Source organism: Aythya marila (assembly GCF_965140915.1).
Source record: "Aythya marila genome assembly, chromosome: 2".
In the NCBI taxonomy this organism is placed as follows: domain Eukaryota; kingdom Metazoa; phylum Chordata; class Aves; order Anseriformes; family Anatidae; genus Aythya; species Aythya marila.
The window spans coordinates 91756290-91900468 of record NC_139043.1 but is presented as its reverse complement, the minus strand read 5'-3'; positions in this window follow the sequence as shown (position 1 = coordinate 91900468).

Sequence of the window (144179 nt, the reverse complement as noted above, 5' to 3'; positions counted from 1 at the left end):
TCTTGAGCAGAGGGGTTGGACTGGATGATCTCAAGTGCTCCCTTCCAACCTCAATGATTCTGTGATTCTGTGAAAGAAAATTATGTATGTTTACCACTGCAAGCCAAGTAAGTTCTTCAGTACTCCCTTTTCTTTTAAGGGCATGGGACATGAGACTGTTTTTGCTCTTAAAATTAGGCATGTGATTAAACTATCTGATACATCAACATATCTCATTTTAGTACAGAGAGTTAACCTGCTTCATTTTGCTGATTCATGAAAAATCCTGAAATGTAATAGACCCTTTAAAAATAAATCAAGTTAGCTACATATTAAACACGACTGATAATTAGACATGGAAAAATTTATTCTTGCATTTATCAATGATCTATGACTGCTTCTGTATAGACACTTACTGATATAACCACCTACTTGTAAACATGCGCATATTGGATTGCATTGCATTGTGTAGCTGCCATCAACAGAAAACAAAAACTATTAATTTGGAGAGAACTTAAACCAACTGCTTAAACTGGATGCTGAGAGTAGCCTGAGATAAATCCAAAATTAGCATAGTGTATTCAGGTATGCCTTCCAAATAGTTACAGAATGGACTGGATTGTGAGCTGTACAAGAAGACGTATTTCATTCAAGAAGCCCCCTGTGTAAATACACATATTTTGGCTAGCTCATAGGAGCCCCAGCATCCTGCCTCCTTCCTGGAACTGTCCAAATGCAAAAAAACTTACTTTCTGTAGAGCCTAATGGAAAATGTTTCCTGGTTCATAGGGATTATAGTTGGAGTTCAATAACTGACCCATCCAGCAGCACAACAGTGGAAGGACACAGCACTCTAAATTATCTTTGGGTTTTCATTTGTGCTATAATTACTGAAGCTCTTGTTTGCTCCTTATTTTATTAGTGGAAACCAGTACTTTTGTTGCAGTATTAGAAAAAAAAAAAAAACACAACAACAAACAAACCAAAAAAACAAAACAACAAACACCAACAAACACCAACCAACCAACCAACCAAAAAACCCTTTCCCTAAATGGACAGGCTCTCAGGCAGTAAGCCTAATGTCTTCATCGGTGCCAGTGGTATAAATACCAGAAAGAGTGACAGCTAATCCACAAGCACTCAAAAGAAAAAATGAAAAGGCCAGTTACTTGTGCTTGTCAGTGCTAGTCTCATGCACACCTATTAGCTTGCAAGTCCTTCAGATGATCAGACACTAATGAAATGAGTAGGGGGGGGAGAAGAACAACAGAGGAAAAGGACAGAAAACAGATGGAACAGCAGCAAAACATTATTTCCCACCTATGTAAATGGGAACAGCACATTTTAAATGGATCTTTACAGTGTGACTTAAATCATTTGAGGACTAAAGATCTCTCTGCACTATATCAGCATCTCAGAATCACTCTTAGTTTTTTAGTGTTTTGTGTTTTTTATGTTGTTGGCTTTTTTGTACTCCCCTATCTCCTTTCCCACCTCCCCCTTTGTACTCCCCAGCATTGTCAGTATTTCAGCTTTGGCAATATCAGAGCAAACAGAGGAGGGATTGAAACAAGAGAATCACATTGAAGAGATTGTTCTGGCAGCACTGTGCACTGTTGCTTTACTAATCCAGCATATGCAAGGTATTACTGACTTGTATTCTATTAAAAAACATTAGCAGAGCAAAAAAGTATCCAGTGCTAACTCCAAGCACTGCTGAGCTCCAAGTGAACTTCTCTCTTACAGTCCTCACCTTTCATTCTCACTCTGCAAAATGAGATAAAGATGGAGAGGCCACAGTTTTTGTTTGCCTGATAACAACTTTTAAAAAGTAATATGTATATGGAGCCAGTGTAGTCAGTAATTTGATCAGCCAAGCCCGACTGACATATGTGTTCTCCCAAACTGTGATTTAAGTTACAGGGCATCTATGCATCAAAGGAGAGCTTTGCTATCTTCTCTAACAGCTGTGGGATGAAAGTACTGATTGACAATGCAATTTTGCACATATATATAAACAAGGCACTTAATTCCTTTAGGCTCCTTGAAAAATCCCATCTGAGTGTATTCCTGTGGAAGAATCTTTCCAAGATTGCATGTGAGGGATCCACTGATTTTTCCATGGAGATTTCTGAATTCACTCAGGGAAGAAAATACATCCCTGAGGCTTTACAGACACAAAGCTCAGCAGAGATTTAGAAGTACCATTTTCATAAACTTTGTCATTATGTCAACATCCATGAACAAAGACCAGCATACTGGCATTTGCAAAACAAAAAGAAATGTCCTTGGTGAATCTGCCAGTGAAAACATCATTGCATTAGCATTTTGTTCAAGCAAGTTGTTATTCTGTGAATCTAAAGACTAATGTAAGACTTCCAGAACTGATCTTCAAATTTTTATACTTTTCTTAACTAATACCATATATCATACCATCTATCATGTCTGTCACTAAAAAAAAAAAAAAAAAAAAAAAAAAAAGTAAGCTCCTCAGTAGTAAATGTAGACGTAATGTCTTGACTGTTTGACTGTCAGATAATGAGAGAAAAGAAATGTCAATTTTTACTGTATTCAGCTTTATCCTTCAAATTGCTCTGGCTCAAAGAATAATGGACACACACATTTTCTTTTGTAAAAGGTCTGTTAAAGTTCCTTTATTAAACAATTTTTGAATTTCTAGGAATTATTGCTCTGGAGAGATATTATAATCTTTTCAGTTATTCCTGAAAAGCGTATTCTACACTCTTAAAGAAGATGGCATTCTTCTAGGTATTTATGCAGGATACACACAGGATTCATGTGAGATTAAATTTGCTTGCAAAACAAGCAAAAGTCATGATAGCATCAAAACTACTAGTCTTTTCTGTGCAGAAAAAAAAACTTGCAAATAAAAGGAAAAAGGAAATAGGACGTTAGTTATGCAACTAAATTTCAGCACCATGCTTATTCTTGTCTTGGGCTTTTATGGATGTCTCAAGACAAAATGAACATAGATTTAAGATGCAACCATCAACTGCTTGAACCGTCTCTTTCCTCACTTCTCATGGATGTTAATCCCCCTGTAGGAAAACCGTCTGTTTCTTAGAGGCTCTAGCTGACAGCCTGGTATATTAATGCCATGGCAGTTGGAGCAGATATGTTGTACTATGATTTGCAGTGGCTGAGGAGCTGATACATGCTCCCTTCTGTTATTTCTGTTACAGGGGCCTTGTTGTCTGGAGGATGAACGACACAGACACTATAACACAGCTGGAGCAAGATTCAGCAGGACTTGACTCACTTGTGACCTTATTAGATTTGTCATTTTTAGCATTAAAACCTACCTCTGGGCCACTCATATGTGTGTTTGTGATAGTAACTCAAAAAAAAGGGGGGGGGGGGGGGAAGATGGAGATGGCCATCCCCTCCCCCCCCCAAAAAAAAAAAAAAAGAGAGAAGAGAGGAGAGGAGAGGAGAGGAGAGGAGAGGAGAGGAGAGGAGAGGAGAGGAGAGGAGAGGAGAGGAGAGGAGAGGAGAGGAGAGGAGAGGAGAGGAGAGGAGAGGAGAGGAGAGGAGAGGAGAGGAGAGGAGAGGAGAGGAGAGGAGAGGAGAGGAGAGGAGAAGAAGAAGGGAAGAAGGGAAGAAGGGAAGAAGGGAAGAAAGGAAGAAGGGAAGAAGGGAAGAAGGGAAGAAGGGAAGAAGGGAAGAAGGGAAAAAGGAAAGGAAAGGAAAGGAAAGGAAAGGAAAGGAAAGGAAAGGAAAGGAAAGGAAAGGAAAGGAAAGGAAAGGAAAGGAAAGGAAAGGAAAGGAAAGGAAAGGAAAGGAAAGGAAAGGAAAGGAAAGGAAAGGAAAGGAAAGGAAAGGAAAGGAAAGGAAAGGAAAGGAAAGGAAAGGAAAGGAAAGGAAAGGAAAAAGAGAAGCCTCCAAACTTGAGGAAGCCACAATCTGTTGGCAAAGACTCAAGCAAGCACTGACAGTTGGGTGGTACTTTGTTCTCTACTGACTTCTTGAGGAGCTGTGTTTGCTTGAACATGCCATAGTTTGCTGCTGGCACAGATCAGCATCAAATTACTACTCCTCAGAAAACAAAAAGAAGTGCAAGATGAACTGAGCTGACAAGATATATCAATTTCCCACTGACTGAATCTTCTTCCAGACTCTGACAAACACGTTGACACACTGACAGCACCAAAACCAACTAGTTTTAAGCTCCTAGCATCCTCTCTCTTTTCTTTTCTTTCCTTTTTTTTTTTTTTTTTTTTTTTTTTCCTAGTAATCCAATGTTTTCTTTTATTTTTAAAGGAGTATTTGGATCTAATTTCTTTCTTTTTTTTATATGACAACACAAAATATTCACATTCAGTGAAAAAAAATCCTATAAACACAAGATAGGCTGTGTGCATATAAATGTGCAATTATTATTGTTAAAATGAAAGGCCATCCCACTGAGGAAAATAAAGATATTGCTCAAAACATCACAGTGATTTGTCCAAGATAAAATTTTCAATGTAAGTTATGAGCATCGTGTGATGGCTAACTGCTGTACAGGGAAAGGCAAAGGGGGAAAAAAAAAGGAAATTTGTTTCTTTAATATGATTTGATTAGTCTCAATGGCCCATGTGAAGACATCACATTAGAAAGAAATTTGCTTTTTTTGCAACAAGAAATAAATGCTATGCTGCAAAAAATAGTCAGCATCGTTAAGCTATACTGCAGAGAAACCTACAGTTGTATGGCCATCTGTTTTAATTGAAAGGTACTGTGGGGTATTGCACTACTGAGAATTCATGGAACAACTGAGTATATTGAAAAAAAAAAAAAAAAAAGAGTCAAAAGATGATAAAGAAAAGCTTGTAAGTTTTAAAAAATGTTTACTCTCTTTGGGATGCCACGTCCTATTGGTTAAATAGCACTGAGACATTTTTTCATTACATCCTAAGATTATTTTTTTTTGGCTGATTTTTCTGCAAATCAGCAGGAGGAAAGGAACTTGTCACTCAATAGGGTTTTTTTTTATGCTTCTCTCCAAAGTGGTTCAATGCCCATGTAGCTGAGCCACTCAAAAAACTTGAAAAACAAAACATAAATCTACTTGTCTGATTTAGTGGCTCAGAGAATATTTTGAAGTTTGACTGAAAAAGGAAAGCAAAGCCTTCAGAGCTCATTTTCTATTTTCTTTTAAATAATTCAGTCTTTCAGGCACTACATTCCACTTGCTTGCACTAAGCCATTCATTTGCTTTTCTTATTTTTATTGCTTGTGAATGTAATGATCATGAACTAAGCTGGTATGACAGCCCCAGTGAATGAAACTCAGTGCTTGGGTTTAGGATCAGAGTTCAGCACAACATCCTCTTTTTATCCAGCAGGGGCACTGACAGCAACAGATTGCTCTATTACTGTGACCAGTCCAAATCCAACAAGAACTGGATCTATTTCAATTAGGCCTTTTGCCTTTGGTGTCTTTTACCAATCAATGTGTCATTTTTATAGGCAAAAAATGTTACTAATTACATTTTTACAGCCATTTACTAACACAGATGTAAACATACCAGACACCAGACCGTCCAGTAACACCAAGTCAAAACATAATCAAGATTCCCATCTCTGAGCAAAACAGAGAATTCAGGTCCCAAAACACATAGGATTCTCAGAGGTCAGAGAAAGAAGGCTAGCAAGGATACTAATTAGTGTTAGGTGGAATCAACTTTCTGTGGTCTGGATATCTCTATGTGAGGAACTGGAAGAACTGTGTCAGATCCCACAAGCTCACTTTTCACAAGAGCTTGGTAACTTGCATTTTGTATTCCTGGAGTCCAGAGCAAGTTCATCCTTCTAACCATGAGACTACATGAAAGACACTTTTATTTAAGCAGTCAAAGGGCCTCATTCTGCTTACACTACAGCCACTGTAGGACCGCTGAAACCTACAGGCATGGGCCAGTACAAAATTGGTTTGAGGGGAGACCAAGGGTCAGCTGTTAACATTTCAGGTCAAAAGTTTTACTTTTCTTTGGGTATGTTTTCAAGGGCTGAAGACATGACACTGATCAGGGATACTGAAGAAAACAAAATCTTATCCTGATCTAGTGATGAGGATATGTATCTACCCTAATAGGGAACATGGACAATGTATGCCCAGCACAGAAACAGCAGCAAAAAGGTCAACATCCTAAGCTACAAGATCAGCCACCCTCACCACAACAAATTTTTACAAGCCCATGATTCCTGGAGAAAAGGAGGCTCAGGGGTGACCTTATCACTCTCTACAGATACCTTAAAGGAGGCTGTAGCGAGGTGGGGGTTGGTCTGTTCTCCCACGTGCCTGGTGACAGGACGAGGGGGAATGGGCTTAAGTTGAGCCAGGGGAGTTTTAGGTTGGATCTTAGGAAGAACTTCTTTACTGAAAGGGTTGGTAGACATTGGAACAGGCTGCCCAGGGAAGTGGTAGAGTCACCATCCCTGGAAGTCTTTAAAAGACGTTTAGATGTAGAGCTTAGGGATATGGTTTAGTGGGGACTGTTAGTGTTAGGTCAGAGGTTGGACTCGATGATCTTGAGGTCTCTTCCAACCTAGAAATTCTGTGATTCTGTGATTCTGTGATCTAAACTTAATAAAAAAGGCATGCTCTCCCCATCATTTTGCCAACATTACCAGTAGTTTGATATCTGGGAAGGTATCTACAAATTGCTACTTTTCAATTTTCTTTAGAAAAAAAATATATAACTTCCTTTTCTAATTTGATTTAAAATCAAAAGATTTTGTGTAGCAGTGCCAAGCTCAAATGATGTATTAAATTGCAAGTCTTTTGATGTAGTATAATCTCTGAGAGAGTATTTTAAAATGTAGAAGATGAGAAATAGCTATTCATTTCTAAGAACTAGAAGCCCATGGTGCCAACCTGGGGTAGGGTTTCCATTATAACTTGATACATAAATGAAGTTTCAAAGTCTTCATTATTCTGCTCAGAGGAAGCATCATATTTACATTCAGATAATCCTGAATGGAAACCTTTCTTGCATAGAAAAACAATCTGGATCATCACAGTTAGCAGTATACTTGCACTTTATATTCTCCAGTGAGCATAAATAATCCTCACAATATATTCAAATAGGTACCCAAGAAAGCAACACAGTGGAGGGCAGAAGAGAAAAGCAATGTAATTGTTAAAGATGCATGACAGTTCTATCCTCATCTGGGTGACACCAGTTATACTCTTTCTTTGCATTTAAACCAGGGATTGAAAAAGCATATGGTTTCCAAACAAAGAGGTTTAGATTAAATTAAGAGATAGATTAGATAGATTAAATGGATTAAAATAAGAGAGAGAAACAGTTGGCAGGAAATCTACCCATAGTCTTCAAGAGTACCAAGGTGGTTTGGGAAGTTCTGGCACAAGGGACAAATAAAACTAGTAGCAAACTTGCTACGTCTCCTGATTGCTATTAATTACCACATTACAGAAGATTCATCTTGTGCTGATGTGCAGACAGGGACCTCTCTGCAATGAGCACACAATGAGAGAATTGTGCCACAATGGCTACAACTTTCACCTCTACTCAAGGTGGGGGGATTTAGGACCTTAAAGATGCACATAGATGCATGTACAGTTCTGTGCCATGGAAATCAACCAATGTTTCCTTCCCTTTGCATGCAGCACGAAAATTTAATTTCAAACAAATCTGCATTAATGGAAGCTCTTTAATTAATTCAAGATGGGGAAGCTTTCACATCTCAGATGAGCAAGGCATGAGAGAGAACTGCAGATACAGGAATCTCATTTCAAACCTGGTGACTCAGTGAGTTGCAATAAAATGAGAATTAAGATTTACTTCCTTCAGCATACTTTCATCTTTGCACTTTTGTTGTTGTTGTTGCTGTTTTGTTTGTTTGTCTCTTTTTGTCTCATTCCCATCTCCAAGGTAATCTGGGCACATAGTTACCAGCACTGATATGAATTTCATGTTGGAAACTGCCAAATGAAATGATAACCTGGGGGATACTTGGTGCACATTTTAAAAAAAGAAATAAAAGACCTATTATAAGTACATGAATAACCCTTCTTTCTAAGGTATGCTTGAACCCTTATATCCCTCAATGTTGCCTAACAAATACATGGCATCTTAAAAGAAAGTGCCTGGTATGATATATGGAAACCAAGACATATCCTATAAAAGATCAATTCTCTCTCCAAACTTATGAGATGATGTGTGCTCAGGTGTCTTGAGAAGCCTTATAAAATCAGCTCCCATACTTCCTATAGATCTGACAGCACGGCAGGCATTTAAGTCTTTTTGCTTGTTTGTTTATGCATGATGAAGTTGTAGAAACGAAATTGTCGGTATTGTGTTTCTTTTCTACCCTGTGTTATTCCACAGAATTCATTTTGAATGACAAGATCTCTTAAGAACAAGTATTTATAGTTGAGAGAGAGCTCTCAGCTGTAGACATTCAACTGCCCAAGCTTGTCCATATTCTAGGTCCTGTATGTTCTGGAGGGAATATTCTTCAGGGAATAAAAACACCATCCATCTGGATCGACAAAGTATTCAGTAATACTGTGTGCACTGTCTCAGGGCAACTTTAAAAAGGCAGCATAGGCTGACTTGTTCTTCACAACACATGAGGAATATTCACAGTAATTTAGTGGCAAGTGCAGCTCAAACACTTCTCACAAAGAGGGAATCATAGCTGTAGGCTAAGATATACATATCAACTGTCTAACAGTTGAATGTAATTTTAGACTCCAGTTTGCCTGTCTCTGGTCTACCTGCTACAACATGACACACAATTCAGTAAGCAGATTCATGCAAAAAGTAACCACATCTAACAAAAGAACTGGACAACAAATACAACTTTAAATTTCTGCTCTCAATTTTATGTGGGCAAAAGTTGTTAATAGTGAGGTCTAATGAAATACAAGGCTTAAGATTTAATTTTTCAGAGCCATGTGGTAATTTTATTAATGACATGGTGAGCTTAATCTTAGCAAAATAAATAAATAAATAAATAGATAAATCTATGTGTATATATAGAGAGAAATGATGATTCCTTGGGTACAATGTCCCATTTTCAACACATCTCTGTTGAGAGCAGCCCCACACTCCAACTCTTTCTTAGCAACATATATGTTGGAATACCATGTGACAGTGTTTCCCTACAGCTCGCATAAATGGCAGAGAAGTTTAAAGAAGCTACAGAAAGGCACTGTGCAAAGCACTGCATGTCTAGAAGTTCATAAAGGACAAACTTCTGATTTCTACTGTTGAGGAACAAGTTGAATTTACATCAACAATGGTTGAGAGAAGGGGGAGAGGGGAGGAAAGAGAGAAATAAATAAATAAATAAATAAATAAATAAATAATTATTGGCCTGACAAGAATGAAAACAAACCCACAGCCAAAGGCTTGGGGACTATTTTGAAGCCTGATTTAAAATGTATAATTTTCCAACTATCCAGTCAATCAGAATATTCTTCTGTAGATACTGTGCTAATAGATATTCTGATTGATCTTTTTAATGTAAACAGTGTGCTAATAGAGTAAGACCAGACTGCTACTTCAAGTCTGGAGCACTTTGCATTAGTTATCTGAACATGGGTGGAGGATTTATTGAATAATAAACTGCCTATTGGCAATAGGCTTGCAAAAGCTCAATACTTCCTTATTAGTTCCTCAAGATTTTGCAGCACAATAATTAGGCTTTGAGTGGAAAAGTGACATTTTTCTGCATTCTACGAAGTCTCAACTAATGATTCTGTGAAGTTATGGCTGTTCTCAACCAAGGTATATTCATATCTGTTAAGGTCTATTGGATTTGCAAGTCTTAATCAATCAAAAATGTCCTCTATACTTATATGAATTTTTGACTAAGTAAAGCATACAGGTTTAAGACTTTATTCAGTGCAGTACAGTGAATATTATGCATTTCATCTAAACAAACAAAAACTTCTAATAAAAATATAAGATGCCTCAAATGGCCTCTTAAAATTATGGTATTTCTCTCTGTCTGTATGCCAGGGACGAAACCAGCACTTTGCATGGCTCCTGAATAAGCTAAATAGGTCAGAAAAAAAATATATATATATATTAGCCAACAGAGTGAATGTGGAGCATAAATCTTCTTTTTAGTTACCTCATAATTTTTAGTGAGTGGTACTCTCAAAAGACCCAAAAGGTCAAAATGGTACTTTAGATGGGAGGTGTAAATAAATTTAGCACACAAAAGAAAGTAATTCCAGTATTACAAGCAAGAAAACATAAAACCCAACATAGCTGCAAAGTTCTCTTGCACAGCATAGCTATAGATTTCTTCAGCTTCTGCAAGGATTTATTTTGGAAATGCTGGTAGATGCTGAGCATAAGGACAAGGCATAGCTGATTTAAGCAAGAGCAGATTACCTCTACCTCTAAACATACAGAGAGTATCAGAGAGATACAGAGAGTATCCACAAGCCTTTTCTGACTTGAATAGTCTTCTTTCTGGCATAACACAAACCTAAATAATTTGGAATACTCAGATTCGGCCAGTAATTAATTGTTGGTACAAAGATGGAAAAATGCCTCCAGTTCTATATCAGCCAGAGGTTGGTGATCTGAAGACAATTCCTACAGGACTGTTGCTGATAGCTCACATCATCATGCAACGGGATACCACAGAATCTGTGGTTACCTCCACCTGAGGTGCACTACAACACTGTTGTGAGAAAAACACTCCATTTAGTGCCTGGCTGTGGAACAAGTAGCCACAACTTGAGTCATCAAACCACAATTTTAATAAAACAGGAATGTTTTAATCATTCATCACCAAACTAATACACCAAACTAATATAACCCTATCCTTCTGCCCTGAAGGAGCATCCACTGATAAAATAAAATAAATAATTTACAAACTATTAAAGGTTAAGAGAGAGCCCATCTCTTTTCCTAATTACTGAACTGTGTTGCATACTACCTTCACACATGCACACACACACAGGCACATGGTTTGGAATTAGATGATCTTCTTTCCTGAATCTTCCTCTCTCTCTTAGGCTTTCACTGTTATTGTAAGGACACCTTATACTATCTAAATAGCAGTAGGCAGCATAAGCAAATTAAGAGACCTTGAATCTCTTTCTGACTTTGACCTACAGATCTCACTTCTTTAAGCTTTATTTTCTCTAAAGTTAAAATGACATTCTTAGCAGCATTCTTAGTAAACTGGTATGACAGCTACAGTTGAATCATGCTACTGAAAGAGCAAAACACAAGGAATGAGCTGTAGAAACATGAACAATACAGATAAATTCTTATCCATAAGCATGATATATAGAATCAGAACAAACTACTGCAAGATGAGAGTAAGTGGGCACAACAGGTGAGTATCTAATACAACTGGGGTTGTAGGACAATCAGCGAAAAAACAGAAGAAAGCATTGTTGCACCTGACTTTATTTATAGAGATGAAACTGCAGTTGTGACAAGGTATAAAAACAATTCTCATACTAAGAAAAATAAGTTAGTCTTATAAAACACATGCCATTCTGTATAAATTTAAATCAATCTTAAGGCAATAAACTCTATGAAACTATTCTTTCCAGCTTTATTATTTCCCCATTTTATCAAAACCAGTTCAAATAAACTATCCACTATGTATCTCGGATCTTTACGTAAAAGATCTGAATTATCATCTAGAACAAATGCTTCTGCTTGCTTTTAACAAAAAAGCTGCTTTCTAACTGTTCCCTTTCCAACTTCAGAGGCTAAAGTAGGTAACATAATAGTAACCTTTGTAATACCTATAGTATTAATGTTGACAAATTTATCCATTAAATAGCATATTTACATGGACTTGCTCTGAAGTTTCTGGGAAAGCACATGAGTAGCCACCAGAAAGGGTCCAGCCCAGCAGATACTCCACACAACTATAAATTCTAGCTTGTTCACTTCATTGGAAAAAAAAAATAAAAAATCACTGAAAATTGTAGATCCTGCATTAGTTATTAGCAATGGTAAATCCTTTTGAACAAAGTGACTGTCAAATTATATTTTTCTCTTTTGTTACATTCGGCACCAGCACAGTACAGTACTTTAACAACATGCATTGACCACTATCAGGGAAGCAAAAAACAAAGAGTAAATCATTTTACATTTTAAGGAACCTAACTATGACCAAAGCTGGATGTACATGGGAGGCAGGGAAGTTTTCCATGAGATCTTTTAAGTTGGATTAAAAAATCATTCTGAATGACCTCAATAAACAATTGCCTTTAAAGTGGAGCAGCAAATACATAACTGGACTCGCATCTTCTCTTGTTCCTTTGTGTAGCATAAAAGTAAATAAATAAATAAATAAAAAGATATAGAAAAAAACTTTATTTTTGAGGAAGAAGGACCTCTACTTTACTACTTTTTTTTTTTTTTTTTTTCCCCCCATTTAAAATTCAAAGTTTGTTTACCTTAGTAAACCACAATAGCAAGACAACTCATGAAAAAAGGACAGTATGAAAACCAGGAAATAAAATTTGGACAAGTAAAGTACTTTTATTTTTTATAGACAGCCAAATTCTTTGTTTCCTTAAAAATAATAATAATAATCTGCAACTCTAATGTTCGACATTTTGGAAAAAAAGATTTTATGTTAACACTTTTGTCTCTCAGCTTAAAGTGTGAGAACTTGCAATATACATCTCTAAGACTTTCTGTAAGTATTCCCAAAATAAGAATCAGAACAGGTGTTTCTGACATTTCTTATTCTTAAATAGCAGTGAAAAATTCAGCATCTCTAAGCATCTTTCCAATCTTTCTTATTCATTGCAAGAGAAAAGGAGATGAAAAAGTTCAAATGGTTAAAAATCACCTGACAGTCACCTTGTATTGCCTGAACATTTACAGTAAACAATTTTAGCTGTTACTCTGGAAATGGATTTCCAAAATTATATACAGAAGAACTTGGATTTCATCTGACCTCTGGTCTTTAGAGTAACAAAGCTACAGCAGTATTAGGCTCTAAATTGCAATTGTTACTATCTGGATATTCTATAAAATAAATATAACAGGCTTTTCTGTAAGGGGTAATATTTTAAGTAATAATATAAATAAGAGCATAAATGACCCCATTTGTCCTAATCATAACTCATTTCTAATGTTAAATGAACTCATACCTAAAAACAGCAGAAGGTACTGCTTGAAGTTATTAAGATGTCCATCAGTTCCTTAGAAGCATCTGAAGCCTTTTCTGCTACTACTTATCCTAGAAAGAACTATCTGCAACCACTGTCATACACATACAAGTTACCACATAAACTGATCATGTATCACAATGGTACATCATTCTTTTGCCTAGCATAACAGAATTGGTTGTTCTCAGTTTATACCTAAGCAAGAAACATAACACCTTAGCTAACTCCAGAAAGTCCCGATGCTCTTGCCTGTGATGACCAAAATAAGATCTTCCACGTACCACTCTCTAACATTAATGCAGTGTTTCCCTTATGAAGTCAGGACAGGGAAAAAATGCATTTACAGCTTTACTTGTTTCGATGTTAGAAAATTGTATTACATTTTTCATAAACAGTTGTGATGTTTTCCAGTTAAGTCTTTTGAAGACTCTTTGAAGTCTATGTCATAATTTAAAGGAGTTGTTGATTTTTAAAATACCTTCTGTATGAGTGGCAATTCCTTAAAACTATCATTGTGTACAATGCAAAGACAGTTCCCAACCCCCAGAAAGTTGGTGTAAGCTTTGGCATGGACCTGGATAAGGCCAGGACTGTATACAACTTCTGTTTCATAGACCATCCATGTAAATCTTGATGATTGAACTCTGAATACAGATTTGTACTCACGCTGAAATAACCTAATAATTGTGAATATTGAAGCTACTGAGTCATTGTTGATTTCAACTGAGAAACAAGTCAACCAGACAAAACAAATCAGATACTCAGCCTTTGCTTACTCAAAATGATACCACCACCCACTGCCACCACCGCAAAACGTCATAAATACTCAGCAGATTTGGCCTATGCCCATTTCTGTGGCAGAATCCAACCTATAGATTAAGCCATCCTCTAAATGGTAATGCATGTATTACCATCCCATGCAAATTAGATGGAAGAAGAACATGAGCAACAATTCACATCTATATGTTTTGGCCTTTGAGCATCTACTGCCAGGAAGGAGTTACAGGCATTCGTGAAGTCACTGTGGCATTGATGACAGCTTCAGAGTGAGTCACCAGAGACCATTGGCCAGGGCCTGGGAAAAAAATCATTTCAAATTCCTTGTTCAAAAAAAGGGATTTATTATAAAAGCCTGGATAATATATTTTTATGATTCTAATTCGGGAGAATGATTGAGAATGTGAAAAGTTGGTAGACATTTCTTCATTTTTACTTTCTTTTACTACCTTTTTCTCCTCTGAAAAAAGTAAGAGATGCATTAAAAGGGAAAGAGAAGAAAAGTGTAGAAAAGCCATCTTTGTTATTTCTAATTAAAAAAAAAAAAAAAGAAAAGAAAAAAAAGAGGAATCTGAAGGATGTGCAGTTTTAAAACAAGTACATGAGAATGCACTGCAAATCCAAATTACCAGTTTATTAACTGCTCACAAACAGGAGTGAAAAATCCATCATCTAGTCACATACTGATAATATACAGGGACTGCAATTAAACTTGACACTAGACTATAACCCCACATGTCAAAAAAATGACCGGCAATGTAATACAATGTTTGAAATGCTAGGCTGTGAGCACTATCCTTGTCTGCAGGTCTTCCATTCTAAGCTATAATAGTTTCATCTATAAACTTAAGCCTTCCAGGCTACATATTCATAACCTTTAAAAATCTCTTTGCCCTAAAAACAGTTTTCTCTAAAGTCTCTGCTTCACCAAAAAGGAAGATGTATGTATACATCAGGTCTAAGATGCCTAGAATCAGTAAAATCATAGCTTTTCATCCTTATAACTTACTACAGATGAAATAGATTACATATAGGCTGCTGACGTGTGAATGTATCCATATGCATTTTAAACTGCATTTCTTGCTTGCTCTACAGCATTTTTCTTTAGAGATTTATGTCAACGTCTTTGGTAAAATTCCCCCTACTTCTTGCTGTTTTGTGGCATGCTATGAAAATATTACCTACTGCCCATCTGTAAGGTGGCTGAATTTGAGCAAACTTGTAAGCATGGACTGAGACATGTAAAGCAATGAGTGTGCCAGAGATTTGCAAAATGGTATATAAATTAGTGATATTATTCTGCAGTTTCATTTACTAAGCCACATGATTGTATTTCAGTCAGCAGGAGGGCTTAAATGTTGCTTTATGACAACTATGCGTAATTTGCTATTTATTAGTTCTTTATACTGCTGATCTTACACATTTACTTTGCTCTTCAGATCTGATTGAGAACATCTACAAGTCAAATCTTCTGTTGCCTTCTGGCATATATAAAAATACATTTTTTCCCCAATGTCATCTATCTTCAGTTTCCTATCCGAAGTGCTGAAGCTCAGTTATGTGGCTGAAAAGTCTTAGAGGTAAAAGATAAAACATGAACTGTAATTTGGGAGGTGAACGAATCAAATGTAAATATCTCAAACACAGGTTCCCAAGCTTTAACTCCAAGTCTGAAAAGCTTCTTTTTTCAGGTGCAGTTGGCAGAAAAAAGACCATTTGGTGACTACAAGGGACAAATCACAGATAGGTTTGTAAAGGAACTGACCTTGTGATAGCAGGAGTCCTTTGTGGTAAAATAAAACTAAAAAATAAGCCTAATGGAACCTTACTAAATAGGCTGCTGCAGGAGGTTTAACCCAATAGAGACTCCTCTTCCACAGCTTCCTAGAACTACAATCCCTATACTGCCTGATCAATACTTGCCTGAAAATATCAACTTTCTGCCATTCATACAAAAGTGCTCAAGGCCAAAATATTAATTATTAAGAACACCTAGTGCTGTTTGAAATCTTTGGGCTTTTATAGCATTGTATACACATTACAGGTGATAACTTGATCTAGATCCTGTATCAGAGAACAGAATGGTGTTAGAGATCAAAATACTCCCAGGTAATAATTTTGCCCCATTCAAGACATTTTTGTTTGTTTGTTTTTGTTTGTTTGTTTCTTTCCTTTTTCCTTTGATTTCAGTGGTTGTGACTTCACCTGTAAGAGCGTAATGATTGCAACTGTTAGGATACAATGGAATCTAACTTAAATAATTATTTGTGTAACTATTACTGCTGGACTTCAGTCAATCTTCTGAATATTAAAAAAAAAAAAAAAGTAAAAAAAAAAAAGTTCCTGTCTCTGTGTATAACATCAAGGTTTCAGATTGTAATTTCATTTCCTTTTTTTTTTTTTTTTTTATTTTACTTTTTAATCTTTTCAGTGTCAAATTGTTTTGCTTGTCCTTTGAAATGAAATCATGCTACAATTGCATGTATCCACCCAAAGAACGGGAAAAAAGAAATTAACGTTCTTTGGTATCAAGAAGCCTAGTGAAACTCACAACCCCTTGGTAAGATATAGTTTCCATGGAAGAATGTAAGTTGGAGACCTTCCTAGATGCAACGGTCATTTCATATTTATGCACAAAATTACCCATATCAGTCCTTGTGACAGTATTTCAACATTTATTTTAGGAAAATTAACAACAAAGAACCATCTCCCTGATGCATTAACAGATGCACTATATACAAATTAGGGAAGGATAAACAAATTTACGTGAATATTCAGTATTATCCCCTACTGTAGGAACATGATAAATTTTACAACATGGAAAAGGAATGGATCAGCAATTCCACTAAATATTAGGTAACAGAAGGATCCTGTCTAGAGATAAAATAAAACAGAATGTGGTTCACAGATTGAGCAACTTTAATAGAGTAACTGTTATATTATACATCATATTAGTTCAGTAGTAAACAGACCTTTTTACAAAGCACCTACTAGAATTGCTTTCATTTTATTTTTCCCCTGGGTTCCCCTGTAAGGACAACATTACTAAAAGGATAAACCCAAACTGTATAAAACACATTTTCCTCATCGGATTTGGACCACGACAAATACAAATGTCCTGAATTAAAGCTTTCTGTTGTATTGCAATTTGCCAAACTCCCTGTTTATTTTCCTGACGGACATGTATCTTCTACACATACATGAGATGTGAGTCTCATCTCATCTGCATCAACCCTCGCTAAAGTGTAGCTGAAGTTGTGAGCAAGCTCCACAACTGCAGAACTACTGGAGGATGGGACCAGCTGCTCTTTTGTCTCAGCAGCCCCGGGGAGGGATGACCTTCAGCTGAGAGCCCTGCACTGCTCTTCAGCAAGCTCACGTTGCAGCAGTCAGCACTGAGCAGCAATGTAATCCCACTAGGGAGATGGGTGGCTGACAGCCCAAAACCACAGGGATACCAGGACAGGTTTTGGGATATATTCCCCCACTTTCACTGTCTCACCTCCTGGTCTTCGGCACAGTGGGCTGGTATGGCCTCCTCTGAAATGAACATGCAAACGGGCCACAAACCTACACTTCTGGCTATGGTACTCCTGAGATAAGTGTGCATATTTACATAAATGATGTATTTTTAAATTTCTGTCTTTCCTGTGCAAATGTAAAGGCTTGAAATTAGTACCTCTTTCCTGAGCAGAAACTATCAGCTCTGTGTTTTTTACAAATTCACACATACACACTACTTAAAATGTGCAAGCTGATTTTGCAGGGTAAGAGTGTATGGAATGGAACAGAGGAAAAATCAGCATTTCTGAAAATTATTTCACAGGTTTCTTTGGCTATTCTTCATGCCATTACATTTACTCTCCACAGACCTATAGTCATCTTTCTTTGTCATTCTAGGCTGCTCACAGATGTCACAAACAATTTATTTAGCATTCTACAATGATTTCAACAGTGCATATACACATCTGACAATTTCAATATGAATACCAAGGAAATGTTATATTGCATTTTGTAGACCAATATAGAATGAAAACAAATACTTTGTTTTCATCAAATTAAAAAAGGTATTCAAGCTAAAGTATTACTGTTGTATTCACAAAGTATCAGAAAACTGCCCAATGAAAACAGCAGGTTGCAAAAGTAATCAAAACAGATGCAATGAATTACAGCACTTGGGAGAGAATAAAAAAGGTTTCTTAAGAACATTTAAACATATAGTTATTAGTACCATTTATTTTTTTTGGTAATTTGATCATTTAAAATCATTGAATAGTGCTAGATTACAGTTCTGAAGAACAAACACACCACCCTCAGCAAGGTTTTTCCATTTGTTTCCAGCTTCTGTTCTTTTCAGAGTCAATTTTTCAATATTTCATATCTCCAAATCCAGTCATTATTCAGGGGCACCATTAATATAGCCAGTGATAAAACCGATTAGAAAAAGTGGGCAGGGTGGGTAAATACATTAGGAATGAATGAGAGAAGCCATGGGGAACCAAGCTGCTTTTGTTATACATGCCATGGGAGCTAGGACCATACACCAGGGAGGATCTTATATAGCCAGCTCACATTAACGCAGCATTAGTGGCTAATGGACGTGGAACAGGATTAAATCCATATGGTAATGGCACTGAAAAGGGAAAGGAGGGAGTAATAAAAAAACAAAAATCATAAAAAGGAACAATCATCTCCTCTCAAACAACTTTAAACCTCAATCCATTTTCTGCTGAAGCAGACTGACTTGCCACTGGTTTTGATGGGAGAAGCACTGGCCTAATTATTGGCATCTGGCATATTTACAGCATATTGCATAACCCTCCATAATGCAGTCCCAGAAAAAATGCCTGCCCTCCCCAACCTCCCCCCAAAACAAACAAACAAACAAACAAAAAACATCATAACAAACCAAAAAACACCTCAAGGAAGGACTTCTGTTAGTGCCTGGCATACAAAATCCAGGGCAGTTCTTGTGTTGTCAAAAAAGGCAATTGGCATGGCCCTTGGTCCAACAGTCAATCTTTCCTTCCCATTCCTCTTTTCAACAACAAATGCTTGGAATTCTCTCACATCTAGGGAGGCTGCTGCCATGTGAAAAGACACATTAACAGAGTCTGTTGCATGGTGTTTTCTTGGGCACTTAAGTGCTATTTTGCTCATTCAGGCCTGATGACCCAAGACTTATCGATATACCTGGATGAACATAACTACTTCTAAGCTTAAAAGTTTAGCAAACATGGAATTATTGGCAGGACTGATGTAGTCCAAGCTTTTCCTCTGCTCCTCCTTGGTCAAAAAACCAATTTTTTAATTTTCTCACAAATCATTATCTGCCAAAATGGAGTTTCAGTGCATGGAATTTGCAGGATAATTTCTAAAGGAAAAAAAAAATCAAAATAGAAAGAGAAGTGCATTTTCAGTGTGTTCCAAGGGAACACAAGAGCTATTGTTTACAACAGCACTCAAGAGTGGAAAGGCCGGATATTTAATTTCCAGAGCGCAGCAAAAGACTTGAGTGCCACCTATAAGCACTTAGGATCCTGAATCAACCAAAATCCTACTGTTCTACCTTAGGAAAGCTTGGAGGCACAGCATTTCTGTCTCTATGGTTTCATAACATCACCCTGAAATCCCACATATAATTTGTATGAGTCCTAAAGTTAGTGGCTTCATGCCATTAACAGGAATAAGGGCATGCCTTTCACTGTAGCATTGCATTAAATGCAACAGTGAAACAGAGAGAGCACAGAAAAAGGAGGTCACGCCATTCCACTTTTGCCAGGATGAAGTGGAGCACTACTACTTCATGCCATGAAGAACTCTCCTTTTAGCCAAGGAGTTTTGCTGAGCACTCTGTTTCTCCCATTTAACTAATCCCTTGTCTTGACAGATAGACAGCAGAGTTTTCCTTTTTATTGCGGCTGCCAAAAAGCTGACAGGAAATTTCCCTTAAAGGCTTGAGATGGCACCAGAGAAAGGGGTTCTCAGTCCTGTGCAGTCTCAGTACCTTATGAAAGGTAAATAGGTAGCATGCAGCCCCTTGGTTTTTCTGTCCCCTGGGGACTAGGAGCCTGCCTGTCCTACTAAGCCCCACAGATGGCTGCAAAAAAAAACTTGTTGCTCACATAAGAGAACAGAATCAAGCCCAACCCAAGATGAAAAATATGCATCTGATTTATTACAGAACTTTAAAATATTCAGAGGTGGGATTTTAACTCATACCTGCTGAAACTGCACACAGTGATGCAGCAACATGGAACTTCTTGTATCAAGGGAATGGAAAGTTTGCTGGACTGGGATGTACCTTTGGCTTATGGGTTTGTAAAAACTGACATGATAAAATGTAAACGGTACTTATGAAGTAAGCATAAAGAATCCAAAACTTCTAGCAACGACTAAAGAAAATGATAAAACCAGTATGATGGGACACAATGTCAGAACTATCAGGGACTTGTAACACCATCTGCTAGTAGTACTGACTGATGGCTAACCCATACAAAGCTGTTATCTTCACGTGCTTTGGAGAGGCGGGAAAGCTCTTATTTTGGAAAGGTTTCTGCAGAAAGAGCGGCAGGTTATTCACAGTGTTTAAGGAATGTGCTATGTTTTCCTGAAGTGGAGCTGTATCACCTGCCTGAGTACAGGAGCACATGGCTACCTCCACCAACATGGTTGGACTCTGAGATATACCAAGCATGATCATCTAGGGCTTCTATAAATATGCTCACCGCTGTGTTCTCCTGTCCTTCCCAGTACCTTTTACTGTTGAATCGTTCTCCTTCTGCCCTCTAATGAGTGACCAGTTTGGCAGAAACTGAAAATGAATCTGTGCTTTGCTTTAGTGATAAAAAGGTAAGTGATAAAAGACACTTCCATCTGATTCTCACCCACTGAGACAGCATTAAACTTTCTTCAGCTGAAAATCACATTTCCTTTAGTGACATCATACCCAACATACTCTGAGACCTCCAGTCAAAATGCAACAGACTCACACAACCAGAACACAAGTATTTCAGCTCTTTAATTTTCATGACACACTTTAACGTGACTTTTTTTCTTGACACATTTCCATGGCATGCTAAAGGAGCAAAAGCTTGGTCCATCAAGCTAAAACCATCACCACGTGGACTAGATTTATGAGTAGCCCACTCAACTACTCTACAGGAAAACTGAACTGCAGGAAAGGAAACTCTCCCACAGTACCTGTATTTGGAAAGGTTCCTTGGGTGGTTGCTAGCTGCTCCCCTTCCATCCCCCCCCCCATTTGGGGAACGGTGGCAGCAGTTGTGGCACTGATTTGTATGAGAAGATCTGGTGCAGATACACTTTTGCTTTAAATGAGCCTTCCAAGTGTCAGAAAAAGCTGCACTGAGCCCCACAAATTCCTCACTCACTGAAAATGGAATTTTGACCCTGAACAGAGTTCTGTGCTTTTGTGATGAGACTGCATTGACTATTCAAACTAGCTACTTAAAATGCACTGTAGTATCTCTACACAACACTAAAATCTATAGCACAGATGTGTACTCAGGCCTTCACAAAGATCAAACACTTTGTAACAGGTAAAGCTCCTCAACAGAAACCTTTTTTTTCCTTTTTTTTTTAAACCTGTGAAGAAATAATTATTTAAAATCATTTAAAAACACACAAGATTAGAGACCTAATATTATTGTTTTATATTCAAAGAAAACAAGGGGCACTTGTCATCCTTACTGTTGAAGGTAGCCAAGAAAACCTGAAAAAAAATAACATAAAAAACCACGGTGGGGACTCGCATGATTTTCTCAAGAATAAGCAACACTTTTTTAAAAAATTATGACACATGGAAAAATATACACAGCAGGAGAGATTTTCCGCTACCCCTCAGTTTTTATGCTACTGTAATGTTAGAAGCTAGTAAGATACTCCTGAGCTATGTTGGCATGATTGAACTCAGCATCAGGTGAGTTCAATAAATAAATTAAATAAGCATAAATAAATGATAAAGTGAGAAAATGTGCGCTATTTAAAATAAGAGAATGTACTTATTTTCATATTGAAAAGCAAATTAAATTACTAACAAAGCCTTATGTTTCAACAGTACGCAATAAATACTTTAGCAGGTCAGTGCTCTCAATTGAGCAAATTAACTATTTTTTAAAGTGCGCCTTCTAAACAGGCCAAAAAATGTATAAATTTGATTAAATATATATAAAAAATGGTGGTACAGAGTTGGTTGAATGGATAATTTTAATACCCACTCATTTTAATAAGCCCTATTTTAAACAGATCTCGTCTGCTGCAAGGGGAAGACAACATCAGCAACAGACTTGGGTGGAGCAGGACTTCCCGGTAAGATTACAGATTAAAAGCATGAGCACTCAGTGTCGAACATTTGTCTTGTCTAATAATGACTTTAATATGCACTACTTAATATGTGAAATTATGTGTTATAACACATTAGTGCTTTTTCCATAATCTAAACTTAAAACACAGCCTGGCCATGGAAAAGGATGTCAGTGGTTGCCTCCATACTTTATCAGTTGCAGTTCTGATGTTTATAATTTCTATACACTATTTCTTGAAATGGTCTACTCCAATTACAGCTACTAATGATGTCTTTCTCTACAGGATCTGCACGTCTATGAAAGATAGCCTGATAAGGAGCTGGGACTGAGATAGGGCTGCAAACAGATTGTTTCCTGCTTCACCAATATGCTCCCATATGTTGGTCCTTTCTCTCAGGAACTGCACTGGATCTTAGACATCCCCCAGGAGTACTTCATGCACTAATCTGTGTAAAACTAGGTGATTCCTTTATGTTTAGTCCCTCTGAAACTATGTATGTCTAATAAAGCACTTAACTCTAGTTGTTCAGCCTGGGAACCAACACACATTAGCAAAGCTTTTGTTTTCCATGCCTCTGAGGTATCTGCTGTGTAAGCAGACAAGTAACAGTGCTGGGGTGATGATAGAGAAGAAATAATGAATCCTGGATGCACTATTTTTGCTAAGACGTGTATTTATAGTGATCTAAAGGCTGAGCTAAATCACAAATTATCTGATACACGCAGGACTTCAAGACATGGGGCTGCAGTACCATCCCCTGCAATTAATGGCAGGACAGAGTTAATTAATGGTAGAGTTGTTTCTCAGAACGAATGCTGCTGTTGCTCTGAGAAAGGAAACATCATCTCCTTTTTCCATGCTTCTGCATTTCCTTGCTGTCTTGTCCCAGTCACACTCAAATGTGTTAGGCATGCAGTAGGAAATATGGAGTTGAAACTTTTAATATGAAATGGGCAAGAATTGGAGCCTTTAATTTAAAATGGGCAGGAAGGCAATTCAAAGTCAGGTTTAAAAAAGAAAGCGCATTGATTCCTTCAGAGTGGAAGCACTCTTGCGACTATAAGAGAGATTGCTCTGGTTTGAACAAACCTTACTGCTAAGGAGCCAAATGATGCCACTGGTTTTAAAGCAGACTCCCTACCGAGACCAATGGAGAGTTCTGCTTAAAAAACAGTGGTACGACATGGCAAAGATATTTAATAGAAGGAGTTTTCCCATCTAAATGCCCTGGTGGGGTGTTTCTGGAAGGTACCAGCAGTTGAAAATAAATGAGGCAGTGTGCAGGAGCAGTACAGAAAGCTGCTGACTGGCTTGGGAAGCGAGGTGTTTCCAAGCGGTTGTGCAGCAGCTTTCAAGCTGTGCACGTGTGCTGCCAGCGTAACCCACCTCGCTTCAGGACAGAAGATCACTTGTAAGTGGTGTACGGTGGTAGCTGCTGAATACGAATACAGCAGCTGCAGTGTAAATAAGAAGGAGCAGCACAGCGTTGGGCTGCTTGCTCTTCTGATAATAAAATTGGTGATTTGGAGCAGCTCCAAAGTCCCAAACACACAAATTAGTGCTGAGGAAGATGACAGGGTAACACCTGAGCAGATGAGGTTGTTATAGTAAAAACATATAGTCTCTTACACAGGTCTGTAATTCATCACCTGGATCAGTGGCACCTTTAAGGCACCACACAAGGAACGGGGAAGAAATAAAAAACAAAAGAAAGAAAGGGGGAGGGTTCTCCCTCAGCTGTTCTCTCTCCATGGCTAATGGAGATGGAGATACTTCAGAGGACTGCACAGGGCACCCAACTAAGGTTGCACCCTGCAGGATGGCCCAGGAGCACAGGTCAGTGTAATTGAAACAGTATAAAATGCCCTGCCCTAATTCTTCTTCTTCCAAAGAGAAGGGAAAGGAGATAGATGTAGCCTTCCACTCTTTCATCAGAAGCTCTGCTCTCTTTCAAGAGTTGCTATGGAAAACAGTGATCGAAAAGAAAAAGAAATTGTTACTATGAATCCAGCTTCTGAAAAGACCTCTGGCTGTTTTCCTGGACAATATGCCACACCAAACTACTACTACAACTACATAGCACAAGTAAAGCATGAAGGAAGACAAGAATGCCACTGACCTTTGTGTCTCTAGATACAGCAATGATGTTACCATGATCCTTATGCATTCACCTTGACACTACATAACACTTCCAAAGTAGCAAAAAGACAAAGAAAAAGATATAATTTTTCAAAGTGTAAAATAAATTTTACACTTCCTCAAACAATATTAAAAATATCTAATAGAAATTTTTGTCTTGATTTTTAAAATATACGTGGAATCAGATTTTCAAGTTTCTTTCTGTAACATGGCTGGCTAGATACATGTGTTTGCTAAAGACAGTTGAAATTACAATGGGCATCAGAGAAAATATCATGAAGCATAGCAATACTATGTTGGTTTACGGGACTTAGGCACCAGTGTTTTTCATCAGGAAGGTGGGAGAACAAACAGAATGCAGAATATTTACAGAAGCTACAGACAGGGAAATGGTAGCACAATAAGAATTTGTAAAAAACATTCAGAATATAACAGACACAATAAGCCATTTGACATGGGCCAAATGTGCTTAAAAAATCAGTTTGATTCAGTTAAACAAAATGTTTTGAATTATAATGATATTATTTTCTTCCTCCCAGTATGTCATTGGTGGGTTGAAAAAAGAACAGAAATAAAGCAATTTCTGTCTGAGCTGATGCGTGTGGGCTTTTTGTTGTTGTTGTTTGTTTGTTTGTTTTTGTTGCCATTTTCAGTTTGGAAACCGAACTCAAAAAAGGGTCTTTTATCATAGCTTTCTAGTCAGTGGCCAAGAAGGAGACCTCCAAAGGTAGTTGCTTTTGACTCTGTTGTATTTCTTCACCTTTCCTTATCTTCTGCTCTTCAATGTATACAACAAAGAGAGTATTCAGCCCTTACACTGGTAGAAAATATGCTTTTGAATTTCATGATACAGAATATCATTTATGTCATTATTCTCAGTGTTTCTTTTACAAGACAACTTAATGAATCAGAGAATCTGTTCCACTATATGTCACAAAAAGTAATATTAGCTATGCTTGTTTGTGGTACATTAGGGTGTTATCTTACTGGATGTGCCTAATTCAGAATCAGATTGCTGCCCCTTGGGAATTCCACAGATCTCTTTTAAACATAATAAAATAAGTAGGAAGGCTTCTTGAATCAGAATCAACCCAGTAGAGCATACATCTGAGGTTTAGGCTATCTCTGGAAACTTTTTTACTTGCTTTTAATTTTATCTACCCATCTCACAACTCTCCTTAGGAGTACTACACAGTTTTCATACTTAACCTCATATTGAAACATCCAGTTTATGACAAGGCTGTGTTCAGCTTATTCCAGAAAACAAATACACACTGGACTATTATGGAGGCAAGTAAGTGAAGAACTATCTGGAGCATATATAGGTCTTCTTGCTGCATGGTTTTGAAGAAAACATTAAAAAGCATTTTAAATCATACCCCCTGATGCCAGTGTAGTGACGGCTGTTTGGATTTGCAGAAATCTTGAAAGAACTGCATTGAAATCTGAATGCCCTAAATTCTCTTAATAGATGCTAACTCAGATGTTACTGATGTAAAGCAACTTCACTCCTTCTCTCATACAAGATTTATACAATGAGGAAAGAAAATGAGGAAATGAGGAAAGAAAAACAAGAATAGCAAAATATTCATACACACACAGAGCACTGACTTCTCTTTTCTTTAGATGTGCTAAAGATTTTTTTTTTTCTTCAAAATAATAATTTCTTTGTCATAGGCTTTTCACACCTGTAGGGGTTGTAACTCCCAAGAGAATGAGTATAATTACCTTAATTATTAAGGTTTTTAACAGAAAACAGTTTCAGAACTTGAGCCCTCCTTCTGAAATGTTTTTAGTTGGGGATCACAGTATATAACAGATAATACAACAGCAACAAATTATTTTCGTCTTCTGAGGTAGCTTTAAGTGAAATTGCAACAGACCTCTTGGACTAAATGAATTCTTTTTGATCTACTAACATTACTTAAAAATTCTGTTGATACGAACCATCTTTTGTTTACTTGTTTTCTCAGGTAGTAGTCAAAAACTGGGGTATACAGCATTTTTATAGGGTTAATACAGCTCCTGAATAAATATTTACTTGCTTTCAACATACAGATGGAAAAGAATAAATAACTAGGCATCCGGGAAGAGAGAAAAAATAAATAAATTACAAAGTAGAAGAGAGAAGGAAGAAGAAGAAAAGGACGAATAAAGTTAAAAAGGGGGAAGGAGAAAGATTTTATTTAGCTTAAAAAATAATAATTTAGAAACTGCAATGAACAAACAAGTCTACAGCAAAGGACCAAGGCAGATACAAACCCTGATACACCAATAACTGGATAAAATGATCTACTCAATCCTTTAACATCTGGCTGATGAACAGACCAACTTCTTTGTGTTAACACAACAGGGCTCCTACTATTGGAACTTCAATCATGCCCAACACCAAATTGTTTCTTCAGTAGAAACAACCAACCACTGTTTGGACTGATCAGTGAGTAAAATACAGACCACGAACGGCACATGTCAATAGAACACACCACAGGAACCTGAACTGCATTCGTAATTTCCATGAGAACTTGGTAGACCATAATCATGATAGAGGCAAGCATAAATTCTGAAGCTGGTAGTCCCGAATCAATGCTATAAGTAGAGGTTCTATTGATTCCCAAATTCAGAAATATTCATTCTTCTTTAATAATTGTAAATATGATAAACCAACATACTAAAACTTATTTTTGGCCACTTAAAAGTTTATTCAAAAAATACACTGACTGAAATGTGTTATTCATCATCATTATCCATATGAAGTCTTCAAAGTTCAGAATAAAACAGAAACATGGAAAAAGCCTATATAGATTTTGAAAATTGAGATGGGTTCATTTTTAGGGAGAACTTTGCTAAGAACTGGTTCTAACACACTTATGAAATGCTATGGCATAGAACAAGAAGACTAAAAAGACCTCAAGAATTGAAAACTCCAAAGACCTCCTGGGATGTTAGTTTCCAAGATAAAGCCTTTTACAAACATAATAAAATTAGCTGCTTTACTCCAGTCCTATTGGAAGGCTTTTCCAGAAAACCATTCATCTGACAGGTAACAATCTCTAAATTTTTCCTGTGTTTTTCTAGACTAAGAAGCTAGACTCTAAGTCTCTTAATTGAAAACAGCTCTTTTCTTTTCTTTTCTTTTCTTTTCTTTTCTTTTCTTTTCTTTTCTTTTCTTTTCTTTTCTTTTCTTTTCTTTTCTTTTCTTTTCTTTTCTTTTCTTTTCTTTTCTTTTCTTTTCTTTTTTCTTTTCTTTTTTCTTTTCTTTTCTTTCTGCCACCCAGCCTAATATCTCTCCCAGATGGATTCAGATCTTTTTATGTAGCCCTAAATGCATAACCCTGCTATTCTCACTGTTAAATCCCATTCCACTGACATTACTTCACCCCTTAAGGTGAGCCTATTTTCCTCCTATATTGTGATCTTTCTTTTTGTTGTTAATTTCAGCAAATATACAGTAACAGGCCATTTTTTTCTCCATATATTATTTTATTTTTCCTAAAGTCACTAATAAAAATATAGTAGGTTACAAGATTAGAACTTTCTTTAGTAATTTCTGGCATGGTTTTAAGAGGTGTTAATTTCTGCCAGGGGAAGGAAAAAAAAAATGTAGGCGCTTGCTAGAACTTTTAGCAATGCTTTGATACTTGGGCTATGTTCTGTGACCATGGTACACCTAAGAGCATTTGGATTCCCATTATAGGCCTACTAGTTTCTTTAGGTACTCAGACACACTTATAGTCTCACTTGTAGCAACTTGAAGTTTCTGCACCAACAAATTTCAGAGCTTTTACCGACCTAAACTGTGCAAACACAGTGATCACCAATCTGTCTAAAAATCTGATCCTGAACATTTAGAAAGCCTTCTTTGTCTGAATATTTTCTGATATTTTTGCTATGCATTCCTATATAGGATATTAATTTTCCTCATCACTAGTATGCTTCATAGCATGGTAATCCAAGGCTTAATATGTACAGTTTGCAAGTCATTAGCCTGTACTATAGCATGCAGCCACCAGAAATATGAAAATTAATTTTCTCTTTAACAACATACTTCTTCTAAACAGCAAGCCTTTCCTTGAAGATTGCAACATACTAAGAGGGCTATGACAGCTTCTACCCTTTAGCAACAGGAGCCCTGACCCCACAGGGCCAGAGCATAAAATACAGCATGTCTTCCAGAGGTGAAAGAATGACTCTTTTCCTCCCTCTTCTCCCCTGTAGGTTCTTGGGATTTTTCTGTAAGAGAGTCCCTCTTCCTTTTAGGAATCAAAATGGCACATCAGCCTTTGACTTCCTAGATGGATTTTAGATGAATATGAAAGACAGCTAATTTTTTGACACAGCAAACATGCATTTTTCTTTTATTAAGAAAGAAATTAACTGAACATTCAAGATGAGTAATGCCTAAATCTGTCTCAACCAGCATACAGCACTGCAACAGGAGGGTGCGAGAGGCCCCACGACAGGAAAATACATAGTCTATCTATCCAAATCCCAAAGAAAAAACAGTCAAAGACTGAAATTGGAGAATTTACATTTCTATCATTTTTTTCTTGTCAGTACTATTATAACTTTGATGGTCATATTTCCATAAATGCATGAGTCTTCTGTGAAGACTGTTAAGGCCCTAACTTCTGCTAAAACCTGAGACTGTGATAAGGCATTGCCTTTTCACCAGCTTTGAATTTGCCACGTTACAATTAACTGTTTCATACATTTTTGTTCATCATCTACTCTTCACTTCAAGATCTCTGTGATTGTGACACAGACTTTTGAAATTTAATGTATTTTTATATGCTGTTTCCTTTTTTTTTTTTTTTATGTTCATGGCTAAGTGCACTTTTCAGTATGCTGACAAAGTGCACTCTTGGAATTATGCCATCTTTGTGTTTATATGAAAGCTTTTTTCAAAGGCTCACTATCATGTAACATGAGAAGGGTAGATAGCTACTCTTCCATTTGGCAAAGTGAGTTTCTTTGGATTTTCATCTGGCTGATAAACCAAAATGGTTTGGCCCCAGACAGCTCTTGGATGGGAAGAGCTATTACTACGAGGGTGCTTGCACTTGTGTTACAGTAATGGCATTCGTCTTTCATAACAAGCCTTCAGCACCCTTCAAGGCAGGAATGAAGAATGCTTCTTCTATTTAATCTTATCTCTGAGTTATTTTGTTGGCCACGACTTCAACTGATTGGTACTTGAGAGCACGGCAGTGGTGGGAGGGGGAGAAGCAGACAACAGGAGTGTCTATTCCATTTTCCACTCTGTACTGACTGTATTTGGTCTGCCATTGTGTTAGGATGCTTGTAATTTTGTTTGCAAAATACCGACAAAGCCACAAAATACCTCTTGTTTTTTTCTTTGCTTCATAACAAAGCAACTAAAATCTTACAAAAAATCTTATTTTCTCATATAGTTTCTACAGAAAATGTACTCTCATATTGTGTTTATGGTTTTGGTTATTTTTTTTTCTCCTGACAAGCCAGTGCTCTGTAATGTTATGTACTTGACCTGCATTTTATTTTTCCTTCTGTTGTGTCACCCCTAGAGGTTTCAGGTATTACAGTTAAAAAAATAAATAAATGAAATCAGTACCAAGCAAGCATACCAATCTGATATAGGCTTTAATCTTTTCTGCTCACACAAGTAAGGGAAAGTTGTGTCTGACCAGGGCTTTAATAGAGGCCCTCAAAGGAAGAAAAGGAAAAGAGAGTTGCGTGTGCCATCATTATACATCCCAAAGGAGATGTTCTTTGCCCTGCAGATTCTCCTTGCAGTTTTGGGGAGACTGCTTTTTCTTTGCCTCTCTGTTTCTTCATAAAAACAAACAAACAAACAAAAACCTGATGTTTTCCTCTTCCAATTTTTAACGAAAAATGAATAGATCACATAAATAGCATGTAGAAATCAGTAAGTTAACAATATCTGCAGCAGCTCTGATTCAGCTATGCTGAAGGACTGCTAAATGAACTTCAGCTACCCAGTTTAGATTGATAAATATGGTTCCTCTGTGGCCAGTGGAAATACATAGGCTCTTCCAGCAGATACAGAACAATTTGTATGGAGCTTCTCTCTCTTTTTTCCAGTGACTACAGAGATAACCTACATGTATACAGTGGCAATGCTCTTCTTTCTGTATATGTATTACAACAGCACTTTCCTTACAACTCAATTCCCACTGATCATCACTACTCTTGTGTGGTACTTTCATAAAGGACTTAATGCCCTGGTGATCAAGGAGCCTCCCTCCAACATGTCAGCAAGGTAACTCCTGAAAGGCAACTGGTCTTTGATATCACCAAAAGGAAAAGGATACTGACTTGCCACCAGCCTGCCCCTACTACATGATTTAAAAGAGAAGCAAAACAAAAAGTCTTGGGCTCAATCTGTTTATGCCTCAAGCTCAAAGGAGCCTGCAGCTCTGGGGAAGCTGGAAAGTTAAGAAAAACATCTGATTAAAGCTGCAGAGACCATGATTTGGTGCCTAATTTTAAGACCAGTATACCTCTAGCAAATAAAGGAACTCCTGGGAGCCTGGCTTCTTTGTATATTTACATACATTAACTACAGCCATTAACTAGATGCTTAATTTTGAATTTGGAGTCCACAACAGAAACCAGATTCCAAATCTGCTGGACAGCAAACTGCTTCTGCATTTCTAATTCCCTTTCTAGAGCTCTGTAAACATGTGCAAAAGTGGGCAATATAACAATTATGTTATCCAAACAAAATACTGCACACATGTAAATGAGCTCTACCAGGACAGTAGGCAAAACATTTCAAAATCCAGAGCTGAAAATGTAATAGCACAACTGTCATTTATAAAAGCAATTTTCATTTGCTACCGTTATCTATAGTTACTTGCCAACAGTTGCTTGATAAAAATCTGACGTACTAATGTAAACATAGCTTGATTTAGAAAATCTAGCAAGTTATTAACCCTAAGCAATATATGCTTATCTTTGCTGGTGATGCTGTCAGTGTTTAATTTCCTGTAGATCATAAATTCAATAGAGTTGACAGCGCTGCCCAGAGTAAGTAGAGGAAAACTTCCCTTTTTAATATCTCATCCTATTGATCATTTTCTTTTACTAGTGAAGTTCTCTGTAGGCCACGTGGACAGTAAGATCATTCCTGAAAGTGTCAAGAGGCATATGATTCAGAGTCTCTCTCATAAAAATAAAGGGGGGAAGAAGGGGAAAAGCTTTTCCTTTCTGTCATTCCCTTTCTCAGATTCCTTGAGTTTTCCAGTACTGTTTTTTTTCTCTTGAGTCCTACGTTCTTCTGAAGGATTTATCAGTTTATGAAATATTTTTCTCTGAGAAATCTGCATACTAATATAATTTCTCCGTCACTACAGTGAATTTAATGCAATATTTTTATTTGCTTTATTCAAACTAGTATCCAATCACTTCTACTCTGCATATGTTAATGGCCCCTTAGATAACCTTATGTAAAACCTGATCCAGTTATCAAATAATCAGATGTCTACCACCAAGATGGGGAACAATCTGGACAGTTGGTGCTTGAGCAAAAGTCTACAGAGGTGAACAGAAGTCTCTCCATTGACTCAGCCCCCACCAAGGCATGAGCAACTTCATATACAACATGTGTTCCACCAGAATATGGGAGAACGGTCCATATGTCTAGCACTTTTGTGCTGGAGATCTTGAAGCTGGCATATGGCTTAATGGAGAGTAAATTCAAGTTCTGAATAAAGTTATTTATGCATAGTCTGTAAAGTCTGGACCCTTCAGAACAAATAGCTCAACAGTAACTTATACAAGACATTTAGACTAAGCAATGCGCATCAGCCCTCTCAAACTCAAATTCAACTGGGAACCGTCTAGCTGCTTTTGAGTTGACAAATCTGTCAGTGAAAAGAAGCATCAAATTAAAAATCCTGTGTTCAGGGACATCAGAAGTATTGTCACATTCCTACAGAGCTATGTTTATAAACCTCTGAATAGTTTATATTTAGCAATATATGTAGTTTTAAAATTTATACAAAACAGCTGCAGCTGTATACTTTCGCATTCAGCAGCATACAATAAGATCTCACAGATTTTAGAGAGGCTCTGTCACATTAATGCTTAGCATCTCTAACATTCAAAGGCTTGCAGTTAAAGTTCTGTCTTGACTGCATCTGGCAGCTGTTCTCAGTGGGCAAGGTAGCACTATGTGGCCTTACTAGCCATGTTCTATTTTCTCTGTGCTATGTAGGTCTCTGAAAGTAGAATATTGGTGGACATTCATTGAGAAGAAGTTCAGACTGCTTGCTAGTTTACAACATATGTCTACAGACCTGGGAAGAAAAATGTTTATTATATGCTTCAGTGGCAAGTGAGCAGTGTTTAATCAAGAGCAGTTCTTACTGCATCATCCCAGTGTTATTAGTAGTAACAAAACTTTTATATAGGATCAATATTTTCACTGCAGAACTGCTATAATGATCCAACCTGAGGAGAATATCCTGCAAGAAACCCCAGATCTGCTTCTGGAGCTATGTTTATTCTGTAATCTTACCTTTGAGTGGAACCAGAATCACCAAAACATTCTTTTCACGTGAATGAGCACCATGACTATGCTTTGAATACAAAATAACTGTTTTTTACAAATTGAGAGCAATCACAGCATGTCTGGTCATAACAAGCAATGTACTGGTTAACTTTGCATGGATCTTGCATGGGTCTAGCCTTTCCAGTTCTATAACTGGTGTACGTTGACTAAGTACAAAATACCACACTGATTAGAAAATACTGATGAATATTACCCAAACATGCAGATAATAATAATAATAAATTAAAAATGCTGCATTTTTTATTTTTCCTGTCAGAACAAACAAAGCAAATGTGCAACTGATCCATGTCTATCTGAGAATCAGAAAACCTGAAAAAAAATTAAAAAATCCTTCCTTAGCAAAAAGATGTAGTGAGAGGTATTCAGAGTGTTGAATTTTTTTTATTGTTGTTGTTTGTTTTCCTCCAAAAATTACTTCAACATGAGCTATATCTTATTAAAAAAGGGAGGGTTCAACAGTTAACCTAGAGAGGAAGAACGCAATTCCTGATTTCCAAAAGGCTCTTTAAGTAAGAAGGCCAAATGCTATTTATATTACTAAACTGCTGGAGTTGGGAAATGAAAATCATAAACCTCGTTGCTGCTATAGATGGGGGTGCAGGAATTATGCATTTAGAAATGCTTCTTGTAAACAAGTGCATTTGTTTAGGCACTACAGATCTAGGGTTGCTGTTTTCAAAGGAACAGCGGAGCAAAGGGACTATGCTCTATGGGAACTCACCCGCTTGGAAACGGTTGCGAAGCTGCCTGGAAATGAAGGACACGGTATGTCAGCCAGGGAAATGTCTTTCTCTAAGGACTCTTCAGTAACAAAAAAAACCCTACCACACAGAACTGAAAAAAAAAATAAAAAATGATTGTGTAATCCCTATTCACCATTACTCCTATTCATCTGCCCATGATGATGGTGGATTGTGTGTATCACCCTTCTCAGCGACTCATCACAGATGGCTGGTTATGAAAGAGCTCTGTTCACTGCCGCGAGCTCCACCGTCCTCTGAATCATGAATGAAGACAACAACAAGCTTTGAAATCCCAGAAGCTAGAAAATATAACCTCTAGCATAACAGATCACAAGGGCAGAGATTTACTGCCAAAGCAACAGAAACGTGCAGAAAGAGTGATACAAATTAAGATAGGACTGATGCTGCCCTTTGGTTTGTAAGGAAAGGTCATATCCTTCATTTTTTAAACTGATAGTTTAGGAGATATCTTGCTGCATGGCAGTTTGTTTTGTTTTATGGTTGTTTTTTTCTTGTGTTGTTTTTAAGACTGCAAAGTATGAAAAATGGAAAAGTTACATAAGGAGTGACATCTTATCATGGCTCCTATAGTATTTCTGGTAAAAAGATTTTAAAACCTAAATGAGTCATGAAAATCTAGAATGAACCATCTACATTAATACAGAACAACTGAATAGTCCCTGCCAAAAATAAAATAAAAATAAAAATAAAAAAGTCCTCCATGAGCCATAACTGATGTTTTTAGGACACCAAACCTAGCTGACCATAGTTAAAAGAAAACAACGCCCCTCCATACACATGATAAACAGTAGGTCAGGATTACTGTCATCTCTTATCTGGTCATTTTGCAGTTCTCTTCATCCAGACTATACATGAAGTCACCAATACTCTACAATGCTCCTTACAAACAATTATTTTGTAGACTGTATGAATAATACAAGCTGAAATAAAAATAAAAAAATAAATAAATAAATAAATAAATAAATAAATAAATAAAATGAGACCTAAGTAAATCGCTGCATTCTAATAGAATTTATATGCACCATGTTCTCTACTTGGTGGCACATGCTTCCACTTTAACTAACATATGTTTTCTAAAAATTACACTTTGCATACAAAGAATTACAAGAATTTTCCTCATCTTAATTTAAAGAATTAATCTTTAAAAAGAATTCAGAACCAGCAGTTTAATTACTAAAGAGTCTGCAAGTCAGAACACACAAGTCCATCTAACTACCAGCAAAAACAATCTAAGCTACTACTGCTTTATGGGCTTCAGGTAAAAATACAGCTTGACATTCTAGGGAATTCTTTGCTCCTTAATCACCAAAAAAAAGACACAAATCTCTTCTTATCCAAGAAGTCTGTCTGTTAAATCAATATTAAATCAATATTATCTTTATTAATTGATTAAAAAAATAATAAATTACTTTTTCCATAAGAATGCTGACTCTCCATCCTAATAATGATTCCACTTTTTAATGTCAACCTATCAATTGATTAGCATTGATTTTTGGCACCACTGAACATAAGCTAAAAATACTATCTTCAAACTTATGCAAACATCAGGAAGGTGTATTACTATTGTTGTGATTTTTTAATTATTTTTAAAGTAGCATGAGCAATCTATTCCCACGTTGAAGGCTCTGTCTTTGTCACAGAAGGCCTGCAGTATGTCTGTAGCTTAGGTGCAAACAGTAACAAAGATGATGTTACATGAGAGACTACCTGGAAGCACTGTGTGGATTCTTGTGTCACTTGCATTTTGAAAGCATAGATTCCAATAAAACTATTTTCATACTCTCCTACCTTCTTCCAAGATGGGTCACTGAGATGGAAATGGCCCTGACAGAAATGTGGGTTTCTGCCCATACCATTACCTAAACAAACATATTGAAATGTAAATAAAATCTTTTGGTGTGTTTTGAGGGAAAAAAATAAAAAATCAATACTTTCTGAGTGTTCCTTTTAGGACTTTGGTAGCACAAAAATAGCAGTGAAAACCTGGCAAGGCTTGGATGAGGAATATTGCTTACTGAGCACAATGGCTGACTTGTCTAAGGGTGCTAAAAAGAAGCAAAATATTGCAGAAATCCTTGACAGACTCAGGGGCAAGCCAAGGTTTTTAACAGAGCAGTCAGTATCTCTGCTATTATAGCCTCTCAGCATGCTCCCTCTGCTTATCCATGGGCTTCAAGACTGCTGCGCAGCTTCAGCTTACTCCACAAAGGCTTGTGTGAGGCAGCAATTAAGTGACTCATGGAAAATATCAGCAAAAGATACAGAAGATATGGGTTCAAAAATGAAAATCCTCGGTCACCAAGATATGTCTTTTTCTATACCCCTACATGGCCAAAATACCACAAACTAATTGCTTTCTGAAATGTTTGAGAACATCTACATTAAATATTTATCTCTACCTTCATCTTGTATCTTCCAGTGATGCCTATTTGTGTGCCTGGGATTGTCTAGGGTAATATTACACCCAAGTAAGTATCACACCTTGCTCTGAAGGCCAGCCATCCTGAGCAATTGGGACAGGTTTGCAACCCACAAGCAGAATTGAAAATGTGGCCTCTGCCTATCTCAGGCTCATGTTTGATGGATTTACTAAAATACATCTTGAGTAAAGGCTATAATCAGGAAGCAAACTACCCTGAATAACCTGGGCCTGTTCCTTGAAGGCTTTTAATGTCAGGACCAGAAGACCAATGGTGATGATTTCTGTGTATTAACCAGCAGCTCTGAACCTTGCCCACAGGAGAGATGAGCACAGCCAGCTCCCAGGTCAGTGGTCAGCCAGGACAAAGCCAGCTAGCAGTGGCCTTCCCAGCATCACACAGGTGAGAAACACCCCCCACCACCGCGGATGGTACTCTTCAGGAGAGCTAAGGGTCTGTTAAACACCCTCCTGATCAGAAGGTGGCTGAGGCTTGGGCATGCATCTCCACTTCTTTGAAGAGGCTCCTTCATGACCATGGTTGATGAACCACACTTACCTGGTTGATCTGCTTTAGAGAGGCTGGCCTGCATCTCACATAGGCATTTCTTGTATAGGCATGTGAGGCATCTCACATAGGCATGCGAGGCACTGAACTGGAGCTCCTAGGATCTTATTAGAGCTCTTCTACATATATTTTGCAAATTCAATATTTACATATTAGAAACAAAACAAAACATTTTTTCTCATGAATGCAAAAGCATCACAACAGGAACACACATTGCTTCCTGCTGCTGTATGAAATATCTCCTTAAGTGCTTTGAAATACAGTCAGTCTAGCCATGTAATGACAACTTTATGAAATCATCATAAAGGACAACTTCTCATAACAGAGATTTGAAGGCAAACTAGCTCCAAATTTTACATATTTCATAAATAATCCGTGCCTTTTTTTTTTTTAAACTAATTCTTGCTGATATTGTTAAATAAATCCAATAAACTTTAATGGCCCTCATCTTGGTATTAAATTGGTCTCAGTACTAAATGAAGCTGAGTTCATAACCTGTTTTCTCATTAGATCAGCAGAGGTTTCCAGTTCCTCCTTCTCATCTATTATTAGAAAATCTCTTTGTCATGCACAAAGAGAGAAAGTTTGACAAAATTTAGCTTATGTGATGCACCTAAGCAACCTACTGAGGAGATCTTATGCAAAGTTATTAGTCACTGTCTGTAAATAACACTTCTTATTTCATATCCAGCTTAATCTTGGTCTTCCTAATTAATATATATATATATATATTTGCTGGTGTTTTTAATGTCACATTTTGAAGACATCTCCAGTTCTTGTGCTATTTACAGTTGTAGTTCTAATTGTGACTTGACTGTAATGCCTTTGTAACTTTTGCAAATTGCCATGCTATGTATGCTAATTATCTGTTAAAGACACAATAGCCCTTAAGTACCTTCCCTTCATAGGTATAGAAATGCTAAATCTTTCTTTACTTCCTCTGCCTCCAAGTAATCTATTTGAATTTTAAAAGCACTTTATCTTTTCAAAACATTTAACCCCAATAATATAATATTCCCTTTATGTTTTATGATAAACTTTTCTTTGAAACACAGTGAATCCCAGTAAAAGTGGTACTAACACAACTGTACAACAGTATATCTTGGTACAAGTTGTAAAAAGCAAAACCGTACAAGTTTTTGCTAGATAGTATCTTAAAAAGACCTTTCTGCTGTGCAACTCTTTAGTCTCCACTTCAAGCAGCAAAAGAAATCCAAAGATTTTCTGAGCACCCTCACTCAACTTTCATGCAGATTGGGGTGACGTTACCTCTAGTGCACAGCAAAGTTGGTTTCACAGAGAATGAAACAAATGAACTTAAAGTTTAGCAAAGATGGATTTATTTTCTATTTCTAGTGAGGAATGTGCTGAAGAGATAGCTAGAGCACCTAGCTCTTCTATTCACCAAAATAAATTGGCCACTACTCTTGAATGCATACAATGCTTTTGAATAGCACTTGAAAATGCCATATGATGTCTTTACACTACACAGCAATTTGTATTTACTAGTTTAAAGGTCACTATGTCTAAAGAAGACAAGCTCATACATTAGTTCTAAAAAATGCTGGTAAAGTAGCTATTTACTGAAGTTCTGTGAACCAGAATGTTCTTTGCAAGCACTTAAGAAACGTCTTCTTCCCATGCTACTATACATAACCAATTATCCACTGTGGGAGCGATGTGCATGCCTGAAATGAAAAAAGTCTCTGAACACAGTAAAGACAGCAATGCAGCAAAGTAGACAGAAAGTTGCTGAACGGAACATGCAAAATTTCTCAGACAAAATGAATGCAAAGGTCGTTTTGCAAGACTGTAACCAGGACAAAAACTACAAGTCTTTTTTTTTTTCTCTAGTTTTGATACTCAGGTCAAAAGCTCCTTCAAGTGTTTTACTTCCTGATTAGGTTCTAACTATGTGTTTCTTTAAATATCCTACACGACATAATGAAAGACAACCTCTTAAAACCAAGCCAACTTACTATAATGCAAAAGATTTATCATAAAGACTGTGCTCAGTATACAGTGACAGCAACCATTTTTCCAAGACACCTTTTGTGTGCATTCCTACAAGAACAATTAATTCCTCAGCACAAATTCACATCTTAAACACTCAAACACCAGGCTGTATCACAGAAACCTTCATGTACGAACACACATACACAAAAATATCTCTCAATGGTATAAAACAATTAGTGACTAGCCAACAGCAGAACCGAGCTGTTCCTTGCAAGACATACCAGTCATTACTTATCTCAGTCACTTGGTAACAGATCTTACAGGAAAAGCAAGACAGGGAAAGCAAAGCTCTACTAAATCTCTTATATAGCCCCCAGAAGGTGTCAATACAAGATTTTCCCCTACAATTGTTTTGATCCTGAAAGAGATTATGTGTAGCACACACAAAAAGAACAAGGCTGCTACTTTTCAGCGCAATGTGACAGTACCGCTAAGGCTGGACATCAGGCGCAGCAGGATGTTGAAACCACTTTCACATTCAGTCCCTCGCAATCTGGAGAGCAAAGCAAATGAGCTGTGGTAGGCTACTGGCAATTAGTGGTGCTTCTGCATCTCAAGAGATACTAGCTGAAGTGCAATTCTGAACACGAGTCCTTCTCAGGCCCCCTGGGAACTGAACGGATGATACCGATTTCCAAGGATTTTATACTCTGGCTTTGCTCCAAATTAGAGCAAAACTGAAACACTTCAAATAATCTCAAAAGGAAAATTCCATGGTTGTTTTGTTTGTTTATTTTTTATTGTTTTCACTTATTTCTAGAGAAATCAAAATAGATAAAAAATGAATTGAAAGAATCATTTCAAAACTAAGAATGAAAAAAGATGTATTCCAAAACATTAAAATGTGCTCTGTCTGACAGTCTTTTTTCTTCTTCTTCTTTTTTTTTTTTTTTTTTAACAAAAGTCTACTGCAGTTGACCTGCTTTTGTGAAGTATTTTGATTTCAACAGAACTGCGTTTTCCAGGAGAGCTTTCACACCCCCAAAATTTGTAGATTTCTTCCATCTGTCTCTCACTTAGTCAAAATATACATTTCAAATGTTATTCATTTTTTATCTTCAGCTCATAAAACAGCCTTTGTTATTCCCCAGCCGATTCCCATTTTTCCATCCTCCACTGCCAATCTATTTATTTCTTACCATATGAGAGTGCACAGGTCCAGGGTCTGCCAGAGGCAGTTTTGATGTCACACTACACCTTGGCCCAATAAACACATAATATATTTACAGTTCTGCAAACTTCTTCATAAAGAAGTATCAGAAGTCCAGGTCACATCCACCAGTCTGAAATAACTCTGCTGCTTTGACAACATTGCAACTGGTATAAAATAAGAGAAACCCTGGTGAATTAAGTGCTGCACATACTTCCACTACTACTACCTGTTTTCCAGTTATAAAACCTCTTTTCTTTCTCTCTGCTATTTATCTGTATGACCAAAGTCTACCTTCACAGACCTGTATAAAAATGTGATGATTTTCAGAAAACTGACATTAATCTGAAGGCACAATTTCTCAGGTCTCTCCCATCACTGCAAGTGTGGAAGGTTTCTTCCTAGGGGGAAAGATCAGCTATAGAGGGGTTAAAATTTACTACCATGGCATTCCCTGCCACAAACAGGAGTATGTGTCTCTTGGGTATCTCAGCCTGTTGATGAGCAACAGAAAATGATTTTCCCCACCATCACAAGCTCGCTACAAAGTCACAGAAAGAATGCAAAGACAAAGAAACCTCTGATACACAGAAAATGCATAACTAATACATGATGAATCATAGAAATTATGGTTGGAAGAAACCTCTGGGGGTCATCCAGTCTAACCTCCCACTCAAAGCAAAGAACATCACTAACATGAGACGATGTCAGCTACAATTTGCTTAGCTAACTCTAGGAAACCTCCAGGGACCTTAGAACTGAAACCCAAATACCTACTTCTGTGCATGGTAAAAAAATAAATAAAAATGAAGAAAGATCTGGCAGATGACAAAGCTTTCAGACAATTCAGAGTTAAAAATATATAGAAAACATAATAACATACATAATAAATATACTACAATCATGTGTGAAACATCACTGCCAACTTTTAAAATTAGGCTACAAGATCATCAGCACACCTGAAGCCTCACCATGCTAAAAACAACATGCCTTTAAAATAGCTAAAACCAGGAGATGTTGGGGGTGGGGGGGTGGAAAATGTCCAGGATAATAGCAAGAGTGATGAGAAGGAGACTAGGTGCCTTAGGTATTACAAGAACATACATACCTCTTTTTATTTGGGTCACCAGTTTAAAACTGTATGAGCACAAATTCCTCACTGTGGAATAAAGATGTGACAAAGCAATCCCGAAATAGGGTGAGCAGACCTTCCTTTCTTTTCGTCTACCTTCAGAAATAATCCTCCTTACAAAATTCACTTTGGCCTTGTGAACACATTCAGGATACCAAAAAGTTCAGTCCAGATTAAATCTTCCTTAAATCTGTCTGGAAAATACTTCTGGAAACAGAACTCTCTACCTCTGCATGTTAATCCACAGAAATCAATCCAGATGGGAGAAGGAAAGGCAGGATTTCTAGTTTGTCACATGCCTTCTCTTTGCAGCAAGATCCTGCTTGTGCAGTTGTTCATATGTGTGATTCTCCATTCAGATGTTCATTGCATGCAAAGTTGCAGAGATATTTTATTAGGAGGGTAGCAAGCAAACAAAACCCTGAAACAACCTGCCTGGTGGCTACAGGTGCTCTTAGAAAAATTCTATAGGTGGAGAAACATTTGATGGTGGATTGTAGATCCAGTGTATAAAAACAGTTCATAACAAGGTGCATAAAGAAGTTTTGAAGGCAGGAAAAAAAAAAAAAAAAGAGCTTACTATAGACATGTAAATCATGTTAGTGGTAACTTTTCCCATATACAGAAGGATCTAAGTGTTGCATTTTGCAGGAGGAAAAAAAAAAAAAAAAAAAAAAGAGATGTGAGCCAAAGGGCTTTGCTCATCTTAGAAGGCTGGAGTATTTTCAGGCACCCAGCAGCTAATAAAACATTGCAATGACACTGTACTTTGCAGGATTTGCTGGGTTCTGAAGCCTTCAAAACTACTTCTATTTAACACTCTTCTTCCTGTTTTGTTCAAACTGTTGATGAGAAACACCTGAATCTTCACATTAACCTTTCTCCTAAAATCCCAGCTGATTAACCATACATTAAACGAATTGGTGGCCACCCCACTTCCTAGCAGGTGGATGTCTCCTCCTGGTTGGCGTTATGTGTCCTTTAGGATTGCAGCTAATTCAGAGAAGTCTTGTAAGCAGATGGTTCTATATCTACGGGGCTCAAAATGTCATATTATCTCAAGTTGGGGTTGTAAGGCATCTGCATGGAATGCCCGGGTGAAAGCTTACAAGGCAGCTGGTGTTCTGTCAAGGACCTCCACTTTCAGGTAAAATCAAAAACAAACCACCACTTTGCTTTAAATCAAAAGCATATATTTTAAAGAATTTAAATAGAAAAAAAAAATAAACTTACAGAAATAAAAAAACATAATAACATCACGAGCAATTGTCTTGATTGTGTTATAACATCACACAGGGTGTTCTGTTACTTTTCACAGCATTTCAAAATGTATTCCATTTTCTTCTGTTTATAGAATAAAAATCTTAATCAGAAGACTAGAATGTGCTGATTGTATGATATCCACAAAACTGCAGCCATGTTCTTCTGAATAATCTCCCAGTTTAAAAAAAAAAAAAGCTTTCAAATATATATTATATCATCCTTAGAAATGCAAATGTTAACCAACATAAATAAAGAACTGTCCTGAAGACATTGAATTGTAATGACATTCCATTTACATCTACAAATTAAATGCTTTTCTCCTCTCTAAGCTTAAATGTTATTATGCCTGATTACATTTTCAGCAGTTCTCTTTTACTCCTTTGTTGCTCCATTGGACTGTCTGTTTTACAAACAGGTTTTAGCAAAAACAGTTAACATTTCCATCACGTGGACTCTCATCTCACTTAATTGTGTAGAGTTCAAACATTTCTGGGATGACTAAAATGTATATGGCTTTGCTTAGCAATGCAAACTTCCTTGATCTGCTTGAGCAAAGCCTAGGATACAATAGTGGTTTTGTTCTGTGATTTTAACGAAGACAAAAAATTAGACGGATTTAGGTCAAAGAGAAAAGAGCATACTAAAATGCTGTAAAGTTAAAATTCAGCTGCAACAGTAACAACTTATCCTAATTAATTATAAACTTCATGAATACTAACTCAAAGATAACGCCAGTTAACACAGCATTTGCAACATTTTTATCCAAAATTATACTTCAGTATCCTCAATGCCTAATGCTGCAGTGAAATTTCCTGTTTATCATGTCTCCCCCAAAGTTTTGCTTTTTTATTTGTCACAGTAAGAAGTGAAATTATTATTGTGGTGACTTGAAGATGCCCCATTTTCCACTAGTAGCAATTAGGCTGACTTCGAACATCAGGGGTTGTATATTTAAAATACTTATCCACTTCCTGCTCCGTTACTTTACTCCCAACATGAAGTTATTTTCTGAAGTATTTAATCAACAAAGAAATCACTGCAGGCTAACTTTTATACTGGTTCTCACACAGATTTATTTTTTTTCATATTCAAAATTGGTTAGCCAATAACAAGTCCATACAGTCCATTATATACAGTTTTATGCCACATGTAGCCATAAAAATGATGGTGATAAATGATGGTGCCTGGGGGAGGGAGGTATATTATTAAAATAATAATAATAATAATTTAATTTTAAAAGGGAAAGTAAAAGAGGAGTAAAAAAATTGATTTTTGCTGGCATTTACACCTTGTTGAAAATTTTGAATCAACACAAAGTAGGGAGAGGGTACGGGGGGAAGTTACTGTTTATTCAGAAGCTTTCTCATGGAAACTACCAGCAGTATTGTTTTTGAAAAGACAGACAAAGAAGTATTACGGGAATGGAAATGAGCTTCACACTGTCCAATACCTGTAAACCATACATCCTCCAGATGGGTCTCCAGGCAGCCAGGTTGCCATGCAATGGCACATGAAACTGAACAGGAGTTAATCAGCTGCTTGGCATATCAGCTCAGGAGCCACACCAGGGCTGGTGCCCTGCTGCGGCCACAGCTGGGCAGCTGGAGAGGTAGGAGGGAGAGCATGCCAAGGCAAGAGAAGCCAGCAGCACAGCCCCTGCTCTAAGGGAAACTGAGAGCAGAGTGATCAGTGATATATATGGTAGGATGTACTGCCGACACTAGGACAACCTAAGGACTGTGCTGTAGAGGAGATCCATGCTCTCTACTCCTTGTAGAGAGCAAAACCCGAAACTCACTTCTTGCCCCTGTTACCTAAATGCTCAAGGGCCAGGTTTTGTCCCACCAGCCAGTAAAAACACAAATAGCATAATGTTCAGGCCATAGCATAAAGTGTACCCAACTTGTAATTCCATGTACTAGCAGTTGGAAATATATAGTAAAACAAAATATGCTTTAGTTAAATATATTTAGAATATATTATATATATATATAATAATATGTATTATTAAATGTATTTAGAAGAAGAGCAAGAAAAGAATTCAAGGTTGCTCCCCTCCTTCTCCCAAGATACTGTTCAAAGCTCCAAGATAGATTCAGGCATGGATCTTGCACATGACATCAACGACTGCAGCATGCTCCTAATCAGTCCAGCTGGCGATATTAATTTCTGGACAAATGAAAAGGCAGATGGATTTCATGTCATGCTATACACAGAGCAAATCAAGTTCCTCGTGGTTGCAGGAAAAGTATTAAATCCATAAGACAGGAAGGTGCCGTTATTAACTTTACTACACTGTAATGCTCCCGAGTTTCAAAAGCGTCACTGATGAGTTAAGATTTCCCCAGGATGGCAGATGAAGAAGTGCTCCAAATACAAGTGAAAATTGTCAGCAAGATAAGCGATGAAAGATTAAAAGGGCTACGGTTAACATTCATTCATTCATTTCAGTGGATTGCTAAGGTTTCAGAGAAAGGATGGAATTGAAACTCCTACATCAGTCAACAACTCTACCCAATAATACATCTCACAGAAGCTTCCTTCAAGAAAAGTACATGCTTGCCATTTCATTTAAAGCATGGGACATTACTAGTAACTTGAGCATAATGACCAGAAAAAAAAAAATAAAAATAAAAAGACAAGGCTTGTTCAAACAACTGATTAACAGTTAACTTTCATATTCCTGACAAAGAAGATACCAACTTCCTTTTACAGCTCTTGGCTCCAATATATAATATTCAGTATTTCCCACAAGAAGACAAAAAAAAAAAAAAAGAAGTATAGAAACACAAAAAAATAAATATGAGTGCAGCCCTGTCTGGCTGCATTTGCCAGAGAAGTCAATGCAGAAACACATGGATGTATTATTAGCTAGCCACATGGACAAGGTTACTGAATCGGCTCATTTATCATTACTCTGTTCTAGCCTCTGGTTCACCTAAAAGATTGTTTTCCAGGATAAATCATTCAACCTAAAATATCACTTCATAGTACTCAGATGGATCACAACTCTGCACTGCAGCAAAAGCTGATTCTTAACCAACAAACTCGCCTAGGTAACCGATATTGGTACTACACCTAACAGCACAAAAAAAAAAAAAAAAAAAAAAAAAGTATTGTAACACATAAAAGCAATGTAGCACATACAAATCCAAAAACATTTAAAATAAATACACGCTAGGTCTTTACACTTTCTCTCAAATATCGTACTTAGTTGGACCTGATCTCTTGCTACATTAATCTGATGTACGCTGCAAAACTTCTTTGGAGTCGATGAAATGGTTTCTGGTAGGATAAGACTAATACACTAAGGAGACAGGCTGTGAAATCTCAGATGAGGTACCTGACCAGAAGTTAAACAAAATTGAATGAGAGTAAGAATGCTAAAAGCCATATCTAACAGTTTTTCTTGAACTGCTAGTGAAATCTACAGCCTCAGCGTCACTATCACTAAATTGTGCTACTGAGCCAAATGTACACTGAAAGAAAGCATGCCAGCATGAATTATTCATGGTCAAAGTGGTGTCCTAATATAGACTATAACTGTTATACTTCCTAAAAAATTGAAATAATGTAAGAGTACAAAGAACAAATATTTCTCCTGTGAACAGAGGGTGGATGCAGTTCAGGACAGCACAACACCTAGTCAGGTATACAAAAAGAAAGTCATTGTTGCTAAGAAAGTAAGAGCAGTAACAGTAATACAGAGGATAGAAGAGAAAGCCCATGATCAAGAATTGCAGAAGGCTTCATTTGGGTAGCAAAGTAACAACTTAAATTTTCATACATTTAAATTAGACTCCTCAAGATGCTAAAATTGAGAATATCATCAGGGAAAAAAAAAAAAAAAGTTATTCAAGCCAATGAATCATTCTGAAATACTTTTAGAAGAATATATATATATATATATATATATATATATGTATATGATTACCACCGCCACCTTTGTGCTGCTAGAAACAGTCAGCAGGACACACACTTATCAGCTTGACTCAAGAGTTCAGAAATGGACATGCAGCTTCAAGTGCATCACAATCATGCGCTATCTTGATTATACACGGTTGAACATGTGAAGGATTAATGTTGTTTATAATGTTGATTAATTTTAAAGGGAAAAAAAAAAAAGAAGGCATCAAAAAACATTTACCTGTTCTATAGAATATTTCAAAACATATTTAACCAGATGTATGTTCAGCTGTGCTTGGCTTTTTGATCCATACTAGCCATGGAAGACTTCAAGACAAAATCTTCAGAGCTTCCCCCCTCCAAACAAGTTTCAGTTGCTTGAGTGCATTATCTCACAGTGCAAAAACATTTACTATTACTGAATTTACAATAACTTTCATTTTCTCAAAATACTGTGAAAGAACAGTAGAAAGCATTTATAGGTAATAAGTTATGCAAGTATGCAAGTCGAGGTGTGATTTTTGTTCCCATATGCTTGTTTTACCAGGTAGAATGTTTCACATTTCTCATGTGCTAAAGCAAAAATAAGAGTGAAAGCACCAAATGAGATCCACTATGAATTTGATTGAATATTGATGATTGGATAATAATTTTCTAAAGACGATTTACAATTTTAAAAGATTGTGCTGAATGTTCTTTTAGAGAAAACTCTACAACATAAATGTAGATATAAGAACTGAAATTCTGTTTTTCTTCATTAATTTCCTCATTCAATTTTGTTTAACTGGTTTCATAAACTTTCTGTCAATATTTATCTAGATTCTGGTATACTACCTGTAATCATGCAATCCAAGCCACTCCCCCTAATATTTAATTTGGAAGTGTGCTCATAATGTTGTGAGATAAATGCAAAATAATATTTTATTGCTAGGAAACTAGGACACAATGCTCATACAAAGAAACAATCTGTGACAAGAGTAGGCCTTGGACCGATAATCCCACCTGCCAAATGGAAGGTCTGAACCATGAAACCATCTCTGGTTATCCATTAGACATCACTGATGTACCCTCTATCTACCAAAGAAAAGGTACCATTGCCACAATCATAATTCACTGATAAAGTTTTCTAATGATAAAACACATAATGCAACAAATTCATGAAGAAATATATTACAAGTTGCAAGATTCATTGCTCAAAATGGTTAATATTAATTAGCATTTTCAGTGATCCTGGAGGTGCTTTCTAAAGTGCTTCACTTGGCTGAAATACGTATATTAACTGTTTGGCCTAAGGTGTGCCTTCACTTTAAGTGAAGCCAATGTGGAAGGAGAAAGAAAAAAACTCGTCAGATAAAATGTCTACTGACTTTCTTCATACCTGTATACAAATACACACGAGTTTCAGATGAGACATGCGAGATACCAATCTAGCGTATTTTTGTGTGCAAATCCAAAACCTGAATTTTCTGGAAATAGCTTGATAGAGTTGGATTTGCACAAGAATAGGTCGTCTTTGGGGGTTTCATCATTCAAAATGTTAGTATGTTCCAGATGACACCTGAAAGCTTGCAGTTGTTTCTATAAATGTTGAAAACCAGCAGCTCTGATTTAGTCTTGCACCTGAATGTGGAAATCCTTATTAGGTGATCATCATGCAGCAGAAACATTCTGTTTGTTTGTTTCTTTTTCTTTGTTTGTTTGTTTTTCTCCTGCCAGCTTTGAAAGGTAACAGCAAAAGTATCCAAACATTTTGTAGGTTTAGAGAGACAACTAGAGAATCATCTCAGAAGCAGGGAGACTTCAGAAACTTGCTGGGGGAACAAGAGACTGCAAAGAGGGCATATTTTCTTATAATCTGTACACATAGGGTTGGAGAATATATGAGCCACATGAAGTCTAGCTTTATTTCTCTCTTTTTGTTCTACCATTACATATTAATGCTTGAAGAGAGGTCTCTGAGAACTGAGAAAGGAAATTGGCCAAGAACAGTTCACTGATTTAATAGCTTACAGAAACAACTTCCATGAAAATCTAATGGGTTTCTAACATGCTGCCCTAGAGAGAAGTAGCTGCCTCCCTATTTCCTGGACCTATTTTTGCAGAAATGACTGATGGAGCAGACATTCGTAACAGGTGAGACTCCAGTTTTGCTGCTTGCTTTTTGTGCCCAGATTTTCAAAAAAGTTCATCAGAGTGAGCCCTGATCTTTGCCCATGACATGGAAGGAGGTTCTAGCTCTTAAGCTCCTTTGAAAAAGTGGCCATATGTACCGAAACCCTACAGCATATGCACGCACACACACTCAATACTAATCTGTTAACAACCTGCTCAGAATTCAAGCCCATTGACTACTCATGTAGCAAAAGGAAAGGAGGAAAAAAAGTCACCATAAAAGCAACAAATCTCTTTGTCACTCCCTATTTTAAAAGAATTCAGTGTTTTTGCATCACACTCTTTACCTGCATTTAGTCACACTGCTCACACATAGCGTGGGTTTACTCCCAGAAGTGATTTCATTGAGAAAGTCAGAGGAGCTGATCAACATTTAAGGGAAAAGATTAAAAACCTGAAGAGGAGCCGTTCCAAACAATGAATCGGATCTTCCTCCACATGCTTTTGCTCACACAATTAATAAGGTTTTATAAAAAATGATAAGACTACTCCATGGTGTCTGGTTATTATTAGATTACCATACCCCCAGAGTATTTCATAGCCAAGACAGTCTGGTCTTTTTGCATAATTTAAACAGCATATCCACGTACTAGTAAGACAAAATAGGAATTTGAAGGCCCGCATTTACATTTGTACAGCTAAAAAGCTATTAACGAAGTGTACACTAAGTCTAGTTCATCCTATAGTACCAAATGTTTCTCATTTTCCAGTTATGATCCATCTGATCTCTGAATACAACTGTGAACAGCTATCACAGATTCATCAGAAATATCTTCATGTTCCTAAAGTGAATCGTAAAAAAGAACAACAACAAAATTTCAAACTTAGCACTTGCTGTCCACAAATGCCAGGCCTGCATGGGTAGGCCATGCTGCTAAGTGTGCAGGACAAGGCCCACAGGCCTACCCAGGCAACGTGCAGCCTGAATTCAGCGTAAAGGCTGCTTGGCTTTTTTTGGTCTATATGTGCAAAAAAACAACAACCCTAGGCAGTGGAAAATTAACTGTTCTAATGTTTGTTTTTGAGTAAAACTGGCTGTATTTCTGTTGTGCTTTTATCTGTAAAACTGGACGTATTTCTACTGTAAAGTTTAAAAATCCAAAATGCTGCACAAACACAATATTCACTTCAGGTTAAACTAAAAGTTGGAATGGGTGTTTTATTTTCCTTTGAATGTTTTCATTCTCCAAACAAACTCCTTTTGTATGAAACTGGAACTTTCTCACTCTTCTGATTCATGCAGTCAATCAAATAATCAATTGTTTGCATCACTCTACCTACACAGTTCTCTATACAGTTTCTACTGTAAATTGTCTCTCTTAGCTGGTTATAAAAACCTCAGGCAGGGGTAATTATGCCTAAATCTGAATGAATACAAGTAGAAGAAAGGGGAAAACTCTTAGAATTCTGCTTGGCAGTAAAACTAGGTAAATCAGCAATCCCCTCTCTGACAGTATGCCCTCCAAACAAATCTGTTTAAATGTGACTGTTGCTTCTACTGGCTGTGGTCCTCAAAGTTGGGCTGTTTCTCCCTCTTTATGGGGCTTTCTACTAAAAGTCCATTTGTATCAAAATCAATATATTCACTGCCATTAGTGTGAACAGAATGAGCTCAAAGAATGAACTTCTTGAAAGGTTTCACTCTTTACTTGTGGGATGGTCGGAAGACAGTCTTACAGCAAACTGCAGCATCTCATTTACAAATGTTCCATTTCTCTCTTAGAAATATGAGACTGGAAAAATTGATGCAGAAACACAGACCTACTTCAGGACAATTGGTTTTAGGAGGAACACAGTCTTGTGAAAATATAATCAGGAAGGAAATGGAGCTCCCAGGAGGAAATGGTGTAAGATTATCATCATCTCTAGATGTGCCAATAGAACAGCTTATCATTTTGGGATATTTAAGGAGTATCTTTGTCTGCATCATAATTTAGCATGTTTCTTCAACTGCTAACATCATTTGTCTCTGATGCAGCAGCTCTCTGTGTTTTTCAATGTTTTTCTGTTTACATTGCCCAATAATTTTCTGCTGAATCCATGGATCCCTAGATAATAAAATAATTTTTTCTACCAGTAGGTTGCTATTATTAATTATCTTTCACTGATCCCTTAGGAGTAGTCCACAGATGCTTGGAGGTCTGCAAGATCATAGCTGAAAACTATTGTTACCCATGTAGCAATTACTATTTATGTTCCCGCAGAAATGCTACTTGAGTCTTACAGGACAAAGTAAAATATGTCATTTACCTGTGGGCTGCCATTCTCTTAAAACTGAGGGGAACTCAACTTGTTTTATAACTGAGGGACCTCCTGGAAGTTCCCACCTCTCTACACTGACTAACAGATGTACTTAAGGTAACTGTTCGAGAGCCTGAGAAGGGAACTGCACAGTCTTTATAATCAATGGTGGAAAGCTTGGATCTTTTATGTATCTTTTTTGGTCACTCCAAGTGGGCAGGCAAAGATCTGAGTTTCTCATTTGTGTTACTTTCAACACAGATTCTTACATAGGTTTCCGTAGGCATCACAGTAATGAAGACAAGCAGCTTATTTTGTATTAGACGGTTCAAAATTAACCAAGAATATTAATGATTGGACATCAGTCTTTTAGAGAACTGGCTCCTTGACATGCTTCCAGAAAACAGTGTTCGGAACTCTGGCTTAACCTGGGAGGTGCACAGAGAAAGAGCAAGAGTAGGAACAGCTGTAGTCTTTTCGGCATCCCATGTCCCAAACTATTCATGTTTAAGGTCTTACATTTGGCTTGATTTTGTTTGTTTGACATTTGTTTTAGAATGTTACTTTTGTTTTTAAAAAGGGAGCAAAGCACTCTCTTCTAAGTGTTTTCTTACTCTAATTCCCTCAGATGCCACACATATCAGGAAATGGATGCTGACCAGTACAAAGCATAGACTGGAAAGAATTTCAGGGGTGCACATATGTTGAGATAGGTTGAACTAATAATTATCACAAAATCTGCTTTATTATACGTATTTTGGTTAAACATCTAATTGTAAATATTGTTTTTACATGAGAATGAGAAGCTGCATTCTTGCAACAAGGCAAACCTTGTCTGATGTTTGTCAGCTCTGTAACTATTTTGTTATGTTGTAAGAGTATGTGCTTTGGAGCACTAATGTGCTCCCTCAATTGTTTTTCTTCCTACTAGCTCTATTGACAGTAAGATTTGTGTGGTACTGCTATACCCCAAAGGTCATTATTCAAAACATTTTTACACATCTCCTACCTTCAAGAATAGAAAGTTAGCTCAAATAATAAATGCAGAAGCAGTTTCCTTCCTAGTTATTATGCCACAAATAAAAGACAACTGAAAAGTAGAAAAATGAATAAACAGTGGATAGAGTCTTCAGCTGCATTTTTTGTCTATAGCCACACAAGTATTTGTAATTTTAAAAAAGCATCACAATGAGGTTATGTACGCTAGCAGCACTTCTCACATACATGTATGAACCCCTTGGCTTCTTGAAAGATTAATTACCAGGAATAATGCAAACAGAAATGTAGACTCCTAACTTCAATATTTATATAACCGCAATATTATTCAGAGATTGGAATGGCAATTAGTGGAAGTTGTGATACTTGATTTCTTGCATCTCTTTGAATTTGGCAGGAATTTGGGCTAGGAAAAGCTTAAAGGATTAGGAGGATGGCTATGTCTTCACTGAGATGGCTAGAAAGGTTTTGTTTTCCCATAATGAAGCTGACACTTCCAGTGACCAAAGAAACTGCAGTACATTAAGCCATAAAAGAGATGTGAAAAATCCAGCCCTCTTCATGTTCTCAGGCACAATCCAATGGGGAAGATGTAAGACTCCAATTCTGACTAAATAAATAGCAAGGTGAGGACATTCACTCCTAGCTAGTGACCAGAAAGCAGATAAAGATGTCACCACTGCATCTGTGAAGACATGTTTGGACAAATAGTGTTGGATTGCCACTGCAGTATGAAACCTGCAGTTCACAGTCACGTAGGCACTGCAGATTAGCATGAAATGTCTTTTTCATGATGATGAAGAAACAGGAAGGCAAAAGGCATGAAAAGACTGGCAGAGGAAGAGGAGAGGAGCAGTGGATGCCCTGCTTCATAGCTTCAAAAATAACTATGAAAGGAGCAAATTAAAAAAAAAAAAAAGTTGCGGCTCCAAGTAAGATGTCTCAGGTTCCTTCTTGCAAGTCTGAAATCCCGCAATTCACTAACACATGGAAAGCTTTCTGACAGTAAGCCTATGATACTCATCAACTCTCGTCTTAACATACTGGAAAGAAAAGGATTTCTGGTAAATTAGAGGGCTTTCCACACCTTACTAATAATTGCTTTAAGGAGGAAGGCCACAAAATTCCTAAATAAAAAGGGAAAAACACATTCTCAAAAGAAAAAGAAGGATCGAGGGATCTTCCTAACCTATTCATCAAAAAAAGCCTGTTTGATCAGAAACAGATGTCAGCTATACCTGATAACAACTAGCATTGGGTAGAACTGCACACTTAAATTATGCAGACCTGCAAATTCAGGCTATTTCCAGATTTGACATGACTTCAGTAGCAATCAGGTGTATATTTGGGACAGTAACAGTTTCCATGATTTGTGAAGCTGAGGGTTTGCTCCACTGGTTTCAGGAGGAATTGATGGCAGCAGAGCAACCTGCAAAACTGAGCTTTCAGAGAACTGCTGAAACAGATACCAGTAAGGCTGATTTTTCATATAGCCAAGTATGCTCATCTGTAAACTCTGAAAGCCTGAGGCTGTTCTTGTTCTGGTTACAGAAGTGTTTTCCAACTGGCTTAAGTTCTGAAGTCAGGTTCACAAGAACCGAAACGAAGGTTGGTCACTGAGACACAAATTTGATTCTAGGAATCAAATCCCACATTGTATCTCAAGGTGCGAAGTGCACATTTTCCGTGGTTTTAAGCTTTAAGGCCTTATTATGAAATTAACTTAATTGGATCAAAGTCTAGGTTCTTTTCCATTTCTAACTCATCCTCTGTTCCTAATTTTTTGAGATACCAAAACCAGAAATCTGAAGCTGAGTGGGCCCTGCCAAATCTCATGCTTTCTAATGGGCAATAATACTTATGTTTAATTTACAGTTGCATCAAAATAATTGAGAAAAATGCTACAGGAGATGCATCAAGAGAAGATATAAATATCTAACAGGAGAATCAAGTTTTTTGATGACTTTAGATTGAATCTGTTTTCAGATTTTGCATAGCTTTATCATAAACAGCCATCTGTGGTCATTTTTGAGGCTCACATTCTTAAGTAACAAAGCATGTCACATCCAATGCCAGAATAACCCAAACAGACCGCAGTTAGCAGCTGGGACTAAATGGTCACTGTATGAAAAAAGCATACACCTTTTAGCTAGGTATAGTATTTTATTTCCTCAGATATATTTATTTAACAAAAAAAAAAAAAAAGAAAAAAAAAGCTATCACCTTTGAGCTAACTAACAAAGAGAGTGAGGTACAAAATCAATATTTATACCCTGAATCTGAAAACGAAAGGGTTTCTACCGTGTTGAACAGCAGAATATAGGTCCTTTTTTAACAGTCCCCATTAAAAAAATGATGTTTCTCAGAGTTGCAAGGTGGAGAGGTAAGACACTTTGTGTTTGTTTATTTATTTATTTATTGGTTATTTTTTTGTGGCAGAGAACCATAGTCCTGCTTTAAAAAATGCATGTCAGAGACAGCATCTTTTGAACTTGCTCTGAGCCATTTAAAGTATTTCTGTGCAGCAAGAAACCTTGTGGTGATGTGTTACAGTGTTCAAAATGCTGAAACAAATAAGAGGAATTTCAACACTGAACTTACCCACAGTCAGAAACCTCAGTGCTTGTGCGTGTTAGATAGTAGGGTAGGCTTGGAAGCAAGTATATCTGCTAAACTAAATTACACTGAATGACAATATCTTAGTAATGCTACATATCTTATCCCACTGGTTTAAATTTCCGTAAAAAGGAAACCCAATATTACTTTAAAGTTTACAGATGAGACTAGACAGAAACAGATGAAGCTAGCAGACTACCACAACTCGTAATAAAACCACAATAAAGCTGCCTGTGAAAAGTTCTACAATGAAAATCAAAACCACAGAAGACTTTAACTACATTGGGGTTTGAATAAGGAAAATGAAACCTGAGTCCCTATACAGAATACACAAGTTTATTTCCATGCAATATCACTGCAGAGAAATAAATAAACCCCACACTGCCTGTACACATATGTGTATTTCTCAAGCTTGAATTTTGTGAAAACTGTGAATATCTAGGCAGATAGCAGATTGAATAAATCTCAGTTGTAACTGAGCAGTTACCAAATACTGGCCTGGATTATTCCTCCTCATAATACATCTCAAAAGAAAGATGTTATAAGAAGTAATTTTCTTTAAGCATCTGTATGAGGCAGTCTTATTCATTGAATCCCTGATTCATGTGTTTACCCCCGACCAGCAGAAATTACACATCAGGTATGCCTAGGCGGGTTGGCAGCCTTCCTTGAAAGAAATGCCAATGAAACTATATTGAGGTAATTCCTACATTCAAGAAAGGAGACATTCTGCAGATAATGTTGCTTATTACAGACCAAATATTTGAGACCAAGGTGTCTTACTAACTGATCTTCCAAGCCCACATAGGCATCATTTGCATCAGCAGATGTAAATAATGTTAGGCAATTAAATTTTTTGTGATCCCTTATTTTCTGCTTTTCTTTCTACTATTTCTATTTATGATCACCAATTTATTAAAAACGAGGTCTTAGCTATTCTCTTAGTGCTTTCTTCAGTTTGTAGTCCAGCTTTTTACCCTGCAGTAAGTTGCACTGCGACAAAGTAAAAGAGTTTTAACAGAGAACTATATGCTCAGAACCTTCAAACTACTGTCAAAAATCAGTACCTTCAAAATTGGTACTGGATGAGAAAGGGTGCCTACAAACCAGCTGCTGTAGCACCTATTTAAAGTCACTTGCCAACACATTTATTTTCCTTCAGCTAAACTTTAGTTCATGTGACATGAAAAATAATTAACTGTTTTGTTTAACAAATGTGTTCTTTTCCTGTAAGACTATCATATTGATCCCAACCACTTGTATTCTAATTTTCATGTACCCACTTTTATGAATATATATATTTAACAGCTTAATGAAGGATCTGTGTTCTGGGAACTTCAGCTACCTGCAGGCATATAGTTCTATTACATTCAGAATATTTTGTGATTTTTTCTTTATTGTTCTGAAGTATTATATTTCATTCAGCTCTTTGTTGCAGCTAAAGATAAAATCCAAGTCATCTACAGTGTCTACTAACAAGTGGCCAAAATGATGTGTAGGTGGTATTTTGGTTCATTGTTCTGCTTATGTGGTGCTATGGCACAAGGACTAAATCTAAAGTTTTGTATCAGAAATTCATTTTGATGGAAAAACACTTCAGTGATAATACTTTCTGCCCATTTCCACCTACTGTTTTTACTCCATTCCCCCAGAAATACTTGCTTCCCATGAAAAAATCTGCCATAAAAGCCTTTTTAATGTTAGTTAAAGATGGAACACTTGCATTTGGACGCAACAGTGTTTCTTGTGTGTAGTTTGAAATTTGTGTGCTTCCATTCCTTTCTCTGGCTTGACTACATCTTCCATGATGCTGTTGGCCATTACATTCCCATGATCCACTAAAAAGGGGTAAAACTACTCTTTAAAAAAGGAGATCGTGCTTGTTCAAGAAGTCAAGTTCATAGAAAAATATGTTTGCCTGAACTTCAGGACATACAAGGCACTATTGAAACACCTCCAAGCTGGCACATTTTAGATGTTAACCACATTTGCACTTTTTGACAATTAACTTTTAATTTTCAGTTCATTTCTGAAGAATTACCATGTCATGAAAGAGATGAAGGAACTGAATAGTTCTGCTGGACACACTCTCTCTGAGTGTAAGAAACAACTCCTGACATCCTTTTGGTCTTGTACCATTGTCTGGGGAACTCAAAATTGCAGATTATAATAAGTACACAGTTGCTAAAGATGGAACATCATTCTCTTATTAATTCAACTTCGCTTATGTTTCAAGAGGGATTTAGAAAGGATATGCAAGAAGTCTTGGTGTGTGTCTAACATGAACAAGCATGTTGAGTACCACTACATTCAAAATGATGTTATTCATTTTTTCCATGTTCTTTGGACAGTGAAACCATTGATGAAACTTGAACACCAGACAAAATGTGAATAATATGTATGTCAAAAGTCCAAAAATGAACATATCATACTGCATAAAAGCTAATGACCCACAGAAATTTCTGAAAAGCAGACTCATTTAGACCAATAGGAAGGAAATTTTATAAAGTGCTCCCTTACGAGATCCTCTGTAGAACCATAAATTTCAGTTTAGAGATTAAAATAAAAAAATAAAAATAAAATAAAATAAAATAAAATAAAATAAAATAAAATAAAATAAAATAAAATAAAATAAAATAAAATAAAATAATAAACACTCTAAAACCCATCATTAGAACACTTTAAGAATGCCTTTGAGGAAGAATAAATTCAACTTCAACACCAGGTCATCTAATGTCTCTCATCATTTCAATCAGATATCTTGGATTTTCAGTGTTTGCTGCTAGGGGAACAAATGAGTGATAACAACTGCAGGTTCCTCTTTTCTATTCATTTCTCATTCCTCCCACATCATGGCACATAAACACTACCTTTTCATTATGTAGAAAATTTCCAACATTTCATGAAAGTAAGAGAAATACCTGATGCTATTTTTCCACAAACTTTTTAATGTATGCATATTCTAGACACCATTCAGGTATCATCATTTGTGATCTTCAAAAAAGACTCCTTCAATATCCACACTTCAAAACAGCCTACTTTAACAGTCACGCTGACAATACAGTTAATTACATACTTAAGTACTTGGATTAGCTAAAAGCTGAAAATGTAAAAGAAATTCAAGTCACAATGTATGTCAGGCAGGATGTTCTATAAACATACAGTATCTCTCACCATCATACTGCTTCATCCTTTCTGACTCTTTGTAAAGATACCAGTAAGGAAAATATAAAAATACAACAGATTCTCAGAAGTATTCCTTCACATCAGGTTACTGCATTTCTCTAATTTCTGTATCAGATTTTGCTTTCAGAAACCTGAAGAGCTGTTTTGTCTCCTTAGGAGCAGATAATTAGGCATGCAAAATAGACTTGCATCTCCTGTAACACCTGTACTTGCCTTTACAACATTTATCTACTCTTTGAAACACTCCAATGGGTTGATAACAGGGAATTTCATGTGGCTGATCACATTTCACTTTTTCTGAAGCACAAACATTCTGGAGATCATTCCTTTCCATTTATTTAAAACAAATTCCATTTTACTTTATTTTCAGGGCCCTTCAAGTGATATGTACTAGAATTACTTATTAACATAAATGAGGTTTCGGGGGAATAAGGCCTAGTCCTCTACTCCACAAAGCCCACCAGGTTTCTCTCCAGAAATCTATAATGAATTAGAGTTCCATGACAACAAACTCTTGCTGTGTGTATAAAAACAGGTATTTGTTGAAATTGATCCTTTCCCAGGAAATATTCAGTGAATTGCCAATTTAAAGTAAGAAAGCAAATGAAAGCTGCTCCTACTTTTATGCTGCTGGTTAATTCTCCTCATAACCACAGCTATTTATTTTGGCTGCAACCTCTGTGCTGTTTTATTGGATGAGATACCGCCCAACTAGTAAAAAAGGCCTGTTTTCAAGGGCTGCATACTCGCAGTTTAGATGAGATGCTCTTGATCACCATCCCACTGCAACTGAGTTTGGCCCCAACTCAATTTCACCAAGGTTTACCTGAGAAAATGTGTGGCTATCACTGGACTAAGAGAACTCTTTCTACGCTATTACTCCTGATTTGTATTGCCTCTGTAAAAGAGCATAAAGTGAAGACTTAGCTAGAATGAAGGAACACAGTACTCTGGCTTATTCTCCACTGCTGGAGAGACACAAGGGCCAGTCTCCTGTAGGACAGAGGAGAAACAGTCTTTTACACCACAGAGCAATAAACTTATGTTTAAGTGCAGACTACACACTGTTAGTACACACAAGTGTGTAGTATACACTACACACTTGCGCACTACATGTGGAGTACAATGGTGACATTTCCAAGTAGCAACCCAATCAGATAAGGCCAACACAGTACTTCCCATAGAAAATTTACTGAAATGGAAGCTGAGTGTTCTAGCAGAAGTAAAAGGGTTAATGAGAAATCATGTATAAATCACATTTTGCAGGAATTGCTCTGTTACAACAGATTGTGCAGCACTATTTTTTCCCACTCTTTCTGATATAAGCACCCTAGGCAAACTTTCTAATTAGAGCAGCAGATGTATGCAGTGCCATGTCTCTGTGAAGTTATTATGCCCAAACCAAATTTTGTCACTAGCAGCCAATAATTCATTCGTCTACTAAGGGCTTGAAGTGGCCGTATCAATTATTTAAAAACATACCAAGAAGAGGAATCCATTTAATATCTTCTGGGAAGCCCAGTTATAAAACAGGGCATGTTCAGATTTCATTCACAATATTGTCATTTTAAAAATACAATATTACTAATTAAGGCTTAGTGCATTAGGCCATTAGAACTTGAGTGATTCATGACAGCATAACGATCTTGCTTATCATTTGTGCTTTAATTTATGGGATACTAAGAAAAAACAAAGGGGAAAAAAACTAAGCTATTTGCAAAACTGAAACTCATCCAAAAATTGCTTGCAGTAATTTCTTCTGAAAAGTGATTTCACTGTGTGTAAGTGCTATGCTGGTAAGAAAATGCTTCCTATCAATAATTAAAGTATAATGAAAGTTTCATGTGTCAAAAGACACCCTCAAAAAAGGGCTACAAAGAAGAAAGCTGTTTTTCATTCAGACCTTCCACATTTCAAATCTCATAATAACAGCCTCCTCAAAGAAGTATTTTAAATAAACTGTTTAGTGAAATATATGACAATTCAAAGCACACCAGAAGCCATAACAACAGTGAAAATTAACACCATTCTGACAAAAGTTACAGAAAAAGACAGATCCATACAGTGCCAAGCATTCCGAAATGCCCGGGGTAGCCATGAAAAATTAGGATAGTTGCCATACAGCAAGATTGTATGTCATGAAAATGTTAGTGAGAAGGCATTAAAATAAGCTTACTTTTCTACAAATTTGTGTCAATTTCAATTGTCTTAGCTGTCTCAGAAGTTGTGGACACAGATCCCTACAGGTGCAGCATGTCAAAAGTCTTGCCTGGTGCCCATCATGGTAAATCTGTAGTCTCCTCTTTGGGGTCAGTGTCCTCCTCACCCATCAAGGACATATTTGGATAAATTTCTAGGAACTAGGAGTTTCTAGGAACTAGAATCAGCCCTCTGGCAAATGTAGCTGATCCAAAAGGTACTCAAGACAAGCCAAGGGAAGAAAGAAGCAGACTGACATAAGCCTGTTAGAAATCCAATCTGAAAACATTAATTCTGTGCACTGATTCAAAATAGCCACATCTAATACCCACGAAGACAGAAGGTAAGCAGGATTTTCAGAGAGGTCCTTTGCATTAATATTGACAGAATATATTAATACCCCTTTTTAAAATCTACAGAAGTTGGGAACTGAAACATGATAGAGGGGGGGATTTTCAACAAGGCCCAAGTTTTCAGCCAGATGATCCCACTGCTTCCTCACTTTCTTTATTATTGAACTCCACTGTCTTCACACTGTGTGAAAGCCAGTGGGAGGACCACCTGAGGACCATCCAAGCTCAGGATTGCCAGGCTGGCCTTCAGCAAAACCCCTCAGCAAGAGGAATACAGTCCCTCCACTGCCAAGGAGGCACCATGATTCAGCTGTTCAGGAGTTTGCATACCAGTGTGCAAGTGAGATCTGGTACAATGGATCAACATATTAAGCAGGGTAAACAACAGAAAGCTAGTCATAGAACCAGAGAATCATTAAGGTTGGAAAAGACCAACCACTTCATATAGTCCAACCATCCCCCTATCATCAATACTACCCACTAAACCACGTCCCTAAGGCTCACATCCAACCTTTCCTTAAACACCACCAGGGATAGTGGTTCTACCAACTGTCAACTCCTGTGGCTTTGGCTACTTAGACTAACTTAGAGTCTCCGTTGCCCTCTCCACCTTTTTTTCATGCACATCACTCACCTGCAACTACAGCTACTATTTCAAAAGTACGCTAAGTAGGGTTTTCCTCTCATGTGATAAGCTTAGTTAATCACATTTCAAGATGAAGATAACTTCTGTTAAGTAAATCCAAAGCTTTCTTCAACAGGAGACTGTGTTCAGTAGACTGTGGTATACAACTACTATTATTGGTGACAGTGTTGCGGCAATTAGGCCTGGAAGCCTCTGAAAATGCCACCTGTTTTTCAATGCTCAAAGACTTCAAACAATCTTTACTATGTAGAAGTTTGGCATGCCATTATAGGCCATAGCTGGTATTTCCCAGTTCATGTACTCATCCAATCTTATCAGTACATGATCCTGAAATTCAAGTTGCACAAACTTTGGGCTACACCCTTTTCTCCTTCCCAAAACACCCCAAAAAACAGGAAATCTTTAATTTTGCTTTTGTTAGCTTCAAATCCATTAACCCAGCACATTTCTTTCTGGCTTTTTTTCTTAATTTTTTCCAACACTAATTTATGAAGCACCTAAACTTTTAGGGAGGTGAGAATTCCTCTGAAGCTTATTGATAAATGGATTGGCTTTCTCAAGTTATTTTCCAGGCCCTGAAAAAGTACTGCATGAATAACCACAGAGATGCTGACCACAGTTTGAAAACTATTTTGATAGGACCTCAGTCAAAATTCCAGAGAAACCCTGTAATGTCCCTGGAAGTGCAAAGATCTCAAAGGGTATTTTTTATGATACATTTCTGAGGTGCTTTTTGTTTTGTTTTGCTGTTGTTCCTATGCACTAATTCTTATCATAGTAACAGTGGGGGCGGGGGGGGAGGGGGAGAAAGAGAAAAATTCAAAAACTATCCAAAACATCCTAGGAAAACAGGTCACATGCTGTCATGAAATATTATTAAAAAAAAAAAAAAAAAAAAAAAAGTTGGCCAGATCAATAGCTCATTTTTTAATTCAAAAATTCTTTTATTTTCCTTTTTAAATAATACCACACAAACAATTCTGGGAATTGCTGCATTCTTTTCAACCAGCGAAAATATTTTGGTTTTCTGAATAGAGCCACTGCAAAGGACTCCAGGCTATATTCTTCCCAGCCCCCATCTTTGTGCAAGCACATGCTGGCAGTTTTGTCCCCAACACAGATCTTGAATCCCTTCCATGCCCAGGTCCGCAGGACAAGTATGACTCAGATCATACGCCTACAAATACTCATATGAGATACTGCAGCCCCATTAGGTTAAATGGGACAAATCGAGTGAGTGACATTTTTTACCCATGCAGGTATACATAAATCTTCATGCTGTGACACAGACCATTTTCCTTGAAGACAACGTCTACACCAGGATGAAAGGTAGCTCATTACTAATTAACTAACACCTTGCAAATAACATGCATAAAGTCATTCTGCAGGGGAAGCAAATGTCAACAGGCACAGGAGAAAGCAGAAGGAACGTCTGGTGCTGGGCAGCTAACCTGAGTTACAGTTCCAGCTGCTCCATTCATTGTGGGATTTTACTGAGTTTGAAACAGTGCTCATTGTAGGAGTATTGCAGCATTGTAGTATTTAAAAATGCTACAGTAAATAGCATGTCTTATCTAATAAATTACAGAACTGTCTTTTCCATAAAGGAATCAAGGTGATAGAAGACAAGGAATATGGTATTGTTTTTTTTTTTTTTTTTTTTTTTTTTTTCTGTTTACTTTTTATTTGTTTTGGTTTTGTTTGCTTTTAATGACAAATGCAACAAATCCACATTAGTTAAATACTAATCTATTTGTATAACACAGTAACGCATAAACTAGTTTGCATACACCTGAACTTAATAAGGACTGCTACAGTCATATCACTCTAATTACAGAGCATTCACCCTTCCTTGTGAAACATTGGTTAAAACATTTTATGTATTGAGGAAATTACTTTTAGAAATTGCAAATTATTTAAAAGCTTCAGTTTCATGACTTTACTCCCTTGTTTTCGAGGAGAAAAAAAAAAAACAACAGCAAAAAGCAAACTGAAAATACTATGAAGTAATACCCTTTGCTTTTCAAAATAAAGACATTTCAATTAAATTATTGAAATGTAAAAAGGTCAGCCACTTGTATTTGCTGTCCTCCATTTATATGATACTTCAAGGAATAGAAATAAAATATACACCTTCCTTTTCCTTGTAACTTTAAAATCAGAAAATGAATCCATAATAAAAATTTGCTATACTAATTTCTAGGCTTCTCAAATGAAGTACAAATAGTAAATCCACATGAAATCTAATGCATTCCTGATTAGGACTGTTGGATAGTCTGATTCAAAAATAATTTTGCTTAGAGCATAATGGCTACTTCCTGTTTGTAAGATAAATGTTTAGAATATTGGATCTGTTTAAGTGTCAAAACATCAACTCTCAGCAAGTGAAATTAATCCAGCAGAGAAACGGGACTTGTTCAAACTATAAACAAAAATTGTTTCTGTCTTACTAAAACTATTTATAGTAAGAAAACAGAACCAAGCCAAATGAAAATGAGTCTGCAAAAACCCTGTAGAGCACTATACACCTGAAGACAAAACCTACACCCAAGTAAAAATGTGAGGTAGGCACTTGACACATCAAACTCTGAAGGTCAATACCAAGGACTGGTATAAGAAGGTTAGCCATCGCATGAACAAGGATCATGATGAAAACACCACTGTATATAACTTCACACCATATTCCATAATAATTTAGGAGTCCTAACCAGAACTGAACTCTGTCATGCAAAAACTTTTTTTTAAGACTTGCACAGGAAGACTGTGGGCAGGACTTCTTTATACTTTGGGGTAATAAACACTGTGCAGAAAAGACCACTGAAGCTCAAGTACAAGATTAGATCAAGAACAAAGTAATATAAGCAGGCCACGAATATATTTAAGGAGAAATGAAACCAGAATTCTGAAACAGCCTCCAAATACTAGTATGGGAACTAAATAATCCCTAAATAGTTGTAAGGAGGAGTTTGATCAATACATGAAAGGAATTATATGATATCTTGGATGTAAGAGCAAGGGATTGAACTGGATAACCCAGAAGAATCAGTCATATCTTCTTATGAGTATGCAATTCTCTATAGGTATACTTAAAGGAAGAAAAAGAAGCATTTTAAAAATGTTATGAAAAGATACCAGAACTCATAGAACGTGATCAAAGTAAAATCAAAGATCAGCAGCTAGCACTTGTGATTTCTTAGAATTCTAAAATATTTTATTTTAATAAGTTAGCTAAGTTTTTTAAATACGCCTTTTACTCTAGTCTAGACAGCATTACATCATATCTCAGCATCTTATTTCTTACAGCGATGGCTACACTGTTCTGTTTCAACCCTTTCCTTCCAAGACTAGAATCCATAGTGTGATTGTATATGTGCGTATTTGTCCATAATTGTCCTCTTTAATATTCAAAATAAAAATCATTAAAAAGATAACCAATAAGATTTCACTAAGAGCTTTATATTTCATTTATTACAAAATGTATTCTAATCTTTGCTTCCTTTTCTATGATAGCACTTTATTCTGAGTTCCTTTTCATTTTTGATATCTTTTCTTTTTATTCCAAGGAAGACGTAAAGCATAAGTTACCATTTAAAAATAAGTTTAACACATGCTGTACATGTATAGCACATTTCAGGTGCAGTTACGAGGCAAACAGAGTCAGAAAGGTGTTCTGGTTTTAGAAGCTTAAGTATCAGATTTTAAAATAAATAAGTAAAACTGTACAAGTCAATTTGAAATACGCTGGGGCCTATGAAGGAGATAGGAATCGACGTTGTGAGAGGGAAGTGTGGAGCCACCAGTGGGACTGCTGAGGACAGGACTTTGCTATTTGTGATCCAGTGGAGTGAGGGTGATGCCGGCCACATGTCAAAGGCTCTGCTCTGCTGGACAGGATCACAGGGACCAGGCAGCCCCAGAGAGGTGTACGATATTCCTGGCAATCCTACCTCTGGGCAAGCTGTCACAGGGTTTTCTTCCCTGTGATGAAGCCCTGCTTCATCACGTAACTAAACACCATGTCACCATGCATGCTTACAGGTGCTGAATTAAACATATAGGCAACATAAATACTGGCTTTTGCGAATTTTAAACACGTGAATTTGTCTCCTAATTGTTTTGAGCACTTTTTTTTTTTTTTCCTTTGTATCCATTTAAACTGCTCATTGTCTCTTTCTCTGTGTTGCCCTAAACTGACTCTCTTCTAAATAATTTCCAACTCTGAATCTCATCGGGACTTTCAGATCAAGAGCACAGTTTTGTGACCAGCTTCAGCCAATTTTACACTGCCCTTCTTCACGTCCCCCCTGCCTCTTTGCCTCGAGGCTGCTGTAGTGTTGATAGGAGTAGTTAGTCAGCTGGATCAAGCAGCTGATCTGGATGAATTTTTCTTTTTTCATATTACCAGTTGCAGCACATCATTCAGGGGTGGGAAGGCAGAGTGTGCAGGACTCCCCTTTCAGCAGTAGCATGAATTTAGATCAACTCAAGCTGATCCTGAAAACACACTTTAACTGATATGTACAGCTCCCTCTTAGCCTGACCTTTCTCCTTCTACCATTAGTTGTGCTGTCTTTTTGCACTCTAGCCTCCATCTCTGATGTCTTCTGTTTTCTGTTTCTTGCATTCTGTTAAATCTTACTAATTCCAGCCCTGTGCAATGCCTGTCCCTCTTCTATGCTCTCTTTTAAATAGTCCCCATTTATCTTTGCACATTTTTGCTTGTAAATATACCTTGTTACCCATTTGCTAAATCCTTTCCTTGATTCCAGCTGCTTTACTATCCCCGATTCTGCCTCCCATTGCTGCAGCTCCAGGCTGCACACCCAGGTGTCACACACAAGCAAAAAGTGATCGGAGGTGCAAATTTAGAAGTTGCTGTTAAGATTTTGGCCTTGAACATCTATCCTGAGCTTGCCATTGTGATATGCATGGGAAAGATCTCAGAGAAGTAGATGATCCCATATTAGCCATATGGCACTGCAGATTTTACCTTCAGACTTGAGAAAAAAAAAAAAAAAAGTAAAAAAATTTTCCCTTTCCCAGGTTCTTCTGTATTGCCAGGCAGGGGGACCTGCCAACCCCTTATCCTCAAAATACTCATGCAGGCACCGGTCCCCACTGAGAAAGAGTAATGAGCCTTAAAACTAACCTGGTGGCTAAGCACAGTCAAATCCACTCTTCGTTCCTAGTCTCTCTCCCACATTACCCTTGAAAGCTAACTATAAAAGGAGAGGGAAAATTAATTCTCCTTTCCTGCTCCCTCACATTTTACTATTACCACATCTTAAACTTTGTAGTACAAAGCCCAAAGGGGGCTGCTGTGATGGCTAATTAGTTGATGTCTGTAAGTTATCTGACATGTAAGGTATTACCCATGAAGTACTCATCTGCTTCTAGATTTCACAAGGTATTTTTATATTAGGTGAAAATCCAAATAAAGAAAAATCTTGCACATGGATGGACATTGAGAAACATATGGCTAAAATCCTTTTTGCACTATCATATACAAATAATATATTTAATATGTTCCAATATTTGGCATGTTCTTTATTTAGACTTCAAATTTTAGAAAGGACATTCAGTTTATTTCATACTGCCACAGAATTGAGCAGTGAGGCGCTGCAGAAAAACAGTGATACTGCCAAGGAATTTTAGTCTAGCGATGCAGGGTGCCTGGAACATGAGCATCTCCTACAAGATGAGCTTTTCTGAGATAATAATAAATGATGATACTTCATACTTTCCCTATTGTCACTGTTCTATGAGCACTTAGGCAAGCACTGAAACTGAGGAACAATTTCATATGCCCAGGAATTACTGAATTCAGCCTTAACTACACTGTCCCATTTTAAGACTACATGGAAGGCCACCCAAGGAGATGTTTGTTGAGGCTGCGACAAGAACTCCCAAGTCACAGACCATGTCCCTGCAATGGCTAAGTGAAAGATAAGCCCTAACTTTGAATTTCCATGCTTTTCTAGTGTAAATCTACTCTCCCATTCATTACATAATTGAGGGTGTATAAACCTCTTCAAAAGTTACACAGCTAAAATGGGACATACCTGGCCATCAATATTACAACAGTAGAAGGAACAATTAACATTCTTAAACAAGAATATTTGTAATACTTGCAACACAAGTATTACGGTTGTAAAGTTTTCTCTTTCTGCTTGTTACAGCTTCTGCTGGAAGAGATACATTTCATTAGGATTCTGCCTTGCCAGTGAGTAGCTAAGATTTTGTCAGGTACAGCACTTAATGCCCAGTGAAGCTTGGAAATATTTCATGGCCATGTGCTGACTTCTGCTCTAGAAAGTCAAACTTCTTGTTTCTTTTCCTCAGGTTTTCTCAGCCTACCTCAGGGCCCTATTTATTTCCCAGCCGATGCTCCTTGCCATTCACCATGTCACTAAGTATTGGTGTATTTCTACTCAGATTTCTGAAGCAGCCATCATGAACTAAAGGTGTTGCCCCAAACCGCTATGGCTGGCTTATAGATATGTTTTATGCTGAACTCACCCAGGTGAAAAGATGACAATGGTATGACTGATTAGGGAACCATACCGTCACAGCTTTTTTGTTGTACTGGAGCTCAAATAATCCAATTGCTTTGATTTTTTTTTTTCACTGCAGATCAGAAAGAAAAAAAAAATCTCTATGGGAGCCCCAAATGACTCGTTATAAAAGATATTGTTGTATGCAAATTGCCAGTAAGTTTGAAAAAGACCTTGTCACTATATATGTCATTTACATTAATCAAAGCATGCTGACAACCAGTCATTAAGAGGATTTAGTTTTCATCATACCTCAACAGCCTACTGTAAAACTTCAATATGAAACTACTTTTTTTTTAAAGCACACACAAAAAAAGACTGATTAAAATTAGTAATAATAAACCTATTTGCAACTATTTTTAAGCAAACTAAGAGAAAGATGTTAACTAAATAAGGTGTAGTTAAGAACCAACCATGCCCCCAAAACAAATGAAAGAACAAAATAAGAACTTTGTCTTTCATTTACAGAAGATAAGCATTTTGCTACCTTAGAGTCTATTAATTATTCATGGTATTTAATATCTACATATCTACAATAATATCTAGTATTATATCTACAACATAGATGAGAAAGTCATGGATGTGGAAAGATAAACAGATCCATAATCAAAATGCCTGGATTCACGCGTCCTGTTAAAAGCATTGTCCGTTAGCAGAAATCAATAGTGTGTTATGTATTTTGCCATACAAAAAAAAAGCTTACATTTTGTTACTGGTAGCACTGCACTGTTAGAATAGCTACTTAGCTGCCAGCATGGAGTTAGAGCTGTGGCCCCAATGGGAGGAACTAAGCTCACCCCACCTCATCCAGGAATTAACTGGGCTGCCACAAACAGGACAAGACTGGTCATGGCGACTCACTAACACAGTTTCATTCTGAAAAGAGCGTTCCCTTTGGATTATGCTTAGAAATGTGGCTCCCATCATGAAAGAACAAGAAAGCTTTTAGTCACTTTGAACATTTTGCCAGCAATGCTATGGCTGTCCTTCATCAGTTTGGGACCAGGGTAGCAAGAGCTGTTACATTCTGTTATTCCAAAAGGGGAACAATAATATTACTTTCCCACTTCCTGCAAACACTTTCTCCACACAAAGCAGCCTCCAGCCTACACAGACAAGTAGGGTACAATAGCTGTATACAAATAGAAGGAAAACTGGCATAAATTATAACATACAAAGAAGAAACGTCGTTGCGGTAGCCTCCTCTCCACAATTACTTTCCATCTGACCTCCTACAAAGAGTTGTCACTAGAGACCTGTGGTAGCACTACCAGCCTGTAATTAAGCCTTCCATATCTGCTCTAGTACGGAGGAAAAACCAAGCAGATCACTGAACGCAAACTGAGACAGAGGAGTTTCACTGCTGCTAAGAGTGAGCAAGCCACTTGCTGGATTAGCCCTGCACCACACAGCCACTCCAGCACCAGTAAGTTAGATGCTCTGCCTGCCCTAAGAGCCAGCCTCTTCCATCCCCAGCCATGCACCAGCACTTGTCACTGCTGACACTTGTCCACATCCACCAAGACTGAGAACGTGACTGCATGTGGTGCTGGTTTCCACTCGATGCTTCGGCTACATATGGTTCCCAGGAGTAAAATACTAATTTTCTTCCATGTGCAGGCAAGTACAGCACAAATATATATATATATATATTAGTTTCTTATGAAAATTGTATTTCTAGTGGACAAAACACAAATAAAAAGTCAGCTTTGCATAAAGTAGCCTCATTCATCTAAACGTTTCAAAATTACAAATATACGTGCAGATCAAAAAACAGGCATAGTACCTTTTAAAACTGGTGGAAATGGTGGGGTTTTCAGACAAAATTGGACTAATTTGATTTTAGATGGTTTATGCTACTGCTTTTTAAATGTATATTTCCACTGCAGTCTACATGGTTATAGATAACAACAGCACTCTACCTCCCAAAGTCCTAAACAACACTACATCAGTTTTCATTTCCTTTGTTAAAAATTTAAGAAAATCTGACACAAATACAGCTTCCTCAATAAATGTCTGAATGTAATAGCGGTTTTGCCCTGCAACAAATTGCTACCGAAACTGATGGGTAGTTGTAGGTTAGGACAGCACCAAGCACACACGGTCTTCAGCTGTGGAAGAGTAACATCCATGCAATAAAAACTCCTTGACTAAGTGTTTTAGGGTGATGTTGCAGAATAATAAAGTACCATAAGAAAAGGAAATTGTTTCAGTTGGCTAACAAATTCATAGAGACAAATCCCGCCTTACTTTTATAGCAGTAAGCTCCACAAAGTCAAAGTGACTTCTGAACTCCCTTCCCATGACTTTGCTCATAACAGTTCACAGCTTTATAGGACGTGTTTTAAGAGCAAGAAAAGCTTCAGAGGTGAATAAACGCAAGTTTTATCCAAGCCTCAAAACATAACTTAAAGGCAAGTTTCATCACAGGTTACAACATGATACAATAACCTGAATGGTGGTATGCTGCCACTCACATCACCGGGAACAACCACCAGATCAAACTCCACATTAACCTTTGTTTGAGCATTTTTGTAGCCAGCTGAAAGCGCTTGTCTTTCAGCTGTTATGATACAAAAATGCATTAATCTGTCTTTTTATTTATTTATTTATTTATTTATTTATTTATTAGTACAAACATTCCATTCCTTCACCGATGTCAACAGCAAATCAACTAGCATAAGGAACTCAGTGCATACACTTGTGAAGCAAACACTGCTTTTTCACAAACAGCTAACCAATACCAAGGAAATTCACTTTAAAACCCCATGAGAAAAAAAAAAACAAAAAAAAAAAAACATGCAAAAGTTGTCCGTCTACTGACACATTTTAGTGTTCCTGTGGTAAAATAAAGCATTTACCTATAAACATACTATTTGCACCCAAGGTAAAATCTAAACAAAATGACACATTACAGATCTGTTGGCAATTGTATCCTTTACAAACATCCTAAATCCTTCTACACTTAAATAAAAAATCCTGACAACTGCTGAACACGAGTAACTGCCAGTAACTTCAGCAGGAGTAGTGGATATTTCAGCCTCCTCCAGATTAAAATGAGGAGGCATGATTTTTATCATCAGAACAAGAGATGTCCTGTGCCACATGTGATTCTAACAGCAAACTCCACCAAATCACAAAGATTTTATCACATCACAGTGCTTACCAAGAAAACGTGCTTAGCCAGGAGTCAGGTTTCAGCAGAACAGCAGCTGACAAGCTAACATGCATCAGCCTTATTTACTTCTTTAAGCTGCTACTGTACTGTGCTGGTTTTCATCTTTTTCCTCACTCCTGCATACCTTTAGGGATCATGTACAAAGCACATCAGGTGTTCTTCCCTCTCCGCTACCAGGCATTAAGAACAGCACAACTCACTTGAAGCATGCCTCCTACTTTTGCAACATCAGCTAGCCCCAGCAGAAAGAAAATCCCAAGGCAAACTTGTGAAAATTTTTTAATTTAGGCTCGGAAGAAAAAGGAATGATAAAATGATTCTGGAGAGCACCAGACTACTTCCATGACTGCTCACTGTTGTTGAACGTCATCTATAAAGCATGTGGAGAGAATGGTTGTATTTGAATTGCATTAACTAGACAGGCAACTGAGATGTTCCTGTATCCATACAGTATTAGGGCCTCCAACCACAAGTAATAGCAACCTTTTAAATTCATTTGTATACTTTCAGATGCAAAAAAAGGATCCAACCTGTTAGAAAACTATGCACATAAAGTGATCTTCCATGTGCTTTGGATCCATTAGATTTCCTGAACAAATTCAAGTTTCACAGACGTGTTATGTTTTTGAGCTCTGAATGTTTCTAACTGTGCATCACTGTGAAGCCAGCTTTCCCTCCAAGTTCTTAAAAAATAATAATAATAATAATAAATCACCTGCTTGTTTTGAAGCAAACAACGAAGATGTGAAAAATCCATGAAAAAGAGCTAGGGGGCTGTTATTTTGCTTTATATTAAGTGACACTTTGCAAATGGCACCCTGCAAGTTATGCCTTAACTCCTTGTTAAAATGCAACTAAAATCTATACTACCCCACTTCAGACACGTCGCTAAAATACATAGTTGAAAGCACACTAAAAGACTGGGGAGAAATCCATGAAACAGATAAGTTACTTGATTGCCTCCGAATAATAAATTGTTCCCCAGCAGCTTCCAAATAGACTGTTTTACTGTAGAAACACATTTCTGTTGTCAATAGGAACAGTTAGCTGAAGAGCTGAAGAAAGAAAAGCAGGCTAAAACAACTTTGGAATTGGAAAGTAAACCTGGCTGCAAAGCTTCTGCTGGCTGGCCAGAGTAATAACGCTTCATCTCTCTTTTTCATACTGAACGCAATACGTGATGGCAAACGATCCGTTTGCTCTGGATCACAACGCTGTTTTCCCCACTTATCCCTGGAATAACACAGTCTCGGGCTGCTGGAGGAATAGAAACACCAGCAATTTGCATGAGCCCTGAAGTTTCCCCTCTAGGCAATCCCTAGCCGAGAAGGCAGGAGAGGAATGGGAGGCAGCACCTTGAAGGTGCCAGCGATGATCTACAGAAAGATGTCCTGGAGCACAAGGGACTGAACTCTGTCGAGAGCTCTGTGGTTTTTTCCTGCATCCCTGACCAATTTCTCCACCAGCAGCCTCTGCCGTGCTCCTCGCTCTATGTACAGTGGCGGCGTGGAAGCTTTATCACTCCCCATCCCATAAACACGAAATACAAATGCACTTCACACACACACACACACACATGCACACACACACACTCAAACACACGTGCACACTCACTCCCCCCTACATCACATGCAATTCTTTGCAAGTCCCCTGCGAATTGCTTAAAGACAGAAATCAAGCTCACACACACACACCAAAAGAAAAAATAAATAAATAAGGAAAGAAAGAAAGAAAGAAAACCAAACACTGAAAGGAGGAGGGAATGGGGGGGCGGGGGGGGGGGGGACGAAGGAAAAAAAGAGCAGCTTTTCTTTTTTTTCTTTTTTTTTTTTTTTTTTTTTTTTCCCCTGCTGTTGCTGTGGCTTCCAAACATGCAGTGCTAAGGAAGAGTAGTTCCCCACTTTCATCAGCCAGCTACATCCTTGGGGTAAAAAGGAGCAGTCCGGAACGATGCTGAGGCTGCAGAAGGGAAAATAAGGCTTTGCAAACATGCCTGGCTCCCCGTGAAATCCTCTCCTCCACATCCCCTCCTCCCTAAAACCTGCCCTAAAGGGGGGAGAGGAAAAAACAAACAAACAAACAAACAAAAAAAAGCAACAAACAAAACAAAACAACAACACACAAGGAAAAAAGTGATGAAAAGACACAACTCACCTTAACAAGGGGTGTTGGATGGGGTCAGAGAGGAGGAAGGGTATATAAAAAGATCTATTTTTAGCAGAGGTTGTGATAGTATTGAAAGACACAGACACAGGGTTCGGAAGCGGGGAGAAGAAGAGTATTAAAAAAAAAAAAAACGAGGTGGAGAGGGGGGGAAGAGAAATTATCAAGAAGGTGCAAGTCAGGCTGGGAGGAGAACGGAGAATCCCCGCGGAAAAAAAAAAAAAAAAAAATCAAAAAAAAATTCAAAAAACCAAAACAAAACCAAACACCACCACCACCAAGAGGAGGAGAAGGAGGGAGCGAAGAGAGCGTGTGGCGGTGCCGCCGCTCGCTTTGGTTTCTCTTCGCCGGGGGCGAGCGAGCGGCAGCGGCGGGGCCGCGCAGCGTGCGGGGGGCCCCCTGTGGCCGCCGTGCCGTCCCCCCCCGTCCCCGGGGGGCTTCTCCCGGGGCTCTCTCGGGGCTCGCTCCTCGGCCGGCTCCGGAGGCTGCGGCGCTGCCGCTCCCTGCTCCCCGCTGCCGGCCGGGGGGGGCTCTGCAGCCGCGTTCACGCCGCCGCTCCCCGGCCGCCCCCGCGCCCGCGCTCCCGCCGCCGCCCGCGGGCGCCCCCCGCCGCCAGCAGGGGTTTGGGGTGCGGAAGGAGCTGCCCGAGCATCCCCGCTTTGGGGTAGGGGGGACGCGAAAGTTGGGCAGGGGGAGGGAGATGAGAGTCGGAGGCAGCGGGAGGGGGCGCTTGGGGTCGGGGAGCATCAGGCACCAGCGCGGGGGGGGGGGGGGGAATTGGGCTGTCCCTAAAAGTAGTAAAACTGCAAGAAATCTCAGCGTTAATAGGGTGGTGTGGCTCTCGGGGAGTGCACGGTGATGGGTCTTGGTCCAAGTGGAAGATACTCGCAACGTTTTGTTGATGAGGAATCTCAGAGGGTCACCCTTCTCTTAACCCACAGAGAAAATCCTGCAAATGTTTGGAGGTTACAGACACCACCCTCTATCAGACCTATCACCCCTCAGAAATACCTCTGCAACTAAAAATAAATCCAGCAAAACTTGATTTCTAACACATAAACATGAAACCTTTGGAAAATTAGGGACATGGTTTGGTGGCTGACATTGGTAGTAGGGTGATGGTTAGACCGGATGATCTTGGAGGTCTTTTCCAACCTTAGTGATTACATGAAATCTTTTCTCATCTAATCTGAGACTAACAGAAAAAGCAAGTGCAGAGAAATAAATGAGCTTTAAAAAAAAGTATTTTCTATCGATAGTGCTATTAACAATTGTAAGTAAACATGTCTGTTTATGACTTGCGATTTCGAATTGGCCCTGTCCCATAAATGGGAAGAGCAAATGCAGGCCAAGCTGTTGGATCCACAACTTGCAACTGGTGTACAAGCTGTGCTTCAGCAGCACTGTTACACTGAGATAAGCAGGAGTGCGTATAGTAAATAGTAGGAGGATATGCTCCAGTATGCAAACCAATGCTAAGAAAGGAAATCGCAAAAAACACTTTCTCAGAGTAGTATCATTTGTTGATACCTGGCAGCGAATGAAGCCACACGGAGCAAGAGCTACAGAGGTAGAGGGTTGCTGCTAAAACCGTCCTCAGTAGGGGCCAGGAGGATGGCACATGAGCCAGCTGTGCACGTGGGGAGATGATGGGTGGGCTACAGGTACCAAATGGCCACACTGGCCAGCACCATGCTCTTGCAAGGGATGGGGACTGCCCAGCTTCACTCTGAGCTCAGACACAAGGTCTGGCATGGCAGGCACTGCTGGACCACTCCCACAGCAGGTGTTGGGAACCAGCAGCTGAAATACAGGGAGTGGGTCAAACATTTTGAACCCCAACATTAGCCAGAACTGGAGCATCTTTGCTAAACTGATCATTCATTAAATAGAAAAAGTCATCCTGAGAACCAAACAACAGTTTCTGTATTTCAACCCTCTTTCCTCCTCCAAAAGAAAGAGGTGCTTCCTACACAGTCACAGCAAAGGTACTGGAGAAATAATGAGCTTTCCAAATCTCTCACATGAAGTAGAAATAAAACAGGAGGAAGCAGTTCCTTGAGTGTCACTCCAAGCTTCTCACAGGAGTCAGAGGAAGATGATCTCTTCTGTCTCAGCAAAGGCTCAGCTTGCCCGTTTCTTCCCTGAACTAAATTGTTCTGCCATATAATGACTAAACCCAAGAGTTTACAGGACTTGGATTACATCTTTTTTAACTTCAAATATATACAAAATGATGCATGGCCACTCAAAGGGGAAGCAAAGAGACTGGAAATAAACTCTGTGCTGCTTGGAGCCTTGATTTCTGCAATAAGTAAGTTGAGGAAATGTTTTATACATTAAAGGGGAGTAATGTTTTATACATTATGTTATTAAATATTTTCTTTAATTTCAGTTCAATTTCAAGAAACTGCATCTCAGTTAACATGTATTTACATGAGTTCTCACTGGCTTCTAATATTTATGAATGCTTCCTTGATCATTTTGCACCATTGCAGAAGCCCCAGTTTACTGTAAAATACAGGCCCAAACAGCATGCAGTGCAAGGCTCTGGCCATTACCAATTCCCCAAGCCACTCTGTGCCCAGCAATATCAACATGGCTTTTACTGTCGATTATAACTCTGTAGCCCTATTGACTTCAAAGTTGCACAGGCCTATTATTTTTATTTCCACTTCTTCAGGAAAAAAGAAGAAAACAAAACACACACACACACAAAAAAAAAAAAAAAAAAAAAAAAAAAGCAAAAATCCACAACCTTTGATGAATGGCTTTATCTTTGGATTATGAAAAACACATATGTTGGTGGTATTCAGAAACACCTAAACACAAAATGCTTCAATACCAGCATTTTTTTTTTTTAAAAAGTACATTCCATTTGCCATGTCATAGGATATTATCTGCATGTTGGGAAATATTCAACTTTACAGTCTGAACATATATTTAAATTGATGGAAATCACAACAAGGGTTAAAATAATTTTTATTTATTTTTTTTAATATATATAAAGAGCTCTTGTAGACATCCCTTATCCAAAAACCAGTATACATACATTGTAGTTAATTGTCTAAATTTCTCAAAAAACAAAAGGTAGCTGAAAAGGTTATTGGGAAAAGAAAACAGAGCATCTAAACTTACAAACAAAATCACAGATGGTTATATTGCTTCAGCAAGTCAATGCTGTTGCAAATAGCTAAAGCTTGGAAGCTTTCCTCTGATTTTCACTCAGGTGATCCAGAGGAGGATGTACTTTGTGTTTGGATCACCAGATCATGGACGTTGGCAGTGCAGTAAAATAATCTTTGAGATAAACAAAAAAATTGGTATGAGCAACCCATTTCATGTCCCTAGGCTGCTGAGAGGTGTGAACCAGGTCACCATGAACCCTCGTCAGCCAATCATGTCTAAAATTGTTATAGCTGCAAGGTAGACTCAGCCAAGGAACAACTCACTTACCTCTTAATCCAATTAAGATGTTTGCAGAAGTTAATTTCAGGCCAATAAACAGATTTTTCTAATAGCATCACCTTACACAAATTGAAATACGTTTATTGTTTCAATCCAGATTTGATCCTCTGACTCTCATAAAGACTAACCATTTTCAGCTGAAAATGGTTAAGTCTGTGAGTCACACTCAGGTGTGCCGGGTGCCCACCCACAACTTCACAGATCAAACATTTTGGGGAACTTTTCACAAAACCTGTCAGAATATCCATTTTATATAGACTCTCAAATTTATAGTGCAGTGTCCAAGCAATAAATAGCACTTGAAGATGTTTGAGAAATCCCTAGAGATGACAGATACGCTTTACGTTGTGCCTTTTAAAAATGATCTCCTGGTTACCTATTGCTGGCTAAGGAGCGTAACCATATAAATGTATTTTCTACTGTACAAATGCAATAGAAACATATGCTCCATGGATTTTTAGTAGTACAATTTACTGCATTTGTGAAAGGAGGTGTTCCACAAGTACATGTTACAAAACAAAAATGTAACTGGAAAATAAATGTTAGAGCAGCCTTTTGAATTGAAAAAACATCAAACAATGCTAAAATGAAACACTTTGGAAGAGATGACCAACCTGAGTTGTCTTATGGTCCTACATATATCAATACTTTTGTTAATATTGTTGAATGTTTTGCCAATTCTTATCAAGGGTTTCTTTAAAATATTTCATTATACTAGCCTACATAGCTAAATGCTATGCACTCTTAATACTGTGTGATGTTGAATGAGTTGTGTTTGCTATTTGATTGCAATTTGATGCAACTGACAGGAATTTTAAATAGCTAAGTAAATATTAATAGAAAAATGACATGCATCATCATATTTTTCTTCTAAAATTATCAGCATTATGGTAGATCTGGAACCAGTTTTACATACCAACTCTATTAGCCTGGTTTATGTTAATTCATTTGCACTTGTGAGCAAGTCTTTTGTTCCAAGCTGAGGCAGAGCAGCTGAGCTGGAAACCAGGCAGACAACCGATGGAGTTATGGAGGGAAATCCCTTCTCCTTCAGAAGAAAATTAGCTCTTATTCTAAGTTCCTGATTAACATGAAAGTTTCTACCCTCTATCAGAGAAAATGCCAACTGTGATCACCCGTTGAGAGGCACAGCTGTACCACCTACTGAAACTGCTTGGAGTATTAAGGATTACTTGTGATACCTTGGCTTGAAAGGGGGATGTCAAAGCTAACTTTATCAACATTCATTTATACTGTAGCTATTTCAGTTATCTGTCCTTTCTGGGATAAATTCGTAAATATGCATCTCTGGATGACTGCAATTAGCTGTCAATTTATCCCTCCCCCCCCCACACACACACAATTAATTGCTTTGTACTATTGAATAACCCTATCAGCCCTTTCTTTGCATCCTTCCAAGGATGTCATTCAGGCCTTCAGGCCAGGACAAATAGACCTTTGTGACAGCCATGTTACTTCAGTTTTGTTCACTTTCTGTGTTTCAACAGCTACCTCACAAACTTGCCAAAAGTTATGCCAAGTGACTTGTCTCCCACCACTGAAAATACCTTTTTTCAGAAAACTGGCAAGTTCTCCAAATGACATTTGGCCTCACTAATTTCTGAGGTTATGGTTGCATTTCAATAAGCAAGTGCACTTCTTATTTTGGCACCATACAAAATGCTGACCTCTACAAACTCTTCCCCATACATCAGAATGACACTAGCTCTTCCCCCTTACTATTAGTTTATTTATTAAACTTCAGTAGGCTATCTGTTCAACCTTATTGGTAATTCTTATCTGACCAAGAAGATTACTGACAGGTTCATCCATTTTAAAAGGAGGCTGGAATGGATTTCTCATTTGGCTGTCAGTCCATGTTCTTCATTTGTCAGGAAAAAGTCTAACCTCACTCTTCATTTGTCAAGTCTGTCTTTCCCATCATATACAGTGGGTTAGAGATTACAAGTCATCTCAAGTACTTATAGCAAACATGTTGTGGACAATAAGAATAGGATTGCTCAGCTGTGAAAGACATGTACAGTAGCTCATAGGAGATGCTACAGGACACCATTTGCAGGATCAAGCCAATAAAGTATAACAACAAAATACAGCAGACTTCTGCATCACTCATCAATACACAAGCTTTCTCTTTTCAGTTTTGCTTTCTTTGTCTCTGATGCTTGCAGAAAAACAACAGGGTTTCCCACGCTCTGACACTGTGTGTAAAAAGCTATTAGCAGGACTTACTTAAGGATGCATGGGGAGTTTGCTTCAATTCTCTTGAGCTTTTTGATTCTTTGCATCTTAAGGATGATAATTATTCAGAAAAGAATAAATATATACACACTTATATAAGCATTTCCATAACCTCTAGGATAAAGCTAGGTTTTGGAAATGGTAAGAACTCACCAGACTAGATGTCATGGAGCAGCAAGGACCAGCTGTTTCCTTAAGGACAGGTAAGAAGGAAATCCCATGGATAACCCATCACAGAGCACCAAGTTGATGTGAACAGGGCAGGCCTATAAATCAGGTTCACCCATAGGGCCTGAACATGAAGCAAGGTTGCTGTGACAAAGCAGGTCTGAGATCAAGCTGCAGTCAGAGACAGGATGAAGTCCAGTGAGTACTAGGCAAGTCCATCATGACAGGGTAGCTCTAAGATCAAGGTGGATCATCCATGATCAGAACCATCCATGATCAGGTATACCTGTAGCTGAGCTAGAGAGGAGCATTCCTACAGCACAGCCAGGAAAGCAAAGGAGGTTGTTGGTCTGAGTTTTAAAAAACACTCTGTGCATATTGACAAGGGCATGGATGGAGGCTCCAGGTGAGGCTTGTTGGGCTAGTAAGGCTTATTAATGCACTCAGAGCCAAGGCACAGGAATACTTACAGAAGTAGAAGAGTTGAGAAAGAAACATTTGTGCCTGCTTAATTGTGTGTGTTTATATTGGAAGCAGGTGATAAGAAAAGTACAAGCCAGCTGTATCATAAGAAGCTAGTCTGGAGCTTTTTTTATTTTTTTATTTAAAAAGAAGCTTTTACAAGCCAGAGAAAAATTACTCAGTAAGTGGCACGGAAGGTATGAGAAAGGGAAGGAGAAACAGAGCAAAGAAGAAATGTTAGAAGGAAAAATAATGTTTCAATTAGAGTAAAATAGTTACAAAAAGCACTGCTTTTATAGAAATTAGGGAAAAGCTGAAATATGTGCTTTTTTTTTTTTTTTTTTTTTTTTTTTTAAACCTATTTTGGGGGCAGCTTAGGCTTTGCCACTTTTGTTGTGCCAAAAAGGAAAAAAAAAATAATAAAATACAGTTTTGGCAAGTTGTTATGCTCCATTTCTTTGCTTTTCTTTCAAGATGTTTTAATTTCTTCTGTTTGCTTGTTGCTTTCCTTTTGGTGTAAGGGTCTGCTGTCTGTAGGTTTTGTTTCATAAAAAGCTATTCTTTATGCCTTTCTACCTTCTGTTTTTCAACTTAGGTGCCCTGAAATGTGCCAAGAACTTTGTACAGGCAAACCAGGATTAGATCTATAGTTGACTGGTTTTAGCTCTTTCTTTGCTTAGGTCTGGGTTTTGTTCACTGTTTATAAGGAAGGGGCTACTAACTAGAGATGATCAGACTTTGAACTCACCTTCAGTAACATAAATGTGATTCTACACCAGGAAAACTTAGATCATGGCTAATTATTTCTAGCAATTTCTCAACCCATGTAAAAAAACTGCTTAAAATGCTGCTTTCTGCTTAATAACGCTGCTTCCCATTTTATGCACTTTCAACCCTTCCATCATCAGGTCTTTCAATGTTTTTCTGTCAACTCAGATTTTCTCTCTGCCACTTTTCTCTGGCTTCCTAATCACAGATTTGGGCATGATTCTCATTGACCTTGTCAAGCTTGGACTAATAAGCAACTTCATGAAATGAGAATCAAATGCAACATTTTATACTTCCACATTCAGAATTACATATTAAGATAAACAGAAATTCTTATTATCCTGTGTTAAAACACATGACAGCATCTTAATAAATCAATGCCTCTTTTTAGTGTTTCATGATCTAAATCCAATTAATAAACAGGAATTAGGAAAAATAGAAATCTTATGAACTAGTTTATGCAGAACAAATAATTCCTGTCCCTTACTGCAGGTTCATTTTGCATTGGATTTCACATCCTACTTTCAAAGTAACTTAAACACATAATCAACCAAAATTTTACTTAGAGGGACAAGTGAAGTGAAAACAGAAAACAGAATAAAATATCTGAATGGAGCATACATATTACTGAATGACTACACACTTGCATCACGTCCACTGTATGGGCAGTTCTTTCTGACTATATTTGGAAAAAAATAGCAACGTGTATTAATCAGGGTTAAACACCACTGTGTTAAGTCTAACGTACTCTCATACTTACATATTTGATCCATAATTTAATTTACTGTATTCTAATTCATGCATGATCTGACAGATTTGATCATCTAAGTTACCTTAATGAATTTCTCCTTTCAGGAAAATAATGCATCAAGCACCATCTTTTTGGAATCAATCTAAGAAATTTAAATCATGTCTCATCTAAAGGTTGTCAGGAAAACATGCATTTTTATTTTTAAACTGACATGAAGGTGCGTTGCTATTTCTGGTGTGTGATAACAGGAACTGACAGGACGTAGTCCTTTAGTATGGAAATGTGAGATACATACTCAAGTTACTCTGAAATTAATAATAAAATATAATTACTATTAGAAATTATTGAATATTAAGTACAGGGTGAATTTACCAAATGGTTTGAATTAGTGTGTGTATTTGTTTATCTTATTTAATTATATCATCAAGGAAGGAGCATGTTGTTTTTGTGAATAAGTTGAATCTTCCTCTCATATTTTTGCTTCAACCAAAAATGAAAATCATTTTTGCTTTCCACCTGACATATCACATTCCATCAATATTTCAGGAGACTTTCCATCCTGAGTCCCATTCCACCAGTACCTTTATTCACCAATTTGACCTTCTTCAGAAGGCTTTTGCTGGCACTCAATACAAATTATTTTCACCTGTGACTCGTCAGTGCAAATGTGCCTATGGGTAGATGATCCAAAAGTCCAGAGTGCCCTTTGAGACAGGGTCTGCCCTGGCTCATTTGGGAGTGATTCCAAGAGACTTACTAACACAAATACGCACTTCAAACTATGTGCCAGACTTGTTCTTCTGTGGTCCTAAGCTGGTGGCCTTTCCTAGTTCTGGGGTGGGAAAGGGAGCCACCAGCAGCAGTAAGCACTCTTTAATTTGCTTCAGGAGTGTTCAACTGGGTTCATGGGAAGGGCTTAAATGCATAGCCTGAGCATTTTCTCTCTGATGAGATGGAGCCTTCTCTTACGACCTTTTGCACCTGCAGACCACTAACTGTAACAGTCTCTGATGGGGAGGAATTGCTGCAGAGTAGGGGTCAGTGAGGGGCACTTCCCTACTTCTGTGGCAATTTGGCGTCTAATGATGATGGGCACTCATGGGCAAGTGAATGTTTTGTTTATGTGCATTGACCCAGTGCTCTTGTGCAGACTTCTGGATAGGATAGAATAGGATAGGATGGCTCTTACTCCACTTACCTTAGATTGTGCTAAGGCTACTGAGGCTCGGTCTGCCCTTTGAGATTTTAACACCTGTATTCAGAGATGGTAAGCAGCTGGAAGCCCAACACTTCAAAATCACCACAGACACAAATAAGCCATAATCAACATTTCGCCTAGCAAATTTGATTAGACTGTGAAAATTAAATTGCCCTTCTAGCTCATGCTTACTTCTTCCCTAGCAGATCATAGGGGTGTATTTCCCATTGCTCTGTGTCAGGTAATAAACAGGAGATATTAGCTGTCACCTTTCTTTGGGAAATTCGGTGATGGGAAAATATCAAAAGCTCCCCTGAAAATGCAACACCTCAGATTTGGATTGCACAGAGTGACAATTTCTTATCTGGACTAGCCCTTAGCAGAGTTTCTGAATATTTACATGAAAGCTATTACAGTGAAGGGAAAAAAAAAAAAAAAAAAGAAAGAAAAAAAAAGAAAAAAAAGGGAAAAGACAACAGTAAAAAAATTGATTTGAAAGTTTTCTTAAGACACGCTTTTTTTCTGAGAAATTTCAATTCCTTTCCATTTCCCATGGGAAATTTATTAATAGTATCAATGGAAGGAATAGTATTTGAGGTGAAATGCTTTTACCACTTCAAAAAACAAAACAACCCATCTTCACCACCAAACAGTATAGAGACTGACTCAGAACAGTTTTAGAATAAAGTAATAAAAATGCAGCAGCTGTGATATTAGAGATTGTAGGGAGCCTTAGAAGTTTCTGCTATGAATTGGACAACTGGTTATTGTTTTATGCAGAAACCTATAATATGATGTGCTGATCTGTTCGAACTTGGATGTGGAAAGAAAGATTTCTTTGTTAAAATGTTTGGCTCAGAGTGATTGATTGACCATACAAGGTGCCAGAGATAAAAGAGAATTTAAAAATGCCCACCAGTAGTGTAACTCTGGAGAACAGCACTTCACTCCTGATCTGTGAGGGGCTGTAAGGAAGGAGAGAAGTGAAGGTTTCTGTTTCTGAAGGTATTTGTTTCTGATAATAGCAGATTCTGAAGCAGCAAATATTTTTCATAGTTTTCAGGTATCTCAGTCAGATACCTCAGTCAGGAGGCTGACTATGAAACTGTGTTGCAGAAATCTGAGGAGTATTGTGTTCCATCTGAAAATGAATGAACACATTTATATAGAGACACATTTTTTCAGAGATTACAGAAAGGAGAGAAAAACAGGGAGGACTTTTTGACTGATATAAGACTGAAGAGCTGGGCTTGCAATTCTGAGTACCTGTGTCTTGGATAAGGGAACAGACCTTGAAAAGAGGAGACACAGAATTAAGCTATGATTAAAGCAAATAGAATTTACCAAGGAAAAGAAGTAATGTAATACAAGCTTTTAGCTTGTGGATGGTGTGCAGCCTGGACATGACAGAAAATTCAAAACATTAAAGGAATGGAGGGTTTAGCCAGAAAGGCATGAAAAGCTCAAAGAGAGAGTTCACAAATAAACACCACAAGAGCTGCACAAGCTGAAAGCAAATGGGACGCTTCTTATTCCTAACTGCAGTATAGGAGACCAATTAATGAGCTGTCAGAAATGGTTACTTCCAAACTGAAAGAAAAGCCATAGATAGTGGAACATAAAGAAATGAAATTCAAGGCTTAGGGAAGGAGAATTACCCCACTAAGTGAATTTGTTTTCTGAGTGTGTGGGTAAAGGAGTTGGTGCAGATACAGATTTTAATAGTACAAGGGAAACTTAATATGCCTTCCTTGTATTAAAAAGTGCTGATTCCCTCAAGCAATACTCAGGCTAGTTCTGAGCAAGGTATCCCAGGTGCCCTGTAATGTTTTGTACAAAAGCAGACTAGACTTCTTTTTTTGCTTTTTCATTTATTTATTTATTTATTTATTTATTTTGTTCTTTTGGCACTTGTTTGTTTGTTTGTTTGTTTGACTGAGTTGGTTTATTATGGTCTGGTGTTCTTTGGCATAGGCCAAGTCACTGGATAACACATGAAGATGGGTTAAGGATGTTCCTACTTTGACAAGTGCAAGGCCTAAGGAGGTAGCATGGGGCTGGGCATTAGGAAGTACAGATCAAGGCCAGGAGGTGAGCAGGGTTGTTGCAATGGAAGCTTTTGCAGCTTCTGGCACCTTTGCATCAGTACCTCTACCTGGGTGACTCTCTGGGGGCATGGATGCACTCAGGACTGATTCTCCCTTCCTGCACATCTTTCCCATGCTTACTCTGACTTCCAGAAGGATGGCAGACCTTGAAAGAGAGGGAATGTTTATGGCTACTTCAAACTACATTCAATGGCACAAGGCCTTGGTGAAGACATACCTCCTTATTCACAGAGTCATTGTTTTCTTTTACAGAATTAATGCTGTTTACAACTTTTAATGCTGTTTTCCAGGTATATTATGATCATATGCATCAATCATGAATACGGCTGCATAAACACTGGCACAACAAAATATACAAAGTGTTCAAAACAGCACGAACTATTTTTTCATGCAATCTGAAACCAAGCTGCAAATCTATGGCCACCACATAAGGAGTCTAAGTCAGGACCATAGCAAGATGGGACTGAAGATGCATATGGATATCCACTACCTAGATTTAATCTAAATCTTTCATCCTATGTTGCTGCTAAAGGATGGAGTTGATACCTAAGCAAATATGGGATAGGAAATTGATTTGGAAAACATGCAACAGTCTCAGATCAGGAAAGAGCAGACATTCCTCAGGCAGTGACCTGTACACAGGAGGGATGTAAGCCACAGGACTGCCAGTAACCAGTGGATCAGTGGAAACTCAGCAAGCTCATCCTGCAACCTGCCTGTGCTCAGCCAGTCTTGTGGTCAACATTATGAATTGACATAATGTTGATGGAATATATGACATCATATAATGTTGACACAAGTTACTGGAAGACACAGCCTATGCATCAGTGTTATGTTATCAGTTATTCATAGCAAACAAAACAGTAGGACATGGTGTTGTAGGAAGCCCAACATATGCAAGGGTTGGGACCTTGAACTTTCATGTCAGTAACTTCAAGAATGGCATCAGTTAATAATTATGTGGCGATTTCATTTAGAAAATGCCAGAAGCATCCAGGAAACTTGCACTGCTGCTTTGAAAAAAAAACAAAAAAAAAAAAAAACAAAAAAAAAAAAACAGCCTGAAATCTTTTTAGGTTGTTTGGGGTAGACAGACAAATCAAGGCCGAAAGCATGTCTCTCACTGCTTAGAGAAGTATATACCTAGGATATTGAACTAAAATAACAAATTTCCTATCTGCATAATAAAGATGATCCAAATTCCAGTTCTGACTCATTACTCTCACTTCATTGTTAGGATACTTGAAACTTTAAGCATTTTTAAAGGCTCTTTTTCCTACTTGGATTCTCACTCCTGAATGGAGGGTGAGGTCACACTGTCTTCAGGGTCCTCTTGTGTTGCTCCAGGACAAAAGACAATGGGTATAAATTAAAACATATAGAAATCTATCTGTACATCATATTTTATATATATATGTATACATATATATATATATAATGTGAGCGTGGTTGAACACTGAAACAGGTTGCCCAGAGGGCTTCATTTTTGGAGATGTTCAAAACAATGCTTCATTCTGTCCTGGACAGCTGGCTTTGGGTGGCCCTGCTTGACCTGTGGTTTTTGAACAGACAACCTCCAAAGATAACTTCCAACCTCAAACATTCTGTGATTCTATATCTGTCCCATGGGGTTTTATTTTCTGTAGTTATATGAGGCTTGCACAAAAGTTGTCTCCAAGACATCTACATTTCTGTCAGATTTGATGAACACTGGTCAGTGTGTTCAACAGTTTGTAAGAGAAGGTTCCTTTGGAGGAGACAACCACAACAGTGTGGTTATATAAAGTGATAACACTTAGGAAACTGGTGAAGTAGACAATCAAAGAAAGAGTCAGCTTTAACCAAAACAATATTTCTGTTCCTAATTTCTTCCCCAATGGTTTTGTCTCGTCACCTTGGGATTACATGAGTGAGAAACCATGAGGTCAAGGTAGACATGGAGCACACATCTCCAGAGTCCATCACTTCTAAGCTGGGAGATTAATAGATTGTATTCAGACTCCAGCTAATTATTTTATGACTGCAAACGTTTTTCAAAATGACAATTCAAGCACTTTGTAACCCACACATATATTTTCCTCAAACTACCTCAGTTCCTTCAGTTTATGCACCTCAGTCAAGTGTAAAATTAAACCAAACCAGGAAGAAAATAATGCTCAAAGAAAGAAAAGTACATCTGGAAAAATAAATCAGTGTTTTGTCTTAATGCACTGTAGTCAAAGGATGAGAAGTGGAAAACAGAAATCACATTCCATTCTGTAAAAGCCCCACTGCTGACAGAGGTAAAACTAATAAGGCTGGTAAATCTTTGTAATAAATATTTAATAAAACTTCATTGGTGTATGATTTACTACATTATAATTCCTTGAAGAAAGGAAGTAACTAAGACCCTATATTTGCAAAGACTATGCATTTCCTTTAATATTGCAAATCACAAGTCTCCCTGCTGGTCAAAAAAGTGTGTGTATAAAATGAAATTTTCCTCTAATTTTTGCTAGGATGTAACTCATGGACAGTACCTCCTTACCTAAAATTATGAGAAATCATCAAAATGCCCCCAAACTGGAAAGAGAACAAACATTCCTGAAGAGAGTGACCAATTTTTTGGAATATAAGAAAATTTCTTTTTGGATAAGACAGCTTTCTTACGAGTCATAAACCTCTGTGGTTCTCCTGATCCCAGTGCAGTGAAAATTAAGAGACTTAGCACAGGACCTCATTCCTGTTTTAATAGAACTTTCCCATGTGATAGAAATTAATTTGCTTAGATAACATCACTTTATTTGCTTGATGTGCATTTATACCTATATACTTTTTTTTTGCATATAATTAAAACAATCATTGAGCATATTTATAAAACACACACACACACAGAGTGTGCTATATGTCTAAGTAATGGTATTAGAAGTTGCCATTTTAAGCTTCATTAAGATTTTTATGAAAAAGAACAGTGCTTCTGGCATTATACAGTTCTGTAGAAAATCTTTCATATACATGTTAGCACCAATTTATGGGTAGGTTTGGGGTTTATATTTAAAGAAATATTTCATATGCTCTTTTGGAGACAAGAGTCTATTTAAAATACTAACAGGGAATTTTACATGGAAGGAAAGATCATTTGGTACCTTTGCAAGACAGTCTGCCTAAAAGAGACAGCTCTCACTAATGACTAAGAAGATGAATTTGCCAAAAGTGCAGTGATTCATGGAAATGGCTTCTATTGTTTTTTTACCATACCACTCATTTCTATGGATCGATTTATTGATGGTTTTGAGCCCATTAGTAACTATATCTGAAAACTGCTGCCTTGTGTGTATTCACGTTGTATGTCTTAAGTAGGGCTTAATTCCCCCCAGAAAAACATCCTGTAGTTATTTCCCAGCATGACAAGGTTTGTCACAGAACACTGTGTGGAAAGTAAAAAAAAAAAAAAAAAAAAAAAAAAAAAGGAATAAATTTGCTGCTCTTTTATCACAATGTTGATGGCAAAGACCTGTATTATTCTACTACAGCCTTGAGATACTGTGAGAGAAAAATATGGGGACTGTAAAATAGATGGGAAGTAACATTTTCTCCCAACTTCCACAATAAGCATTCTTGTTGTACAATAGCTAGGTGGGACAAGAACATGTACAACAGTCATCTGCTGATAAAGAAAAGACTATTTTTTTGTCCTACAGAACACATAAACTGTTCAAGAATAGTTTATCCATGTGAAAATATGATCCAGGACGACCTATCAGCCAAGGTTAGTACATCCTAAAATGATTTGCTAAATAAATTCAACCCTAAGGATGCTAAGGTGCTGGCAGATTACTTTAATGAGCACATTAGTTCCTTTGCCCCAAGCTTTTTGAAACAGCATAGGATGGCACAGGGCTTGAGTAAGCAGCTAGTCCTTTCTGTGTGTTGGGGAGAACTACACTTATCCTGTTCCAAACAGTTCTTTATCTTGTCCTGGCACAAAGAAGGAAACAGAAAAGATATAAAAGAAATCTTCCAGAAACTTCATGGTTTAAGATGTTGAAAATGTATGCCTAGGTCCTTAAGAGAAAACCAAATTATCTAGACCCTTGACTATTCTTTTCCTGAAGTTTCTGTTAGAAAATGTGTTCTTGTTGCTCCCTTATGGATTTTGCTTCAGCTGTAAAAACTCACATCCTAAGCTTAAAAATAAATGTCAGTCTATGCTGGCATTTGTGACAAGACAGCAGGTTTGGAACAATGATCCAAAGAGTTCCTTTTACCATTATTTTTGTACTTTAAAGCAAAACTTCCCCAAGAATTATGATGAACAAGTGGAGAGCTGCATTCAGCAGCAGGGAGTCACTAATGACCATTTCTGTCCTCACCAGTAAATAGCACAGCATTTAATGAAAATTGCTTTTGAGTATTTCTCAAGACAGTTGAATGAAGAAACCAGGCAAAGACAGATTTAAATCTCCATTCTCTTAATTAACATGCATCTGCCAAACATATAACACTGTAAATACTGTATTATCTCTAATAGTGTAAAAGAAGTACAGGGAGTGGATTTATACTGATACAGATATGGAGATAAATTAGCCTGATGGGTGGTCTCCTGGTGTTTGTCACTCCCAACCACCATAATTACAACTACATTTGTAATGAGAATCACAATTTAAAGCAAATAGTTTTAAATGCATGTAACTGTACAAACAGCATATTCCAAGACAGACAAAGAAAAAAAAAAAAAAAAAAAAAAAAAAAAAAAAGAGAGAGAGAGAGAGAGAGAGATTTTATGTATTTATTAAAAAATCATTTTGTTTTAAAATATGGAAGAAAATTTTAGTGTAGGGAAAGTGCCCAAAGTTTTTGTTGCTCCTTCCTCTTTTCATTTTACTTTAAAAAAAAAAAAAAAATCCTTTTTCTGCTTTAGAATTAATTTCTGAATGCTGACCCTCAGTACTTTTAGAAGAAAACAAGCCTTTTACAGCCTTTTTGACTGAGCACCTGTACAAATGAAGCATTCAAAATCTCTCTTCACTTTTGGAAACACGGGTCTATGACTACTTAAAATAAAAGACCTTCAGGCATGACCTTCAATGCAGAGTAAAATTGCATTGATTTTTCCAGTTCAACATTGCTGAAATGCCCTGGGCATTAAGAGAATTAAGTATGCCACAAAGTGAAGCTAGGATGGTGCCATTTTTGGAAGACCATGCTGCGGGTTTTAGTTCAGGCATGTTGTGAGGTACTGAGCTGGAAATTTACCACTGGCAGGGGATTCACAGCGGTGTCACAATCGTGTGTGTGTGTGTGTTCAGAAGAAGTCCTGAGAAAAGGAAGTGAACCTGAAAAAGCATTGAGCATTCCCAAACCTCATCAAAGGTTGCCTATAGATGGGTGTAGGTAGACATTGCACTGGTTGAGGAAATGAAAACTGATATGGGACCAAGCAAGACTATAGTTAGCTAATCAGCTATGCATTGTTAAAGAGAAGGAATAGACTGTCTTTACGCAAATCATTTTTAAAAAGTCTTGTGCTGTTTGTGGACCAGACAGGACATCAACAATAGTTGGCTTCTATATGATGGTTGATATGATGGTTATATACAATGGTTTAGAACCATTTTTCTCGTGTCTGCCAAACTATTCTTGGCAGGGGAGTTCTTCTACACTTTACCTATGTGTAGCGTCCAGCAAAATGGAAACAAGAGCTCTAGACTTTGTTATTGTAAGACTGAGAGTAGGTCTGAAGAACTTGTTGATAGGTACAAGGTGATGATGGGCATTCTGATGGCTCTGAGACATGCTCTCAAGTCTCCTTCCTGGAATTCTAGGCAGTGCCTTCCTCTGGCTGTGGATCCTACAGAAATCCCTCTGATTTTCCATTTCTATTGCCATGTTCTGAAAGCCTTGCTACTCCTGCACAAGCGAGGCTGTCATGCTGACAGGTAACCCCAAGGCCCAGCTTGACATAATCACAATGGTGTTGGCTGAATGCATGAACATCTATAGGTGCTTGTATCAGTAGGACTGCAATACTGTTCCCATTGTATTAGCTCATCTGCAGTAACACACTCATGGAGATGTGATGTTTTCTTCTATCTCACACTACCTAAAATTCCTTTGTGCCCTGTGCTGTTTTCCTTTTTTGTTCTTGTTTTTGCCTCATTACAGAAGCAAAAGTTTAAATCACCTCATTAGAATTATTCTTCCAGACTATCTCTTCCTCTAGCTGATTTCAGGACCAATCTAGCAAATATATATATATATATTTATATATAATAGGATTTATAATGCATTTACTTTTGGGTCTGGAATCAACCCAAGACAGATCAAGAAATCCTCTTGGAAATGGAAAGGCCATAGATCCGTGGTTCAGGGGCAACTCATGAGTCTTTGACCAACAGCTGAGGACTATGTGGCCCTTGTTCGCCTTGCTCCACAGTAGCCTTTCTGGTTTGTTTTCCCAGATTCATGTGAGAGACTGGGTTGCTTAGGAGCCAGCCACTTAGTAGTCTGCAGATCAGTTCTTTTTGAACTTCTAGGTTTCTGTCTGTCCACCATTTTGCAGGAAGGCTAACAAGGCAGCTCTTCTCCAGCAATCTGGCTGGCATGCTATAGGTGAGGTGGGAATGCAAGAACTTAGAGAGTCCTCTCCATACAGGAGGTCCACAGAGTAAAAAAAAAAGGTTGAGACCTAGCTCCCAGTAGGAAGCTCAAGACAACAAAAGTCAGCTCCTTTTCTAAAACACAAGTTACCTGGATGGGCTTAGAAACACCTCACTTAAGGAAGAGGTTAAGCAGCAGTGACCAAAGTATTGCTAGTGGGGGAACTATTCCATTGCCCTCATCATCACAGGGCTTAACAGTATCATCCCACCACTGGAAAGCACATTTCTGACAGACTGCCTTGGCCTTTTCTGCATTAAGCACAAGATTTCTACCACTTGCCCCTGCACTGAGACATCATCATTGTCGCAGTCTAATTCTGAGCTGAGACCAGATAGAAGAGAACAGAATTTCTATCTAAAAAGCAATGAACTGTCAGTGTTTTCATGATTTCTTTTATTCCTAGTTTACTTAAAAGTCTCATTTACATTGTTTTTAACTCCGCTGGCTAGAGATTTTTCGTCACGTTCCTTTTTTCTCCTTTTATACATATTCTATAACGCTTAGCTTCTAACATATTATTTATATTCATTTAATTCTGGTCATAGAACCACACTGCTTCACTTAAAGGCTTACTTTCACTAAGTAAATGCTTATTTCATAAATATTAAACATGGGAATGAAGAGTATTCTCATCAAAATCTTATTATGGGCACTATATTGAGAATTTACCCCATATTTATATAGATTTTAAAACAATGAACGACAGTCAGAACACTTTGAGTAGTTATGGATATATTCCTTCCATTCCATTTTTAAAATACATATGCATACATATATATATAGCAAATATAATTTTGTGCCTGCTTTTTTCCCTTACTAGGTTTCTATTTAGTTAGCATAGATATTTTTTCCACTTTTTTGGATTGTGTATTTCAAGTACAATGTGAATTAGTTCCAATCATCTTTCAGATGCTTCTGTTTATATTTTTATCTCAGCTGATTTGACTCATAATTACTTTCAGCATTTCTAAATTGTCCCTATTAAAACATCAAGTCTAGAACATACTGGTTACACTGTTATATATTTGATTCTGTTTCCGCATAAGAAATATAAATCAGTCTCCATAATTTTCATTGAATTAGGCACCAGTAAGGTTGATAATCAAGCAGTTTCTGTGGTACACAATGCCTCCAGGTCAAGCACACTTACAGGTGAGGAAATATTCATAGATAGTCTAAGTGATAGATATAGATAGATAGTTCTAAGGGCAGAAGTGTAGCTTTTGCTGAAACATCTGTCAGTCAGAGTGGAAAGTCCCCCTGATAATTCATTTCTACTCCTGCACATTATTAAAGAGTACTTTTGGAGCTCACTCTGCACTGAGCTTTGATGGAAAGAAGAACATGTCCACTACATCCTTATTGTGACCTTTCTGTTGGGATTGTTGTGCATGACAATTTAAGACCTTTTACTCCCAGGCTGTCAATTGATTTGCATGCTGTCTTCTATGAGTTTTCAGCAAATAAGTGAAATGTGTGCTCACAAGCAAGTAGTCCAAATATCTCTTGCTTATTATTGACAATGAAAAGGCTAAGGTGCTGAATGCCTTCTTTGCCTCTTTTACCAGCAAGACTGGCCTTCAGGAATCCTGGGTCCCAGAGGCCACACCAAAAGTCTGAAGCAAAGATATACTTTTGGTGGGAGAGGATCAGGTCAAGGATTACTTGAGCAGACTGGACATGTGTAAGTCCATGGGCCCTGATGGGATGCACCCATGAATGCTAAGGGAACTGGCAGGTATGATTGTGAAACCACTCTACAATCTGCTCAGTCATTACAATTAGGACAAGTGCCCAAAGACTGGAGGAAAACAAATGTCTCTTCTATCTACAAGAAGGGCAAGAAGAACGATCCAGGGAACTATAGGCTGATCAACCTCATCTCAGTTCCTGGGAAGGTGATGGAACAACTACTCCTGGAAACCATTTCTAGGCACGTGAAGGAGATGGATTCCAAGCCATTCTATGATTCTATGATTTTATGATTCACCAAGTGGAAGTCATGCCTGACCAACCCAATAAACTTTTATAATGAAAACACTAGCTTGATGGATGAGGAGAAAGAAGTGCATATTGTCTTCCTGAACTTCAGTATGTCCTCTGACAGCATCCTCCATAATATCCTTATAGGGAAGCTGCTGAAGCATGGGCTAGACAAGCAGTGAGGTGGATTGAAAACTGGTTGAACTGTTGGACCCAGAGAGCAGTGGTCAGTGATGCAAAGTCTAGTTGGAGGCCAGTAACAAGCAGAGTACTCCAGGGTCAGTACTGGGTCCAGTCTTGTTTAGTTTCTTCATTAATTATTGGGACAATGGGGCAGAGTACACCCTCAGTAAATTTACAGACAACATGAAACTAGGGAGAGTGGCTGACTCACCAGAGGGCAATGCAGCCATCCATTGGTAAGGCCACACCTGGAATATTGTGTCCACTTCTTGTTCCCTAAGTACAAGAGAGACATGGACATACTGGAAAGAATCCAATGGAGGGCTACTGAGATGATGAAGGGGTTGGATCATCTCTCCTATGAGGAGAGGCTGAGAGAGCTGGGACTGTTCAGACTAGAGAAGAGGATATTCAGAGGGGATCTTATTAATGTCTGTTAATTTCTTATTAATGTCTCCCTGAAGGGAAGGTGCAAGGAAGACAAAGCCATGCTCTTTTCAGTGGTTCCTAGTGACAAGATGCAATGGGCACAAACTGGACCACAGGAGCTTCTGCCTAAACATCAGGAAACACTTATCTACTGTGTGGGTGTCAGAGCACTGGCACAGGTTTCTCAGAGGAGTTGTGGAGTCTCCCCCCTCAAAAGTCATTTGGACATGGTCCTGGACAACCTGCTCTAGGTGGCCTTGCTTGAGCAAAGGGGTTGGACCAGATGACCTCCAGAAGTCACTTACAAACTCAGCCACTCTGTGAGTTTGTGATTCCCCACAAACAGGTGTTTAGGAAGTCTTCATTTTTGTCTTGTACTGTGATTTTGTTCTCAAAAATTAGATTTTGAACTAAATGGGAGATTATATTTTCTGCCTCTTTTTGTTGCCCATTTAATGTCCCCAGCTAGGCTACTTTTCTGAAAATTGGTTTACTTCCCACCGAGCAGAACATCCCAGAGTGCAGAGTTACCTTTTTTCACTGAAGAGTAAACAGTGTTCCACAAGGCTCAAACCCTATACTTTCTTAGATGTAAAAAATAAACCGTAAAAACCTAATAAAATATTTTTTTCCAAAGTATGTCTCTATATATGCATATCTACAAACAAGTGTACATGCATACATCTAGATCTGAATTTCTTATGCTTCCCAAACTTGTAGTCCCTCCTTAGTGTTTATGTTTTCGAGGAACAGGGTAATACTTGCAAGCAAAAAGTGTAAAGCAAGTTTCTAAAGCTCAGTGAACTGAGTATTAAATAAAGAGAACACTCATTTAGGACACCAAGCCATGTATATTTAGGCTTATTTAATTAAAATCTCCTTCAAACTACAAAATGTCTTTCTAAATACAATGAAATCAGAGAGAATGGGTAAGGAAGATCAGGGACACATATAGCTTCCATCTATGTTGACAAAATATTGAGCTAAAACTAGTTTTATTTAGAATAGCATGATGCTGTGTCTGTTCATGAAAGCACCTTTATCATTTGACATTTCTGTGTTTTCTAGTAAAATAAAGATTCTTTCAGAATTCCCTTTGCTTACACTTGAAAGATTTTCTTAGCTCAGCTCAGATGGATTAACATTGATAATTTATATAATATTAGTTATATTATTGTTATTAGCTATATTTATATATTATTATCTATATTATTAGCTATATTTATATATATTTTAGTATTAATTATGAAATCATGTAACATCTTACATCCAGAGGCTATAACATGGGCCATTATTTTAAAATGTATAAAACCAAAATAAACTCTTTAACAGTATTTAAAATGAGATTTTGATGACAATTTCACAATATATTACAATCTTAATATTTATGAAATATGCATTTACTCAATAAAAATAGGTCTCTAGGAAATGCAGTGTGGTTCAGTGGCCAGGATGCAGACCTATGAGTCATAAGTTTGTGCTCTATTTATGGATATGCCAGAAGGCATTTACTAATCTTAACAGCATCTATATTTGTCTCTTTTTTCCTCACCCTCTTTTGTTATATATTTGGAAACTCACAAGAAAGACAAGAACTTATTTTAAAGAAAGGGTGTCACTATCCATTTAGGTTTTTATCCTGGCATTTGGACAAGTTACTTCAGTATTTTCAAATCTTGAAATCTTACTCGTTTTTGAATCCTGTTCATTCACCTCCATCCACACAGAATATATATTATCAGTGAACAGATACCCAACAACCTGGTAAGAGATACTATATTATGAAGATATTTAACCAAAATACAGAAAATACAGAAAATTCCTGATTTTTGCCATGCAATTCTTCTACCGCATTGCCAATCTGGACAAAATTAATCAATGAATAAGCCAGTTAGGTTTCAGACAAGATTTTCTTGAACCTGGGAGGCAAATACTGGGATCTGATTTTTCCTGTACTTTCTGAGGCTTCCATACATTCAGCAAGTACTTCATGTTTTCAGAATATTTTTAAGCCAGTAAGACTCCAGTAATTGATACTACTGTATTTCAAGTGAGAATCTAAGAAAATCTTCTCTTTGTAAGTCTCATAATAAACACTTTTTCATCACTGATCTAGAGAAGGAAAAATTTGTATCTCTACCTATTACAGGATTAAAGCAGCTGCTGAAAATTCTGATGAAGTCAATTAAAGTCTATTAAGGATTTTTACAAAGTAGTATTCATCAGTTATAAAGAAGTTCATATGATTATGATTATTAAATGGGATGTGTGGTCATTGGAGAACAAAAATCAAAACATCAGCTAAAAGCAATAAACTGCATGGTGCTAAACTGAAAAAAAAATCTCCTCTATGACATTACAACAATCAAATATCTTTCCAATGATGCCAAAACAATGAGAACAACAATGTTATACCCACTGTTGCATGAAATAACAAAATTTATTGAGGCAATTTGTCTTCAATCTGTGTTGTATGAATAATATATAGATAAAAAGATGGGCATAGGCAGCATAGCTTCAGCTGTATTTTGGAAATTTCAAGCATCTATATTAGAACAGAAGAACCAGACAGGAGTTTCTTACAGTGACACATACAAATAAATTACTTTACCATCAGTACTTTAACCTTCATGAGCAACATAATTTTCTTTCTTTTCCTTTTTCTTTTTCTTTTTCTTTTTCTTTTTCTTTTTCTTTTTCTTTTTCTTTTTCTTTTTCTTTTTCTTTTTCTTTTTCTTTTTCTTTTTCTTTTTCTTTTTCTTTTTCTTCTTTTTCTTTTTCTTTTTTTCTTTTTCTTTTTCTTTTTCTTTTTCCTTTTCTTTTCCTTTTCCTTTTCCTTTTCCTTTCCTTTTCCTTTTCCTTTTCCTTTTCCTTTTCCTTTTCCTTTTCCTTTTCCTTTTCCTTTTCCTTTTCCTTTTCCTTTTCCTTTTCCTCTTTTTCTTTTTCTTTTTCTTTTTCTTTTTCTTTTTCTTTTTCTTTTTCTTTTTCTTTTTTTTTTCTTTTTCTTTTTTTTTCTTTTTCTTTTTCTTTTTCTTTTTTTTTTCTTTTTCTTTTTTTTTCTTTTTCTTTTTCTTTTTCTTTTTCTTTTTCTTTTTCTTTTTCTTTTTCTTTTTCTTTTTCTTTTTCTTTTTCTTTTTCTTTTTCTTTTATTTTTATTTTTTTCTTTCCTCTTCCTCTTCCTCTTCCTCTTCCTCTTCCTCTTCCTCTTCCTCTTCCTCTTCCTTTTTCCCCTCAAATAAAGCTCATCTACATAAAGCAGAACATAGGAAGGATGAACAGAGCGAATTTACATAATCTGTCAGGATTTTGCTTCTCTTAAAAACTAATTCACAAATATCCACATTACAAGTAGTTTGTCCACTACAAAATGATAGATTTACCACCTGTATTCCACATAACTAGGCTTTCTTTTCAATTTTTAATTGAAATTTTGATGTGCAACTGGACTTGATGTCTACTGTCCTATTTAAAATTAATACATGCTCCATCTGCATTCAAGGTACTATTCAAATTGCTGAACCTAATTTTTTGCTAGAAAAACCTTAGTGAGGTTATTATAATAATGATCTTGATTGTTGCCATATCCTTTTCTTTCTGCAGAATACATATGCCTCCATTCTTTTGAATCCATTCTGTTCTTGCTCACAGCTTTTTGGAAAATGATTTTTTTTTCCCATAAATACAGCAACTCTATCCAAAAACAGGTTACTGTTTTTGTCCGTTTCCTTCCACACTCTATGTATATTCTATTTGTCATTCTGTATATAAAAAGATATGCTATAGTTCTTTACTGTGGCTCTTCCCAGCTTCATAAACACATCTGATTTTTATTTGGATCTTTCCCAGTTTACTTCCAGGTAGTCTACAAACACTGGATCCTTTAGTTGCTCCAACAGTTGTCTTCCCTTTCCCTTTCCCTTTCCCTTTCCCTTTCCCTTTCCCTTTCCCTTTCCCTTTCCCTTTCCCTTTCCCTTTCCCTTTCCCTTTCCCTTTCCCTTTCCCTTTCCCTTTCCCTTTCCCTTTCCCTTTCCCTTCCCCTTCCCCTTCCCCTTCCCCTTCCCCTTCCCCTTCCCCTTCCCCTTCCCCTTCCCCTTCCCCTTCCCCTTCTCCTTCTCCTTCTCCTTCTCCTTCCCCTTCCCCTTCCCCTTCCCCTTTCTCCTGTTTCCAGGTATTAAAGGAAGTTGTCCATTTGTAGATAACGTACATTTCCTGTTGAATTCCAGGTAAAGTATCTTCAGTATCTTAAGGCAACATCTGAAAAACAAAAATCAAGAGAGCAAGACTTCACAGAATTGGGGGCTGATTCCCTGTACCCTTCCTTTTACTCTGAGAATAGTACAGGGATGCTGTCTGGATGTGCAGGGATGGGATCAGAAAATCAAGGCACTGATGAGACTGAGATTGGCAAAGGATGCAAAGAATAACAAGAAAGGATTCTATAGGCACATTGTTCATAAGAGAGAGGCCAAGGAAGAGTGTGAAGAAGAACTCGTAGTGACAGACATGGAGAAAGCTGAGGTACCCAACTTTTTTGCTTCAGTCTTGACTGCCAGTCAGGCTTACTGTATCTCTCATCTCCCTGAACCTGTAGATGAGGGCTGGGGGAGCAAAGTCTCTCTACTCTAAATGAAGAGCAGGTTCAAGACCACCTGAACAAGTCTATGGGGCCCAATGCCATGCATCCCAGGGTCTTGGGGGAACTGGCTGATGGAGTTGCCAAGCCTCTTTCCATCATATTTGAAAAATCCTGGCAGTTAGGTCAAGTCCCCAATGACTGGATAAAGGGAAATACCACTCCAATTTTTAAAAACAGTAAAAAGGAAGACCCAGGGAACTACAGACCAATGAGCCTCACCTCTGTTCCTGGCAAGATCATGGAACAGATCCTCCTGGAAGCAATGTCAAGGCACATGCAGGACATGAAGGTGATCCAAGACAGACAGCATAGCTTCACCAAGGGCAAATCAGGCCTGGTGGCCTCCTGTGACAGTGACTGTATCAGTTGACAAAGGAATGACTGAGGTCATCTGCCTGGACTTCTGCAAGGCCCTTGACAAGGTCCCACATGACATCCTGATCTCCAAATAGGTGAGATATGGATTTGAAGGGTGGACCATTCAGTGGATAAGGAGTTGGCTTGAAGGCTGCACCCAGAGGGTGGTGGTCAATGACTCCATGTCCAGGTGGAGGCCCATGTAAGTGGTATCCCTTAGGGGTCTGTCTTGGGACTGGTGCCACTTAATACCCTTATCAATAATATGGACAATGGAATCAAGTGCACCCTCAGCAAGGTTGCAGATTACACTAACCTGAGTGGTGCAGTCAATACAGAAGAAGGAAGGGATGTCATTCAATGGGACCTGGACAAGCTTGAGAAGCAGGCCCAAGTGACCCTAATGAGATTCAACAAGGCCAAGTGCAAGGTGCTGTACCTGGGTTGGGGCAATCCCAGACATGAGTACAGACTGAGAGAAGAACTCAGGGAGAACAGCTCTGCAGAGAAGGACTTGGGGGTTCTGGTGGATAAAAAGCTTAATATGAGCCAGTAGTGCGTGCTTGCAGCCCAGAAGGCCAACTGTGTCCTGGGCTGCATCAACATAGGAGAGGCCAGCAGGTGAAAGGAGGGGATTATGCCCCTTTACTCTGTCCTCAACTGGCCCCACTTGGACTTCTGCATCCAGGTCTGGGGCCCCCAGCACAAGAAGGATGTGGGGCTGTTAGAGCAGGTTCAGAGGAGGGCCATGAAGATGATCAGAAGGCTTGAAACTTCTCCTGTGAAGAAAGGCTGAGAAAGTTGAATCCTCAATCAGAGATGACTTCTGGTAGCATTCTAAGCTCTAAATGTCTGCTCATCAAATACCTCCATTTGCATACAATACAATAGCCTGAGACACTCTCCTCAGTCTTGTATTCCCACATAATACGTCCTAGGTTTTAGTTTCTTAAAAGTTTTAAGCAGTTAATTCCCTGAAATTATCTGATCTATATTTTTTTATATGTAGACTTAGACTAAAGCTTTTTTTTTTTTTTTTTTTTTTTTTTTCCTTTGTAGAAGTATCTGAGAAGGTCTCCTATTTCTCCTACTGAACTTCCTTTACTTAGTAATTGCTGCAGGCAACATCTTCCCACTTAGTAAGCGAGCAGGTAACAACTTCCCAGGAGACATTTGAATTTTGTACCCATGCTTTGCTATTATTTTTATATAGACAGTCTTATAGATGAAAAAAGGTTTTATCACATAATCTTCTTAATTTTCTCATGGTTTATAAAGGAATTCAGCACTCTTATTAGCAATAGTGCCTGCAGAATGGTCTTTAAACTCCTTTCTGACTGTATGTAACTATTTTACACAATTCTTATAAACATTCCCTGAAACTCAGTGACACCAAGCAGGAATATAAATTTCTTTCTATAGGTTTTGAAATTTTCTTTTTAAAAATGTTAGCACAGTTTTTATAGAAGTAACTCAATATGGATAGCCCAGACACTGAAGCATTTAAAACCATATCTTTTAGTGAAACATCATAAACACTCTTAACAAATCATGTTGTGGTCCATTATTTGTCACTACCTCTCTTGGTATGCTGCATTTAGCAGATATTTATTTTACATGTGAGAAGAAGTTGAAATAGCACTGAAGTAGCTCTCAGAGTGCTATTTCTGGATAATGGGAATAATAATTCCAAAACAATATGTAATATTTTCCAGCATAAACAAACAAATTAATGTCAGCCTTCTACATGGATCTGAAGTTTCCTTTAATTTGTCTGATTTGCAAACAGAGTTTCCACCTTAAGTGCCCTTCTCTCTTTGGTCATTAATTGTTACAACCTTTTCTTTGTTGTGCAGTTTTTTTAACTGTTCTATAGAACCTCACTTTTTTTTTTTCTTTATGCCATTTTTGTATTTCCTGGGGAATTTAGCTTCTCCTATGAATGTCCGTGATTTCTCCATGTCTCTGTTTTTTTTTTTATCTTTATCCTCTGGGCACCACTTTTTTCAGTCTCCTACAGTGTAAATTCTTTGGGGAAGACACAGCATATGGGAACACATTTTTATCAGACGTGGTGAATGTCTGAAGATAACCCATGTTAAAAGGTGCATTCAGCCATGCAGGAGTTAAAAAAGCTTATTTTTATGTTCATAGCAGCATTTAAAATATGTATTTAAAAGGAAAAATATTTGCAACAAGGGATGAATTAACATTTACAGGTAATTTCTTAGTTGTCTTTATAAAGTAACCTTTCTAATGAATAGATGCCACAATAAATTATATTTATTTTAAAAAAGAGTCAAACTGCTCTTCATGGTGGGATAATGAATGCTTTTAATGACAAGTCATATAACATGTGCATTCACAAATGAATATTCATGCTGAAAGTGTTCACTGATACTGATAATATTTCACTTATGCTATGAGGGAGTAAAGTAATCAAGTACCACATCTAGTGAATAATCAAATACAGTGAGTAGATAAGAGACAACTCGGGGATGAAACTTTTTCAGATAAATCATTTGTTAAACAATTACAGCTAATGAGCACATTCATAAAAATCAGGCTATTCATTGATAATACATCAAGTGACTAAAAGTCTATGTTTGATGGCTATATTATTTGCTATGAATAGTTCATCCATCTTCAACACTAAAGCTTTAATTTTTCTTTTAAAGTGTGAACAAATATGGATGAAATTATCTCCGAAATTTGTGGGGAAAAAAAATATCTGTGAGTGAACCACTTAATGTTAGAGTCCGCTCTACTTGCTCACAGTGGCAAAAATTCCTCCATTATTTTGACAATATATATGCCAGAAATGGTTCTAAAGGAGTCCAAGGGTATGTGATATCCTTTTGCTAGCTATGCATGAAGGTGGACTTGAGTTTCTTCAGTTGCTTGAGCAGCTGGTGTGCAAGCTGTCTTCTGTAGTTTACCTGGGGTCCTATCCAGTCATGTCTAATCCATACTTTCCCCAGCTGTCTTTTTCATCTGTGACAGAGACCCCTAGCATTCACCTTTAATTCTATTTATTGCAAGGCATGAATCTTATTTGTGTGGTGAGGTGTTAAGAGCAGGATTGTGTGAAGTGGGATGGTATGGAAGCATGGGCCAAGCCTGCTGGGATGCCGTTTTGAAGACTGGGTGATGAGTTACTTTGAGCTTGGCTAGTGCCAAGTGCTTGTCAGTGTAACTTTCAGACCTGAGGCATGCCCTGGCCCTGCACATACTTCCCCCCTTCTTTACTTGGAGAGCCAACTAACTGTTGCATGCTAGAGGACAAATCAGCAGGTAAGAAGTGTGGGTGCATAGTAGGCTGGGGCTCTAGTTCAAGTTCTGGCCTTGGATGAAAACGGTAGTGCTGGTGTGTGCTTGGAATCCATGCTTCAGATGAAGATGTATCGAGTTGCCTTAAATTCGCTTTTCAGAACCGTGATCTAGTCCTCAGTTTCATCTGGCTTCTGTTAAGAATGAGCTGGAAAGACAGCTGAACAGCAAGTTCTGAGCCATGTCCTTCTATGCATTGCTGCTAGCCCAGTTGCCACTTGCACTGAAAACCTCTCTGTAAGCCTGGCCCTTTCTTTGCACAGAAAATTAGTGGTGGGCTGGGTGTAGCTCACTTGTTTGAAGCCCTGGAGCCAGTCTGCATGAGGAAATAAGAACAAACAAGGCTAGCAGGGGAACATGACCACCTGGTCACACACATAGGCTTGGACTGAGAATCATGGATCGAGGAGAAATTAAATAATTGAATTCTCTGGCCTTGGGATTGGAATTCCCTTTTCTCCTGTATTACAGAACGCCTGTGTGAAGTGAGAAAAATGATTACCAGCTCCCTGTCTCAGATCCTGCTTCAGACTATGGGATCTGTTTTGTAGATGTGTTGAGTACTTGTCACTGCAGCCAAATCAGTGGTTCTTGCTTTTAAACATCCATAAAGCCAGTTAATAGATTGCTATATATGTGTAAGGAGGGTGAGATGTTGACCATACGACAAAGTAATAACAAACTGAATAAAAGTCTTCCAAGACTAGACCAGTATGTGGTGGGGGAATAAGTATTGTAATAAGGCTCATCTGCTTGGACTCACTACTGTGTTATTTCTTAGCACTGTGGGAAGAATAACTAAAACATTAAAAAGTGAAAATTGGATAAAATATAACCTGATTCTGCTTCAGATACCTAAGAGCATATAGACCTGACACCTTTCTTTGTTAGGGAATTGGATTTACAGATTAGAGATATTGCATTTTCTTTTTCATGTCTTCAGCCTGATGCAATATAGGAAATTATTAGTAAAACTGTGGAAGATGCAGTTTTTATAGAAGAATTAAAAGATGAGTAAGGAAAATACTAGAGAGGGAGCTCCAGATTGTGCTGAAAGAGCATCTATCTGGCTGTACAGTGATTACTCCTCAAAGATCAGCCTTGAGACAGAACTCATTAAATATTTTTATTAATGACCTTGACACCAAGAATGGCAGAATGCTAAATGTGCTGATAAGAAGCAGTTGTGAGGTACTGAAAATATTCAAGAGTGAGAATATCTTTCAGGATACATTTCGGAATATCACTGACATCTAGAGTAGTACAAATAGAATTGAGTACAGTAGCTGGAAGTGGAATTAGGGATAAATAACAATAAATTTGGAAGTTAGCAGCTCTTAACTATTGATGAGGATAAAGTAACTGGGAGTATTAGTCTGTTGTGGGAATATATGAGACATTAATCTGACGTAGCCTCAAAAAATATGTGCAAAATCTTGAGATGTAGCATTTCCAGTACAGAAAGAAAAGTAGTAGTGTTAATGTGTAAGAACCTGTCTGCAAAATTTTGTTCTATTCTGGATGGTTGTTTAATGAAAATGAATCCAGACTTGAACAGGTGCAGAGGAAGAGAAAGAACTCTTTTTTTTTTTTTTTTTTAATATTTTTTTTTTCTTCTGGTCTGGGTTTCATTTATTGTATCCCATCCCTGTGTTCCTGTGCTAAGAAAACGAGGCATAAAATCATGAGGGACAACTAGTCTAGAACTGGGCATTGAGTTAAATTCTGTGAGGGCTGAGACACAAAAAGGATATTGCAGTGAGGTGCTGGCGAAGCTAAATAAGCAGGTGCATAGACAGAGGCAGCTACATAAGAGAAATGGCTTAGAGGCGGAGTGAGGAAGAGGATAAGCTGGAAGGTCAGATCCTGGCAGTCTGGAAAAAGACTGAGATAAGGTTGAGGAGACTGATTGAATGCAATGAGGACATGGATAAACAAACTGAAGGAAGAAGAGGACTGCAAAGAAGGAACTGGAGGTGAGAAAGAAACAGAGAGTAAGGCAGAGATATAACTGGTCAGCAAAGGACAGTTCTCCTCAGAACCCAGAGAAGCACCAGCAGGTCCTGAGTCCTGCCATTCCTCTGTTGGCACAAAATGCCTGTGAAACTTCATGTTGCTTCATTCTGTACTACAGGTCTATGTCTAATACAATTTATTAACACTCTTCATCCCAGAGATCTGGCTGTGACTCCTTGTGATGCCATCCCAACTGGTGAACACAGTTACTGTCACTAAAATACTAAAAAGGTCATAGTTAAAATGATCTATCTGGTTGTTACTTAAAAAGAAGGAAAATAAAATAAAAAAGCTAACAGGAAACTCGTGTTAGAAATTTATACTAGAAACCCTGTAGTGGCATACTTAGTACTTATTTAGGATACTGTGAAAAAGTTCTAGGTACTGGGAAAAATCTGATATAACAAAAATAACTTAGTTAATTTGATCTAATTAAAGAAATGTAGTAAGAAGGAGTTTGGTTTTAATTTAATTGTAATTTTATTAAAAACAACAAGATCTTTCCTTCAAACCTAAAAAAAGATGAGCATTTTGGTCCTATTTTGTTTTCACCACCACTTAAATACCCTAACCTTAATTTTCTCTATTTATTGTTTAGATTTCCTTAGCACTACACCATGTCCTTAGTTTGGGGCCCCTAAAATAAAGTTAATTAAAAAAAGTTTGGTTTTATTCCAACAGAAGTTTTATAGATGATACAAAATGGATGAAGTCTAGGAAAGAATAAGGTTACCTGCAGATAAATTTGGGATTATGTTCAGAAAACACAAACCTACTGCAACATAAAATGACTGAGATTAAAATATAAAGAATAGATAATCAGACATATATAAAGATGTTATAAAAAAAAAAAAAATCTGAACTCTCATTTCTTACTGTATTTTCATTCTCTGCTTTAAAAACACTCAAGACACGTGAGGAGGTTTTGTTTTATTTTGTTTTGTTTTCCCCACTGGGTAGGCAATATCACCAGGTTTGTAAATCTTCCTAAATTCCAGCATGACTATAAATAGCCACAGGAGAATTACTGAGTATCTCCAGCAAAATGATGATAGCTTATCATGTGTCAGTATCTACCTTTCTTATATTTTCTGTCTTGTAAAGAAACACAGAGGTTTTATCCAGATAAAAACTGACAAATTACTTGATGGGCATTTGTCCCTCACCAGCACAAGTATGTGCTGGTAGCAGGCAAAAAGAAATTAATATTTCTGAGATCTAAAGAAAACTATAACATTTGTACTGGCAGACCAGGTTCTGAGATTAGGAATCAACTTTATGCATTAATTTTCCTTTGAAGTTATTTAATCCCTTTTATAATCTTACTAGGACTTGACATCTTGCATAAAGGATGTATTTTAAAATAATTTTATTTTGATTCTTCTTCTGTCCTTGCACAGTTGCCTACCATTTTTAGTAATCTTCACATACTTCTATGCAAGAGTTTTAATTTTTCTAAGGGGTTACTTGGAACAGAATATGAATATTTCGTTGTTATAGGTATCCATATTGATTTTCTGTGCTTAAAGGAAAGTTCCTATTTTAAAGGATGTTCTTATTGAACAGGAAAAAGGCTGTATCTATGATCCCCTTTCTTCAAATTTATCTTCATTTTGGAGAGAGACACTATTTGGATACTACTAAATCCAGGGGGCACACCATACACTGTGGTTTCTCCTGGACATACACTCTCATGTAGTCTTGCCATGATGCTTTGTCAGTCTTTGATTGAAGCAAAATAAAACTCGTAGTATCAAACGACAAATCAAAAAAACTGTTGCCTTCATCCACTTTAAAGAGAGACCTACAGCAGCCGTCTGTCACAAGGCTTAGCACAGAAAGAGTGAAGTACTGTTGTAAGCATGGTTCTAAAGGATATGCAGGACACTGCAGGGCATATGGGATGATGTTTATTAATAAAGATCATTACTGAAGATAAGGTGTCTGTGGGTACAAGTGATGTCCTAAGAGTGGCACAAGCATAACCCCAGGTCAGTCCTGCAGATACAGGACTGAACAAATTTATCAAATAAGTCTTGAGCAGGACCACCGTAAACAAGGCCTCAAACAGGGATAGGACAGTTTGTGCAACAAGGCCACAAACTATTCTAAATACAGGGGGAAGGGAAGGGGCTAAGACACCCACAGAGATGTCTGATTATTTTTCTTTTCTTTTGTAATTTAACTTTCATGCTTCTTCTCAAGAATAAGCGTAGGAAATAAAGGTGCTGTTGTGTGACAAGCAGGCATGCACACCTGAACTCTGCTCCAGGGGATGCAGATAATGGCAGGAACAATGTGTGGGGAGGGATTGCTCTGTGGGTTAGCAAACTGAATGTGACCCCCCAAGCAACTTAGATTAGCACTTTACTTCGTATTCCTCATATTTCCATCACTATCACCTGTAGTAACCAGCTAGGATCAGTCAAGCTTCTTTCACCTGGAAGGTAAACAGGCTGAAAGCTGAATGCAAACTTCAGCAAGCTTTTTACAAGTTGCTCTCCCTGCCCTGCCCTGAGTATTAATGCCAGTGTATTAAATCCATATTTCCAGGTGATACTTTGTGTTACAGAATCACTTGAGTTCTTCCCTCTGCTTATTTTGTATTTTTATAGCTATGGTATTCAGTGGTTTAAAATCAAGACACAGAAGTTTTGTCATTAACATCACCAAGAAGCAATATTTGTCCCTAGTATTTTTTATTCCTGGTTCTAGGTTGTGTTTTAAACCATGCCTTCTTTCTACAAACAGATGATTAAGAAAAAAAAAAGGTACCCCCTGTGCATTTAGGTCATGAGATTCAGAGTAAGTAACTGCAGACACTGCCAAAGGCACAGAAAATCAGATGGGAAGGACGTCTGGGGAATTGTCTTCTACTCTCTGTCTGTGGGTCTGGTGCTCAGTGGTTTGCTACAGCTATGATTGTTATTTCCTGATGTGCATTAAAATTCACAGCCAAATAGCATCACACCAGGACGGTCCCCAGGTGTGGCCTGGGACATCTGGTCACAGCTCTCTGGAAGGGGTGGTGTGCCCTCTTCTGTGGTACAATCTGTTGTTCTGTTGCACAAACTCCTAGCTATTCAAAGTTGCAAAAAGAATAACAAAATCTATTTAAAACAAAATAAAACGACAACAACAAAAAGAGAAAAACAGACAATGCATGCGCTGACTAGTTGACATAAAGATTTATGTTCTCACAAGGTCACTATTGGCAAAATCGTCAATTCTGGCAGTATTTATTTCCTTGGTTCACAAAAATCTCATATTAAACTCAACAGGTGCCAATTTCTACTTGGTATTTAGACACATCCATTGGTGAAATCTGATACTTCAGGAGAGAAAGCTTTAAAAAGACAAGAGCAATGGTCATTTCGCGTTACCATTCCTACTGCATAATTTTGCAACAGTGAAGGCTTTAAGAAAGCCTTCTGAAAAATTAATCACCATTCTTACTCCATGCATAGACAGGATGGGTTTGGGAAAATTAAGCCTTGTGAGTGTCCCACTATCAAAGGAATGGTTATTGAAGAGTATAGAATGGAATAGCTACTCATGTCATGGGAATACCCTTATCATTACAGCTTGTAAGATTGTAATCACGTATGTTATGGAAATGTGTTTAACCATTGATGAGTTGTGCTATTTTTCTCAAAATTATTCCGTTTTTCCAATAAAAGAGTAAATTTGAACACCAGACTTGTATTCAAAATATAAATTTCAGTACAAAAGAGATCATTTGAGGGTGGTGAAATGAATGTGTGTGAATGTGTTCTTCTTTTATTGCTTTCAATATTGATCTATATTTGTACATTAACTAACTTGAACTAACTAATGTCTTCTTACATGTATATCAGGCAAAAATAGGCAATCTTAATAACCTGGGAAATCTTGGGACATATGTTGGAGACAGATCACAGATTTAGAAGAGATGGCTAAGATTATTTATGGGAATAAACATGGATGTGTTAAACAGAGTACCCTATGCATCTGTGTGTTCAGTGCAGTACTGTTGTAAAGGCTTACTTTACACTGTACTTTACAGTACTTTTTGTACTGTTCAGACAAAACCATACCGAGCATTCAGCAACATAGTTGTTCTCAGTATTTCATACTCGTGAGCAGACTGGTTAATGTATGCCATGAACCATAAAAAGCTAGAGACCATGAGATTGATATTCTCATAGAAACTAAGCTTTAGCAACAAATTTTCATATATAAATTGCAGAGAGGTTCAAATGCATTCACTCTATAGATCCAGATCTGCTGGGACAGATTCTCAGCATGGATACAGGTAAAGTGTCTGTTTTTTAGCAGTTTTTTGCTGTTTCATTGTCCCTCCAACATATGCTGCCAGGATTCAGTGGAGGAAGCAGTAGTAATTCAGGCAGTTAGTCACAGAGGTGGAGGGACCCTCCCCTTCCTACTTCAGTGAATCTCCTCTTGAAAAGTCCTGAAAAGAGATTCAGCAAGGAGAGGCAGGCAGGCTTACAGATGTGCATGGTTTAGAGCCCAAAATCACCTGCATAGGGCTGGATTCTAATCATTTGCCACAAGATATGCCTCTAGGATATGAAAGCCTTTACAACATGCAGGTTTCACTTTGCCCAGTGAAAACAACAACAAACAAACAAAAATATTTCATTTCCATGTATGCCCTCTAAGTGAGGAATGCAAAAAGGTATTTTCTGCTGTTTAGGGCTTGAAAATAGCTTTTCAGTCATAAGCATAAAACAGCCTCCAGAGATTTTAAAATATGAGACTTTTTAAGAGAACACACCCTGTCTTTTATATAGCTAGTACATTTTGCCTGCTTTTATGCTTATAAACTAAATTACTGAGGGTAGTGTAAGTAACTTAGCTGCTTCAAGAGCTGAATGAGAGAATAAATGAATATAAATGCAGTTGTAGCACAGCTTGGTGAATTCACCTTACACTACAGGTCCATTTATTTCTTGTTAGACTGAATGCTTTTGAGAAAATTACAGGAGGAACCACTACTGGATTAGGCATCTTCTGCTAAAGACCCCTACATTCTTTAGAAGGCTGCGATTCTCAGAGACAAAAGGGTGTGCAGTAACAAGAAATGCAGAACCAGAACAAGTCAAATGGCACCAGTGTAAGTCAGCACCATGAAGTACTTCGAAATTCCAGCTGGAACCAATTTCGTCACATCTCAACAGGAGTCCATGTGTTATGTGTCTGAGCAGAGCCTGAGGTCTTCCTTCCAGCTCTCACTACCAAGATGGTAATAACTCCTGCACAGTGAATTCAAGAAGAGTGACCTCTCATTTCTCCTTCATGATCAAGAATTTTACCAAGATCTGAATTTAAGTTACACTTCAGGCCAGACCCTAAAAACTTCTACTTTGAGTTAATGAAAGTTTAGCAAAGTGCCTGCTAAGAGCGTTGAGGCTCTGCTGCATTTTGGATCAGCATCTAGTTTAGTGCTGACTCACAGATGACTAAAGGTGTGGATTCTGATCTCATATACTTAAGTTTCACTCTCCTTTTAATTTATGCAAAAATTAAAAAAAAAAAAAAAAAGTGGCAGACAACACAAGTTTTCTGACATTTCTGGGTTGTGTTTCAGCACAAATTCTGTAGCACTTTTAACCACATGAACCTATTTTTCTATGGCTATTTTTCTTTCTACAAAAGGACATACTATGCAGATCAGGACACTTTGCTGCTGTTTATTATTGAAGCGGAAATTCAACAGCTAATTTAGCTTGCTACCAATTAGGAGTAGTTCAAGATTCTTGGCCTCTTTTTTTGGTAATTGACGTATCATCGACAAAATGTTTGGGCAAAATGATGGTCATCTCTGCTGGGGAAAATACGTAACTGACAGAAGTATCTTCTTATCAAGATAACAGAACCTATTAGGTAAATGAGGTTTTGCAATGTTCTGGGCACAAGGGTCAGGTCTGAGCTCTGGGTAGCAGTGCAATATGAACAGCAGCACTTTTCCCTTTGGCATTAGGATTTTAGGTCAAGAAAGTGAAAAAGTCCAGTTATTCTCCCAGTCTCATCCCGAAACAGAGCATCAGCAAGGCTTTAAAAAATAAACTTAAGCCAATGGGGAGCACAGCTTAAAAATCCCATCTCTTATTTATAGCTTCATATGTCTTATGGAATAAAGTAAAAGTCACTTTAAGCATGGGCAATCACATTTGGTAGTGAAATACACAGTCAACACACTGGCAACACACCTTCAAAATAAACTTTAATAAGTATAGAAGTTTCAGGATAAACATCAGAGCAGAGTTAAGCTTTGCTTCACTCTGAAAAGTCATCCATCTAATGGCTGTGTCTCTGAATCAGATATTTTAATCCTCTTAGAAGACTTAAAATGATCTACTTTGAGAATTGCTCTGCCATTTCTATATTTAACTAATGGCAAAACCTCAACAGAAAATTCACACTGTTCACAAAATTCTTATCCTGTAGTCTCTTAATGAGAGAAATTTGTCCATTTTACTGGAAAGCAAGGAAATGCTGCTTTTAAAGTTTAGGATAAGACTTTTGAAGATAATATTTTTTTTTTACCTTGCTTTGAAAAATCTAAAGTGTTTGGATATATAGGTAAGAAAACACAATGCAATGCTGCACAGGCGTATGATTCACATGTCTCTATGCTAGATAGATGAGGCTCCTACCTTTACAAGCTTTTTAATTTCACTGGTATTAACATGAAATTCATAAATGCAATGACAAATATAGAATAATTATTATGGCAGCCAAATTCCATATTCACCTCACTTTGCCCCCAAATCTAAGTTCTAATAGGATGCACATAGGCATGCATTCTTGCTCAGACTAATGGATTTTACTCAAGAACTCATGTACCCTTCATGTAGTCATGTCTACATCACCTGTGAACATTATTTACTTGTAGTTTTGTTTTTGTTTGTTTGTATTGCTTTGTTTCTTACCTGAATAAACATAGGAAAAGTATGACAAATTTAATCTGCAATGCAGAACCAGCCTTGCAACTAATTTTTTTCTTCAGTCACTGGTATAGCAGAGCAACAATTTTGCTAGTAGCATTTGCTTGATTATGCTGTCACTATACAGATTTTACTGCCACTTAAAATAGTAGTGTATGCCAGACTCTGACCTACCAGCCAGGACAGCGGTCCTTTGATTTTACACCATTGATACACTAATGTCATACTGTTATTTTTAAACTCTTGGAACGCACCAAGCCACCCTATCTGCTATTAGCGAACCTTGGCTAGGCATTATTTCTTTTCTTCTGCTGTTCCATTGTAGCAGTTCATGCTGCTTTTTCCTACCTTTATCATAGCACTACCATTTCAGATACAATCAGGAAAAAAAAAGTACTCTTATTTAAAAATGGACTTGAGTTATAGATATTTATAAGTACGGTCATTAACAATGATTAGAAATAACAGATATCTTTCCCAGTATAAAACGGGACCTAGGTCAAGAAAGCTTAATGGAGAACAATTTTCCCCTCTTCAGGAATATACCAGCTTGGCAGTAGAAAACAGTACTGCTTTCAAAGAAAAAGATATAGCCTTCTTTATGTTCATTAATGAAGTCTGGAGCTGTTGCAGAGATTTTACAGTTTGCCATGAGAAAATAAGGTACAAGAACATTCAAATACAGACCCACAATGCATTCACATAATATGAATGATATAACCAGACAATTTCTTACTGTTGATTCACAGCCAGATCTGGTTAACTTTTAATGACTTTATCAACTGAACCATTATACATTTACAGCCCCCTTTTCTCTTCAGGTAAAGTCAAATAACCCCAACACCTAGAGCTATGCCGATTCAGCAAGCCAGACTTCAGCCCCATCGCCGGCACAAGCAGCACACTCAGCTTGGTTTCCAAAAGTGGCATCCTCTGATGCACTGAGTCATCTCTGAACCTGTGGGTGAAGACAATAATGATGACAGTGCTCCTGGAAATATTTTCAGCATCCCACTCAGTGAACAGCGTCCCATGCTTTGTTTGGCATGAACTAACCAAGGGTACACTGAACCTCAGGGGAAGGAGGCTCTGGGAGAATGACATTTTCAGCAAAAATATGTGGTTTTCTTCCCATCTCGATGAGAGGTTTCAAGGCTTTCACCTATTCATCCTGTGTATGGCTCTGCCTTTTGTTAGTGCTCCTGCTGAAAAAGCTGCCTTTATTTGCACTGTTTTATGCACCTGTTGGAGTTTGTGAAGGTCCTTCATCAGGCAAAAAGCCCAACAGCCCCTTTTCTTCCCTCGGTCTGCACCAACCCCATTTGCAACACTAGGGGCCACTGCAGTTGTTCAGGGAGGACATGCAGCACCTTGCAGGAGGTGACAGTAGGATACCTGCATAAGGTAGGGCAGATGATATGCATCAAAGGAGGAGACAACATGAGCTGTGGACAGAGACCTGGTTACCCTCCCTCAAAATCATCCTTCCCAGACACCACAGGCATATCAAGAAACAGTAGGTCTCGTTCCATGCTGCCTTGGACCATGGTAGTAGTTAATCTTTTTCCAGTCTCTTGGTGAGGGTAACAAGTCCTATGCAGTGGCTATTTCTGCAGCAGCAGTATCTTCCTTTCTTTCTTCTTGTATTTCTGGTGATGCTTCTGAGCACTGGGTTTGAAGATGGCTCTTTTTCAGGCAGCAGTCTCAGCAGTGGCAGTTCTCGTTCCATGCTTTAAAGTATTCTTGCCAGCATTATCATGGAGACGATCAAACCCCTATGGACAAAAGACTACAATTTGCAAATCACTATTGTAGATTTTAATACTGCATTCATGCCATTTGCAAACAGGGGGTTTGCAAATGAACCACTGAAGCACAACAAAACCTCCAGGGACTGGAGAAATACGGGTAGGAACTGCAGCAATTAAAAAAATAACTAAATAAAATTAAAAAAAAATCACATACCCTGTCATTTTACAGTCTCTACAGTTGCATGGTACAATACCCATCAAATTGATCAACTGACTTTTAAAAAAAGTTTTTTTGATTTTTTTTTTTTTTTTTTTTTTTTTTTTTTTAACAACCAAGCTACAGCCCTTATGGACCTTTCTTGGAACACATCTTCCCAATATGAAGTTTGTAAGAGGATCCTCTCACATAAGCTTCACCTCACCTAAGTCTGACTTAGTGTGAGTCTTAAATGGCCAGGTCATTTTTCAGACATTTTTCTCATCCAATCCAATAGTCAAGTTGAATGTAAAGCATTGTATTATTGAGGTTTAGGTCATGGATGTCTCTAACATACCATGTATCCATCAATGCCTCGACAGTGATTATCCAAATAAACTTTCAATATACAGATGTGCTCTGCTTTCTGAGTCACTGAACAAAGTACTCAGAGCTATGCATCCTCTCCCTAAAGTAGGCAGCTTCTCACACTTGGTCATATATTTAGTGCTGATGGGGGAATTAGAAAAATTAACGTAAACAGACCTACATGGTAGCATTAACTATGGTTCCTGAAGTAACCGCTGATGCTTAATGTGCCATGTGAGTCACAGAAATGTGGGTTACTCCAGATACTGTGCTCTCAGATGCTCTCTGCCACATACAGGAAAACTCCAGCTGACAGAATTCCCACTCAGCAAAGCAAAAGGGGTAGATGAAACTGTATTTAATCTCCCTTTAGAAAATATGACATGGGTATAAAATCTCTCAGCGCTTGTGCTTTACCCACAGGGCTTAATTAAATCTGATGAAGGTTAATAACTAGGCATAGGTAAACCTCAAAGTTTACAACACCTAGGTTTTATCTGAATGAGCACCTTTTACTTCAGAGGCCAATTATTCTGCTCCCCTAAATGGAGATTAATTGGGTGACCTGCTCCCAGGGCATATGGCCTAATGGCCCCTCTGCTCAGCTCTGAAAGAGCTGTCCTTCAGGATACATTACAAAATTTTTAACTGCAATCTGCTGCTTTTTAGTTCTCAAGGGAAGGATTTCACAGCACTGCTGTGTCTGGTAAATGAGTTTTCTCTCACACCTAGCAAATTTAAAGCAATGTTATTTAGATGGCAGGGACTACTGTGTCCTTCTGCACCAGAGCGAGGGAATGGACTGTCCTCTTTCCCTGTGAAGAGCTTTGCCTTCGAGCATTTCCATGAGAGACTTCTTTTCTAATCAAAAGGGGTTTAGTAGCCTGTTTAAATTCATTGCTTCCCCTGCATATTTAATGCAGAATGCCAGAAAGCAATTGGTGTCAGTAGCCTCTGTCCTGGACACTTAGTACTTTCATCCATAAAGCACTTCACAAACATCAGCTAATCCTTGTAATGTTCTTATAAAGTCCTGTAGGTAAAGCATTAGATAAATCTAGGTAAATAACTCACTACCAATAGTTTCAAGAATTAAGCCCCTTTTTGCATATAAACTATAGCCAACCCACTGTGATGTTTTTCCCTCCAGAGCTGCTGTCTGCTCTATTGTTCACAGAACACATGGAGGTGGTGTCTCTGGTGCTCTGGTGCTCTTCCCTAGGAGACATGGCATTGTTTGATCTCTTGACCACAAATGGCAATTTTCTCCAGCAAAAGAGGATACTGCCAGTGGTGCTCTTTCCAATTCTTCAGCAAATCTTCTGTGTCATCCTAACTGTACTGTTTTGTGGATCGGTTGAAGAGCTGTATGCTGTCCAGTAAGGGATTTCCCACTCCCCCCTCCCATCACCCACCCTGCTCTTGGCCATACACTCCCACCATTTGTCTTGGGCTGGCTCTGGTGATTGCCAAGGACATTCCCTCTGCTGTGTTAGCATGTCATATTGGCTCATGGAGAAGAGCAAGGTGTATCAGAGCTGCCACAAGGGAGATGGGGAGACCTGGGAAGTCAGGAGAGGCCAGAGGAGCAAGAAAGCAGGACCAGCAGCAGAGTGGGAAGACAGTAGCCTTTCTAAAAGTGTCTACCAGTCAGTTTTCCTTTGTAATGTTAGGAACAAATAACCATTCTCTATTGCTCTCTTTAGGTTTTTGCATGAATTTTTATTTACTTTTCTAGCTTATCAGCATAAACGCATGCAGAAAATAAATGTGTAAATCCCACCGCCATTGCATGACAGAAAAATACTCTGTTAATTATAAATTACTGCAAATGTGTTGCTTGGGATTGATTGTCTTGTTTTGGAAAGCACTTGTATATGAAATATTTGATGAATAATAACAATAGCAGGCAAACCAAAACCCAAGAGAACAAATAAATCTGAAGGATATAGAGTGCATCAAATAGAGTACAGAAAGATAAAAGAGGAGCTTGTGTCTCCAGGAAAAAAAAAAAAAAAAAAAAAAAGAGAATCTTGTTAGCCAGTTGACTCATAGTCAGATTGGGTTGTTAGGGGTTTTACGATTTGATTCAGCAAGTTACTTAAGCATGTGCCTCTGCATACGAGTAATCCCACTGGGACTACTTACATATTTAAGTTAAACATGAATTTAAATTGTTTGCTGAATCAGGGCCTTCTGAAAGATATGGTTCATAAGCACTCAGTATCATTTCTTGGTGTGATGCTAAAACAGCCACATGTTCTGTGCTAGATGCAATTCTTAGAATTGCTGCATCTGGCCACATATATATACGTGTTTTTTTTTTTTTTTTTTTTTTTTCTGCATAAGCAACATCTGCAAGTTTTGCTTCTTTTAGCTGGGAGTGAATCCAGTACTCTATTTTGGGAATTACTTCACTGCCAAAACACCCCTAGCAAACTACCTCCATTCATAACAGGAGACTTCATATTCTGTTCTTCTAAACTTTTTCTTAATTATAAACAGCTTAAAACTCTTTGAATGGTACTATTAAGTCATTGAATCTCACTCTTTCTTAGCTAATTACTAACATTATTTCTATTTTGGGGGGGTATATTTTCATCTTTGGAATTCAATCAGATTTTCTCCTATAGAGCCAAGTTTCATCATTATTCTATGCTAAATGCTGAATTTTCAAGCAAGCCAATACAGCTGGCATGACATTGGCCTTCCTAATTCAAGGACACAAAGGATTACCCTAAACCATAAGTGGAAAGGATCCACATTTGTTCTATTAATCAAGGTTTTTCTTTTTTTGTCAAACACAATTGGTATTTGCCTCACAGCTAGGTCTCTTAGCATCTCAGTGTTTGCTCGAAGCCCTTTGGTCAGTACAAACTGAGCATCAAACCAAACAGGCCATTGCCTGTCACATTATTTACTTAGCCAATAAATGAGAACAGAATAATGCAGAGCAATGGCAATAATTCACCTATAAGGTATCTCCAGGACAACTTCAGCAAAATCCCATCATTCCAGTTCACCAGCAGTAACAGGCCCTCCTTCTCTGATGTCTTGCTTTCTTCACAGACTTTTCTCCAATTATCAAAAAAAAAAAAAAAAAAAAAAAAAAAAAAAAAAAATCAAAGCAATGTTTTGCAAACCAGAACAAACTGTGTTCTCTATAACACATGTAATGGCTGGTGTGGCAGGAATCATGTGGGTCCTGGACATTCAAGGACAGAATGAAACAACAGAACTAGTAGTTTCTTTAACAGAAGGAGCAAAAAGCATTGTTTCCAACATCTCTCTCTCACCTTTCTTCTCTCCCTCAGCTACTTGAGTCTCTGATTACATAAAAACCATTCATCTTATTAGTTTTTTGTTTGTTTGTTTGTTTGTTTTTTCTCGGAGGGGAAATAATGGTCCATTAGCTTGCTGCTTGTTTTCATGAAACTCACAGAATCCTTTTCAAATTTGATTGAAATTCAGCTACGGAACAGAAAGCAGGATACCAGCTTGTACCCACACATCCAGAATGAGTGATCAAACAAGGCTCTGAATTTCAGTGGGAGATCAAACTAAAATCCTCCCACTCACTGAGACGTCTCTGATATTTTACTCTAGGAATTGAGGTAGCAAGGACTGTAATAGACAAAAATTCCAAATGCAAAAAATGAATGGAAAATATCAGTTGAGTTCAAAACACAGCCCCTTGGTTTGTAAACCAAATATTATAGGTCTGAAAATGATGTTGAGAATAAATGTACCACCTCACAGTACCCACAAGAGCGATTGTGCCACACAGCGGGTGAGCATGGTTGAACATGGCTGAAGGAAGCAGGTCCTCCAGGACCTCATCAAGGACTGCATCAAGGTAGAATATGGGTGCTGAAATTATTAAAGCCCTATGCCAGACCACAGTCCCTTACGTTCACACAAGCCTTGAGCCCCATCTCATATTCATTTTCTGAGAGTATTACTTAGTTTAATAACTAATTTTGGACAGGACTTGAATGAAGGATGTTTTATAATATCCTGCAAAGTCCTGAGTTGACTCTGCTGATGGTTTCATGATGTCTTTAATGAAAGATCCCTGGCTTTTTGATTAGTGAAGAGCGCTGCTGTTGGGATGATTTGGGTGGATTTATTTCCTCTTTCAAATTCAAATTACCTCCAAATAAGTTTTCAAGACACTTCCTATAGATTAAAGGATAGGAGAGATGTGACGCAGAATATTTCAGTAGATTTTCCTTGGAAAACTAATCACTTGGGATTTTGTGAAATGCATTATCTAAGCAGACCCAGAACTTCCAGCTATAGTACATATCTAACCCAAAAGGTTACTGAATATAGTTAACATCCCATGGAAGACAGCAATCAACAAAGGCACGTTGTGCCTCACAAGGAGCACCTGGGGTCTTGGAAATCATATCTTTTGCTGCCTAGTCCCTCACTGACTGTTGGGTTTTCTTTCCACAGCACCTCGGAGGCATTTTGTCGCTGACTCAGGGAGTGGAAGAGGCTGGGTGGGAGTTGAGAAGACTCATAACTGTCCAGTGGGGCTTGCCACCAGTCAGTAGCCCTCAGTTCTCCACTCCCAAGCAGTTGGCAGGGCAGCCAGGCCACTGCAGATATAAAAGGGAGGGCTCTGCTGCACCTGAATGGATACCTGGAAACGGGAAAGATCCTTGACAGATGTAAGAAAAGTGTGGTGGCAGAGGAGCAGGGGAGATACTCGCATGCCAGAGAGATGCAAAGACAGGCAAGCAGAGAGACTGGCAGCCTGAGATCTTAGAGGGAGGAGATCAGGCAGAGGAATGGCAGAGGAGCTCTGTGAGCACCTGAAAATGAGAAAGAGGGTTTAAAGACTGTCTCACTACTTCAGGGACCTGCATGTGCAAGTCTCAAACTCATTTTGATTTTACATCTTTTGGAAAGTCAGAGCTGCAATAAATTGGTAGATGGTGATCTTCTAGACTCTTGATTTATTTTCTTTAAAGGGGAGGTTTAAAAAGAGGCATCTCTCTCCCCACTTTGGTATGAAATTGAATAATTTGAGACTAAGGGAGGGCTGCATTAAAAAATGCATTTTAACAGAAAGGAGGTAGTAAATAATAAACACATCCATAGGTCTGGGCTCCCTTGTATAAGAGAAATATTGAGTACATTTTTGTATAGGTTCAAAAAGTGAAGCTTTTTTTCCTATCATAAAATTCTCTTCCATCAGTTTAAACACATTTTATGAACTGACTTTAGGGCTCTATGTAAATCTATTTGGGATTCTGAGAAAGGAGAGGGTTATTAATCTGGAAAAAGTGTCTTTGCTTAGAGCCAACTGTAGAATCTGTTTAAAATAGGAATTTTTAACAAGTGAATAGTATTCCCTGCGTTGCCCTTAGATTAGCTTCTTTTCATGGGTACTGGGCAGAGTCAGTACAATTTCACTCCTGCTAAAAAGTTTTTACATCCCTGAACAGATATTAAACATGATCAGCATAACATCAGTGAATTTGATGAGATTCAGCCCACACAGTTTGTTCCTCCAGAGCTGACAGAGCTTTTGCTAGCCCTTATATCCCAAACTAATAAAAAAGAAAGACTGAATGAACTCCCACAACTGAAGCAAATAAAGCCAAATGCTAGACAATTTTAACAAAAATAATAAGGTTTCAGTCATTAGTGAACATTACTATTCTGTTGAAATGAAATGTTCTCAGTGAGACAAGTGCAAAGGATGTTTAATTCAATATTATTGCCACATTTTTACTGGCTATGGAGAACCTTATCTTCAAATGTTTGCATCTTACTAGCCTACTCAAGCCCTATGTAGGGATACTGTCATTTACATTATATAGCAAAAGCTCCTATTTTTAGGGCATGCTGCCTGTGTCAATTAGTTTTCTTTTACAAAAATAAAATCATGAAATGGTTGTTTCAAATTCAATATGAGTTGCATGAATTCGGTGATTTTAAATTTGAGTCTATGGATCTACTGATTTCTTTTATATTGTGGCATTAGGATTTTAAACATTTGATTGTATCTACTGAGATTGGAATAAATTGGTTTGATGCTGTTTCAGTTGGAACATATTTTTCATGATATAATTCATATAAGGCAGGCAAATAAATGGCCGTTAGCTGTTCCCTTGGATCTCTGCCATTTGAGCCCACTAGTATCCCACTCCTGACAGTCATGCTGGTAGCTCATATAACACTGGCTGTTGCATAATGTTGCATTTTCCTTTTTTCAAACTGTAAAGAAGCAAAAGGGTATGCAAAAAGTAGAAGCGTACCAGGTCATAGCTCATCTCTCTGCTTTCTTCAGGCCAGGGCCATCATGGAGTGGGAAGGCACCCAGGCTTCCTATTAACATTAGGGCTCTAAAATCCCCTGCAGAGCCCAACAGACTGTTTTATGGTATGTGTTGTCAGCTCTGGCCTTCAGCTTAAGCCTGGTAACTCCTTAGCAAGTGCAAGCTGTTTGTGTCTGATTCCATGCATGAAAAAGAACCTTTTCCCCTTTTTCTTTATCCCCCACGCCCTTGCATTTCCATGCTTTCTTTTTTGTACAGCTCTCATCCTTCACACTTCATGCTGATATAGAGGGACTGCCAGGTTGGCATGTGTTCAGCTATCAACCTCATTTTCTGGCCCTTTCACACAGTCACCTGATACCCATACTCAAACCCTTACAATGCTTTCCTTTCCCCTCCTTTCCCAGTTTTTCATTGTTCTGTGCTGTTTCAAGACATTTCGTTCAGGTATCTTTCTGTGCCAGTCCTGCAGTAGTGGTGGTGAAGATATTTATGTGTTTACTGTGCTTTAACATTTAAAGAAAATTTCTTAATTTGTGTTTCATCAGCCTCAAAGAAAACTGTAAAGTCTAGTTGCTGCTGCTCTACCAGATCTTATAAAGGTTTCCTTACTGAAAAATATATATGGAAAGTAACGATGTGTTTTTTGTCTAGGTGGCATATTGGAGAAGGATTCATTTTAGGGCAGCACTGCGTGTATCAGGGTTAGAGTTTTCCTTTATACTAAAATCCATAAGCAATCAATTATTAAATTGTTCAAGATTTCCATAGTAGTGAGGAATTCTTTTTTGTTTGTTTGTTTGTTTGTTTCCTTCTCCTTTGCTTACCATTGTAGGATGTCCCTTTATGAATGCTAGGTCAGGTGCAGCCCCTTGGAGGGTAAAGCAGATGGTTCCTGTCTATCCAGCAGCTGGGCGTACGTGGGTGGAAAAACTTTTCAAGGCAGCTGAGTGTGGCACGTGGAAGAATTGCAACACAGAGCTTGGAGCAGGCAGCTCAGGCTGTGGGATTGGACAGGAGGAGCAAGCAGGCAGACTTTGGAGGCTGGTGGAAAGGGCTAGGGCCCAGAGGAGAATAGTCAAGTTGGTGACAAATTAAGAAAGTTACTGACTTGACTGAAACCAAGCCTGTAACTGAGGAAGAAGTGTTTAGGAGCCCTTTTTATTTCTATTCTGCTTGAGTTGGTCATTTTGAGCTTTTTCTATATATATATTTTTTTTCTTTTTCTAGTTCAAGCTCTAATAAAACATTGCTTTCTGAGTTTCAAAGTCTTTTGTCTTCTTTGGGGATCTCATTATAAAGAAAAGGTCTAGGCAGTTCCACTGTAAAACTTTGTCTGACTTGGGCTTCTGTCACAGTTAGATAGTTAGGAGTAGCTAGATTTCTCCTTCGTTTATATACTTCATAATGAGTTACTTCAGTGAAACAAAAGACAGAATTTGGTAAAATCCTGTATTTGTAGCATTTGCAAAACTTTATTATGCTACATTACAAAGTGTATATGTACTGAGTTCTATTTAAAATTTGCAGCAAGTAGTAATTGCAACAGTACTGCTTTTGGACTAGCAGGTCTGTTTGGGAATTGGAGGTTTCTGCAGTTTCTACCTCAGGAGGAGTCTTAGATTAATACTTTATGTTCTCATCATTAGCTTTTGGGGGTTGGCAATAGCAAGCCTTCACTTGCTTCCTCTAAGTGTACATAAATCTGATCCAGATAGGCATGGCTGGGTTGCTGCCCATTGTGCCTTCAGGCTCCAATTTAGCCCTGATTTGGTGTTTGCTCTTTGTCCTGGATTCCGCAGTGTTGATTTAATTTCATAGTATTGAAGTGCAGGTCACTCCTGTGCCTTGTTTTCTGGATCCATGCAGTTTCTGATACTGGTAGTTTGGCTGATGGTTCAGCCACTGCTGACTCCTTCTTGTCACATGTCTTGTCATGTGTTTCCTCAGGGCTGTGAGGATCTTGCATGTGACTCTGAGCTATACGTTGCATGGGCTACTGGGTAATAGCTAGGCTAAAATACTTAACTAGTAACAATAATAATAATAATAATAACAATAATGTATGGGATAATTCTTTATGTTTTGTTGTACATTACAGTGAAACCATCTGGTCCATCATTAGCATTTTATGAAACATAAAAAGTATTTTCAAAACAACAGGCACTTCATCAGGCAGAAGGTTTACTTCCCTCTTTGGTGCTCAAATCTAATGTGCTGTTGTTGATTCAATGAGAGACTGATTGCCTTCTTAGATTGAGAGCCATCCCTACGGGTTGACTGTCTTCCAATGTGCTAGTGAAAAAAGAAGTGACCAGCACTGATATAATTAAACTAGAGTTTGGTGCTCATGCTCTCAGGGAACTGTAAGAAATGTGATCCACAGAGACTATGTAAACATCTGGTAAAGAAAGAAATGCAATGATACATAAGTGGGAAATGATAACAGCAAGAATAATATCCAGGTGGCTCATCTAAAAATGATACGTTTGCAGTCTGCTTTTATGTGAAGCATCCCTTGACTGGAGGAAAAATAATCCAAGCTAGGGATTCTGAGGAATAGAAGCAGAAAATGTGCCACGATTGGAAACAAAACAGTACTAAATGAGTAAGCTCACCTGCAGAATAAAAAGCTGTAATTGGTATTTAACACATCCTGTTGTAGTGGGTTTATGTGGCAAGGTTTTGGTAGCAGGGAGCCATAGGGGTGGTTTCTGTGAGAAAGATCTAGAAGCTGCCCCATGTTTGGGAAGGGCCCCATTGTTTTCCAGATCCGAGCCAATAAGCAATGTTGTTTTGCGCCTCTGTGAGAGCATATTTAAGACAGGGAAAAAACACTGCGCCACACAGCAGCCGGGAGAGTCAAGGGAGTGGGAGAACAGCCTTGCACCAAGGTCAGTGTAGAAGGAGGGGGAGAGGTGCTCCAGGCGCCGGAGCAGAAGTCCCCTGCGGCCTGTGGTGAGGACCATGGTGAAGCAGGATGTCCCCCTGCAGCCCATGGAGTACCACGGTGGAGCAGGGTTCCACGCTGCAGCCCGTGGAGGAGACCACGGTGGAGCAGGTGGCCCTGCACCGACGGAGGCTGCCGCCTGTGGAAGGCCCCTGCCGGAGCAGATTCCGGGCCGGACCTGTAGCCCGTGGAGAGGAGCCCACGCAGGAGCAGGTGATCTGGCAGGAGCTGCTGCCCGTAGGGGAGCCAGGTTGGAGCAGTTTTCTCCTGAGGGATGGACCCCGTGGTACGGACCCATATCTGGAGCAGTTCTGGAAGAGCTGCTGCCTGTGGGAAGCCCACGCCGGATCAGTTCATCAAGGACTGCATCCCGTGGGTGGGACCCCACAGCACAGGGGACGAGAGTGACCGAGAAGGAGCGGCAGAGAAGAAGTGCTGTAGACTGACCATAACCCCCATTCCCCGTTCCCCTGCGCCGCTCGGGGGGAGGAGGTGGAAGAGGGTGGATGGGGGGGGAAGGTGCTTTTGGTTTTTTTTTCCTTTGTTTTCTCACTTCTCTCGCTTGTTAGTTGTAGGCAATAAATCTTACTATCTCCTTATGCCGAGTCTGTTTTGCCCGTTACAATAATTATTGCGTGATTTTCTCGTCCTTATCTCAATCCTTGAGCCCTTTTCACATATTTTCTCCCCATTCCTCTTTGAGGAGGGGGAGTGAGAGAGCGGCTGTGGTGGAGCTCGGCTGCCCACTCGAGCGGAACCACGACACCTGTAGTCTGAGATTGATGCTTATGATAAATGGTGGAAGGAACAGGTTTCTGACTGCAAGATGTTCAGAACGCAAAGGGATAGGCTAAAAACAGATGAATGCATACATACATGTATACACATATGTATCTACAGATCATACAGCTACATCTAGATAGATATCCTCATGAGAATCTGCATTAGTGATGTGTCAGTAGTCTGTACTGCATCACTGAAGTACTATGGAGACACGTGAAAGAAGCTCTGTGCTCTCAGTTTGGAAGTGTCGGTATCTTTAATTTGGAATATGAATACTTAGTAATTTTATTTTATTTTATTTTTTAATTATGCGAAAACATAAGAGTTGTGCTGGTTCAGACCAATGTGCTAGCCCAGTATGGTACACCAGCAGCGGCCATAAATAGACTTCCAGGGAAAAGAACAGTGCAAGCATATGATATTTGCCCTCATCACTCCCCCAGCATCTAACTATTGCAGCTCTGAAGATTTCCTGAGCTTGATGTGATCTCTCTGCTTGGCAACTTTCAGCAGAAGGGCTTTTGTTTGTTTGTTTGTTTGTTTCAAATACTTGTCCAGCCTCCCCTTGTACTCATGTAAAATTTTAGGGATCCATAATATCTTTTGGGAAGGAGCCCAAGGACTCTGATGCATTCTACATGAAGATCTATCTCCTCGTTTATTTGCATCATGCTCCTACCAGCTTTGTTTCGTGACACCAGTTACATTCGTAGTGCAGAACACTATTATCAATTTATATTTAGTTACAATAATGTTGTGTTTCCTTAAAAAGTCTGAACTAAGTGCAATTCCCAGGAGGGAGGGGTGATTGCACGTGTATGATGAGGAACTGAGCCTCTTTCTAGGGCCAAAATGCTTTGCTCAGCCATGTGTGGTGGAAATGAGAATCCAAGTGTGGAGCTGGGAGCCTGAAGATTGTTCAGACAGCAGACAGACAAGTCCTCCAGAAAAAAACTTCCTGGGTATGGGGAGTTTCTAGGCAGATTTTGCTGCAATTGGAAAGTCACTGAACACATTGAAAGTAGGTTTGGAGACCTACAAGGACACCTGCAAGGACACAGTGGGAAGGGGGAGTTATTTATGAACTTTTTTTATTTAGTTGTTGGTGTTTGTATTCCAGTTGTCATAATCACTTTGAATTTTCTCTCTTCAGAAGAGTTACAGATCTTTGTTAATTATACAGTAAAACCTTGCTTCTCTATCTTTAAAGCCTTTTGTCTCAGAAGAAGGGAGAGTTCATTGGAGACGAAGGCCTGGGCAGGTCCACCTTGAAGCGGTGGTCAATGTCTTTTTCACCAATAATGCTGAGCTGTTGTGTTGTACCCTGCCTTACTGAAAACTGCACAATGTTCCCTACAGGAAAATCCCTGATGTGTGTTGTTTATAGCTTTTTCTTATGCTCTCTCTGTGAAAATTGGTTCATATTAAGCGAGTTACTTGAATTTAAAAATGGCCAGCTCCATGCAGATAAATGCAGTCCTCAAACTTAATCTAAGGAAGGTGTGAAAGACTGTCCAAAATATCTGAAAATGTACAAGCAGAAATGTTGTAAAGATGTAACAGTTAGAGTATTCAGTAAAAGGTCCCTGGAAAATTCCAAGACCAAAAAAAAAAAAAACTAATGTGATCCTTGGTTTTATAGTCAGTGCCGTTTTCGTGTAATGGGAATAAGAATTGAGATGCAGCACACAACTGTTCCAGCACTAACAGACCTAAACCAACCTGATACCAACTACCTTTTTTTTGACTTTGTTTAGATGAGTAGTATTAAAATGATACTTTTTACATCTTTTCTTTGTTATAAATTTTTATACATTCTTATTTGTTACCAAGCTTTCTGGCTTTCTGAAAGTTGAGAAAGCTTTCTTTCGTTATTGGCCTACTTGCTAAGACCATAGCTACCCTTTTTAATTATTATTTTTTTTTAATCTCCATGTTTGCCACATTCTTGGCTGCTTGTTCTTCTATAATATAAACTTTGTTATTCAGTATCTTGTATGTACTTAGTCCCAGAATGTTTGAAACACTTCCAAACTTTGTGTTTTCAAGAGTTTCATACCTTTATACCCCATTCACATCCTCCCACTCCAAGAATAATTTCTGCAATGTATCATCATTGTATCTCTTTATGCCTACATTTTCTCTTTAAAACTTTAGCTTTGGATAGCACACTCACTTGTGAGATCTTATGAGTGCTGAGGCATCCAGGTAGCATCCCAGGCAGTAGATGAAGATATTTTTGAGCAATTTCTACAAATAACAAATCTATTTCCTAGCATATGGTTTTTTTTGTTGTTGTTTTTTTGTTTGTTTGTTTGTTTGTTTGTTTGTTTTTGTTTCTACATGTTCCTGTGTTCTGTTTTAATTTTGTTTTAAAACCTAGTCCACTGTGGCACTGATGAGGAGAAAAAAGAGAAATCAAAACTTGTAATCTGATCTGAGTACATTCTACAGTCTGGCAAATTTCAGTTACTTATTCTGTTATCTTTAAGGCTGTTTTTCAAAAATATTTTTTTTTTATCTCTGTTCTAAGTCTCTGAGGCCCATTACAATCTGATTTTACATTAGAGCCTACAAACTCTCCAAACAGCATGTCAGAATTGCTGGACTGAAGTCTGCTATAAACGTTTCAAAAATTTCTCCCTTTATGATATCACCCATGAAACCAATTATTGCAAAAAAGTCATTATTTCAAGAAGTAGAGTTTCTACATCTGTGTCATGGCTTGTTCTCTTTCATTAAGTTATAGGCTGGTGAGTGAAGCATGTGTCCTGGATCTTGCAAATGTGATTTGTTTGGCCCAACTACATTGATATGTATAGATACTCATTTCACTACACTTTTCCATAGCTTCACCTCCTTTGAGAATAAAACATTCTTGCCTGAATGTTTTCCAATAGTATCCATCTGTAGCAAATTCTAGATGCATTAGCATGTTAATTTTCTCTTACATGTTGTCATTTGGCAACTTTTGTCTTGCTTCACAATGCTTTTCCCCCTCCATTGAGCATGCTAGCCAATAATTGTTGTGGCAGTTGATGTCAGATCATGCAATTAATATTAACTGAGGCTGCAGCCGAGGATGCATCTGCTTCATTCATGGATTCATGTGCAACCCATAAATTGACATCAGAGAGGGTGGGCCACTTTGTTGAAACTCACTGCTATCCCAAAACGCACATCTCCGTGGACTCAACAACACACATCTCAGTGGACTCAATAGCACAGGCACTGGTGACTGCATTAGTCTGCAGTCAAGCACTGCATTAAGAGCTGTTCAAGATTTGCAATTAGTTTACTGTGAGGAGTGGAGATCTAGAGCCTCATTGTGTCCACTCTCTTTCAACCAACTTTAAAATAGGTGTTTTTGGTTTTGTTTTTTCCCAGATAATGAATAGAGAATTAGGCAAAGTCAGGAGACATTCACTCCTCTTAAAAATAAAATAAATAAATAAATAAAATAAAATAAAATAAAATAAAATAAAATAAAATAAAATAAAATAAAATAAAATAAAATAAAATAAAATAAAATAAAATAAAATAATCAAAAGAAGTCTTTCTTTCCTGAACAGATATTAAACATTATCTGCATAACCATAATCAGCACAATGGCTTTGATGAGACTCAGCCCACACAGTTTGTTCCTCCAGAGCAGACTGAGTTTTCTGCCAGCCATTCTGTATTCATTACATTCCAACCTAATAAAAAAGACTGAATGAACTCTCATGATTGATGCAAATAAAGCCAAATGCTGCTACAAAAGAAATAAGATTTCAGTCATTATCGGTCACAGTTATTCTGCTGAGAGGGAATATTCTCAGCAAACCTCATGCAAAATATACCTAAGCCACATTTTTTTTTTATTTTTTTTATAATTGGTAAGGAGAGTCACAATGTTGGTACTTTTTAAAGCATCCGTAAGGAACTTTTTCCACATTGTCACATAGCACAAGTTATTTAGGTATATGTACTGCTCAGTGACAGTGTTGCTATAGCTAGCTCCTTCATCTTCATGGGTGGTTTATCTCAATTTTCTTCATAAATTGTAACATAAATGCCTGGCTCTATACAGGTCAGCCCAAGTTCAAGCGAGGTTTGTATTACCAGTGGAAATTTGAGCATACACTTGTGTGATTTGAGCAAATAAGGGTAAGGTAACTTTAGATGCTAGAAGCCTCTAATTCAATCCCAAAGCGTGTTAGCTGTTTTTTGTTTTGTTTTTCCTAGCCTATAGGGTTAATGTTGGGCAGGAAGGATTTGACTGGAAGGAGACTAATATCTGCTAACTCTGCTACTAACAAATTGTGTGACTGATGGGTTATTTCACTTTGTATTTTATTATCAGTGGAGCGAATAGTACTACCTATTATTAAAATTGGTGAAAGTTGCCCTTGAAATTCCCCATGGTTGCTTATAACTTTGTCAAGTTTTTAACTGCTCATGTTTAAAATTTTTGTGCTGATAAAGTATCTGCTTCTGGCTGTTTTTGTATTTTTTTTTTAATTTATTTTCCATATGTTCCAGGTGTTTTGAAGAATGATGCCTGAGAAATGTAGGTTGTTTCACATAAGTTGAAAAACAAAATGACACTTGACAGTCTTTTTCTTTAAGCATCGGTAATTTCTATTTTCTTTTCCTCATTACCTGAAGCAAGGTCAAGAAATTTCATAGGGAATGACTGTTATGACAGGAAGGTACATCTTGTCATAGTTGAAAAAGGAATAAGCTGTTTAAAAAAGGCATTTAAACATGGTCACTGTAAACAGGTAAAACTCCCCAAACTTCTCGTCTATGGCAAGCACAAGATATCACCGGTGTGATTCTGTACAATGCTTGCTGACAAGTGTAGCTGTAAACAGCAGCATCTCTTCATTTGGGCAACTGGATTACAAGTAATGAGATTGTTTCGGAGTTCTCCATGTCATTGTGCTCAACCTCAGAAGAAAAAACTGCTGCATCTGAAAGCAAGGGAGAAAAAGAGAGTTTGTCAAGGATCTCCTTTTGAAATATAAAGAGGGGAAGAGGCTGGCAAGGAATAAAATAAAATAAAATAAAATAAAATAAAATAAAATAAAATAAAATAAAATAAAATAAAATAAAATAAAATAAAATAAAATAAAATAAAATAAAATAAAATAAAATAAAATAAAAATGTCATGAGTGGGATGGGAACAAAGAATGGGAATAAGGATCAACAGAGCTGGATGTAGAATGTCCTTACAGAATCACAGAATATCCCAAGTTGGAAGGGATCCACAAGGATTATTGAGTCTAACTCCTGGCTCCACAGGGGATCACCCCAAAATCATATCCTATGTCTGAAAGTGTTGTCTGCTTCTTGAACTCCAGCAGGCTCAGTGCTGTGCCCACTGCCCTAAGAAGCCTATTCCAGTGCCTAACCAGCTGAAGGAGGCTGGGACATAAATACAGTGATGTCTCAGAATCCAGTGACAAACAGAGGAAAATGATGAGCAAAGAAGCTGCAAACAAGAGCCCAGTTTGCCCAGCTTTAAAAGCAGACCACATATGTGTCTGTTAAACTTCCTTGAGACGTTTGAAAGAACTAGGTTTTTCAGTTTGTAGGAAATTCAAAAATTTCATTATTGAGGATGGAGGGAGTGTTCTGAAAAGGCAATGGGAAACAAGAAATTGAGAAAACAAACAAACAAACAAAAAACACAACAACACAGAATTTTGAGACTAAATTATATTAAAAAGTGGAGTTCAGGGACAGTTTTGACACTCAAAATATTCAAAATGGATATAATTTTGACATTTATGCATTTTAACACTATAAAACAATATACATCTAAAGTACATTTTGAATTAGACATAAAAGTGTATTATTTTGAGATTATGATAATGTAACATTTTGTTACATTATGTTACATTGTTTAAAATGTTACATACACTCAAACCAATACATCCCCCCAAAATAAATAAATAAATAAATAAATAGGAAAGTGCTGACAAGTTTTAGGTTCAGTTTTCAGCTTCCTGGTGGTGTGCAACTTTTTATGAATTTTTCTGTAGGATTCTTTTCTGTAAGACGCCAGCCACAGAATCTGGAGACATGCAGGATTTGGTACAGTTAATGAAATTATTCATCGAAGAAAGAAAATGCACAAAAAGTTATTGCAAAAAGAAAATCATATAAAGCAGCTATTTTGCAAGTGGTCTTTTTACAGTGTTTTCTTCATTTTCTGGATATCTGATTTGATACCTCAGGGTCTCATTTACAGAAATAGTGATAACTTTTGAATGCGGTTGAAATCCATGGAAACTGTCCTTTGCTACATTAGCTCTTTTATATGGTAAATCCTTTTAAAAAGTAGGTCCAAGGTATTTCAAACAGAACGTCCAGAATTAGTGGATATTTTTACCTTAATCTCTCCTGTGTTAGGATTTCCCATCTGTAAAATGGCAAAACTGATAAAATGATGCTAATGTGGCATCACTTATTGCCAGAATGCTGAACTGTACCAATTCAGCGCTTTTCTTTCAATATAAGTTTTATTTTCTGGACTGAGTGTGAAAGAGTAATTGCTTGCTTTCTGTAATCATAATTCTATGGGAGAAAGTCACATGAACAATTTCGAGCCTCTCACAAAGAAGACTTGGAAAATATTTTTAAACTGCTGAACCCAAGTCACTTAATCTTTCTTGCTTACTGCAGTATATTAAATTTTTTGAGACCAAACAGATATAGTACAGACTTTAGTTAGCTTTATAGTCTTGGTTGTTAATAGAGGATTTAAAAACAAACAAACAAACAAGCAAAAAGCAACAACTACAAACTCTTTATGCAATATAGATGTTTGTTAAATTTACCATTAAATGAATAAAATTATAGGAATATTAAAAATAGATATGTGAATCTATTGTATAAGGATTAATCACATCTGTCTCCATGAATGATTAACATTTACAATTTGGAAGAGATCTGTGAATAAAACGTTTAACTTAAATATGAAATCAGAACCTTTCAGACGTCTAACAATGGGAAAATAGAAGCTACTGTACAAGAAAATGTAAACCTGAAATATGAGAAAACATTTCAGCATTGTATTTCCCTCAAAATAAAAGGTTCTCTACATTCACTAAAAAAAAAAAAAAGAAAGAAAGAAAAAGAAAAAAAAAAAAGCTGTTATCATTTTTCTTCTTATTCTATCTGTGCAATGCATTAAAACTATCAATAATGACTCTGCAACTGCAAGAAGCAAGGCTCATTTGTGTTTATCAGGCCTCTCAGTTGCACAAATAGCTGTGAGATGTTGCTTAAAACTTTTCCAATTACAGTCCATATTTTCTACAGTAAGCAATGAGGCTGGAAGCTTGACTGCTTCTAACTTAGCTCCCAGGCCTTATCTTTTCCTCTCCTGTATCTTTGTGGCTGCCTTTTAAACATTTCTTTTGGATTTGTGTCAGCATTCCTGGTACCACGTAGAGATCAACGATGCCATGGAGCAGCTGCGTTACCTGCAGTAACAAGGGACGTTCATCAGCTGGCAGGGGCCCACGTGAGAGCAGCACTTCACCTTAGAAGTGTTTACCTCTCCTAGGACATTGAACTGTTCTAGGAGAGCTGTTAAATGGGCTGGTGTGTGCTGCAGAGTGGCCAGAGAGCCACACAGGTTACTAGGCCTTTCCCACGGGATGCAGCAAAGAGGGAGCATCCATCTTGGTGCATGCATACTGCTCCCTGGTAAAAGTGCACAGGGACACCCTTATATTAGAAGAGCTGCTTCTCTGGTGCTGTGTCACTTTTTGAGATATGCCATTTATTACTCCTGTTTGTTATTTGCAGTATTGTATTAACAATAATCCTGAGATGCAGGCCCATTCAGAAAGAGGACTGTCGCAGCAGCCAAAGCAAAGGTAGAAGGGTACAGGTAGAAAATGCACTAAGTGATAGAAATGACTCGTGTAAGGTCCCATATTGTCAAGGCCTGGGTCTGGAACAGAATCAAGGCTGTCCAACCACATTTATTTACCATTATGCCACTCCACCACTAACTAGTACAGGACTTGGTGATCTCAAAGATCTTTTTCAACATAGGTGATTCCATGATTCTATGATTTCAGAGGATTAGGACTTTTCTGCACTTTCTTACATAAAACTAAAACAGGACAAAATAACAACAGCTGAATAGGTGTACCTGGGAACAAAAACAAGCTTGTTAATGCCAGCTGCCACGTTGATACGATACCTATTGCAACTGCTGCCTGGGGAGAGTGTGTTTGCAGTGCATGGCAAGACAAAGTACTGAACATTTGATATTACTATGGTTGGCAGTTTTTCTGTCAGATATGCGCTGGTGGAGGATCTAGGGTTCTCCTCCAAAGGCCAGACTTGAGATATTTTGGTCTCCTTCCTGGGGGTTACTGTGTTACTTCATGTGCTGCTCAGTTCATACTTTTTTTTTTTTCTTTTAATGAATTTCACTTTTATATATGTATATTTTTATTTATTCATTGACGTCTTTTTAGCCAAGGGTGTCTGTTTACTGCCATTTTGAGTCCATCAGACTCAAAAGAAGCTCCTTGGGCTTCTTTCTCTTTTCTGCTACAAGGGTTTAAGCTGGACCAAATGTAAATGTTTTGAAGTTACCCTTTCCTGGGATGACAACTAATTATTTTAACAACACAAGAGATTGAAAAAGCCACCTGGACATGGTCTTGGACAGCCTGCTCCAGGTGTCCCTGCTTGAGCAGGGGGGTTGGACCACATGACCCCCAGAGGTCCCTGCCAACCTCAGCCATTCTGTGACCCTGTGTGTGATTTGATCCTGTTAATTTTTTCTTCCATTAGGATTCTACCTGTACCCAGCAAAACGAAACACAGTGCAAGTCCCAGCTGAGAGGCTGACCGTCTGTTTCAATTCACACTATTGCCCACCGACAGCATCCTACTGGTGCTGGTGAGGTACTAGCAGATTTAATTTTGTAAGGTACACTCTGAGGTCCATTCACACATGCAGCAGAACATACAGCAGCCTCAGGGAAAATGAGAATTAAGGCCATTACCTCTGCCCATGCTGGTCCCTTCATGACTCATTTTTCTCCTCACTTCTCTGTGGAGTACCTTCCTGTGCCTAAATGATTTTGGGGAAAAGGAGAGAACAAAAAAGGGCCGTGTAGTCATCTCACTGTGAGCAAAGAGAACTGACTAAGACCATGTCATTCTTGTTTTGCTGATATATTTTGGTATGACTGAGGCAATTTCTTGAAAAAGATAATTGGCAACTGAAGTGCTTGCTGTTGGTGGAACCGGGTTGGAGCTGATCAATAACTAAGATGAATCTTTTTTTACATTTATGAGGAAAACTTCAAGAAGCAAGTGAAGCAGAGAGATGTGAGTGAGAAACACAGAAGCTGATGTGAGAGGACAAACAGGCTGACTCCTCCTCTGGCAGTTTGCACCAACTAAAAGAACAGTAACCTGTTTCAAACCTGGCTGTCTTGTCTCTCACTGGCTTTTCATGGGATCCCAAAAGGCAGAAAATGGAGAAAGGATGGCACCCTGCTACAGCAGGAGGCAAGTTCTGCCTGTGATCTCGGCTTCCCCTGGGCTTGGGCAGGTGCTTCCAGTCCACCCAAGCTCTCATTTGCCCACCCCAGCACCCATTTTCCCTGCAACCAGGCTATGCCATAGATGTGTTGATGAGAGCTGATTTCTTTCTGAAGAGCTGATTGTTTAAAATCCTCCATGGAGCTTGCTGCTTGCAAGGGGGTAAGCATTGCTCATTTTTTGAGCAGCCCTGCAACACAGTTTAGGTTCTCCAGCTTGTGGGACATGAGCTGATGTTTCAGTCTCAGTGAGGACCCCAAGACTTTGTGCTGATCTCCTTCCTGATGGCCTAGCTCTTGTTCTGGACTATTAAAATAATTTCTGGGGCTGATTAGACTTCATTGGATATATTCCAACTAGGACAAAGTTTTCTGAACAGCTTATATAAATGCAAAGACTATTGAAGAGTTTTTTAGCCTCATCCTTTCTATTTTTTTCTGTTCTGTTTCCACCCCCCATCAAACTTCTATTTCTACTACCATGTTTTTCTGCCTCTTTCCATCATTTTGACACTGCTAGCTACAGCAAGAAATTGAGTAGGACGCTTATCTCTGAACTAACAGCAACACAGAGCTCTTCTAGTCAATTCTACTCCTTTACAAATGTACTTAATGGAAAACAATACAGAAAAAAAAAAAGAAATGTGCAGGTGCATATTTTCTGATTCTATATGAGAAAAAAGAAGCACATCTGCACGGTATATGATTGCTGATGAATGCCTTCAGAGGAGAACGCACCTGAACACGAAAATTAATGATGTGGGAAAACATCAGTATAATTCTTTCCAGTTTCCTATGGACCCCTTCTAGATCATACTGTCTTTTCTCTGTCCGCTTCTGTACATTAATACAGTTAATAATCCTGATCATGCATTTATCTTTTATAAAACAGAGAAGAGATTTCAAGGCCACACCTGCACGGAAGCACAACTGATTCATTAGCAGAGTTTAACCAGAGTACCTCCCTCTGAAAGCTTTTCCTGCAGTGGTACAAAAGGAATTGCTGTGTCCTCTGACAGTAGGTGGTTTCCTGTCATTTCTTTTCATTGGAGCTCCTCTGCTTGGCATGAAAAATTAAATATTCATCTTATTAACAGGGCTCAGGCTTGGTTCTGTCATTTCATAGTGTGGACCAGGGAAATCTGAGTGCCACTCCCTGCACCAGGAAATGCTTTATTTAGTTTAATATTGAGTGAAACAGTGTAACTTTGAGTTAAAACAACTTTTGTTGTGATCTAAATATTTTAAGTATGTCACAACAAAGGGAAATGTCCCACCAGGAAAGGCAAATAATGCTCTCTGGTTGGCTACCTTATGGTACAATGGCTAGCAGTTGCCCAGAGGCAAACTCAGGTCACTGTGGAAAGAGGACTGTATTTAAGAGGACTGGGTTTAACTCAGGTCTCATATCCAGATTTTCTACCTGTAGAGCTGTTTTCTTAACGTGGAGGCCTGCCTCATTTCCCCTTTCATTTTGTATGTTGCCTGGCTGATCAGGAAGGATGAGCAAGGCGGCGCCTTGTTTGTAGACTAGAGCCACTCTGTGCATCATCGGTGGACTTGTGGGACCTTTACCAAAAAAAGTTGAGCACCTTTTGGCTTCAGGTGTCTTCAAGGTGAGCTGGCAACTTCAGCAGGATGTGTAATGTTTCAGTTATTTCCATAGGTGGTTTTTACATCATTTAGAAGACCCTTTTGTAGACTACATAGGCCTGCCCACTAGTGACACCAGTGAGATTTTGCACATTTGGGCCCAAATTTAGCCCCAAGCGTGGACTGTACCTGGCCAAGGAAGATGGTTATGCAGAGTCCCTGTCTCAGGGCAGGTTCACCTCGTGTGCATCTCCGGTCACACCCTCTGTACAGCTGCCCTTGGTGCAGTGCCAGAGTGCCTTTATGTTCAAGGAGACTTGAAAGAAGAAAGTCATGCAGCACCATCACTTAAGTTTCACTCTTTCACAGTTACAGTTACTGTAATCCAGTTGTATTTAATTAAGTCCTCTCAGCCTTGCTCCTGTATATAAATCAGCCAATATCAGCCAATGTGGTAGATGTGGCTGGTGAACATAGCTCCTGACACAAGGGGTATGTTAGTCTCCTATTGATCCCATAGATCAAGGCCTCCAGGCTGGCTGTACAATGTATAGCATGCAACAGCAACAACAATCACTGTATTTTCAGCTTCATCAGATATTTACTGTGCTTCAAAGACACATCCCCCTCTTTCTCTTTCTTCAGGAAAGTGCTCATCAGGCACATTGCCCCAGCACAGGCAACCTGTGATAAAGAGAGATCTACTGAGCTAATCAGGATTGCAAAAATCGAAGTGAAAGCAAAGCCCTGACCCCAAAGACTACTTAATAATGGGAAGAGGTAGTAGGTTAGGTGAGAGTTCCCTCTTTTCAGTGCCCAGTGCTGCATGCACCTCATGGTATATGGGGAGTAACAGCTGATCTGGGCAGCCCAGTTTCATCTGACTATGTGCAAACAGACTTCCAGCAAATCCTACGCTTGCAAAAGTTGGCTTGGCTTCCACTGATCTTTATAAAAGCTACATGAGAACATCAAAAGAGTAGAATTTGGCCCCATGAAAGGCAAGAAATAACCCATTTATGGGTTTCATTGTAAGGTATTAGCAGTTTAAAATTACAGTCATTGTGTGGCACAAAGAACATTCTGAACAATCCATTCCCTTATGGATGTGATTTAAAATTAATTCATTCTTCCGCCTCACTCCATTATTGCCAGCAAACCAGTGATGTGGAATTACTTACTTCTAAGCCATATGGTCTTCTGAGGACAGATACCTCCTTAGCTTACTCTAATTAATACATTTCATGTAGCAGAAGTTCACCCTGATTTTTAATTTTATGTTACCTAAACTGAACAAAAAGAAAAGTCGATTTTACAATTAGAGGTTAGGGATGTTTTTGTTGTTCTTATCATTTCCTATTTACTTTAAAATCAAAGGGACCTGCATCCTGGCATGTCAGTGCTTCCTAGTAAAGCATTAGAGTATGTTGCAGAAGAGATCAAATGGTGTTAAAACCCTATTTTTTATTTTCATGCTTCTACCTAAAAATGTAATTCTTTAAAAGGATTTCTTGTGACTTCTGCACCTGACTGTGTGAAAAGCAAAGACCTAGACCTTGCTGACTCATTTAACAGAGATTTCTTGATTTTCTTAGCAGCTCAGGCTTTTGTTTTGTTTCTTTCCCTGCTGTTTTGTTTCCTGCTGAATACAGGAAGTGTAGCCCACTATGCTCCATCAAACCTTTACCCAGCTGAAGTGGCAGGCATGGTAAGAGGGGCAAAATACTTCCTCAGCAAGTTCATTCAGAGCTTTTCCAAAGACCAAAATTAGTATCCCAAATCAAAGAACATTTTAAAATTATTTTTCTGAAAAGTTCTTATTTTTATTTGAAAAATAATAAATTTGTGTGATACTCTGGTGGAATTTGCTATTATAATAATGGAGCTGTAATATACCCTGCTAAAATATCAGTGGATGTGTAAGCCAGAACAAATAGGCCCCACAAGAATTCACACATTCCCCTTCAAATGTATTTTTGCCACCTTTCCACTATTTTATATCTCATTAATCGAGCACTGTTTCTTTTTTCTTTTTCTTTATTTATGTAATTACCCTCCACGGGAGTATATTATTTCACAGAAGACCTTGCCCTGCCACTAGGCAGTAGTGACAACCCATTTTGAAGGTTATGCCAACAATTAGATGAGAAAAATGAGAGGTCCTACTGGAACTGCAAATGGACTGCTCATCTAGATTCCCTCCACTCCTCTTATTGCCTTTAAAATAAAATCAGCTTAATATTGGTCAGCTTAATATCAGCTAGCTTTACAACAAAATGCAAAGCAGAAGGAAAAATATAAATTAAATCTGTTTACCTGCACTACCACTAAAAACTAAGACTCCCGAAAGGGCATGAAAAACATACAGAGGCTTCATTGTGCAGAGAGACTTTTCAGACTTCTCCCCAATCTCACATCCATTTTTTTAAATTTATTTAATTATTTTAAAATAATTGCTAGTTCTGTCCGTAAGCAGAAAACCTTGAACCTGTGACCCAAGGGAAGAAAGGAGAGGTCGCTTACTGGTGACTTTGTCTAACCTTGTTGATTGCACTGAGGAAGATCGAGAGTGCCCGTTCAGTTTGTTAATACAAGTCATCTGTGCAGCTCTTAACACCCGTCTAAGAGCAGAGGCTGCTGCTATCACTCCTCCTCAGTCCCCAGCAACTCTTCTGGTTAATCCCATAAGCAAAACGTCCTCACCTATTCTTGAGTATGAGTGCCCACAAAAAGGATTGAAGGAATAGAAGTAATGAAAGCTAAATTTCCATCATACCTGATGAAAGTGTAATCTCTCCACATAGATACATCCCTATTACACATTCTCTTCTCTTCTTGCCAGCCCTGTGCAAAATTTTACACCCCGTTTTACACTTGGCTATCATCCCTGCCTCTGATAATTCATTCTCCCATGAGGCCTAGGAGAATATTGATGAATGTAATATTAAAAACCAAAGCTGTGATATCAGAAACTGCGGGGAAATAAATCATATGGCTTAAAATGTGTTTGGATGCCCCTAACGACAGTGATTTGGTCACTCAGCTAAGTTGTGCATATTTATTTTTGCTAGCATCATTCCCTTAGCTGTTTAAAGGTTATAGTTAGTGTTGCACATTTTCTTAAAGAATAATTTATTTCTAGCCTTGAGGCAAGCTCATGAAATAGCTGACAGCTTTCTGTGTATCTTCAGCATACTTAGATCATAATCCTGATTTTAGGAGGCATCTGTACTTACCTCAGTATGTTCATAATGATGAAATAATTATGTTAGTATTAAAATTCATCCTTTGCCAATAACAAGCTGCAGAAATCTTGAATGCTCCCTAGGCTAAGGTTCACAGTCTGTTTAAATTGGCCTTTCATGGCACAAGTAAACAGCTTTAATTATCTGGGCAGATAATCAAAGTATTCTTAGGTCTGGGGGTGAGGTTATATTAATCATATCCTACCTCTAGAGAAGGTCCAATTCTATCAAGCACTTCATGAAAAGGCAGGAGTGCTTACTGCATTATAACTCTTATTAGCCTTCACAGATTATGAAAATATTATGGGTACCATAATGTCAACTCTGTGAAGCTGGAGCTTCCTAATAACAAATTACTGAAGGGCCAATTTCTATCAATCAGCAAAATGTACTGAGTGTATATAGATATGTACCACCTGCATTCATCTCAAACAAGAACTGCCACTGAGTAATGTGCCTGTAAAGTGTGTGTCTATGATGCACAGTGCATGCCAGAGGCACATACACCCCCAACGTAACTGGGGCTGTAGCTGGTAGAGAAGCTTTGGGCTTACCCTGAGTTATCTGAAAAAGAAAAAGGGCATTACACCACTAAGATTAACGGTTGGGACTAAAAAACCTTTCTCACTTCTCTTCCTTCCCCAGTAAATCTGCCCCAAAATTCATTTGCACAATATTCAAGCAAAGAAAATGGCATTGGTCAACAGGTACTATACCAAAACTGAGATTTATTGCAAACTACATTTATTGTTTTGCCTTGTCACAGGCTTCCAAATACCTTATGCAGTGCTGTATTTATTGCATTACGGGTCCTCTACAGCTTTTCAGTTACTTCTATTATGTGAACTCAGAGGAGAAATAAAGTAGAAATAAATATACTGTCACTTTTCCAGATGAATTGCTCAAAATGCTAAACTTGCCACTGGAAATTTATGGCACTGGGAACTAAATTACATAATAATATAAATTTGGAAACGTGGCTCTTTTAACTTCATATGTTGTAATGCACTGCCTTGACAACATCCCCGTGGAGTTAAAATAGAGTCCATATTGTTATGTTACCTGTAACTACTTAGAAAGGAAATTAAGTGAAATATAAGCTCAGCACATTTGAATTAAGATGATGATTTGTTAGAGGGTGCTTTTGTGATTGAAAATAAATGGCTGGGTGAAAGCTCTGTTTCCCACCCCGTTTTTTTCTTGACTTCTTCCATGGCTAGGCTGGGAGACAGAGAGCATTCTCTACTTCTTTCACATTAGATTTTCAAAGGATTTTTATTCTTCATTAGAGCCAGATTTTCAAAGTATTTCAGAGCTTATCTGAACACCTAAGAGAGAGTTGCTCTTTCACAGGTGCTTAGATTTCACTGCTTTCAACTGCAGTGGCAGACTACCACTGGGGATGGGAACAAGCAGGGAGTTAGGAGGATGTTGGCTAGCCTTGAGGATGCACATCTTGTCTCTGTTGAGCTGTGTAGCCTGCCCTTCTCTTTTCCAGATTTTCAAATGCTTTTGACACCCAGTATAACTGCTTTTAGAAATCATTTAAGTGGCCAGTTTACAGCTGGTTTCTTTTAAACACCTGACTTGACTGTAGGCACTGAGAACTTTTGAAAATGTAGCAGAAATGGTAGATTGCAGTAATTTAGCCTGAATCCCTGCTGGACCCCCCAAAAAATGAAAACTACTTCTATACCACTTGAAGGGAGTGGTCTACAAAGTGGTCAGGAGTGCAGCACTCTCCATTCCAGCTGCCCATGCAAATAGCATCAGCTGTGGGGTACGTGTCCTCTGTGTGTAACAGGGGCATTTGAAGTCCACGGTTTAAGTTGGGCCAAAGGGTCAAATGTGTTGCTGGTCAGTGAGACCATTCTTGAAACTTAAAAAAATTTAAAAAAGCCCAAATAGGGCCTGGGAGACACGTTCCCTACCAGTGAGATCCTTATGGCCCAGAAACCTGGTCAGGTAGGAGCTATCTTCAGGCAAGCTGAGGTGTATAGGCAGTCAGCTCCAAAGTAATGTGTGTCTGGGCCCACAGCTTCTCCTTCATGCACCCCAGATTAGGCCTGCCTTATATCCCATGGATATAAGTGATCTGTCCCCTTCATACCACAGGAGCTGTGGTGGGAAAAGACTTCACTCAGGTTTTCATTTCCCCTTGTCCATTTCCATCATGTACCTGCAGCAGTGTCATGGGGACAATGGATGCAGACCAGAAATAAAAATTACTGAAATGCATGCAATGTCAAAAAGTCTACCCTGCATCCTTAAGGTTTTATCCACTCTTTTACTGGTAAATACCTGTTTGTCAATAAACCAAGTCTTAAATACAAACCAGAAGAAATATTAATTTTAGACAGAAAAATCCTAAGATCCAACTCAAAACTCCCAAATAGGCAGTATGTCTTTGTTTAGATAGGATTTCTCTCACAACAGGCACTGTGTTTATATTTAAGATGTATTATGCCTCATGATGTTGCTTATGTTTCATAAAACACCAATAGCCATATGAGTGCATGCAAATGTCTGTTTCAATTCCAAAAGATCTTCTAGCTGTCACAACTGCAGACAGATTTTGAAAACTAACATTCAGAAGTCATCAAAACTGAAGGTAAATATATATTACAAACCAGCATCTCATTTGATTTAGATTTTCATAATTTAACATACAATCTCACAAGTGATTTGAGATTTTCATTTGAATGCATAGAGTAGGCAATACTGGGAGACTGAACAAGGTGCCATTGAAGTCAATAGAAAATGACCTGGGAGTTAGATGCAAGTTTGATTCCAAGTGATGAGAACATAGATATTTAACAAAAAAGTGCTGTGTATGTCAGACATGGAAAAGAAAGACATTATATAGATTCTTGTTCATTCACCTTCTTTCATGTTCTAATGATTTTCCTTTGCACAATACCAGTGCACTCTGTAGCGTGCTGTTACTTCTTAGTCATACTGTCCTGAAGCAGAGGGAATAAGGAAATTGAGCTCATCTATAACACGTTTCAATAAAGTATGAAGGTGGTATTGGTTCTGTCACCTGTGGATTAAAGTAGCTGGTTTCGTTAGAGTTTGATAGCATTTTGTCCTTGTTCTATTATTTCATTGTATTTTATTTAAAAGGGAAAGAATTGAAGATATTTAAAAATACATTGCCATTGTGGAAAAAGGCAATTACATTAGCTTTCTGCTGCTGTACTTCTGTCTCAATGCTAAAATTTCTTATTTTTAAAGTAGGTTTTACTTTTTCACTTAGGGAGAGTAGGTATAGACTTTGCCTAAATCACTTGCGGATCCTCTTTCTTTTCTTTCTGTGTTTGTATCTTGTCACCATAAAAAATTAGTCTCATCTGAACCAATGATGAAAGGCCAATTTATTTCAGTGGGACAATAATGTCTCGCTTGGGTTTAATGTTTGCTGCCTGACATCCCAGAGGTGTCTAAATTGTTGTGAATGGACGAAGTGAAGCATTTCCTCTGAGAAGACTAAGCTGATGATTTGGCATAATACTTTAAGCCTCTTGAGAAATACCATGAAGGGCCTCATCAAAAAGCTCTTGAAATAAATGGCAAGGCTCTCCCTTGCATCAACAGACCTGAGCCCAAACCTCACATCCTTTAAAAGCATTAGAAATAATTCTAGACCCAAATTTACAGAATTTTGTATTTCAGAACTCACTGCAGTGTATCTCCAGTTACCTAAGTCAATTTATTTCCTTTGTGGGGCATATGAGAAGCTCTCATCATTATCTATTCCTGTAAATTATTGATATCTGAAATGCTGATGCTTCAGCCTGTGGTTACAGTAAGCATTAAAGCTTCCTGCATTATTATTTTTCTTCCTGGCTCTTGTCCCATATTTTGGCCTTGTCCATTTCTAGAAGAAGTGGAGATGGGCTGTGATTGACAGTTCATTGTTGCTTGTGTATGTAGGATTATTTGTGTTTATTACAGGAACATCAGAGAAAATGCAATGTTAATTATTGATTTCAAGCGGAGGAAGACAATGCTTCCTTTTACTAGCAAACGTGTTTGCAGCTACAGTAAATTTTACTGTAAAAATTTGAAAGTATGTGTTTATTTATCTGCAGAGAGCCAGAAGTGATTCTGCTAGGCTTCAGCCATGTCCCTCCCACTCTCCCCTCTACTGCTCTGTTGCCCAGAGAAAAGCTGCAGGTAAGGCATTCTCTGGAGCAAAGAGCTGTACATTTAAGCTGGCTGTCTAGATCTGGAAGAAAGGAACTGGATTTTGTTCTGCTAGGAAGAGAATGGCTGCCACAGATCAGGGAAGTTCCTCTCACAAGAAAAAAGAAAAGCAGAAAAAAGATTTCAGAGCCTTTCTGTTGGCCTTGAAAATTGTCACACCAGAGCCCTGGCAGCATGCCACAGTGCTATTCTATGGGTAGAGGACTGTGTGCCTGGGAAGCCTGAAAGCATGATAGTAAATCATTATTGTGTGTAAAGCTTCTGGGATGGATTACTCAACGTATGTTCCTGCGGAATTTTATCATCTCCTGTCAAGGAGAACATATTACAGAAATTCAGGGCTCTGTGTGTCTCCAAACTCCTCTGATAGCTGTAAATGCTGAAACGTTGGGGATGGCAGGGTACTGTACAACCCATTTCTCTCTGCTCATGTCAAAAGAATTAAGAGTGCTTGGCTCTCAAGAGCTTGGGATCTAAGTGATTTATTTGGGGTCATACTGAAGCCTGTAGGTGAATTGATCCATGACATTTTTATGAGGCTAAAGCTGGTGTTATGTTAGGTTGTCCTTTCTCTGGTAACCCATGCTCAGATGGCAGGGAGCTTGGGCTTCTTCCCAGCAAAGCACTGAAGGACAGCATGGAGTATGATCATAAAGCCCGTAAACACAGAGCTTGCCTTAATAATTTCACAGGGATTTAAATTACATGTGAACTTTGCTGGAACAGGTCTAATATGGGATCTTCTCTCTGCTCCTTAGTTATGAATACAAGGAGAAATGTTTACCCTCCTAGAAGAAAGCATAAAGTCAGCTTCAGAGTGCTGAAACATTCCTGGGATGTTTTGAGTGCTTTGGAGGTACCGAATTCTCCATGGATGTTCCTGAGACCCCAGCAATGTCCCTGCAAATGCAGCATTACTAGCTGTCTGAGGCTCTCATTTTTGTTTGAAGCACACTGCTGCCAGGACAGTTTGGATTCTTCCCTTGGCATTACCCTGCCTCCTGCTCTCCTGCATCTCTGTGCCATCAATCCGGATCCAGAAACCCCATGAGCTCTATCTGTGGGCTGAAGGGAAAGGGGGAACATTGCTGTGGAAATAACAGTTCCTGACATTCAACTCGAGGAGTGGGAAATCTGCCACAACACCTTCTGCTAACGAAAAGTAAGCCTTGAGACTTGAGTTACATACTCAGTCCTGAAAGGCAGGCATCCCATGGAAAGCTGGCCTGGGCTACTCCACGGTGACAATGCAGGAGGACATTTCCCACCACAACTATACGCTGAAGCTGGCACAGCAGCTGGTGAGGCAGAATTCTCCCCAAAGAAAGTTGCAGATACCTTTAATGATGTCTAACAGTAGTCAGCTTCAGCCTGTTAATCTTGTGAAACACTCAACAAGTCGTGTTATTTTCTATGATGTCATGGAGCCAGCCCCAAACTCATGCTGATGATACCATATGTCAGAATATGACAGTCTTCCTTTTGACCACCATGTAAAATATATCATACTGTTCTTTCCCTCTCCTATTTACACATCCTTGCTCCTGTATATGATATGATTATAAAATGAGCTTCCTTCATCTTCCATTCATCTTTTAATTTACAAGAGCCAAATATACTTACAAGGATCCGGGTATTTCAGCACTTAAAAAAAAAAAAAAAAAAAAAGATTATTTACTACTTTTCTGATAACAGAATTAAACTGTGCCTTGCCAGGCTTGCTTAGCTGGCACTAGGAAGATTAATACACCCACATTTGGCTTACTCAAGTTACAGACTGTTTACGCTAACAATTTGGAGAAAATGACACCAGTGGTCTCCAAGAAGTAAAGTGCCAACACAACAGATTTTAAAATCTGCAAGAAATAAAAAGATGGGCCTCCGTGAGAAATGAAAGCCTTGCATGCTGGATTAGTAAAGAGGAAACCGTTCACGGTATATAAAACACATTGTGTGTGCAAGACCTGCTTGCTAATCCAAAGCTATACCGGAGCTAAAAAGTTTGGCTTTTTCAATTGCTAAATATCTAGGAAACCCAGACATGCTAGAGTATTAAAATGTTCCTTCAAAATGGCATTTCATTGCATATATAAAAGTCTTTTTTAAAATAAAATCTCCATTTAAATCCACACACTGCAAATGCTTCTGCACTTGCCTAACTCAACTTGTTTACATAAATACTTGCAAGATTATGGCCTGAAAGTGCATCTCTTTTAACCTTTTACTCTTGACCTTACAAGAGTGATGAGTGGGATTTTTCAAGGATGCTCAAGAAAGTGAAGCATGCAGTTCTCCTCACTTATTATACTGGGGGCCTGATCCCTAAAGATCTCTTAAAAACCCTGACCAGCATATTTGAAAGAGGAAAAGAGGGTCCACAGCTGTGAGTCTGAAAATAAACAGTTTTAAGAGAAAGGTAAGTGTACTAAAGAAACCATCAAGAGAACAATGACTAATAGTTGCAACTGCAAGACGGAGCAGACCTGAGTAAATAGCATAATTGTACATGCCAAATACTCCAATGCAGAACATTTATTTTTATACCCTTGTAGGGAGGGGAATGTGTAGCAAATGACTCACCCTCGCTACCAACTGCTTACAGACCTCACACCATACTTTCATCTAAATTACTATGGCCGTTCCAGTAGTCTATAAAGAATGCATATATTGTGCATGAAAATACAGCTGAAACGGGAAGATGTAAAGAATGGTTATAAAGATTTTTAATAAGTTTTCATCAGAGCCCCATTGACCAGTTTATCAATAGTGTCCACATCACTTACTCTCATGTGTTTCAACATTGCATTGATTTATGGCCCAATCCTTAGCCAAAGGAGGCAGTGAAAAGATTATCTCTGAGAAGAGCATCTGTGCAATCGACTCATAATCTTCCAAATCAGAGGCTGAGTCGTTTCCCCAACAATATTCCAATTCCAAATATTTCCTCTTATGTAACTCATAAATTCTCCTCTCAAGACCATGAAAACCTTACATATCTGCAACAACGTGCTGAGACTGTTTCTGAGATTTTTTAAAAAGTCATGGAA